Source organism: Mustela nigripes, chromosome 12 (assembly GCF_022355385.1).
Source record: "Mustela nigripes isolate SB6536 chromosome 12, MUSNIG.SB6536, whole genome shotgun sequence".
NCBI lineage: Eukaryota > Metazoa > Chordata > Mammalia > Carnivora > Mustelidae > Mustela > Mustela nigripes.
This window is the reverse complement of record NC_081568.1, coordinates 118,348,952-118,493,130: the sequence shown is the minus strand read 5'-3', so window position 1 is coordinate 118,493,130 and position 144,179 is coordinate 118,348,952. Positions and strand designations below refer to the sequence as shown.

The following is a 144,179-nucleotide window of genomic DNA, read 5'->3' as shown; positions in this document are numbered from 1 at the left end:
TCATCTGATCAGGAACTTTAATCACATCTATAAAATACTTTCACAGCAACACCAGACTAGGTTTCACTGAATGCTACAGTGGGAACTGAAGCCTACCCAAGCTGACACATCAAACTGACCATCATAACAAACCTGATTAAGTGCCCAACACTATCACTTCCTTGCTAAATGACCTTATGAAAATTTCTAAATTTCTTTAAATCCTATTTCATCATCTGAAAAGCTGTAAGGGCAACTTCTCATAGAATTGTTGTGAAGATTAAATAGATCCAGGTAAAGTGGGCCTAGCAATGTGCCTGGTATACAATAAATACTCAGTAAATATTACTCATTATCATCATCCACACTATCTGGGTGATACTGAGCAAGTCAACCCCTTTTTCTGAGCTTCGGTTTCCTCACCTGTAAAATCAGAATATTAATAACTATAATTCATGGGAGTGACATGAATATTAAATGAATATAAGTTAGAGGTGATATTTTTAATTGTGCCAAAGGTATGTTATCTGCTTAGCAAATTATAGACACTTATATTTTTCAAAACCCATTTTAAAAAACAATTCTCTTAAAAATTCACCCGACAATTATAACCATAGAAGTTTGAATCATAGAAGTTTGAATCAAAACAGGACATGTCAGGGAAAATATTTTAGGATATTATACTAATATTAGTTTAATTATACCTTTATTTTAAAAGTGATTTTAGAGAAGTTATGGTTTAGTTGTCTTAGCCTGGAGTAAATCTACTTAAGTTAGAATCCCAGCTCCATTGCTTTCTAGTTGAATGAAATCAGGAAAGTCACTCAGCTTCTCTCCACATCAATCTTCTCATCTGTAAGATGAGGGTAGTAACAGTACCTTTACAGGATGTTGTGAGGATTTAAGAAGCTGATACCTATAAAGCGCTGGAGCTTCCTGGTATAGAGGCATCAGCTCTCTGAAAATATCACTTCATGTTCTCCTGGAATGTCAGCAGGATGGCTTCCTGTGTGAAATACTACACTGGTCCTGTAGATTAAAGGAAAATGCTGTTAGATATTTACAATATCTTACCAATTAAAATTAATGTGTTCCCCTATGAAAGACACTTTGGCAGTAACTATTCCATCTATATACATCTTCTTTTTCTTGAGAGTTTATCCCACAGATATACTTACATTGCAGCAAAAGATAGAAAACAAGTGATTATCAATAGGAGAATGTATTCTTTTTTATTATGGCATACAACACAGCTATAAAAAGGAATAAAGAAGCTTTCTATATTTTGATACACAAATATATATAAGATAGCAGATGAAAAAAGCAAAGTATAAAACTGTGTGAAATGGAAATGGGAGCTAAGACTATATATATTCTTGTCTGTTTGCATTTACATAAATTCTAGAAAGATACAAAAGAAACTAATCAAGTGGGCACCTTATTGAATATTTTATTTATTTATTTGTCAGAGATAGAGCACAAGCAGGGGGAGGGGCAGAGAGAGAGGGAACTCCATCTCAGGAACCCCAGGATCATGACCTTAGCTGAAGATAGATGCTTACCTGACTGAGCCACCCAGGTGTCCCTCAAATGGGCACCTTGTGGTGTTAGGACTTAGATAGGACCCAGGTGAACAGTGAACAGGGCACAGAGCAGAACATTTCACTATATGCCTATTTACATTTTTATTTTTGAACCATGTGAATGTGCTCCCTATTTAAAAATACATGTTGATAGAAGTAAATGTACCTGTTGTGTCACAAAAATGCTGTGTCACAGACAACACCAAGACTTAATAATTATTTATTCTTGAAGATCTATCTACAGGTCAGCTGAGACTCAGCTGATCCAAGCTGGGTTCCATAGACAGGCTCTGCTTCTCATTCAGATCCACAGATCTGCTCCCTGTGCCTCTCATTCTCCTTGAACCAGCAGAAACAAGAAGCACAAGATGACTAATGGAAGCATACAAGCCGTCTAAAGTCTTAGGCTGCAAAATGACACAACTGCTGCTCATATATCATTAGCCAGAACACGTGAAGGATTGAGGAACTACCTTATGCCCACAAGGAAGCCATGGCAGGAGTGCAGATGCAGGGATGGGTCTATGATTCATTCTATCACACCTGTTAGTAACTACAGACATCCTGAATATTCTAAAACTAGAACTGTGAATCACAGGTCTAAGGAGTAGCAAAAAGCAGGCATAACTTTCCCGAAGATTGAATACTCCATGAATGTCATGTCTTGTCTTGATGATTCTGTCATCACCATCCATCTGGATCATGAAGGAAATCGAATGAAATGAAAGGAAGACAAACTTATGAACTCACAGGACCAGAAGAGACTTTGGACCACACTTTAGCCAACACATTTTGCAGCTTAGGCTACTGAGGCCTGGATAAATTAAGTACAGTTGGGATACACAAGAAACTGTAAGTTAACTTGAACAAAAACAAGAAGCACTAAAAAGAGCTGTAAGCCCTAAATATACTTATTATTTATTGGGGTAAAGAAAAATCATAAAAAATCTTAAGAGGTACATCAAAGATTTTGTTAAATGCAGATCCACTAGATTGATGAAAGTTCCTTACAGTCCACGTGATGGACTAAGCCAGGAAATAAAGAAGGAAAACCACAGTGACATTAACTAAAAACAGCACCCACAATCATAAATCAGAACAGATTTCATGCATACAAAGGAATTGTGATTTATAGATAGAACTCAAACATACATGAATAATAAAAGCATATTATATATTTATTTTGAAAAATTTTATTAGATTTTTTTTTTACTTAAAAGAGTGCAAAGCTGTACAAAAAAATAAATTTCCATCCTTTACCAGACAACCATGCCACCTGCCCCACCCAGAGCAAAATATTGTTAGTAATTTCTTATATATTTCTCCATAAATGTACCATGTTTATAAAGATAAAAATACAGGTCATTTGCATCTTAAGTATGTATTTCTGAAGACCTGGCATAATTCAAACCTATTTTCCAAGAAAACTGTTAAAGTATAATGAGTATCATTTTTTTAACCAGTTCAAATGACAAGGCATTAAAAACAATTTATAATTAACTGTCTACTAGCTTGAAGAATTATGCAGTTCTTAACTAATTATTTTTAATTTGGGTAAACTCATAATATTTTATTTATATGGAAATGCAAAGGACATAGAATAGCCAACAGTCTAGAAGAACAAATTTGGCAGTCATACTACCTAATTTTTGAGACTTACAGTATAGCTATTGTCTTAAGACAATATGGTACAGTGTGGCATGGGTGTAAGGATAGGTGAATAGATTAATGGAACAGAACATACATATTCCTGAGGGTTTTCTCACACTAATAATTATGAATTAGCTGAGATTTCACTAAAACGACTAAATGTTTTTCATATTTATCCATGTCAGCCTCACCCTCATTTTGCTCAGCTGATGATCTGGAACAAACACAGGACTTTACATTTATCACTACTACATTGTATCTTATTAGCCATTGCTCTTCTTTTTAGCTAAGATCTTTCTGGATTTTCCCTCTGTAATATATTCTAATATATTCTCTATCTCTTCATGCTTCTTACTGTCTGTGAATTTGGCAATCTTGTTATTTAGCACTCTTTTGGTTATAATTAGTAAAGATTCAATTAAAACTGAGTAAGCCAAAGAGAAAAATGTATTGGCTTGCATGATCAAAAAGTCCAGGGTAGGGGCGCCTGGGTGGCTCAGTGGGTTAGGCCGCTGCCTTCGGCTCAGGTCATGATCCCAGGGTCCTGGGATCGAGTCCCACATCGGGCTCTCTGCTCAGCAGGGAGCCTGCTTCCTCCTCTCTCTCTGCCTGCCTCTCTGCCTACTTGTGATCTCTCTCTGTCAAATAAATAAATAAAATCTTTAAAAAAAAAAAAAAAAAGTCCAGGGTAGATTCAGATACAAAAGAATCCAGGTAATCAAATAATATCACCTGGGTACTCATCCTCTCTCAGCATCATTTTTCTCTTTATGGACTTCAGCCTTTGTCCCAATGTTTCAGCAAAAGATTTAAGCCTATCTCTCATTGGCCTGAAATGAATCATATGCCCTTCTCAGAACCAATCAGTGCAGTCAGGAGATATAGTTCTCTAATTGTCCTTATCTGAATATCACATTCATTCCTGAAGCCATGGATGATGTAAGCCTCCCTTCAGTCCTGTGGCCTGAGAAGTGAAAAGGGGGAAAGGTGATTTCCCAAGGAAAACATGGCACTATAAATAGGTTGTAAGGGGATGGACACCACAGAAAGGAAAAATAAGATATTTACATTACAGGACTCATCTAGAATGCTGACAGAAAAAAACCCAACCAAACAAACAAACAAAAAAAAAACACAACCCAACACTGCTAGATATGGCCAAATGAAAGGATAAATAAAAGGCTTACAAACATAAAGATACTGATAAAGATAAAGATAAAGATAAAGATATAAAGATAAAGATAAAAAGAAGTTTATCAAAAATAATCAATTTTTATATTTGATTTTAAAGTATGGTGCCAGGAGAATTAAGTGGACATTGTTAGGTCTAAAGGAAGTAGAATTATTATCACTTCCATATGCTCAATACTGGTTCAGATTTAATTGCCCTGTTCTATTTATATTGAATCCAAAAACTGGAAAAGGCCTATGTCTCAAACAGCCAGGACACCACTATAACGAAATGTCATAAGCTGATCTTCAGCTTAAACAACAGATATTTATTTCTCACAGTTCTAGAAGGTGGGAAGTCCAAGATCAACGTTCCAGCAGAGTTCATCCTTGATTAGTGTTCTCTTCCTGGCTTGTAGGCAGCTGCCTGAGAAGGGTGCCCATATGGCCTTTCCTTATTGTGTGCTCATGGGAGAGAAAGCTAGCTCTCATGTCTTTTCCTCTTTTTATAAGGGTGTTAATTCCATCATGGGAGACTGCACCTATAACCTCATCTAAAAGTCGCCCCACAAACCCCCATGAAATATTATCACATTGGTGGTGGGGGTAGTGCTTGAACATAAGAATCTTGACAGGTCACAAACATTCAGTCTCTAACAGTACACAAAATAGCTGTAACCAAGTTCAAAAGTCAACAGAATGGCCCAAAGAAAAGAAGTTTATCTAGCTGTTATTCACACAATAAAAATAAACAGAACCAAGGTAGTCGATCCAATCATGGACCCAGAAATAGCATTCCTCTTAGTGAAGCTTAATCTGCAAGTACACAGAAGAATATTCTCCGCACCACCTCCAGTGTTTTTCACTTGGACCAGGAACTAATATTAAAGTCAACAAATGAGGAAAAAGGCCTCCAAAGGTTTTATTAAACTCAAGTGTCCCATAGGCAGGAAGTCAAAGCACAAGAGATTACACTTAATGCAAGCAAACTGGTCAATTAATTGAAGAATATGACACCAAAACCACCTTTTAAAATCCACAAGAATATCAGATAAATACATGATTGAGGGAAACTGGAAATTCAAGATACAAAATGGGTGATGCCAAAAAAGAAAAGAAAATTACAGGTTATTATACCAATTAGAGCTTTTAAAATATGTTTTAGCTTAGATATTTAGCTATTGCAGGGCTGTCGTTTTCATTTGCTGGATCTACTGAAAGAAAACAAGGTATGAGTTTCCTACAATGTCTAGTTTTTGTAATACAAAAAAGGGATCTTATCTGTATAGAAAGTAATAAGAAAATTAGTAAACCTACCCTAAAACATGCTACCAACCCCAGTTCAATCACTATATGCCCACCTTAGTGTTGCTTCAGGGCCAACCATCCTGAAGTTTACACTTTGATGTTTAGTGCCTACTATGATGAAGAAATAGGAGATACCACGATCTTTGGTGCCCCAGGATAAAGTTATACCCCTCCCCCTGACAACAGAGGGCTTGATTTCTAAGTCTCAGTCTACCACTAGATCAGTAGGTAAATCACTTAATCCCTATAAAACTAAACTACCATTGATGGAGAGGAAAGGGGAGCAATAATGCCTGACTATAAATAATGCATCATTTTGAAGAAGTGGCCTAGCCAAATATGCTCATTTATTACACGAACCCCAACTAGTCGAATACAATTTCTAATGCAGTATGCTCTTACTGGTTTGGGATGCTTAAGTGGGGGTAAAGAGATTAACTTTAATAATTATAATCCAAAACTAATTAGAGCAGTCATTGGAAAAATATGTCAACCACTTAATCTTAAATGGGGATATTCATTCACTATTTTAAAAAATTGCAAATTTCCATGAAAAAGAATAAGTTCACTGGTAATACTGAATAATTCAAAATGTAAGGCAAATATGTATAGAAAAGATTTATTAACAGTAATGTAATATTTTATTTTTCATAATCTGTTTTGAAAATCAGTAATGAAAAAATTTTTTATATTTTGACATTAATTTTATTGTACTATATTTAATATATGATATGCATCACAGTGTACTATTTTCTTTCCTTCATCTTTCATATTTCTGCAGTTTAATATTTAAGACTTTATCTTCTAGAATAAGTTTTAGATTCACAGAAAAATTGTGAAGAGTCCCCATGTGCCATATACCCAGTTTCCCCTATTATTAACACTTTTACATGTTTTTAGTTTGCATTACTTTTATCTCCATTTGATTCTTATTTTTAATCAACATACTAATATATTTGATAATATGACCAAATAGTACCAAAAAGCTGATAATCAACTTCATCAGATCTAGCTGCATCCTTCCCCATGAATAACCACTTTTATCCTTTAACTATTTCTTCTAGTTATTTAACTTCTGTGCTTCTAAATAATATATTTATGCCTAATCCCTTAAATTATCAATATTAGAAGTTTAATAATACTTTTTCCAAATGTTCCATCATAGTGATCACCAGCCCATCAAAATTAACTGCCAAGCAGTCTAGTGTAATCAAATACTCCATCCATTTCATTTCTTCCCACTGATTCCATTATGGAACTTGTATCCTCTTGCTATTGTCTGCAGGTGGTAGCTCCCTAGGCTCAACGCAAAGCTGAAACTTCCTTCATCAATCACCTAAGTTGGATACCCTTTATCTTGGGCCTTGGAACTTCTTGGTCTCTCTTGGGTTGCACCCTCAATTTGTTGGAATAGATCTTCCAGTCACTTCCTGAGAAAAGACTCCAAGGAGTCTTAAAAGTGTTCCTTTTCAATTCACTGTGCTAGGCACTTCAGTGGGCCCTTCCGAAGTGGAGACTCATGTTCTAGCATCTTAGTCTTTTTTTTTTTTTTTCTTTTTTTTTTTCTTTTTTTTTTTTTTTTTAATTTTGCTTTCTATCTGCTAAAATGGTGCTGAATCTCTCCTCCACTCATAACTCCACGCCCACATTTTACCAGAAATCCTGTGAAGTAATATTTTAAATGTATAGTCCACTCGATTATTAATTTTAATGGCATGTATGTTGATTTTGGGACATGGTCTAAAACTTTGGAATGTATTAACAATAACAATACAGCAGAGCCTTTTAGTAATCTTCTTTCTTCCCATAATGCAGACCCCATAAAGCTCTAGAGCATGGCAACACGGCCAAAATCCAGAACATTTGCTGAAACCAAGACCAACTTACATTTTATAACTCATCTTTGATATGCAAAGAATTCTAATGTGCTATATTTAAATGTTGGTTTGCTCTGTATGTGTGCCACCCCTTCTTCTTACTCTATTTTAAAAGCTGGAGCTGTCCTAATTTGTGAGTATGAAAAAGAAAAAAAAAAGACTACTGTATTTGGACTTGCTATTTAAAACACCTCAATGTAATTCTCTCCTTCATGTGTGTTTTGGAATTTTCCCCTATTAAAAAGCTTATCAGGGTCAAGATCTGAGAATTAAAAGGAAAGGAAATGTGGTTTACTGGAAGCTTATAACTGGTCACTTAAAAACTATTTTCTAGTCTTTAAATAATGATTTGAAATAAATTCTATCCAAATTTTCTTTAACTAAGTAACCAAACACCATCAACACACCTAAATTATCTAAGAGGAACTACCTTTTAAATAATCTCTCTCAAGTAAAATGCTTGTGATTTTTTTATTGTGAAATAAATACAGTTTATGCAAGTAATTGCAGTGAGAATATTTATAAATATTTGATAAGATTTGAAATTAACTTTAAGAACTGACACTGAATGTCAATTCAGTAAAAAGGTATTTTATTACTGTAAGTAAGATCAAGTTCTCTCTGGAGTTAAAATAGATCTCTAAAATATTTGAGGGGTCAAAGATAAATACATATTGTAACATGATTAGCAGCAGCTTCAGGTTTTTGTGGCAAATAAAAGCCAGTGCTCCTCGCACTTAAAAGTGTTTAGTAACACCTTACCAAATGTAGTGGACATCTGTTGTTTGTGTCTTCCTGGCATCCTCTAGGGACCTGTTCTTCTTTCACCCCATGTGGCTCTGGAGAATTTGTCAATCAGAGGGCCTTACTCTGACTTAACTTCATGAACTGGGACAGCTCCTGGGCTAGTCGATCTTTATACCTTCTGCTATTCACAGATTGGTACATGGGGGTGAACATATGACCCAAGCAGAACCAATCAGAGACCCCCGATGAGAGGTTATATATGGACCCCAAAGATTCTCTCTTCCTCTCACCTTGACTTATAAAAGACCAGAGGAGTCTGGGGGTGCCAGTGTCAGTGGCCATCACTGACTACCACACACAGAGAATCTGCTAGAGAACGGTGTCAATACCCTGAGAAATACTGAATTAAATGAGAGAAGTCAAGAAAGCCTAGAAATCTGTTGACTCCCTGGATTCAGCGTGCTAAGGCCCTTTCCACATTGGGACTTTCTAGTTAGAAGAGCTAATAAATTCTTTTTTTTCTTGAGACAGTTTGAGTTGAATTTCAGTCTGTTGCAACCAACCAAGCATCCTGACCATAGACAAAGGTAAGGCCTTTTCACAAAACACAATGCATAGTTAAGGCATACCTAAGTACATTTGAACTATGATTGCCCATAAATGGTACATCTGCCAAGTAAAGATTATAAAGTTATATGAATGGAACAGAATTTAAGCTTTTTTTTTTTTTTTAATAACCTTGCAAACAGTGCCACTACTCACATACAAGTGGCCACAAACTATCTACAGTCAAAAATAAAGCGTACATGGGTTTGGAGGTAAACAGGTGAGAATAAGATGATAAACTCGGGACAAAGGAACACAGACACTCCCTAACCTGAAAATCTTTTCAAAAGTCAGAGGTTTCATGTCTGTACATTATACATTACACAAAAAAACTATTAGATAATTTAGGTTCAAGTCTGAAGATACTGTTCAGAAAATGTAGTTCAGAAAATGTACTGAAGAATGTAACTCAGAAGCTGAAAGACGAGTCTTGAAAACAGGGATATGACGTTGATTTATATCACATTCATGTTCTTGTACTACATTAAAATACTTCTTAACAAAATGTCTCATACTATGGCTTTGCTCTTTAGGAAAACCTGAAATATAAGAAATATCCATTATAATCTTCAACTTAATAAAGAGAATTATATACCCAATATCTATCAAGTTCTTTATGTAATCCCGAATGTTATATAATTTTTCTTTTTTCATCTCTTAGGGAACAAATACACTTTTTTTAACCACAGTGTGAAGAAATTTCATTGTCCAAAGGTAGGTTGCAGTTATATAGGTTGGAAGTTTTCTAACATGGAAATTCTCTCCTACAGAGCACATTCTGTAAGCTCATGTTTGGAATCATTTTCCTTCTTGTTTTATCTTCCCCAGTTAACTCACATGTCAGAAGAGATATGCATCTCTAGACCAGGGAAATCATAAAAGTAACATAAAATGTGCAGCATCATCTTCTAATGATTCATTTTCTCATTCCTCTCTATAAAAGCATCTGGTGGGGATCTTTTCCCTGTGGACACCAAAACCACCTCCTTGATTTTACCTCAGAGTCATTTTTTTTGAATGTCACCAGACCTTGAGTTGATGTGTTCCTGTGTTCTATACTCCTTAGTTATGTTATATTCCTCCCTAGATTATACTTGGAATTGGAAATCATATCATTCATTTTTATATCACTAATGCCTACCCTAAGCCAAGCTCTCAATGGAGGTCAGTTTTTAAGACAAGTAAGGACAACTAGATATCCATAGGCCCAGTGATGAACTTAGATCCTTACTTCACATCATATACAAAAATTAACTCAAATGGATCACAGACTTAAATGTAAGAGCTACATAGAAAAAAACATAGGAGGAAATTTCTAAGACCTTAAGTAAGGGAAAAATTTTTAGATAGGACACCAATCCATAAAAGAAAAAATTAATAAACTGGACCTTAACAAACTTTAAAACTTCTGCATGGCAAAAGATAGCTTTAAGAAAAATTAAAAGGACAAGACATAGACTATGAGAAAATACTCGTAAAGCATATATCTCATGAAGAACGTATATCCAAAAATATACAAGTAACTCTTACAACTCAATAATAAAAAGATAATCCCCCCAATTTTTTTTAAGAGAGAGAAAGCGTGTGCACGTCAGTGGAGTGCAAGAGGGGCAGAGAGAGAGGAGAGAGAGAATTTCAAGCAGGCTCCATTCTCATCATGGAGCCTTATGCAGGGCTCAGTCTCAGGACCTCTAGATTATGGCCTGAGCCAAAACCAAGAGTTGGGCACTTAACCAACTGAGTTACCCAGGAAAGCCCCAAAAGACAGCTCAATTTAAAAATGGGTGAAATATATGAGTTGATATTTCACTACAAAGAAGATATGCAAATGGTTAATGGCTAATAAAGTCATGAAAAGATGTTCAACACTTGTAGTCATTAGGAAAATGTAAATTGAAATAAGCATGAGATACAATTTCACATCCATTAGAATGGTTGTAATAGGGCGCCTGGGTGGCTCAGTGGGTTAAGCCGCTGCCTTCAGCTCAGGTCATGATCTCAGAGTCCTGGGATCGAGTCCCGCATCGGGCTCTCTGCTCAGCAGAGAGCCTGCTTCCCTCTCTCTCTCTCTGTCTGCCTCTCCATCTACTTGTGATTTCTCTCTGTCAAATAAATAATAAAATCTTTAAAAAAAAAAAAAAAGAATGGTTGTAATAAATAAGGCAGACAATAACAAATGTTGGTGAGGATGTGGAGAAATGGGACCCCTTACACATTGTGTGGGACCACTCACACATTGCTAGTGAGAATATAAAATGCTACAGACACTTTGAAAAACAGTTGGGAAGTTTCTCAAAAAACTAAACATAAAACTACCAAATAACCCAGCAATTCTACTCCTAGATATAGACATAAGAAAAATTTTAAACATATGTCTATACCATGACTGGTATGGAAATTTTCATTTCCGAATAAAGAAATGTTAGTAATAGTCCCAAACCAGAAGCAACTTGAATGTCAATCAGACAGTAGATGGATATACTAAGTGTGTTACACCCGTATAATGGAATACTATTTTGAAATTAAAAAGGAATAACTACCAACACATGCTACATCACACATAAACCATAAAAATGTTATGCAAAGAGAAAGAAGCCAGACACAAGAGACCACGTATTACATACTTTTATTTATATAAAGTGCCCCCAAAAAGGCAAATTTATAGGCATAAAACAGATTGGTAGTTGCCTGGGTCTGGGAATATTAATGGGAATAACTATAAATGGCCATCAGAGATCTCGTTGGGAAAATGAAAATGCTCTAAAACTAATTATGGTGATGGTTGCACCACTCAGTAAAGTTACTAACAATCATTGAATTGTTGGATTTAATGAAATGGACTTAGTTATATGTAAAGTACATCTCACCAAGATGTTGTTTTTTTTTTTTTAAGATTTTATTTATTTGACAGAGAGATGGAAAGCACAAGTAAGCAGAGCAGCAGGCAGAGGGAGAGAGAGAAGCAGGCTGTCTGCTGAGCAGGGAGCCTGCTGCAGGACTCGATCCCAGAACCCTGGAATCATGACCTAAGCCCAAGGCAGCCACTTAACCAACCGAGGCACCCAGGCACCCCTCACCAAGCTGTTTTTAAAAAGGAAAAGTGAATGAATCATTGCCTCATTTATATCCCTTGCAAAGATCCTTCTCTCCATTGTTGTTTAGCATTCCATTAAATGAATACACCACCAATTTCCAGAAGCTTTCCACTCCCAATTTTTTGTTGTTGTTGTTTAAAAGATTTTAATTTATTTATTTGTGAGATAGAGAGTACAAGTAGAGGGAGCGGCAGGCAGAGGGAGAAACAAACTCCCGGCTTAGCAGGAGATTAATGCAGGACTGGATTCTAACACCCTAGGACGGTGACCTAAGTCCAAGGCAGATGCTTAACCAACTGAGCCACCCAGGTGTCCCTCTACTCCCCTATTTTTAAGATTCTTACTTTCCTTCCCCACCCACCCCACTCTCCAAAAAAAACTCTCCAAAAGCCTTCAGTACATTTCAGCGTATTTGTCCCAGTCCTTCCATTTACAGCAAGAAAACATGTACCCTTTGCAAGCAGCTCATTCACATTTTTATGGAGTCTTTATTCAGTTCAGTTATCTTGCCCTCAGGATGCTAACAGTTTGACAGACGAGACAGAGGATGCACAGAAATAACTATGAAATAGAGGTTCCTGACAAGATCCTACTGGATGCAGATGGGGAAAAGCCAAAAAAATATCTTTCTGTAAGAGGGGTCATCTGAATGAAACAATGCATTACAGTCAGAATCCCTATAAACGGAATGAGCAGCACAAGACTTCCATGACCAGGGCCAGTGGTGAGTACACCTATTCTGAATGCTTTCAGCTGCAGATCTTTCTCATCTCTCTCTTCTCAAACCAAGTTTACCTGCTATTGGCTCTGTTATCATGCCTAACTAATCAAACTTTGGCAGACAAAGAACCAAAGCTGAAGAAAAACATGAACTTTCACCTGAGCCCTGAGACTGTCATCCCTATATAATCAACACATAATTGTGTCTCAGAAGTTACTATTTCACAAATGCTATTGTTCTCAAACTTAAGCTCCTGACCCAGAGACAGTGTCACAGATGGCAGGGCTAAAACAGTAGGAGGGGAAGTCCTGCTAAAACTCAAGCCATTAGAGCTTTAGAAAAAGTCACTTTGTTTAGTAACAAACATATAAAACATATGGGCACAATTTCCCCCTGGTAACTATGTAAATTAAAAATTAGTATGCAGAATCTCATGTTTGACCATTAAAAATGAATCCTGGCTTTAGCAGGAAACCCACTGAACCAGAGGTTTGACCATAGAGAATCTGTTGAATCACTATATGGAAAAATGTTCAATTTGCTTCTTTAGTTCCAAAGCATTCTTAGATTTTTGAGCAACACGTATATATAAAGTGTGACTATTTTTAATATTTCTGTCTTTCATTATTCATCATGCAATAAAAAGATTCAGCCATTAAGTAAATACTTACAGAGTACCTACCATGGGTCAGACACTGGGCAAACAATGATGGTAGATGAATGAGGGTAAATACATATAAAAGATGGGTAAGGATTCAACCATAGTCCAATGTTTATAGAATTATATTCTATGGACTAGCTGTATCTACATCACCTGAAAAGTTATTAAAATGCAGATTGCTGGGCCCCACATCAAACCAAATGAATCAGAATCTCTATGGATAGAGCTCAGGAATGCACATCTTAGCAAGCTCTATGGGTGATTGTACACACTGAAGTTTAAGAATCATTGTGATGAGTCCCAGAAAGACTCACATCACAAACAAGTATAATACAGTAGAAAAATAGATGGTGACCATTAGATTCAGAGGTAATTATGTGTCAGAATGCTCTTGTATGGTATTCTCAGTACCAGGAATTCTTACACGAGAAATTTTTAGGGAATTTTTAGAATGAAGTCTCCAAAGAAGCTACTATAAAATTATAAATGTTATGAAATTAATTATTACTATTAAAGAAAGCACAAAAGAGAATGAAACTGACTCACCAGAGTCAAGACTATTAGAGTCAAGAGTCAAGAATATTAGAAAAAAATATTTCAAGATGTTTCAATAAAAATATTTCAATATTTCAGTTGGGTCTTAAGCTGGGCCAGTCAGTTTTAAGGCTTTGTCTTAGGATTCTGTCAGTATTACACTCAAGAATTCAACGAATGAAACTGCTGCTACCACTGATCCTACAAAGGGTTGGCTTCTACCATCCGCTCTATAGCCAGCAAAATGATGTCTTGTGACTTGCCTGTCTCATTTCTGACTCAAGTCTTCCTTAGTGCATCAAATTGGTAGCACTCAGGTTTCTTATGTAAACATTAGCTGCAGGGGAGAGTGGGAAAAGTCACTTTTTGATTTTATGCTACCTTGGGGAGGGGAAATTCATAATGCAGGGAACTATAAAAACATGGAGTGGATGGTCAAGAGATACTGAACTGCTGCAATATCATAAGTCTACCACACAGTCCATCTCCAGAACTTGGGCTTTTAGCCATTCTGCTATCCTGCTTATGACGGTGACCGGGGGCTAGAGGTAAGCAGTTGCCTCATTGACCAGATCTGGGTCATCCATAGAAATTTAGGAGATTTTCTTGCTCATTCCAGCTACTATAACAAAAATACCACAAACTGGGTGGCTTATAAACAACAAAAATTTTATTTCTCACCATCTGGAAGCTGAGAGGTCTGAGATCAGGGAAATCTGCATTTCCCAGTTTTTAAATGAAATGTCCTCTGTCCCAGGATCCAGTCTAGAATACCACATTGCATTTAATCACCATGTCCATGTCTTCCCTCTCTTCTCTAGTCTGTGACGGTTTTCAACATTTCCTTGTTTTTCATGCATGACTTTAATGACCTTGAGTTGTACTGGTTAAGTATTTTATAAAGTGTCCCCTAATTTGGTTTATGTGATGCTTTTCTCATGATTAGACTGTACTCATATGTTTTCAGAAAGAATGCCACAGAGGTTCAGTATACTTCTCACCGCATGATGTTAGGAGATATCTGCTATCCACAAGGCATCACTAATAGGTTAGCCTTGAAGTCAATTTTCTTTTTTGTAAAAGCTTGCTACTATTTTCACTGGGATCCTAATGACACTGTATATTAGTTCAGAAGAATTGCCATCTTATTAACTTCTAGTTTTCTAATCCACAAACATGGTTTATCTCTCTACTTATTTAAATCATTCTTTAATCTTGCTTACCTCCTCCAGGCACGGATTTCACACCAGGATCTATCTGCTTCTGTCCACTCTCTAGCACCTTCAAATCATTGCTTTTTATTATTATTATTATTCACATAATCCAGTCTATAGCTGTAACCTAGAAAAGGTCAGCTCTGTAGAGATCTATTTCAGCTACTGAAAGCAAAAGCTAACACAACCTCAGATATTTTTTAAGGTAGAAAGGGAAAAATAATTTATATTTATATTGTTATCCTTAAAAATACCTTTAGACTAGAATCTTAATCATAATCTGTGCTTGAAGTTCATGACCAATTAGCAGACCTACAGTCTATGATCATGAAACATAGCTTTTCTGTGTCAAATGAATTTAATGAAATGGAATTATCACTTCATACTTAGTTAAAATTCTAAACTCTAAAAGATCAAACTCAAGAGAATCATATTAAAATCTTAATAAAATTATTCAAAGCAACCCACGATGTTGTAAAATGGGCATAATTCTATAGAGCAATATATTTTTAATGGTAATATAATTTTAACTAACTCTTTCGGAAATCAAATGCATATGAGCCTTAAAATTATTCATAACTTTGATCAAGTAATCCCACTACTGAGACTCTGCCCTATGGAAATAATGCTAAACACAGTCATTTGGAAATCCAAATTAGGCCGTCAGTTAATAGCAATATACCGATGTTGGTTTCTTAGTTTTGACAGATGTACCACAGTAATATAAGATGGTAACACTGGGAAACAGAAACTGGGTGACCAGTTTATGGGAACTCTCCATATTATCTTTGCACCTTTTCTGAAAATCTAAAATTATTCCAAAATAAAAATTTATTAAAGAAAATAAGAAATTGATAAGCTTATTTTAAAGATTTTATTTATTTATTTATTTGAGAGAGATGGAGAGTGAGAGCTAGAGCGAGAGAGAGAAAGTGAGCATAAGTTGTGGGGAAGGGCAGAGGGGGAGAGTCAGAGGGAAGAATGATCCTTATGCACAAAGATTTCCACCAAAGTGTTATTTATAATATGGAAAAAAAAAATGATACTATTAAATGTCTAATAAAAAATTCTTACATTTATACAGCCACAAGCTTTAGTAACCCTATAATATTAAGTAACCCTATAATATTAAACAAATATATACGCTGTGTGAGCTCCACTCTAATTTTTTTTCTATAGAAGAAAAGCCTAGAAGCTAATATACTGTATTCTTAGTGATGGCTAGTGGAACTATAGATGCTCTCTTTTTCTTCTCTCTGTTTGCTATTTTTCACAATAGTGAGCCAAGAAAACAATAAGATCTTTTTTTAATCTTATGAAAATTTACCTTAACTTTGAATTTCTGAGTTAGAAAATCTAGAAATTTTCTAAATTTTGAAGTACAGAAACACCCTCCATACTTCATTGGTAAGGACATTTTTGTCATTTCTAAGGCTACGGAAATAGGCATGGGTCACATCAGCAATATTTAATTAAAACACTTTTTAAATTATTAGCCTCAAACAAGCTTAACTTTAATATGAATGCTCTAAAACCTGGAAAATGAAAGGAATTTTAGAGTTGTGTTTCTAATGAATATTTCAAATGCTGAATAAAAGTGTGGTTTTATTCTAAAAAATTTCCAAGATATGAGATTTAAGATGCCTAGTGAAAAGCTCCTTGTTGCCTTGTTTTGGTCACTAGTGTTTGTTTGTAGTTCCCCAAACATAAACGACAAAGTACAACGTGATCTTCTACATCAGGACTTTCTCTTATAACTAGTCCACCTTTACTGTTCAACTCTCATGAGCTAATGATAGGGTACTAGCATTGCTGATTAATTATCTACTAAATCATACACTGGACATAATGATTTTTAACTTAGTTTTAAATATCACAAACAATTTTTCCTGATGTCTCTCTAAATAGAAAAACAAAACAAGACGTTTTTAATTTAACATTTCATACCACAGGAAGTTAATCTAGAGGGAATGTTTAAGGTTAGCAGAGTGTTTATCTTATCAAAAGTGGTTTGGTCTGTTTGGGTTACTGTTTGGATTCCAGCTAATCAGGCCATTTACTAGTTTAAGAACTTTCAACAATTAACAGTGTTCAAACATCACCAATCTGCTGTGTTATTTCAGCTGGGAAAGCAGCTATATGAACCAATACAGCTTCCTTACTAAAAATAAATGATAGCACTTTCCACTTACTGGGGAGTGAGTTTTTAGGGATGTCACACTGTCACACTGCATAACAAAACAAAAGAGTGTGAAACATCTAAATAATAAAATACCCAAAAGACATGCCATATTTTTGGATTTAAAAAAAAAAATAATAAAGTAACTTTGCCAACAAAAACATCATTGCAGGAAGACAAAATGAATATAAAGTAAGAATCAGTGGTTGTGGAACTTTCCCATCAAGAATCACAACTTTCCTTGTTTTTAAGGCCGCTTAGTTGTATTAGCAGTTTTTAACACATGGTAGCTCAAATCAACAATGCGTTTGCTCTTCAGACTTTGACACTTCCCAAGTTGCTAGGCCTAAACTTAACCAAACAAGTACAGTAGCACAAGTGGAACATTTATGTAACACAGAAACTATAAATGTTCTTTGAGGAACAAAGAGGCCTACTTATTCTAGAAGATATGACAAAGGGATAAGAATATTAAATTTTAAAACAGATTTAAAACTCCTGAGAAGAATATATTTAGCTTATACTTGTAGTTAAAAGTATGACATCACTTGTTTACTGAAAATAAAATGAAATATTCTTTCTTTTCTCTAATTTTTAAAAAATTCATTGATCATTTATATGGTATTATGCTCTATACGAAGGACTTTTCTCTCCTGGAATCCTTGTGATAATACAATGAAGTGTAGATACTAACATTTATCTTCATTTTGCAGATAGAAAAACAGCCTTAGATTAAGTAACCTGCCTAAGATCAATCAGCTAGTTCATACTGTAATATGGTTTGAACACAGGAAGATTTCAGAGCTGGTGCTCTTATCCACTATGGGTAAAATAAAATGACACTATAGAATTTTCAGAAGAATTATCAAAATACCCGAAATAAACATTCCTCATAATAAAGTCATAAAACACATCCTATCTGTGACTTTTGTTTTCCCACTGACTGATAATCCCTTACCAACGCCAGCTTTTTCTCCTGGCTACTGCCCTTTCTGCACACACACGCGCACAGGCGCGCGCACACACACACACACACACACCCCAGCAGGTTTGCTGATAGTGCCTGTAGTGCTAAAAAATAGGGCAGGAAAAAGTTAATATTCTACTTCAAAAGTGGACTAAATGGTTAAGTGTGGCCTCAGAACGGGCAGGGGGTAAGAAGGGGAGGAGACCTCACTATTTGAACAATTGATTGAATGATCCCACTTGTTTGTTTACGTGAGGTAAACTCATTTGCAGGTATATAGGGACATGAAAAAAGTCTCCAAAGAGGTGGTTCCCGTATTTCTTCACTTCCCTGCTCAAGTCAAAAGGCCTGCTATTTATTTAACAGAAACAAATACAGAAGGCTTTCCATAACAGATTTTAAATGGACATTTTTACTGAAGCAGATCTTACAAACAAGTGTTTTCTTGTCTACAGAGCTTTCTGCAATGAAGGAAATGTTTGACATTTCTGCTACCCAGTATGGTAGCCATCAGTCATATGTGGCTGTCAAACACTTAAAATGTGGCTAGTGGGACTTAGGAACAAAATTTTAACTTTATCTAATTTTAGTTTAAATACTCACATATGGCTAATGGCTAGCGTATCAGAACACCTATAGCCTTATCTCAATAACTACTATTCACTGAGTACCTGCTATGTGCTACATAGCTACCTTTGAAGATAAAATTTTTGTCCCCATTGTACAAATAAGGAAACTAAGGCACAGAGAGGCTTATGGATTTACAACTAATAAGTGGTAAATTCTAGATTTTACACCTACATCTGTCCCTTTCAAGGCCTGATGCTTTCATTACCAGTGGCTTTTAATCCCAGCAGCATATTAGATGGAGAGCTTTTCAAAAATACTTATTCTCAGGTTCCACTCCCAGAATTTATTTAATTGGTCAGGGGCAGGGCCCAGGCACATACTGAAACTGCCACTGTGTAATAATTGGTGTGATGGAGGCCCTCTGTTATTGGATAGCCGTTTCCAAAAGGGAGCTACAAAGAAGTTCTCTACTTCTTCTCTTAAGCATGGTTAACACTTAATGCTAAAGAGTCCCTCTCCTTTCTGCATCAGAGTAAATGGCCAAGAGCAGCAACTCCTAGCTTGGAATGAGGATACATAAGCTGGTGTTTTGATAGGATGAGACCAGGGCCCAGGTATGGGTTATATGTAAGTGTTCCAGCTTCTGGAGCTGTGGAGACCCCAAATAAGCAATAGTTAAGAAATTCAGCCCAGGGATTTAAAGCTCCATGCAGCAACCCAGAGGCTGGAAGGCAGACAGAGGCCGCACGTGCTATTTGACTGAGTCTAGAGGTAAGATCATTCAGTAATCCCAGGCTTGGCAACTTTGTCCTCTCCACCCTTGTTTTGCCACTCCAAATGTCCCAAGGAGTGGTCCAAGGGCCACTCTGCCAAGGTTTTTGTTTTTGTTTTTTTTTAAGATACTATTTATTTGACAGACAGAGATCACAAGTAGGCAGAGAGTCAGGCAGACAGAAAGGGGGAAGCAGGCTCCCTGCCGAGCAGAGAGTCTAATGCGGGGCTTGATCCCAGGACCCTGAGATCATGACCTGAGCTGAAGGCAGAGGCTTTGACCACTGAGCCACCCAGGCACCCCTACTCTGCCAAGGTTATTTCTAACAGATATAACCCTACCCTGAGTATATACCTAAAATTGTAACTGTGAAATGAAATGAATGCAGATTTTGGAATTCAAGAAGCTGGAACTAATCAGCTTCTAGGTGGGCTCAGATATCAGAGTATGTGTTCAGTGAATAACTTCCTAAAAAATCAAATCAGAAAATCCCTTCAAACTGACAGTTACCAGAGAGCAAGGGGGTAGAGGGATGGGCAAAATGGGTGAGGGGGTGTGGGAGATACAAGCTTGCAGTTATGGAGTGAATAAGTCATGAGAATAAAAGGCACAGCATAGGGAATATAGTCTAAGATACTGTAATGGCGTTGCGTGGTGACAGATGGTAACTGCACTCGTGGTGAACCTAACTAACATCAGGTATAGAGATGCTGAATCACTATGTTGTACACCTGAAGCTGATGTAACTGTGTGTCAACTCTACTCAAAATGTTAATAAAAATAATGTTTTTATTTTTAAAAAAAGAAACTCAGTGTCCAATAAAAATAGAAAAGACATCTGAAATAATGTCAAATATAATTAAAATAATTAATCAATATAATTATAAAGATGGGTCATGAATGAGTAACTTTTTAACAGTTAAAAAAAGACTTTATACTTTAAAATACAACTTTACAACAGCTAAAAAAATGTTCCTTCAAAACCTTCGCACTTGCCTCAGAAAAATAGGTAGAGAAGATGGTATCAGTCTCCAAGACAGGATTATTTTTTGTTTCAGAGGCTAAAAGGCTTGATAGGGATGAAATAAGAAGAAAAAATGAGAACACTGACAAAAAGTTAGACAGGAATTTGTCATATCCATACATTCTCCAAGAGTCCTGTTAAACACAGGCAACATGAACTTATCCTTGCTTGGTCTAGGAGATCACTAAATCAAGTTCTGGGGTTGAGAAATAAAGTCAACAAAGCAAGAGCCTGGAGGAAACTGCCACAAAAATAGAAAATGCTGCTATAAACATTGCCCCTCAAACTAGCCAAGTATGTCTTTCTCTACTACAATAAAGGAATAAAAATAAAAATAATCTGTGTTTGAGACTATGCTCAGGAATGGTGTGTAGCTATAAAATACACTGTGGGAATCATCCCTCCACTCAGAAACTCAGCACAGCTGCGCCAGTAAGTAGGCTGTGTATGCTCTGAAGCTAAATGAACTTGTATTCTAAAAATTTCTTTAGAGGTAAAAGCTCTGAATGCCATGAGCAAAAATCTCAAGGATGAGTGTAGCAAATGGCTTCAAACAGAAACATCTAGTCTGTTGTAAATGTCCTTTGGAAGGGAGGACTTGAATTCTCTAGAAACAAAATCACCAATCATTCTTGCCAGCCTACTGCTTATGAAAGTAGGGAAAACATAGGTTTTTCAAGCTACAGCTGCAGACTCAAAAATTAGCTTGTACAAGTTGATTTTGCTTTAGTAATGTAAAAAGCAAACCACCCAAAGAGAGCAGAAAGAATTAACTAAAGGCATCTAGAGATGTCAAAGAAGGTAATAGTAGAAAAAGCCATTTCAAGTGTCTCTAAACTTGAATTTCAAACCATGGTTTATTTTGAACCTTATCTGTCTGCTTCACCCACCATTTGAGCCTTTCTTTCTTTCTTTCTTAGTAGTAATGTATGCCCAAGTTTTAAAAATAACACAGAGGTGTGTATAACTAAAAGTCACAGTCTTCTTAACTCTATCTATTCTCAGTCATATTGCAAGTCCCTAGAATTGTGTGTTTTGTTTTGTTTTTTAATCATTGTCTAGCTCTTAAAATGTTAAAGAAACATGATGTCCCATGCATAAATGTACTAAGGAAGTTTGTTTGGCTTCAAAGTTTCCAGCAGGAGCCAGGTGTGTAAGAAGACAGAGAACCAAAAGATGGAAGCTCTACTCTTCACTTCTTCCCAACTATGTTTGTGCCTTTGAGGAAAGCACTTTCCTCTCTGGAATTGTTTTCCCTGTCTAGCATTGAAAATGCTGACTGTTGCTACACTTCTAATTCAAACTTCTATACCAGCACTTTCTAATGGAGGTAAGCTATTAGTGTGAACCACACTGATAATTTAAAATTTGTCAATCACTACATTAAAAAATAAGAAGCAGATAAAACTAATTTTAATACTTTTTATTTATCCTAATATATCCAAATTATTAACATTTCAACAGATAATCAATATTAAAATGTTATTTTATTTTATTATTATTAACAGTTTAAACCAAAACTAAATCTTCAGATCTGGTGTGTATTTGACAGAAGATATCTTAACTGAGACTAGGGCTCAATAACCACATGTTAATTAGTTGCTACTGTCTTGGGCACCACAGTTTTATACCAGCATTGGGACATTACTCCAAAAAAAAAATCTATTTCACTTCTGCATCTCTTTTGATTGCCTCTGTTACCAACCAAATATTATTGTTGGTTATCACTTGTGGCAATATCTAATTATCAGCAACAAATTGTTGAATCTACTTAGATTACTCACTAGGTTCACTATCAGAACTTTGATTAATATCAGTGCTTTTTCTCTATAATACTTTAGTCTTTGAGTGAATTTTTCTTGTCTGGCTGAGTCATTCCTATTGAATTTTAGGTCATTTACCTTGAACTTCATAACAATTAGGATATAATATCACTGTTAATTAATAACTTTATTTTTTATATTTAAATTCAGTTAATTAACATATAGTATATTATTAGTTTCAGAGGTAGAGGTCAGGGATTCATCAGTCTTATATAACACCCAGCGCTCATTACATCACCTGCCCGCCTTAATGTCCATCATCCAGTTAAACCCATCTCCTACCTCCTCTCCCTCCCACAACCCACGGTTTGTTTCCTATGATTAAGAGTCTCATGGTCTGTCTCCCTCTCTGATTTCATCTTGTCTTATTTTCCCTCCCTTCCCCATGATACTCTGTTTTGTTTCTTAAGTACCACATTTAAGAATCTCACATAAGTGACATCATATGGTAACTGTCTTTCTCTGATTGACTTACTTCATTTAGCATAATACCCTGTAGTTGCATCTATGTTGTTGAAAATTTCTTTTGATGGCTGAGTAGTATTCCATTGAGTGTGGATAGAGAGATAGATAGATAGATAGATAGATAGATAGATAGAAAGAAATATATATATATATGTATATATAGACACACACACATACATACATACATATATGGAGAGAGAGAGAGACCACAACTTCTTTATCCATTCATCGGTGAACAGACATCTCACGTCTTTCCATACTTTGGCTATTGTAGACATTGATGCTATAAACATTGGGGAGCAGGTGCCCCTTCAGATCACTACATTTGTATCTTTGGGGTAAATTCCCAGTAGAGTAATTGCTAGGTCATAGGGTAACTCTAATTTCAACTTGTTTCAACTTGTTGAGGAACCTCCATACTGTTTTCCAGGCTGGCTGTACCAGCTCTCATTTATTCTATTATATATATATATATATATATATATATATATATATACACAATTTATATTATATATATTATATTATTAATTCTCTCAATTATTCTATTGTGCTTTATGGTATCATTTATCTCTCAAATTCCCCCTTTGTTATCCAGTAGCTGTGTATCTCCCTTTTTCTCAGCTTCTTTATTCTCCCTCATTTTGTCTTCTATATCACTGATTCTCTTATGCCTCATTTATTCTAGCAGTAGAGCCTCCATTTTTATTGCATGTCATTGATAGCTTTTTTTATTTTGCCTTGGTTAGTTTTTATTTTATTTCTCTATAATGGGATTCTATAGTGTCCTGTGTGCTTTTTTTCAAATCCATCTGGTATCTTTATAATTGTTATTCTGAACTCTACTTCCGACATCTTACTTATATCCATACTGATTAGCTTCCCTGGCAATCAGTACTGCCTCTTGTTCTCTTTTTTAAGGTGAGATTTTACATATTGTCATTCTGTCCAGAGAAGAATAGATGGTCAAAAGAATGAAATACTAAAATCCAACAATGACCCCAGAGAAATATACACTAAACCAATCAGAAAGGATCCAAAACTGAAAAAAAAAAATTTTTTTAAGAAAGGAATCAGACAGATGAACAGAACAGAGCAATGCACTGAACGTTGTGTGCATTTTGGTCTGTTTGTTAGAAAAGTCGATCTCAAAATTGTAAAGAAAGAAAAAATATATGTACAAAAATAAAATTAAATACAAAGAAAGGATAGAATGTAACTGTAAAAATTAAAATTAAAAGACAAAAAAAAGAAAAGAATATAAACAGACAGGTAAACAGGACAGAGCAATACACTATATCCTGGGTGTACTTTGGTCTGTTTGTTAGAAGAAACTAAATCCTAAAATTATAAATAAAGAAAAACTTGTATATGTGTGTGTGTGTGTGTATACATATATATATATATATATATATATACAAAAAAATTAAATGCAATGAACAGAAAGAGTATAAGTGTAAAAATGAAAATTAAAAAATACTTTTAAAAAGAGTTGATAAAATAAGAAAAATGGTTGAAAAGGAAAAGAAAAAAATTAAAATTTAAAGACTAAAGAATCATGAGGAAAAACATCATGCATTCTGTATAGTATTTCCCCCTACACTGGAGTTCTGTAGTTCTGTTTGATCAGTAACTTGGTCTTAGAAGTTCCTGCTGATCTTCTCAGGGGAGGGCCTGTTGCATTGATTCTCAGGTGTCTTTTCCCCATGTAGAGTTGCACTGTTCTGGCCAAAGGGCCAGGCTAAGTAATCTGCTCCCAATTGCTCTATGTGGCTTTTGTTCCTTGAAGGATTTCCATGCCACAATAGAGGATAAGAATAAAAATGGAGGCCTCCCAATCTCCAGCCCCAGACCCATAATTTTGCATCCCCCCATTCCTCAGTGCATCCTCAGAGAAAAGTCATCAATCACTCTTGTCTACCGGGTTTCTATCCACACTCTGTGCTCACCCAGTCTATAACAGGAGTTTCTATCTCAGTCTCATGACCTCACTTCAAGTCCCCAAACCATGGGACTCCTGTGGTGTCCACCAGTGCTGCTCCTCTTGGGGGAGGGAGCGAGGGAGGGGTCTATCAGTGGTTCTGCCGCTTGCTGGGCCTCTGCTCAGAGACAGGTCACCTGACAGTGCCAGAGCTTGTGATTTATGGCAACATGGAGTTGAAATCTCACACCTTGGTTCACTGATTGCAGCAGGCTTCCCCACTCTTATGCCTGGGAACTCTGCCCCATTCATTCAGGCACCCCCATTCCTTCTGTGACCCTGGGGATCCTGAGACCACACTGTCCCACCTAGGATTCTGCCCTGCATCACCACCTGAGTGCCTTTCAGGAAAGGTTATCCCTCCCCAGAGCAGATTTTTTTTTTTTTTTAAGATTTTATTTATTTGAGAGAGAGTGAACATGAAAGGGGCGAGGGGCAGAGGGAAAAGCTGGCTCCGTCAGAGGGCCCGAAGTGGGACTTGATCCTGGGACTCCAGGACCATGACCTGAGCCGAAGGCAGTCGCCCAACCAACTGAGCCACCCAGGTGCCCCCAGAGCAGACTTTTAAAAGTTCTGATTTTGTGATCTGCTGATATCTCTCTGCATGGTTTATCTTCTGACATATTGCCTCAGGTTCTCTTTGCACCTCTTACCTTGTAGAAAGTGGTCACTTTTCTATTTGTACAATTGCAGCAATTATTCTCTTAGAGCTAGGCTGAGTTAACAGGAGTTCAGAATGATTTGATAGCTGTCTAGTTGAATTCCTGGGACCAGGCAAAACTAAGGTCTCCCACTCCTCCACCATCTTGGAAACTGTTAATTAACAATTTTAAAAGTATCCTATGCTTTTAAAAAACCAGACTAAGGGCACCTGGGTGGCTCAGTGGGTTAAGCCGCTGCCTTCGGCTCAGGTCATGATCTCAGGGTCCTGGGATCGAGTCCCACATCGGGCTCTCTGCTCAACAGGGAGCCTGCTTCCCTCTCTCTCTCTCTCTGCCTGCCTCTCCATCTGCTTGTGATTTCTCTCTGTCAAATAAATAAATAAAATCTTTAAAAAAAATAAAAATAAAAATAATTTTAAAAAAACCAGACTAAAATACTATCTGACCTAAACACTACTACTATTTTTCCCAGAAATCACCCATTTGAATCTCATCAATCATGTACTCCACCTCTCAATCCTCTCACTAAAAAACAAACAACCAAAAAAACCCTAACATGTTATAAAACATAAAGTATCAACAAGAAGTGAAAGTTGAGTGGATGAAATATCATTTAACAACTGCATTGTTCTCCAATAAATTCAACAAATAAATACTGAATACTTTTGATAGGTCAGGAACCATGCTTAGTTTTAAGGAATCCTGTCTTTGTGATTTAATTTCAAAGATTACATCAGATTAGCCTATCATCAGAGGTTCTGGCATATGTGTGATGAGGCAGGGTTTTAGGTTTGCATTCTAGCATCTCTTTTCCTATATATGAACCTTCTCCCCATTTGGACACATTTTTAAGCAGACTATTTCTATCCCTCTAAATGCATTCTACATAAAAAACAAACTATGCTAGAATATGCTATATATCACCTTTGTTGTATGCTATACATTTACAATTTTAAAATACAATTTTAAAATTTTATGAAATAAAATTTTATAATTTAAAAAAAAATTTAACACAATTCTCTTGATCCAGCTATTTTTCCACTTAATTATTTTATTTTATTTTTTTTAAAGTAAGCTCCACACCCAATGGGTCTTGAACTCACAATCGCAAGATCAAGAGGCACATGCTCTACCAACTGATCTGGCTGGGCACTCCTATTTTTTTTAAGATTTTGGTTTTTTTATTATGTATGCTGTAAATTTAAAAGTAGCATGTGTTCATTGTAAAAGAAAATATTCAAACAAATCAGAAATATCTAAAGTAAAGCATGAAAGTTCTCCTCTCCCTTAATTATCCCCAGGTTCATCCCTCAGATGTGACCACTGTTAAGAGTTTCATGAGTATCACCCCACAGTCCTCCAAGTATATATTAGTATGGATATACAATATACACATATGTATACACATGCTAACTTGGAGAAAGACGTTTTAAGGTAGCATGATTATAAACAAAATTCAAATTATATAGAAGCATGTAAAATAAAATGATCTAGGGGCACCTGGGTGGCTTAGTCAGTTAACTGCCCAACTCTTAATTTTGGCTCAGGTCATGATCTCAGGGTCCTGAGATTGAGCTGGCTCAGGCTCCACAATGGGCCTAGAGACTGCTTAGAATTCTCTCTCTCTCTCCCTCTGCCTCTCCCCTGCTTGCACTCTTTCTCTTTCTCTAAAATAAACAAATAAATATTTTAAAAATAAATAAATAAAATAAAATGATCTATATTCACATGCAATACTTGAGGGATTATTTTAAAATAAAGTAACAAATGATTATGAAGAAAATACAAATTATAAATAAATGCAAATTGTAAAATGCAAAGTAAAATGTTCTCTACCCCATATTCCCACCAGCCAAAGATAATAATCAACACCCACCCATGTTTCTTTTGTGTATGTGTGTGTGTATCCTTTGTGAATTTTCTGAGTGCACAGAAATACACACACATGCATAATATAAATATATATGAAGATACAGAGAATATATATATATGCCAAAATGTAGTTATGAAATAAGTTTTCAACAGTTTTTATTATGAAATCTAATATACACATACATCAGTGTGCAAAATAACAAAGTGAACCCCCTTGCAATCACCACCCAGATTGAAAAGTAGAACACTACCAGCCCCTTAGAAGCTCTCCTCATGACTCCTCCTAATTATCACCCTCTCCCATTCTCCTTCTCAAAGGTTTCCACTATCCTGACTTTCACAGTAATGAATTCCTTACTTTTTCTAAGCGTACAACATTAAGCACTATAACTTTAACTGTTTTCAGATTTTAAATAAATAGAGTCATACCAAATGTATTCTTCTATGTCTAGCTTAATTTTTTTTCACAGTATTTGATAATTTTTAGCTTAATACATCTTGGGCTATCTTAACCAACATATATAGAATTACCTCATCCTTGTAATTCCGTGTTACAGAAGTGAACAAATAGTCTGATAACCAAAGTATTTTCACTCTTTTGGTCATTATAAAAAATAACAATGTAAAGAACATCTTGGGCATTCATATTAATAAACCTATCTTTTTAACTTAAAATGTAATCATAGTGCTAATGTAAAATGAGGTGACATGTTAATTATTTCAAAATTCTTGAACAAATTTCAGTTCAGATACAATAAAATTTTAGCAAAAGGTGTTCCGACTTTCTAAATTCTAGACTCCTTTCCAAAACTTCTATTTCACTTAGAGATAAGGAGACATCTTTGGAGCACATTAGTGTTATGTTTCTCAAAGTATAGTCCCCAGATTGGTGGCATCATAGTTCCTGGAGGATCTTATTAAAATGCATCTATTCTAGCATTCAACATCTTTAAAGATGGACCTCATAATTTAGTTAATATATATTTAAAGTGCTGTAACCAAGAGACTCTAACATACAGTAGCACCAACAAGATAGAAGTTGACTTCTATCTCATTTAATACACCTGTACTACACAGGCAGGCCAATGGGAAGAAGGCAGGTCTATTCCATAAAGTGGTCCAAGGAATCAAATTCATGTTGCTTTGTGGCTCTGCTATTCTCAGGGTGCAGTCTTGCTTGCATGGTAGAAGCTGGTCCTCTACCTTGTCCATGGACTATCACACTCTCAGCAGAGGAAAGGGGAAGTAATTGGTCAGGAAGTGCAAAAATTGTACAAACTTCCACTGGCAGAAAACATGGCCACATATAGTTACAACACAGGCTGGGGAAATGAAATCTCTAGCTCTGTTGGCCATGTGCTCTCCTAAAACTGGAAAATGGCAAGGTTCAATTATTTAAAAATATATATATATATAGGGGGATGAATATTGGCAGATAGTTAGTAGTCTCTGTGGCACCTGGGAATATACATCATTAGAAGCTCCAACTTCTCTGTCCTCAAGGTGTGACCAGTCACCAGGCTGAAGCAATGCTCTTATATTTGGTTTTACATCACTTCTCCCAAGTACCCCTGGAAGTCTATGGGCTATGTATACTTACTGGGAAAACCAGAAATCTATATTAAAAAAGATAACAGTAAATATCAATTTATCAAGTGCTAATTATATGTCAAATGCTTTACATGAATTGTTTTATTTAACTTTTACAAGTTTATGGTAGTTAAATACTGTTACTATACCCCTGTTTATAGATAAGGAAACTACAATTTAGGGAAGTTCCTTACCTGAGTTCCACTATTAGTCTGCAGTTGTAATGGCTGGAACTTGAACCCAGAGCCTATGTGCTGTAGTCTGTGCAATGAATGGTTATATTTAAAAGATACTAAATGTTCCATATAAAAAAGTTGTTAGGGTCAATGGCTTGGATATAAAGAAGCAAAATCTGGGGCAATTATTAGTAGAAGGCACCCAAGGCTGGCCTCGCCCTAGTATTAACGATACCATTAACTGACTCAGTATACACTCTGCAAGACACTGTTGCATATGATTTACCTATGAAACAACCCTGTGTGTTAGGTCCTATACTCATCTCCAACTTATAGATAAAAAAACTGGGGCATAGAGATGTTAAGTTACTTGGCCATGGTCACACAGCTGATAAGAATAATGTGTTTAACCACTATGCTATACCACCAAAATACAAAGAGAAGTTGATAATTATGAGTCATATTAACCAAATCTGATATACTTTGCCATTACAAGGCATGTCATAGGTAAGAAATCATATTTTCAGTGGCATTATAAAATAGGCTTATTTTATAAAGATGAGTGAAGTCTGAAGACTAATGCACAAATAAAGCAATTAGCAAGTCCACCCAACAAGATAGTGAACATCTTACTTCGTCATTATCAATTAGTATTTACCAATTTCCATACTGAGTATTAGAGATCTACTGGGTATATCTGGTTCTTATTTTCCTTATTATCTCTTTTAAATAAAGATTCCCCCAAGTTTGCATTTGACTTTGGGTCATACAAAGTACACTCCAGGATGATGCAAAGCACTAGAACAAGGAATATTGTACTTTCCTCCAAGGACCAATGTTATTTTTGCCCCCAAAGCTTCATCTCACATCATTGCTTCAGTGGCCTTACATCTGCCAAGCTCATGGTTTGCTAGATTCTGGGGATTATTCTCACAATGAGAAAAGAAGAGGAATTGTTATTATATGAAATATTGAGAATTCCCAATATATTATATCCAATTTCTGGGGGGGCACAAATTAATTCCCTTTGGTAATACAATAGTTTTATATCTTGATTGCAGTAGTAGTTACATAAATCTATACATGGAATGAAATTACATATAACTGTACAGACACACACACACACACACACACACAAATATATCCAAGTAAAAAATGATGAAAACACAACCAGGTTTGTAGTCTAGTTAACAATATTGTACTGATAAATTTAATTTGTATTTCAGGACCCATAAAATGGAAGACACCCCAGTGGCCCAGCCCATATCACAAATGTACACCTAAGTCAACCTACATTCTAGGAAACACCTGTCAAAGAAGCTTAACATAGACCAATGATAATCCTCCAACTCTGCTTTAGCTAGCTAACCTTACCCTAGAAAGTAGGACCTACTTGTCCTACAAGGGTATCCTCAACATCCTAGCCAACCATTCCCTGCTTCCATGTTGCCTCTTGTAACATTCTATAAAACTTGCCCTTACCCAAAATGTCTCAGGATAATGTTCCATTATTTGTATGGCACCATACTCCTCTAATCCGTGGACTGTTTTCCCTTGAATAGAAGACATTAAACTTGTTAGTAAATTGTATTATTTTTGTTATTTGACAGTGTCAATGCCAATTTCATGGCTTTGATAGTATATTACAGTCATATCATATATTGTATTTGCATTACATATAACATATCACCATTGAGAGTTAAGAGAGGAGTCAACTATTTTTGAAACTTCTTGTGAGTCATAATTATTTCCAAATGAAATGTTTTTAAGGGAGGCAGGTGTGGAAGGGTGGTTCCCAGACCAGCTATGACTTCCACTGGGAACTTGTTAGAAATGTAGAATCTCAGGCCCCAGATCTACTAAATTAGAATCCACATTTTGACAAGAACCTCATATCATGATTCTTACACACATTAAAGGTTAGAAGAACTGTTATATAAGAAATAAAAGTGACATTCAAGTATTTTTCATTCTGTCAAAAAAAAAAGTTTCTTCATTTCAGTGTCAGAAAGGTTATTCCAAAACCTCGGGGTCTGCTTCACTGGTATGCAGCCAGTTCAGCTCCATAAGTATTGGCTTAGAAGACCTTCTTCCAACATGAGGTTTAATACTCTACCTTGAAGTTCTCAATAATTTTATCTTTGAGTTTTGTAAGTGAAGTCCTATGACACCACAGAGCATGCCCTGCGAGCATGGAGCCTCAGCTTGCCAATCAACATACTTCCCTACCTTGGTAAGATGGGTTCTCAGCTGCCCTGGCACTTTGGGATCCTTCTCCTCCATGTCCTCACCCAGCAATTATTGCTGACCCCCCCAGCCCCAGCAGGGGTCTAGGCCCAGACAGAAGGGCTCCCTTGCTCCCTGAGACAACTCAGACTGGTAGCTCCATGGGGTGTGTGCTGGTGACTGGTGGGTGGAAGACAGCCTCTTCTCACCTATTGCTGATCCAGGTACCCAGCACGTTCCAGCATGGAGGCTGCACACTACCCTCAGAGGCCCTCCTCCCCCATGGGTTCCCACAAGTGGCAGTCCTAGGGGAAGGGAAGATATCTGGCACGACTTCCCTACCTCCTACCAAAATAAGCAAGTCCAGCAGCTGGTGGGAGGGGAAAACAAGCAGCCAGTGGGAGGTATATGTGCTTAGTCACAGAATGGGACCCTGTGAGAATCTGCATTCACTGGGCAAGTGTCCCCATCCCTGAGGACATGAAACATTAAATACCAAAGAAAAACACCATTATAGATAGAAAAAAAAGATAGTGGAAGAAAGGAAAAAGCTTTATGTTTTAATTATCTTGCTTTTTGAATGGGGGGGGCATATTTTCACTTTGCACTATTCCTGACAAATCAGATGCTCAGTGCTGCCGAGGTCATTGGGAATCAAAAGATAAACTTCCAGCACCTGCACAGCAGGTGAACGGCCCAGTGAGGAACTCTAATGGGTACCAAATGCAGTCTTCATTACAATATGGATCCGGGAATCCTTCAGCAATATAAGCTTTGCTCTCTTATAAGCTTAAAGCTCTCTTTAAAGGACACTTTCCACCATGAAATATAAGCCAAGACTAAGAATTGTAAACATATAACCCCCAATTCTTTGTGTATAATATATATAGGGTAGGTTTATAATAGTATAAACCTACTATTATCCAGGTATGCTTTCATATATTCTACATTTTAAAAGGAAGACATGACCAAGAGTAATACTTCCTATATTTTTAAAAATTAAAATTCCTAAATGGCAGAATAGCAGGGAAAAAAGAATAGGCTTTGGAATAAGTCTAGGGAGAGTGAAGGATTTAAGGCTTTAAGAATTGTATTTATATTTAATTTTTCCTTAATTCATTCATACAATTATTACTTATTGAGCCATTCACTAAAAGATCACTGGTGAACTTAAACCTCTTTCCTCTGAAGCACTTCCCATAAATAATTTATTAATGTATAAAAATGATATTCAGAAATAAAACACATTATTCTTCATTGTCTTGTTTCTTTACCCTGGGCAGGATCAATCTTCCTTTTACTTACATCCTTTATCTTGAACTAATAATATTATTAAGTGTATCTCATATACAACTAAGGAGAAAGCAAAGTTTAAAAATTATTTTGTCTGGCAAGATGCTCTCAGTGAGTTTGGTTAATGGAATAATTTCAAAATTGTATCTATAGTATAATCCTAGTTTGAATCTTACAGATATACATAATTGTGCCTAGGAAAAGATGGTATATAAAGGTCTTAGCAATGGTTGTTTTAGGGTATGGGTTTGTTGGTTTTAATCTTCTTCTTTCTATTTCTCTATATTTTCCGCCAGTTTGTCTGTAGTGAGTATTATATGGGACATTAGTGCCATTACATGATAGGGCCCTAATGCCTCTGATACTTAACTATTTTTTAATAGGAACCACTCGGACTTTTTTTCAGAAATGCACCTTAATCTTTTGGATACTGCTATCAGTTCAGTGATAGGAGTGAGAAAGCTGAGTGTGAACTTCCCACATTTATGGGGTGTTAATTCATTCAACAGTCTAATAAAGCCACCACCTGATAACCCAATTCATTATAACTTATCAGACTCTAAACACCAATTAATTTCCTCTTCTGCTCTACATGAGCATACATATTTTGACTTTGTTAACTGAATCATGAAGTTTGTGTTTTTTGTTTAAAGCAGTGATTTCAATATTAAATTGCTGTAGAACAGTGAGTTGAAGCAGCCTAAAATCTCCTTATTATAGTTTCTATTGAAAAACTGCTTGACTTAGAATTATGAAGAATTTACCATAATAAAGTATATCCAGTATGTACATACTAAATAACGGTGAAACTGTTAGTTACACTTTCAACAGCCTTCAAGTAACTTCTGTCTTCACATAGTATTTTGTAGACAGAACTTAAACTAGGAAATGAAAGGACAGGAAGCATAAGCAGGTAAGCCTATACCATGCTAACTGGGCTAGACTGTGACAATCATCTAGTCCAGAGGTTCTCAGTCCTCACTGCACGTTAGAGTCCCCTAGAGAGTCTTAAAATATACAGATGCCTGAGCTCTACCCCAGATCAATTTAATCAGAATCTCAGAAAGGAGCTTGGGCATGGTATCTATTTTATGCACTAGTCCACAGTCTGAGTGCTTTTACATATGTAAAATCATTTAATGCTATACCTCATGCCTTGTGTACTATTATCATCTCCATTTTATAAGGAATTGAGGCTTGTGAGGAAAAGTGAAGTAAGTGGCAGATCTAGGATCACAACAGGCTGCATCACAGCCTGTTGTGTTACACAATCTCACAACCCTTTTTAGCCCTCTTCTCAGAGCCTGCAGCACTGCCATACAATCTTCATATTGCAGAATTCTACTAGACAAAATATAGTCAGAAATGAATAAATGCAGAAAATTCAGACTGACTTTAGGGTTAGCTGAAGGTACCAGTGCAAATAGAAGAGATGACAGAAATCTGAAATGATTAAAATTCAGACAGCATGGTCTGCTGGTAGTGATCAGGATCACACTATCATTTTTTGAAGGCCATTTTACAGCCAAGAAAAAGAAGGCACAGAGAGGTTAAGCAACTTGCCCAAAGAGACAAGGCACAGGGCAAGGATCTGAACTGGACCAATGTGGCAACCAAACCTACACAATGGCAAAGTAGGGAATGAAAAAAGCCCTCTGCCAACTTATTGATCAAATTCACAAATATTTATTCAGGCCAACTGTACAAAATGAAACCTTCTTCCACAAGAAGCAAAACGTGATTAATAATACAATTTCATGGTGGTTAAAAATGCATATGAGTAGGAAACTTCTCCTTATGAAGCTAATAATTATGTGGGAGAGTTAAAACAGAAGCAAGATGAGATTCAAAAATTAGTTAAGAGATGGCATTGAGGGGTGTCGGGTGGTTCAATGGGTTAAGCCTCTGCCTTCAGCTCAGGTCATGATCTTAGGGTCCTGGGATCGAGCCCCACATCGGGCTCTCTGCCTACTTGTGATCTCTCTCTCTGTGTCAAATAAATAAATAAAATCTTAAAAAAAAAAAAAAAGAGATGGCATTGGATATTCTTTAATGTACCTTCCAACTCTGGAAGATTTTCTGAATCTCTTTGCCTTGAAAATTTTGCTTTGAAAAGTTAAAAATATCTTCATATAAGCCAGGTACATTTATAAACCACAAGCTCAGAGCTTCAAAGAAAGGAGAAATAAGGTCTGACTCGGGTGTTTTAATTCAGCAAAATGCAGTATTTTGTCAGTATTTGAATACCAAGTTAGCAAATTTGATTCTCTTTATGTACAGAAAGAACCAATTTACATCACATTGTATTCATTTGTATAGTTGCTTTGCGTCCAGGAACTAGAAATGCTCTGCTTTACCTAAGTATCAACAAAGGAAGGGGAAAACCCTGTCCAAACTATATTTATGCTGTTGGTAAGAGCAGATGGAAATGATGTCATGCTAAGTTTACAGAATACCTGGTAGAGAATTTGGAGTTTGATTGCTTATGTTTGATGAGATTTTCAAATTACTTTTAAAAGTAGGTCGTAAGTGCCTGTCTGAATTAGAGGAGGATTCTCTAGGGATTCCTGCTGTATTTTAAGAAATTTCCTTTGGCCCACAGGTGCCTTGTCCCAAGAAAGAAACACACCCTTACACAGGCAACAATTTCTATCTTCTCTCCAACATGACCAGAATGAGGTGGAGGGAGAGGATCTGACACCCCCTGGCTATTGTCAAGGGACCAATTAGTATATTCACAGCTAATTTAATGGGATCCTGAGTAACATCATTAAGGGCACAGTAGGCAATAAATGATTATAAAGAACCTTGTGAAATTCCCTATCTGTGCTTGGTCTACCTCCCTTATCTAATACCATCTGTGGAGGCACAGATGACCTGGAAATGGAAATTGTGTAACTAATAATTTCTAATTGAAAGAAATCTAACTTAAGTCTATATATACTGCTCATTGCATGTTATATCTTACTTAGTTTACACCTGGGGAATCTAAACTAGTTATTGCTAACCTCTTTGAAACTCTGAAGCTCGATGATTAAGTCTCATAACACGTACTGTGCTAAGTGAAATAGCATTTTAAAAATTCAGTTGAAGGGACACCTTGGGTGGCACAATCAGTTAAGCATCTGAGTCTTGATCGCAGCTTAAGTCCCAATCTCAGGGTCGTGAATTCAAACTACTTAAAAAAAAAAAAAAAAGTCAGTTGAGGAACAATAGTTTTTCCTAGGAGAATTCTGCAACTTCTTGAGAGATGACTCAAGATGCCAAACAGAGCAGGGTCGTTGTTAAAATGCAGATTCTCAGCCAAACCCCAGACCTAATAATTCAAACCTTTGAGGGCTAGAGCCCAGGGACCTAAATTTTAACAAGTTCCCCAGGGAATTCTTATGTACACTAAAGTTTGAGAACTTCTGCCCTAGTGTATCACCAATCCAAAGCTAAAAATCACCTGTTACTACCAAATGTTATAAAATATTGAACTTGTAGCATGACTTTAACTGTAGGAAAACAGCACTTTAGAAAGTGCTAGCATTAGAAAAACTCCAGTCACAATTTGACTTTCTCATATTTAGGGGCATGATTCAGCAATATGGCCAGATGCTACACAGCACTGCTACAGAAATTTGTGCATCTTGTACAGGGCTCTCTTTCCTATCCCCCTAAACAGGACTGGTACCACAACTGGTACGGCCCCAAATGAATCACTGTCATTCTCCTTCATCATGATGCTTTCTCGTATTCCCAGAAGGAAGGATGATGTTAATTTTGGGTAACTCATAAAACCAAGTGCACTTTTCCCTTATCAATATTTTGCAGTGTATTTTTCTTCTATTGTTCTTTTGGGTGTATTGACTGACTGATTAAAAAAAAATTTGTCCCTATGGTTGAAAATTTCTTCAACTTCCTAACAAATATACTGTTTTTTTTTTTAAATATTCTGCTTTTAAATAATATTCATAAGAGTTAACAAAATGACCCTCATGGTATATGAGGTTATCCCCTTAGACACCTGAGAATTCTTTTACCAAATCCAACATGTAACAAGCAAGACCTTGGGGAAATAATTTTTTGCCTTTTGGAGAATATCAGAAATCTAAAAGCTTATAAATCTATTAAAGAATTGGTAATACCAGAACCATTTTTAACAGAAGTTTCCATGTCTATTTGTTTTTCAGGAAGAAATAACAGCCAGTACAAACACTTGATGAAAACAACATTTATCTATATAAGTAAGCTCATACACATTCTGGAACCTGGAAGGTACCTGTTAAAAAATAAAAAAAGTTCAATTGCTGAGTCACTAGAAATCAAACTCTTTCATAAAATTCTCCCAATCAGACACCATTCAGCCTGGCTCTATTAGTGTCACTTCTCAAAAGGCAGAACTCTTAAATGGGATGAATCATAACAGCTGGTTTCCACCAACTGCCACTCCACCAGACAGGAAGCTGGCTGTCAATGGGTGTTAGGGTGTCCAGGCAGCTCAGGCTATGTGGTGGGGCCCGTAAAAGGAGGCGAAGCCTATCCGGGGAACATCTACAGATGGGTAGCTTAGAAAATGGCACTTTTGAAAATTTTTGCTTTACTTATTTATTTGAGAGAGAGAGAGAGAGAGAGGGCAGGGAGGGGCACAAGGAGAGGGAGAGAGAAAATCTTAAGGTGGAGCTCAACCTTAGGACACTGAGATCATGACCTGAGCTGAAATCAAGACTCGGACACTTAACTGACTGAGCTATCCAGGCGCCCCAAATTTTTGCATTTTGATTGTGATGTGGAGTAAGTCCTAACTGAATGTCATAGTCCATAGGGGTCTTTTTCTATCCAGGGAAGGGATATAAGAAGTATGACTGTAGCCTATTCTGAATTTATAATCAATACGTAAACTGAATAAAGATAGGAAACATGAAAACTGCTGAGAATTGATTCATCTGCTTAGAAGAAAATTGCAAAGGAGTTTGACTAGTGTGCTGCAGAGGACTTACTTCTTTCTAGCAGAGATGTCTGAAAGTTAATTCTACTATAAAGCTACAATAAGGACTTCATGTGATATCACCAAAAGGATAGACACACAAATCAATAAAGAATAGAGAGTCCAGAAATATAACCACGTAAATACTATGATCAATTAATTTTGACATAGATGCAAAGGAAATTCAACAGAGAAAACACCATCTTTTGTACAAATCTTTATGCAAAAAAAAGCACCTAGATATATACCTCACATCTTACACCAAGATTAACTCAAAATGGGCCACAGACTTGAATGGAAATGTAAAACTGTAAAACATTTAGGGAAAACATATGCAAAAACTGTTGTGACTTTTAGTTAGGCAGAGTTCTTAGATATAACACCAAAAGCACTATCTGTAAGAAATTGATAGCCTGGAATCTGTCAGTATTAAAAATGTTTTTTTTTGCCCTATAAAAAGACATACCTTTCTCTGCATAAGACACTATAACAGAATTTAAAATATTCCACAAAGTGGAGCAAAACATTTGCAAATCACATATCTGACAAAGAACTTACATCCAGATTATATAAGAAATTTCCAAACCTCAATAATATGAAAACGACCAGATTTTTTAAATGGACCAAAGATTTGAAAAGACAATTCAGCAAAGAAGATATGAGGATGGCAAATAAGCACATAATAAGATACTCTATGTTATTAGTCATTAGGGAAATTTAAATTAAACCGTAATGTGGTACTAATATGCACCCTGTAGAATGACTAAAATTAAAAACAAAAAGACTAACAACATGAAGTGCGGGTTAGTATGCAGAGAAACCTGAACACTCAAATGCAAAATGGTAGTGACACTCTGGGAAAATAGTTTGGTAGTTTATTATGACATTAAATGTACACTCCCTATAGGCAGTTAATTCCACTCTTAGGTATTTACCCAAGAGAAATAAGACTGATGTTGACATAAAAACCATTTGTAAAGGTTTATAGCAGCTTTACTCAGAATCACCAAAAAACTGGACCCAATGCAAATGTTCTTCATTTGGTGGCTAAGGACACTGTGGAGCATCCATACAATGAAACATCACTCAGCAGTAAAAAGGAAGGAACTACAGATACACACAACAACACAGATGACTCTCAAATGTATTATGCTAAGTAAAAGAAGCCGCACTGAAAAGGTTGCATCTGTATGATTACAATTATATGCTATTCTAGAGAAGTAAAACCCACAGGGATAGAGACCACATCAGTGGTTGTTAGAAGTTAAGAGCCAAGGAGAGGGAACCCAGGATGGTTCAGTTAAGTGTCTGCCTTCAGCTTATCTTATGATCCCAGGATCCTGGGATCAAGTTTTACATCAGGTCCTTTGCTCGGATGGAAGTCTGCTTCTCCTTTTGTCTGCAGCTCCTCCTGCTTGTGCTCTCTCTCTCTCTGACAAATAAAACCTACAAAAAAATTTTTTAATTAAAAAATAAAATTAAAAAAAGAGTCAAGGAGAAGGTAGGAAGGAGTTTTCAGGGGGTGACAGAACTACCATAATTTGTCAAATGTATAAAACAAAAAGAATAAATTTTACCGTATGTAAGTTAAAATGAATTTTAAAGAATTTATTCTGAATTAACACTTGAATATTTTACTGTAAATTTTCAGGGATTATTGTCATTGCAAACCAAAAAGATCTTTGAATTTTCCATTTTTTTAAGTTTTGTCTTTTTTGTTGTTTTTTGTTTTTTGGAGGGGGGTTGTTTTGCTTTGAGAGCAAGGTTGAGAGCACACAGAGTTGAGAGGGATCACAGACTTCTTACTACGCAGGGACCCCAATGCGGGGCTCCATCCCAGCCCCAAGATCATGACCTGAGTAGAACACAGATGCTTAACTGAGCCACCCAGATGCCCCCAAATTTTCTTTTTGTAAAGTAAATTTCTAATGGCATGTTTCTATTTGGACAAATGTTCAAAAATAACATCAACAGATCTGTTCAAACATACATGCCTACAGTGAGTATGTTTTAAAAAAGTTAACTTTAAAATCACAAAATAAAAACTTTTGTTTTTAAAGATTCAGGAACATAAAAAAAATTCAGGCAATGATACTGATCAAATCAAGATTACATAGGACAGACATCTTCTTCCATGCACAATTTGTCAACATTTGACAAAGCTAAATCATGCTGCTTGGCTTTCTGTACTATTGAAGTTTAAAACAGTCCGCTGACTCCAGTACCAGTATTTTTGCCAGGAGTCAGAGTTATAGAAATCATTAACATTCTGGATAGTTCTTGTTTTTAAGAAAAGTGAATATCTCTGTTAGAGACTAATACTCTGGCAGGTAAATCATATCATACCTTATACTTTTTACAATTTTTTATGTTGGCTCAGCTGAGCTATATTGAAGAGAAATCACAATTCAAATACCCAGAGTATTTAAATCACCTAGAATTACTTTACACTAAAGAAAAGGGATTTATTCAAAGTAGAAATTAGAAGGAGAGCTTCAGAAACAGCAACTCACCTTATTCTCAGTTTTAATTGCCCTGCTTTCAAGATCACAAACATAAACCAAAAACATTTCTGGTATTAAATTATCATGAAAATTAATTTGCTATGGGATGCCTGGGTGGCTCAGTTGGTTAAACAACTGCCTTTGGCTCAGGTCATGATCCCGGAGTCCCAGGATGGAGTCCCAGGATGGAGTCCCATATTGTGCTCCCTGTTCTGCAGGGAGTCTGCTTCTCCCTTTGACCTTCCTCCCTCTGATGCTCTCTCTTTCTCTCTCATTCTCTCTCTCTCAAATAATAAATAAAATATTTTTTAAAAATTAATTTTCAGGGCACCTGGGTGGCTCAGTGGGTTAAGCCTCTGCCTTCGGCTCGGGTCATGGTCTCGGGATCCTGGGATCGAGCCCTGCATCGGGCTTTCTGCTCAGCAGGGAGCCTGCTTCTCTCTCTCTCTCTCTCTCTCTCTGCCTGCCTCTCTGCCTACTTGTGATCTCTCTCTGTCAAATAAATAAATAAAATCTTTAAAAATAAAATTAATTTGCTACAACTTAAAGGGGGGAATTATCACTTTAAATACCAATGTATATATCCAGTGAAATTTATTCAACTAGGATGTGGCTACTACCAACAGCAATGATCTCTTACTAAATTATTTGTGTACATTATCACTTTACCTTCACACTGCTCGTTATTTCCAAAATATAGAATCACCTCTGATCACTAGTCTCCCTGCCTATCCTCTCCCTAATAATCTTGTGTTTCCTGTACATTTCACATCAAAGTGCCATCAGGCTCCCCCATTATTGCCTGCAACACCTACTTTCTGTCATAACATATCTAATAGATAAAATGTCCAAGGTCAATACATCTTCATGGGTGTACACTGAATAAATGCAATACCTAAGAAACAACTGTTAATTTTCCACCCCCTTTTTCTCCCACTCCAAAATACATTTAAAGGCAAGTGACCAAGAATGATGTTACCATTAGGAAAGTCTTGGAAATATATATAGGGATACATACATAGCTCAGGTATAAAATAATCCTGTCAGGAACACTGGCCCACCATAGCCATGATTCTCAATGGGAAAGAGTTGTATAGCCCTTGTGGTGGGTGTGGTTTGGGTATACTCCCTAGTTCTTTCCCTTCTCCTCCTCTTTCCTCAAAACCTCCCTCAGAAAACTTGTCCAGTTCTATGATTCCTACAATTATTTCAATGGGATTGAATCTGAAGCCTAAGGCCCACATTTCCAAATGCTTGAACATTTTCACTTGTGTATTATACTACTAACTCTAACCTAAACCAGCTCCTCCTTTTGGTTTCCTCATGTCTTTTTATATCAATAACTATATTGGAGCAAACAAACTTTAAGCTAGTATTTATTTTTGGATCCTCATGCTCAGTCACCTCTCATACCCAAATAAAGCTGTCAAATCAGTCATTTCTGCCTTCAGAGGGTCTTTCATAACCTTCTCCTCTTCTCTGTTCCCATTGTCAATAGGCTTCATTAGCTTTCACCTCCAAATTCAGCTTCCTCTTTCTGGTATTCCCCCATTCCAATCTATTACCCATACTGCTATCATCTAGATAATCCTAACATGTGAATTAGTGTATGTCACTTCCTGGTCAGAAGCCTCCAAGTTTCCCCCTTGCTCACAGATAAAAGGCCGTACTTCTTAATCCAATATTGAAAGATCTCTTCACAATCTTTGACCTGTCCTTCTATCTCTGTTACAACCACCTTCTTATGCCCCATATGCCAGTTAAACCAGATTACAGTCTTTTGCCAAAACATCTTGTGATAGCAAACCAGTACTCTTAGGATCCTTATATTTAGAATGTTCCAAAACTCTCATTATCATAGCTATAAATCTTTGATGTCCCAGAGCTAACTCTCCCATGAAGCTCTTCCCAACACTCTGACCTAAATATGTTCTAGCAATTCAGAACTTCATATACCACTGAATTAGTGCCTGTATGGTACTTCTCATCTAATACCCCTTATCCTCATATCATACCATTCTATATTAGACTATACTGCTTTGTTTCTAATTCTGTAAATATGACCTATAAGTGTACTGTTGACTCTTAAATTTCCAAAATCCAACACAAAGGTGAAAGCTCCCAAAATAGTAGGCCCTAAGAGATCAAAAGATCAAAGATGAAAAATATGACACTTGATTGAAAACAAAATGGAATCAAGGCAGCTGCAATTCTAATTCTGTAAGTAGAAATACAAAAGCCTTCTGTGTTTACATGGGTGGTGATACATTTATTTTATACTTTTTGCCATAATATGTTCTAGAAACTGGGTCATAAAGTATCATTTTCCCATAGGAACAGTGATGTTATTGGGGATTGTGCTTTTCAACAGAGACTCATTATCAAATAAATCATAGATAGGAATAACACGCAATAAAAGCAAAGATAACAACTGTAAATCCTTAACATTTAAAATGATAATATGAGCATTTTCAAATGGGCATCCGTATACTATGCATATTTGTTATGCCAACGGTTCCAAAATATCACAAATTATCTATGCTGACATAAAAATAGCTTTCATAAATCTCAGTGAAGTCAATATGCTAGCTATAATAAACCAAAGGTGAACTGATCATTTTATTTTCCATCTTATATTTAATAGGATGTTTGATGTTTGTTTTGGGGGAGGAGGGAGATGCAAATGACTTAGTCATACTTTCAAGATCAACAACAAAACCAACCCCCAAGCATCTCAAAATGGCAGAACCAATAATTTTCTCTTTATTTTTTTAATTTTTTAAGATTTTATTTATTTATTTTAGAAAGAGAGAGAATGAGTGGGGATAAGGCAGAGGGGAAGGGAGAGAGAATCCCAAACAGACTCTGAAGTGAGCATGGTTTGGCACTCAATCTCATGACCATGAGACCATGATCTGAGATAAAAATCAAGAGTCAGAGGCTCAAGAGACAGAGCCGAGATGCCCCCTCATTTTCTCTTCATTGATTTTATTGTATAATTCCTCAGACATTACAGCTATGTTCAAAGATAGTGCTAGATTTGGACAAGCCCTGTCATTTACCAACTGGGTGAGACACAGTCTCTGAGAATCTCAGTTACCTCAAAACAATGGCTACCTCACAAAGAAGAAAGAAAAGTCAAGAGACAATGTATCTTTGTTGTTTTTAAGCTGCAAAGTTTCATCAGGAATAAGTTATTATTGGGGCACCTGGCTGGTTCAATCATTGGAGAGTGCAGCTCTTGATATTGGGGTTGTGAATTTAAGCTCCATGTTGGGTGTAGAAATGACTTAAAAATAAAATCTTTTTTTTTATTATTTTAAAGAAGAAACTATTATTATTAATATCATTCTTAATGTTGATGACACTTGGCTCACTATTAGCATGTTTAAAAGTGGAAAGTTGAAGAGGTATTTTGTCTCCTGGCCTTCTACCGCCTCAGTTTATTCAGATATACTTGTGTTCTTTTTAGTACAAAACAACACGGAGGTCACCATTAGTACTCTTCCCCCTCTCAAAGCTTATCTGATACCTTTCAGGGTACCTTGCATTGCACTGAAAAGTCATAAAAATAATTATTATATGTATTATATATATTATATAATATATATTATATAATAATATAGTACATATATTATATACTATATATATTTTTTAATTTTAAAAATAATTATGTGCAAGAAAGGACATTTTGGTCACTATAGTGTGCAATTCGATGGACAGGACATTTTTCTCAATCAGTATAGAAGGAGAGAACTTTCTTGGTGTACAGGAGAATTCAATCTGAGTCTTTCCCTTCTAAAGAATGTACAACTTTCTTGAGATTGGTCTTCCAGGAGGGAAAGGCAAGCAACAAAGAAGGAAAGAAAGGCAAAGAGGTGTTAGTAAATACTGAGTATCACCATTTTAGGAAGCCAGAGTTGTGTTTTTGATACATCTGAAAGAGTAAGTGACAACTCTGCCCACCTAGCCTTCTCTACTCAGCTCCACACCAAGAGTAAAGAAGGTATTTGAACTGGATGGGAGAATCAAAGTGTGGGTTGGGGTACTTTCCTTGCTCCCATATGACAATTTTTGAAAAGAATAAGATTGTCCTAAGAGGAAGAAAAGATTTTAGAAACTAAGAGAGTGCAGAGGTGGAAGTCTAGAGCTGGTATATCTTCCCCCAGGATTAGGAAGGGCAGAGACTGCCAATTCCAGGAAGAGAGCCAATCAAGTCCACTGTCCTTACAGCTCCCCTATAAAGTACACACCTGGAAAGGGAGGCTAGACCTGGTACCCAAAGCTGCCAGTCTCAGTGAAGTTCCCAGATGCTATACCTTCTAGGAAATCATGTGGACTATCACCATATATGTTTTGCACCAAGCAGTACTTAAGGAGTTTCAGCCTCATTCACATAATCTCCATCAGTACCATTGTCAACCCCACTGCCAAATACCCAATCTAAATAAAACCAGTATGTTTTTCACATAAGCCCAGTTTCAATTCAGGTCATCTGGTTGCTTCCATCTAGATTACACCCAATCACAAACTGTTCCTAAGGGGAAATTCTTGAGCTTTCAATGGATTATCCAGCAGTGATGAACATAAACCAGTCTTCACCATATATCCTGGGACCTTTGTAAACCTGTGGATTTATTGTTCCACAACACAGTGAGATAGGGAGCTCAGAGCCAGACGTGGCAAAACTGATAATTATGATAGTAAGTTACACAACGAGGTATTTCTTACACTTAAATGGAGTGGAGTAAAAAATAATCACATGCAATATAATAATTGTTTAGCTTAAAATCTGTGTTTAGGCAACAAATATTTATGTCCTTCTTATATGTATTGTACTTTTATTCTCTATAAACATTTACTGAATTTAAAACCATTAAGCTCCCACTTCATTAGAGTCTAAGGAAAGGAGGAGATTTTTTGTACAGAACTGGAAGTATAATGGTACAAGGTCAAACCCAGTGGGGACAAGAGGCATCAGGAAGAGAGAATTCCAAGAAGGAAGAATTTCCACATGGAAAAAGAACTTCCACAAAGTTCCTCTGCTGTAACTCTATAAGGTTCTGTGTTCTCTTTTTCTAATAGAAGCCAATGCATTGAGACATTAGTAGGAATTTTTTACAGGTAGCTTTAAAAAAACCTCACAAAACTACTACAACAGGTTTAAGACAGAATGGCCTTGTGCACTGGAAGTCACTAAAGCAGAGGCTGAAAACTAGAAAGCAGTGGGTTAACTCAGGTCCAAAGAATTTTTTTTTTTTAAAGATTTTATTTATTTATTTGACAGACAGAGATCACCAGCAGACAGAGGCAGGCAGAGAGAGAGAGAGAGGAGGAAGCAGGCTCCCTGTGGAGCAGAGAGCCCGATGCGGGGCTTGATCCCACGACCCTGAGATCATGACCTGAGCCGAAGGCAGAGGCTTTAACCCACTGAGCCACCCAGGTGCCCCCAAAGAATTTTTTTAATGTGCACAAAACATTTATGGCAAATTTCAGGTAGGTACCAAAAGTAAAAATCAGAAAGCTCACATAAAAATCTGTGATTTCCAGCTTTCTTTAAAAAATAGAAGACTGGACACATTGGGCTCCTGCATGTTTACCTTGCAACAATCAGCTGGACCAGGAAACTGCTAAACACTTTAGACACTGCCAGCTTACACCAGTCCAGCACCTTCAGTCCCTGTGGCCCACTCCATTTATTTTGGGAATTCACAGCCCCTGAAGGCATCTGAACTATTGAGCTCAGCTCCAAAGGAGAAGTGAAAAATAGTCATTAAATACGTGGCAACCAGAAATGAGGATGGCCAGAATTTGAAAATCAGCAAAGACTCTGATATTAACAGTCCTTTGCCCATTTTTTACACTAGCTATCATAAATGGAGCAGGCCCCTACATCAGTTTACTTCTATTTGGCTTTTTCCTTGCACTGAATTATCATGAATTATCATGTAAGACATATTTCTTCTCAGTTATTAATTTCAAAGAGATATTTAATGCATATAGTGACTAAAAGAACTGATTGAAACCTACCTCTCCTGGTTGTAATAGGTTAGACAGGTTGTTTTTAAATGAATGTCTCATAAAATGAATGTGTTCAGCTAGAATGATCATTTTCAGTTGGCCTCTTCCCATCTATACCATCTTTACTTATCTAGAATCTACTCAGCCCTCCAGAGATGTTCAAGTTCCACTGCTTCTACAAAGCCTTTCCAGACTTCTCCTTCCTTTAAAATTTTTGAGCTACTCACCACCACCACCCAAACTAGCATTTTCTAATTCTCTAATTGCTTTGCTTGGAGTGCATCAGTTCACTAGGCATATTTAAACAGAAAATTCCTTAAATAAGAAACTATATAGTTTAATTTTTAAATTCTCCACAGCATTTTACACTAAATAGGAATTCAATAAATTCAGTTTATTTGTTAATTATTTACTATGAATGAATACAGAAAATAAACTGTGTCATATATAAACTGGAAAATTTCCCAAGGAGCAACTTTCATCGGACCCCTCCAAACAAATTATCCTTATAAGGTAATAATTACCCTGATAAGATGGGCATCACAACTTGCCCATCTGATTCAGGCAGGCATAATGTGAATTATGCAATGAAGAGACAAAATACTAAATTACTGTATTACTTTGTACATGATCATTGCTTCCTTTCTTAGTTGAAAAACTCAAAAGGGAAAAAAATATAAACAAACAATAAGTCACTATAATAAGCTATTGCCCAGTGAAAGATGATGTTACCCATTAAAATAGGACATGAGAAAAATTTTCCCACCACAACTGAGAAAAGAAAATCAATTACTACTAGATGCTGCAGGTCAGACATTTGAAAAGTACAGTGAAAATCACCCTTGATCTTCTCCCACCCCTTGTTGTCATCAGAGGTTCTGAGTAACAGGAGACCAACATGACATGTGGGCTGGAATTTACCCACTTTCACAGGAAAAGTAGTGAGATACAGGTTCTATTTGTTCTGGTCAGACTCCTCCCCACCCCCCACTCCCCCCAACATTAAGGTTTTAGATATGTGGTCAGCAAATCAGTCCTTGTCTATTAAAGCACACAGGAGAAAAGAATAATTACGTATGAAATTATTTTTTGTGATTTTCTTAATTTCTTTATTCTCTATTCAATGAATTCAAGATATTTACACTTTAGTAAACTGACTTAGTAAATGTTAAACAGGTCTTAACAACTAGCAAGTTCTAGTGGATTGAAATTAAGTCAATTTTTAAAATGCGCTCCTGTGATGTAACCAACAGTTAATACAGATGTTTTCACTTAACCAATACTCTATGGAAAGAGAATTAGTTCTATAATTCATATTAGACACATTCAATGCTTGCGGTCTGAATCAAGAGGCAATGTAACCTTTAGGCTGGGGAAGGGATTGGGGACTTGGGGGGTGGGATGAATCATGAAAAACTTCACTTGGACCTTTCGGGAAAATCACAGCCCTATCCAATTTAAAAGCATGGGAAATACCGCTGAAATGCCTTTCAATTTCTCCAGGGAATGCCTATAAAACGCAACAAGGTTTTCAATCTGAAGGAAAGAACAAGCGTCTCAATTTTTCAAGTAGATTTTTTACACTGCCTTTTAACGGTTTCGATCCTTCCAATGGTTTGTTTTTATCTGGTGTTTTGAATCCCTGTTAATTCATCCTCCCGGACAGGAAGCCTGTCAGTCTACCCAAACGCAGCCTGAAGAGGGCTCTTGATTAGGCTCTCTACTTTAACCACGCCTACACAACCGAGCATCGCGAGGAATGGAAAGTATGCCCGGCCTCCGCACACCCTCACACCCCCATCTCCTCTACTTAGCCCCCAGAGTTTAAGCCCTATCTAGGTTTTCCCACATCCATGTCAAATAAAATGAGCAGAGATCAAACAGAACCAAAGAATGACAGGTGTAAATGTTTCTTTTGATCTAGGTCAAATCCCAGTTCTCTTAAATGGTCCTTTGAAAGGGAGATGCTCCCGATTAGCGAGCTCCAGAGAGACAGGATATGTTCCTCCAGGATCAGAACCAGGCATGAAAAAGACCTACGAGCGCAATTTCCTATAGTACTGTGCTCACCACAGCAAAGGCACGTAAGCCTTAGGCATAACGTTGTACTTAAAATGCTCCCCCATGTTCCAGCCAACTCCTAAAGTCTAGTAGGGTCGACTCACTAATTTCAAGGTTAGGGTGAAATGACGAAGGGTCCCACAAGCTTCCGCAACCGTCGGGGAACGAAGTCCTTACTTGGTCACACTTTTGGGTGGGAGGTCCTCCACTTCAAGGACCACGGGGAGTGGTGAGGGGGAGAGATTCCCTCCTCTGCGGACACTCCCCTACTCTCCCCCAAGGGGCGGGGCTCCGACTCCAGGTAAGCCGGCCAGGTAACCTGGACACCCATTTAGCAAGGGATTCCCCCAAGCTAGCCTGACCAATCGCGGTCGACGAACCAAGACGACCAAACGTGACGTAAGATGTGATTAAATTGGCGCGTCACTTCGACGTCAGCCTCCCACCTCGGACGTCCCGTCCCGGGAGCAAAACTCCAGCGACTTTGGGCCCCGCCCCCGTGAGAGTGGAGGGCGTCCAATGAAGGCGGTGCCGAGGGAGAACGAAGCCAATGAGACGAGGCCGGGGCGGGGCGCGGGACCAGAGGGTGGGGCGGGTGGCGGCGGTGGCAGCCCGAGGTCTGGCTCCGCGCAGTATATGACAGTACGTCAGCAGCGGGATGGCCGTAGCTGTGGCGGTGGCTGCAGAAGCCCAAGCAGCCGCGGCCGCAGTGGAGGCTAGAGCCCGAGCGGCGTCGGCGTCGGCACCCCGGGGAGTTTAAGATGGCGGCAGGGGGGGCGGCGGGTCTGCGGGAGGAGCAGCGCTACGGGCTGTCGTGCGGGCGGCTGGGACAAGACAACATCACCGTACTGCATGTGAAGCTCACCGAGACGGCGATCCGGGCGCTCGAGACTTACCAGAGCCACAAGGTGAGCGGGCCAGCCGGACAACCGGCAGGGCTGAGGGACGGAGAGAGCGCTCGTCGCCTCCCGGTGGCGCCCCCCCGGGGCTCGGGACAGCCGGCGCGGGGCCACGGAGCAGTGGCTCGCCTCAGCTGCCGTCCGCGTCCGCGGCGGCTAGGCTAAGCTGGGCAGGGCCGGGCAGGGTTGCTGACGCTGCCGTCCCGGATCGGCCGGGCGCCGGGGTGTTGGGAGGCGGACAGGCGGGCGGCCCCTGGCGGCAAGGCCGAGGCAGCCGCAGCCCGACTTGGGCTGCGCCGCCGCGGCGGGACTTTCCGACGGCGCCCGCGGGGTTCCTGGCGTTTTCTGTCCCAGGGAGGGAGGGGAGCACTAGAGACAAAATTGAGATGACTGCGCTGTCCGCGACGGGGGAGGGGGAGCGGGTGCAGCGTACCAGTAACGAATGCTGAGTATCGAGGGCATGAGCCATCCGCGGTTGGGAGGTAACACATAGCCACCGCGGATCGGCAGGGACTCGGACACAGCAGCTCCGCGTATGGCGGTAGGACACACGTTGTACTCGCAAGGACTTGGGGAGCCAGGTACACCGCGTGGGGGGGGGGCACACCGTGTACTCGCGAAGGCTGGGACACGACGCTCCGTGTGCGTAAAGTGGGGGGACACACCTTGCGCTCCCAGAAATTCGGGAACACTGGCGCTTCGCCTTCTCGGAGAGGGACCAACACAGTAAACGGGGAAGGCACACACCCCAGAGCTCACCCGGGAGCAAGAGAAAGGTTCGCGGAGGCTCCTCGTACTCAAGAGACGCGCTGTGTGTCTCGGGCTGACTCCCGGCGATAGGGACATGGATCGAGGAAGATACACCGCGTCCAGGACAGACCCCCCCCCCCCCCGCCCATCCAGCACCCCGTTCGGAAGAGACACCCGTGTATACACACAAACAACTCAAGTACAGCTAAGACTCGTACAGACGCACACATGCCACAATTGGAGAACAAACCCAGAAACGCTGGGTTTTTCCCCCTCGTTGGGGGGAAAAAATAAAAAAATTAAAAAGTTGGGGGTGGGGAGACAGAGAGCACACGCCATAACCCAGGGTTCACGGGGAAGCCGTTTACTAACGTGCAGCGTGTGGATGTAGAAAGGGAGGAATATATCATATGAGAGACGGGTAACATTTACTCAGAGAGGAGGGACAGTCGGAGGGATGTAGAATCTACAGGGCGTACCGACAAATAGCCTAGTCCAGTCCATACCAAGGAAGCATGCTTCAGTTAACTGAAACAGGCACAGAAGGCCAGAAGGACACCCAGACGCAGACTCTCGTAGTTACTCAGATAAAATTGGAGAACAGAATTAACATCTGTTGAGCTCCCACTAGTGCCAGGTACTTTAAATGCATAGAAGGAAGCCGGATTTGGAAGCAGAGCCCCGAGAAAGGTGTGAAACCTGGTTCAGTGGGAGCTTATGAAGCTGAGTGAGGAGAGACTCGTCTTCAGAGAAGTCCCCTACATAAAGGCACCCACAGAGGGAGGCACACAGTTGTACACAGCTTGGGAAGTAGGTGAGCTCATGATAGTAGAGATGTAAATAGCAGGAGAGACTCACAGAGTTGAACTTGCTCAGGAGGGCGCTCACAGGATTGAGTGACTGTGTAAATGTACATACACTTCAGGGCACAGGTGTTACCCACCAGCGTTGTGTATGGTGAAAAACACGCAGACTTAGGAGGGGAGGGCGGAATGTATGTACAGGGGGGAAAAATACCTTCCTACACACTGAAATCCCAGGGAAGAAGTCTCATTTGTGGCTGGGAAGTCAGTGTACACCCAGTAATAATGCAAGAAGATAAAGAAATGCAAACTGTATATGTCAGTGGCTGCTCCCAGACAGATGCACCTGCAGGGAAGGGACCAGCACCAGCATGGAGTAGGAGACTGGTATGGGGGAAGTCAGATAGGCAAACAGAAGGACAGAGGCAGACGGTGGAGAGAAACTCAGCCCTGCAAGATGGAGAGATAAGCTTGCCAGTTCCAAAGGGAGGGCGTGGGAAGGAATGATACTGAAGAAGGTAGGTCAGGGGTGTGAAGAGAAAAACACGCAGCCTGAAAAGGAAGAAACAAGCAGGAGAAACCCAGCTTTTTGTCAGAGAAAGACTGACACATAGAGGATTCGTAGATTCATCTCTGGGGGCCGTAGGTCACCAACCACCTGGAGGAAACAAGAGGCAGACTGTACAGTTGACTGCAACAAAATTGATAGACCCTATACACTTGGCAGGGAAGAGGTGGGTGAGGAGACCCACAATGAGGAGGGGAATGGTGCCCGGGGAGAGTGAAGTGCCAGAGGCCTCCAGTGCCCAATGGGCTTCTGGGCTAGAGTCACAAAGATTATTTGTTTTTCTACCTTCATTCTGCCTCCTAGATCTTACTGTGACATGCTTGGGATTAAGGTTGGAGTGCTTTAACTCCTGAAGTACTCACATTTATAAACCATTATCTTCCAAGAAATAGGAGATCAAAAATTCTCTCCCAAACCGCCACTTAGTTCTTCATTTTTTTCTCCTTTGTACTTTTTATAGTCAAAGGTACTGAAGTCCATGGCTTTTTTCACTAACTACTTCTCTTGCCAACTAATGTCATTACTACATTTTTCCATCTCTGTGCATGCAAATTAATGAGTCTGGTCATTCTGTACAGAAGCAGAGAAGAGAAAGGGAGAGGACTTTTCCAAGTCCTTCCATCTTTCTGAGCGTGGACCCAGGTAGATTGAGTTAATTCTGGTATTCCTTTTCTCCTGAAAAGCTGATTGTGGAAGCAGTGGCATGCAAAGAGAGGAAGAAATAAGCTGACTTGGCCTATGCAGCTGGACGCTGCCTTGTCTCTGACCTAACCAGCCTCTCACCCCAGGCTCACTGTCATTTCAGCTACAAAATACTTTTTAAGGGCCTTGCAAAAGCAGGAATTGGGGTGAGAATGTTAATCTCCGGTGGCTAAGAAGTGGGAAGAGGTTGTAGAAAAACAAATGAGGCACCTTTTGGGTGACTACACTGTTGGTACTTATTGGTACTTATTGTACTTACTCTGGTGTATTCAGCTAAGTCTCCTACAAATGTGTTCTCGGTGTCCTTCCTCCTGGCTCAGGTCAGACCAGGCTTCCCCATCAGGGAGCTGCTAACAGTAGGCATATGTCTGAGCTTTCATCTTCCAGTTGGAAGATAACTTATTTGGTCTCTTATACCTTAGGCCCTTATCAGAAGTTGGGCTTATGACCTGAAATTGTACCAGCTGTTTGAAAATATGTTGACACATGCTGGCTAAATGGGAAGAAGTTTCTGGTGGTCAGGCCTCCTCCCCTTTGGGGAAGAAGGCTTTAATTTTCATATAAGACTGCTTTCACCATTCCTGTGCTCAGATGGGAAGGTTGATGCCTGACAAATGGCCTCAGTGGCTTTGGCCTGTACAAGGTTATGACTATTATTCCCTTTTTCCATGACCTTCTAAGAGCCCGAAATTTCAACAGTTTCCTAAATTAAGCATCAGAAAGCAATTTTTATCCAGATTACTTTGCCCACTAGATTATTTTTCTAAATTAATCCACTTGACTTAAGATTTCAGGGAGGTAAATTCAGGGATTTTACTAAACTTTGATTTAAGCATAATGCAGAAGTTCTTTAGATAGAATTGAACAAATACACGAAATTGTTAATGGTTCATAGAAACAGAATCTTTAATTGGAAATAATTCCTCAGGGGCACTTGGGTGGCTCAGTGTGTTAAACCTCTGCCTTAGGCTCAGGTCATGATCTCAGGGTCCTGGGATGGAGCCCCACTTCAGGCTCTCTGCTCAGTAGGGAGCCTGCTTCCTCCTCTCTCTGCCTGCTTCTCTGCCTACTTATGATCTGTCAAATAAATAAATAAATTCTTAAAAAAAAAAAAAGGAAAGGAAACAATTCCTCACTGTTTGAAAAGACAATCAAATCTAATTGACTATCATTATTCAAGTTTTCTATTTTTAGAGAAATGAAAAATGCTAACTTGAGAACTTTCCAAAATAGGGACTGGGTTGGGGGAGAGAGGAGGCATTGTGAGTCTAGGAATAGGAGTTAGAGTTGGAGTGAATACCTCCTAAAAGTTGTCTTCCACTCAATGTGAAAATAGAAACAGTTTCAAGTTGATTGTATATTAAAAAGTGTTAAATGGAAAGTAAATTTAGACATACTGATGCAGATATTTAGGATATATTGCAAAGCTACTTTTTTTTGTTAACTATAGATAATTTTAAATGAGAGGAAAGTTACTAAATAAAGTTACAAATTGTAACTTTGTGAAGTTACAACTTTATATTCATTCTAAATTGATGTATGTGATTGCATGGTCTATATAAGGGCTGCATACTTTAAGTGAACATATATTACTGTAATTATGTATTTCTCTCAGATGTATCCTAAAACTGTATTTAAAATTAAAACCCCAAATTCTACAATATATTTTAGCTAATTCAGTAATGTGTAGCTGGCTTAGTCAGACATTTTTAGTAACAAAAATCTTACCAAAATATTTTAGCAGATTTTGTCATTGCTGAGCCTGTTAATTTATTTTTTAAAAATTGTTTGGTCAAAGTTTCAAAGATGGTGGCTCAAACAATATCACCAGGTTTACCTATTACATAAAAAACCTTGCCTTGATATGTTTGGGGCAAGTCCTTTCATTCTCTGTGCCTAAAGATGAGAAAGCAGATGTGTTTAAGAAAGATTCTGTTAACACATTCTCTTGTCAATCCTAATTATTGGCTTTAAATGCGTTTTCCTTCTTTGTTAAGTGTCTTCTAGAAAGATGATAGTGTTTTGAAAATTTGTACAAATACACTTATGTTTAATTTTGCATAAGGAACTGAGTTTCTCTCAGTGTTACCAGATATAATTATTTCTAATCAAAGCATAACTCTCCACAAAGTTACTGTCGTTCACAATAGCTCCCTTTGTATGTTACTTGGTCTTTTAGAATCACTGATTCCACAGGTCATGAGGTAGATGACTTCTCAGCTGGTCTATCAGCATTTGATTCATTGTGGTTAAGGTACAGAAAAGACTCCTACCTTACTTTTTCTTTATCTCCAGTTCTCTGCCTGTCCTCAAACAGTTTTGAGAATGTGTATGTGTTCATATAAAATACAGAAGACCCTGTTCTTAAGGCATCACTCAAGCATGGTCCAGACCTGTCAGCACAGAATTGCCACATAGGGCATGTTTATTAACTAAAACAAAGAGGTTTGCATTGTCAGATACTTTTTTTTTTAAGTTCACATAATGGATTAGAGAATACTACATCAAAAATTAATGATATACTATATGTTGGCTAATTGAACTGCATTGTCAGATTCTTTTTCCTGCATGTTTTAAATGTCATCAGGTTTAATTTTAAAACATTAATCTTACTGACTTTTACCTTAGATCCTTCTTCAGACTGAACTTGATTTTTAAATGCTTTTTATCAAATAAAGTCAAATTTGTACCTCATGTTGCAGTAAGTGTTCGAAACTTTTTATCAAATGATCAGGTGCTCAGTGCAAAGAAGGGTGCCCGTCCCAGTGAAAAGCAGTGGCCAGATTGCCTAAAAAGAGAGACAGGGAACTTTGGCACCCAAGTTGGAAGGAGAAAGAAAGAACATATGTGAAGGATTGGAACATGTTCAAGAAAAGGGTTTAAAAGGAAAAGGGCGTAGAATTCTTGGAATGATTTATAGGAAAGCTCATGGAAGACAGTCACCAGACCCAGCCTTTCCATTTGCTCCATTTGCACTTAAAAAAACAAAAACAAAAACAAAAACCACGAAGGCAGTGCTCATCATAGTGCTTACTAAGTAATTTGTGGTAAAGCCAGCAGGGGAGGGAAATTAGAATTTCAGATGAACTAATCCTGGGTCATTTTTAACAATTTGCAGTGGCTGCAGAGAGGCTCAGCTGAAGAGCCTTGCACCAGCCCATGTATTTGCCCAGTGGGCCAAATGTATTTGGAGAACTTGAGAAGACGTCCCTAAAATGTGATGATATGGGCATTTCTATTTAAGATCAGCTAAGTTTTATAAAAGGAAATAGTGTATATAACCCCACATTTGACTGTCTTGCATACCTCAGTTCCATACTGCATTTCCCATGACTAATGCAAAAATGTAACAAAGAGGTCTGGAGTAGAATACAGTAAAGTAATGGCCGTATTTCCACAACCAAATTTAAGCTGAAAAAAAGAAAAAAAAGCATAACTCAGGACAAATGTACCCAGGAAAATTGCTCTTTCTTTTCTTTTGCTCTCTCCCTTCCTTTATCTCCCTATCTATAATTTCTGTTGTGGCATTATGGCCCTTGAGATCTATGTTAAATGTTGAAGAAAAACTGGTTTAAGAGTCTCCACTAATACTTTACTAGTAAAGGCCAAACTTAGTATTTCCACGGCTGGCAGTAATATAGGATATAAGAAGAGAGAATCTTAATTAATTAGGCTATATGCTCCTTAAACATTCATGAGTCAAATTGAACTCACCTGGAACTGAACTCACAGAGCATTTAGAAAACGTCCTCCGATCTTAAAGGATTTTGTAAGAGTTTAACAGGCAAGGACTGGATGGGAGATTACCTCTCCAGCAGAGGGAGGGACAGCTGTAGAAAAGTTAGGGTTGGGTCTGAGAATCCCATGGAATACAGTATTCTTAACCTGAAGTCAGTTGGCTTTAAGAGAGGGAAGGGAGATTAGAGCAGGTTAAATTTTATTCTGTCAGCACTGGGAAGATACTGATTAGAAATATAAGGTGATTTGAGCTGTGTTTTAGGATTATCCTGGCCTCAGTGTTCCATAATGAATATAAGGTGAATCTGGAAGGAAGTAGACAAGCTGAGAGGAGGTATGTGGTCCAGGCTAAAGATGCTTGGAGTCTAAATTAGGATGCTTGTGGGAGACATTAGAGATGAATACAATCTATAGATTTCAGCAGGTTTTGAAAGAAAATAGGATTGAATTGAGATTTCTAGCCATCAGCACTAAAGGTATTTCTAGTAAAAAAAAAAAAAAAAGGTCGGGGGGTGGGAATCAGAGGCAGTTGGGAGAGTGGGATGGAGAGAGGGGAGATAAAGATGATGGGTACAATTTTAGTGAACGCTCAGTATTTTGTTTGGTGACCAAGACACTTAGATTTGATTGTTTTTATATTTAAGAAGTTTATTTGGAGGTCTGAGGCTAGACTAGATCAGTGCTATACTGTTGACATGTTTCCTACTAACTCTGACATTTGGATGGAAATTTAGAATATTGGTGATATTTGAATGGATGCTAAAATTAAGTGAAAGAAATTTTTGCTTTTGTGTAGGGATTTTTTGTTTGTATTTTTATAGACTTTATTTAATAACCTTCTCTATAACTTGCACTTAAAGACCATCATCAGGCACAGATAATATGAAAATATAATATGAAAATATTATTTGAGTCTAACATGGAGATTAGACCTTCTGTGGTTTCTGTCTCTAGTGATTATTGAAACATTAAGTAACTCTATATAAAAGTGCCTGGATTTACATTTCAAGCCTCATTCTGAAATGAGTCTGGAGGCCTTGAAAGAGTCAGTGTCTTCACTTCCAAATTACCTCCATTTCTGTTTTGGTGTTTTGATTCTCCTCTTTTTGTTGTTGTTAGTTTCGTTGGGGAAAAAAAAATAATGTAACTACATAAAGCTTTTGTTATACATTGTAATGGACTAGGAATGGTGCTGAGTTCATGGCCCTTAGAGATAATTTTGTCTGAGGAATTTCCACTTGACAGTGAGCTTATTCAAAGGTGAAACCAGGCTTAAACTTACTGGTAAGATTCACTGAGATAATTCAGGATCTAGATATGCTTACCTGGAAACTTAAGTGTTAGCATATTTTAAAATACCTTTTATTTAATATCATTACTTTTGATTTCCATTATCAGAAATCATGATGCCTCAGAGGACCAGAAAACATATCCATGAGGTAGAAACTCAGTGGCAAAAAAAAACCTTAAGATTTTTAAGAGATTAAGAGGTAGGAGTCAGAATTATAATAACCAAATACTTATTTATTCATTTCGCAAACACTTGTTCTATCTGACATGTGCCAGGCATAGAACTACACACTGGAGATACTCATATCTGAGTAAGTCCTGGATGGTCCCTCCCATCAAGAAAGTGCTTGTGCTTTCTCATAGAAACAGGCAGCAGACATGTGAACACGTAATTTCAATAAAGTCTTTGTTCAAGGGGACACCTAAAGAGAGAAAGGTTACGTTTAAGGATGTTTCTGAAAAGCAGTGTCTGTTTCTTTACCTCATGTCCTCTGCTCATATCACTCTGGTTGGGTGGTCTCTACCGCACCTATGAGATTGCACCTGACTAGGTTCCTTCATTGGTCATCTCTCTGTTCCTCCCTTACCTGACCTTAGCAGCATTCCATCCTGTTAACCACTCCTTCCCGTTACGAAACACCTCACTGATTTTCCTCCTACCTCCTTGCCCATTCTTTCTCAGTCTCCTCTGTTGACCATCCTCTGTTTGACTGGTGTTTGAATGTTGGAGATTCTAACTCCCTTCTCTTTATCTGTTCATTCTCTTTCTGTATGCTCATTTAGTCTTATGGATTTAAATGTCATCTGTATGTTAATGACTTGCAAATACTGATCTCGAGCTCTGACCTTCCAACTCCAGGCACTTACTTACAATACTTCATCTCCTTATCAGAGTTTTAACAGTCTTCTCAGTCTTAACAAATACAAACAGAATTCTTGATTTCACTCATCAAACCTACCTCTTCAGAAATGTACCCCATCTTGGTAAGTGGCAGTATCTTGTCACCAGTTGCTTAGTAATTGACTAGTATTTCTTGACTTGTCTCCTCATTTCTTGACTTACTAGGTCAACAAGTCTGTGAATCTCCAAACATCCAAAGTCTAACCCCATCCTTCACGACTGCTCTAGTCCCAGTCATCTGTCAAGGATTTCCGTGGACTTCCAAGTCTTCCAGTCTTACTCCCCATAGTCCATGCTTCTCCACACAGCAGCCAGTGATCTTTTAAAAACATTTAATATATTCATGTAGTTTCCTGGTTTCAAGCCTTCTAATGTCTACCTTTGTAAACATGATTTAGATGGTTTAGTTTATAAATTTTTTCTACTTTAAAAATAATCTCAGTCTTCCATTCCACATTAATTTTACTGCTTCTCCTTATGTTCCAGAGATTCTGATCCCAAAGAAGAAATCTTCATTTGCATTTATAGTCAAATTTGACACATAAGCTTTTTATATAATCACAAAGCCTTCTCAGAAAAGAAAAAAAAAAAAAAGACGGGACATTATGCTTCAAGTATTGTTATTTTAAAGCCTGGTTCACAGTAACTAACTTTTTAGCTGATTCTTCAGTTTAGATTTTGCCTTCCACATCTCTTTAAGAACTATTTGAAATAGTATATATATATATGTGTGTGTGTGTGTATGTGTTGTGTATGTGTTTTAATTTGGCCTGCATCAGATTGATACAGTTTTCCAGAAGCTATCTTTCAAAACAAGGATTATGTTGAATAAATTAGGTTTTTTTACCTCTTCTCACTACTGTTTTGGCAATCCTTTTATATTTCATTCTTTTCTATGCTGTAGTGATAGAAGTGCATTATTCTTTATTGCACATGCACTGTAGTCTGGTTCTTCCAAATTTGTAGAGAAGTTTCTCATACGTGTGAGTTTGGATTACTCACAAAGCAAAATACTAGATTTTGTGAAACCTGGTGACTCTTATCATCTAGTAAAATTTGGGGGCAAGAAGGAGACACTGTTTAAGGTAGCTTTAGATTATCAATTATCAACAAATTTTTCATTTATGCTCTCATTCTAAATGTTACCAGCTTTTGACAAGAGCAAAATGTACTTGATTTCTTCAGAATCAAGTGTCTGATTTCCTACACTATTTACTGCTTTAGCTCCAATATTCTTTCTGTGTCCTCTTTCCCTGCCTAGATAATTTTTTTTTTATTACAGTGGTTAAAATACAATTAAGTGATTTTTGGTTTCTCTATCAGGTAATGTTTTAAGAACAGAATAAAATTACTTTCTAAAAAACAAACAAACAAACAAACAAACAAAACCACAATCACAATTTCTTAAACTGGTATAGTACTTCTTTTAAGAAAGAAAGAGGATCTTTAATAGAAAATGTATCCCAAGAAAAATCATAAATACTTTTTATTATTTACTTATATAAGTGACAGCAAATTCAAGTACCTGATACTTCCCTTAAGCTATAGTGCAGAACCAAAAAAACTATCAATGCTTACCAGTTCTTATTGATTCTTAAATTTATAACTTTAAGAAGTTTCGTATTTTATGTAACCATTGTTAAGGAGTGGCAGGAGAGATTAGCTGTGTAAAGTGGTGTATAAGACCACATTTCTTAAATTAAGACCAGGTTTGAGTCCCAAGCCACCTATTAGCTTTGTAATTCTCAGGGACTTACCTGAGAATTGGAAATAATAATATCTACCCCACAAAGATGTTCTCAGAATTACTGGAGGTGACAGTAAAAATGATTATAGTGTCTGACATATTTTAAGTACTCAACAAATAGTAACTAAGTAGCTGTAAGCAATTCCACTTAAAGCAATGACTTGACCCATCACCATTTCTAGAAAAACTTCTGGTTTTGGCAAAGTTCCAAAATTTATATTTGACTTTGGGAATTTTTTTGCGCTGTCTTTATCATGATTTATAATGCAGCTTAGGCACTCAGATAAATACCAAGTATTTAATAAATTCCTGTTGATTGAATAAATATTTGAAGTTAACTTTGAGTTACGTCAAAGTGGGTTTAGAAGGAAAACTGAAGAATATATCTAAACTGAGGGAATAAAGTTAGACCTTCCACAGTGTGTTTCTTAAAGAAATCACTCTTTTCTAGGCCCAGAATGCTATTTGTTATTTCTGTATATTCCTAAAACCAATGGTCGTTGATAAAGTCAAAGTAACCATAGATTTAATTTGTCTACATTGATAAGCAGTATGTAGATAATCAAGAGATAGTTATAATATCTTTTATAGGATAAATAACTTTCTTCTACTCAACCCCAGAAACCTTAGCTCTGCTCCTTCTCTACCACCCTCTATGTATCATATCAGAAATTATTATTACTCAGCAAAATTAAAATTACTTAATAATATTACTTAGAAAATTACATTATTACTTTTATAGTCCTGATAAATGGTGAGGAATAGTTTCTGGAAATAAATGGACATAGATTTCTTTGGTCATAGAGCAATTTTTGTTGCAGTAAAATTGTCTTGGAATGGTAAATGTCAAGAATGTAACAAAACTTGAGCAAAATGTATTGCCTGCATTTCTGTGCTTAAGAATGTCTTGCATTTCCCAAGAGATACAGAGGGTTAATTCAAGGAGCTCTAAAAACAGTGAAACAGCTAAGAGTTTAACAGAACCTTTTGACTACAAAACACCACCTTTATGAGGTTGTTGAAGCATTTGTCAAAAGGAGTTTCTCTAGCCATTTTCAGTCTGTGGTGTTTCTTGGCTGTATGAATATGCAAGATCATTCTTACTTATAGCTCAACTACTATTGAGTTAAACTCTAGAGTTACTTGATTTTCAAAAGAGCTACTTGGTGCAAATATTTAATTAAAGCTAAAAATCAAAAATTGAAGCCCTTGCTGAAACTCATTTGTAATGGGCATATACTTAGTTAGACATTTATTTTCAAATATACCTTATCACCTGTAATTATGTTATCTTTTAAAATTGAATTACAAATATATATATATATAATGAGTTGAGGTCATGTTTGTGCAGTTAAATTTAGGCTAAAGAACATTTAAACAAGAAGCTAACATGCATGAAACATTTGCTTGTAGTGGTATTGACTTTTAGAATTTATTCCTGGTAGCTACCCTATTAACGTAGTGGTCAGATGCTTGATAAGTGGTATAGAATTCCAGCTGTTTCCTCTTGTTGCATTTTTTTTTTAAAGCATTCTAGAACTAGTAACATCTGGTAATTTACTAACATCTTCTTGTCTAAAACTGCATTTAACATCAGTAAAGCATTGGAGTTTCTTTCATGTATTTTTCTCTTCTGGATTGTCAGATAATCTTTTTTTTTTTTTTTAAGATTTTATTTATTTATTTGACAAAGAGAGATCACAAGTAGGCAGAGAGGCAGGCAGAGAGAGAGGAAGGGAAGCAGGCCCCCTCCTGAGCAGAGAGCCTGATGTGGGATTCGATCCCAGGACCCTGAGATCATCACCTGAGCCGAAGGCAGCGGCTTAACGCACTGAGCCACCCAGGCGCCCGGATTGTCAGATAATCTTAAAGGAGTTTTTTATTAACAGAGATCTTAATCTATCCTGTTTGTCCTAAGCATCCATAACTATTCCATACATGAGCGTTTTATTACTTTTTAAATGAGGAACACATTTATATATGTTCCTTTGTTATACATGGTCCTTCTAGGAAAAAAAAAAGTTATTGTGTAGAGTTTATTTAAGCAGAAGCTGAAGTCTGGAAATTATAATGATTTTATGAAATTCATTTTCCTTGCAAACAAAATGCCACAAAGAAAAGAAAAGAAAGGAAGAAAGAAAAACAAAAGAAAGAAAAGAAAGAAAGAAAATGCCAGAACTGAACTGAGCAGTCAAGGACTTTCAAATGTTCAGCACTGGGAAGTAACCTGTTAAGAGAGCCAAGAGAAGGAAAGTGTTCAGTATTTAGGATTCAGAGAGCTGGCTTTGAAGTCCAACTTTGCTAATCACTAGCTTGGTGTTCCTGAACAATACCCTTTACCTGCTGGAGAGCCATTTATCTCCTTCTGAAATGGGTGGTAATGCCTTCCTACCCCCCAGAGCTGGTTTTAGGAGGCTCACTTGAGACAGTGGATATAAAAATGCCCTGTCTACTACAACACTTACGTAAACAAAAATTATTTCTGTTGAGGAATCAAGAGGTACAGATAGAACTGTAAGCATATCAGGAGGTTAGGTTCTAAATTCAAGTCCTGAAACAAAAAACTTCTTAAAGTCAAAATTACTCTTGGAAATTCCTAAACTAATGTAAAGTGTGGTTCTATTATTTTGTCTATATAACCATAAATAGTAATCTGTAAAGTAGATGTGTATAGTAATATACTGCTCTAAAGTAGTATAAAAAAACATGGCCAAAATAATTTTAAAATAGATTTTTTCTTTAGCTAAGCATAATGTAGATAAATACTTTTAAGTTAATATATGTTAGGCCCTATCCTAACAACTAGGAGTAAGACAACCTATGAAAATAACATACCCCCCAATGTAGTGGAACCCTAGACACAGGCATCTGGAAAAACAATACTTAAGGAGAGTTAACTCAAAAGTGGGCATAGTTCAGAGTTAGCAAAATGGTGGCATCAGTGGTTTGGCTGGTAAAGGTTTCACATTTGAAAAATTGAATCCTTTTTCAGTTGGGTGTTTATTCCCCAGGTGCTTGATATTCCTTGTTGCTTTACATCAGTCTCTTTGACATTTACCTTCCTTGGGTCCTTAAACCCATTGAGTGTTTGATTCCTGATTTATCCAAAGAAAGGCCCACCTGAAGAAACTAATCTTAAATTAGAATGTTAAAAGTAAGTTATTAGTGTGGATTGACAAAATAATGTCTGGGAAGGCATACAGCTTGAAGGAAAAGAAGTAAGTAGAAATAGGAAGGAGTGCCTGGCTGGTTCTGCTGGTGGAGCATGTGACTCTTGATCTTGGGGTTGTGAGTTTGAGCCCCACGTTGGATGTAGAGATTACTTAAAAATAAAATCTTTAAAAAGATAGAAAAATGTTTATAAAACAAAAAGGGTTAACACAGCTGAAGCACCATTGGGAGACAGTGGAAGATGAAATTATGAAATTGGTTGGTCCTGTAGATGGAAGGTCTCTTTTCCATGTGGAGGAGTTCGATTTGCTCTGATAGAACCCACTGGGAAGGAACCTCTCCCAGCCTCATGACTGCTGAGGTGGTATTGAAGAGTTTCTGGTAGTTCTTTGAATGATGGGCAGTGTTTGGAAGGAACTGAAGGGAAGAAGGAAGGCTTTTATCTAGGTACTCAGTGATAGGGGCCTAAAACAGAGGTTTTCAAAATAGAGACTAAGAGCCTAATTCGAGGGAATCTGGAGCTGGCTGGCCAAAGATAAAGATTCAGAGCTGTGAAGTTACCTTTGCATCATTTTTCTTTGGTGCCTGATAATAAAGCTTTCAGCACATTTTATCATTCTTTCTGGGGAAAGTCTGCTCATTCCACCATCTCCTGTTTGCTCTGGGGAAGTCATACTAATTTAAGCCTTATCACTAGAGTATTTCTAAATAAAGCATCATCTGGAGCTGATGTCTAAATCCTTTTTCCTAGCCCCAGTCCATCTCTCCCTTTTTCTTACACAGGACCAAAGGAGCTGCTTTCCCTGAAAACACTTCTTTCAGCAACTCACTTTGTTATTCCAAAAATTAGAAGCCCCTTCAATTGTTTATCATGTCAAGGGCAGGACTTAAAGGCCATCCCTGAGGGAGTAATAGAAGAGATTAGGGCAGGGTTATTTTACAGGGTGATAAACCTTTTGAAATCCTGAGATCTAAAATTTAAATTACTGTCCTACTTATTCTATAGTGTATAGAAGCTAAAACTGAAGACAAATTTTGAGGTCAAGGAAAGATTAGGCAGGGATGGCAAAGTCCAATTCTTATCCTTTGTGTTGTGTTTCAAATGTGAAAGAACTCTGTACACACACACACACACACACACACACACACACACAGACCTGCCCTTTGCTTACACAATATCCATTCCTATCCCCTGGCTTTTCTGCTCAGGGCATTCCCTTTCCCTTCAGTTTGTCTTTTCAAGATTGCTGCTGAGATCCACTTTTCCATAAGCCCTTCAGCTTTCCTGTTTCTTCTAACCTGTATTCTTCTCTCCCTTTTTAGAATTCTTACTGACCCTCCCCAAAGTACTTAGCCTAGTATCTGATCATTCTCTTATGTTCCCCAGCTAACATGTGAACTCTCTGGCATGAAAGAGTAGGCCCCCATCATACTTTCGAGTGTCCCACAGCAGATGTGTGTGGAGCACAAGGCAGTAGAAGAAGAGCGGCATGGGAGAATAGGAGGATTGAGTCCTGGGTTCCTGGTTCCAGCTTAGTTACTAACGGCATGCTTGCCTTGACTGTATTATCTATGATTCGGAATTCTGTAATTTTAGCAGTGTATAATGGCTGAATACGGTTAGGGGAAAGGGAAAAGAGACTGTAAATTAATTTAAGGTTGTGAGCCCAGTAAACTAAAAAGATAGAAGTATGCTTGCCAGAAAAGTAGGAAGGAGGTGCCATTTTGGTTGAGGGAGGAGGGGGGAAAGGGCAGTTAGTATAGCGTTTGCCAGTTTTGCTGTCATTGAGTTTCTAATGCAAAATGTCCCTAGACAATGATAAGTACTAGGCTGTTGAGAGAAGGGAGTTGACAAATAGAGAAGAGATTAAAAATCCTCACCCAACTGGCAAAGTGAACCTCCAGGAGGGTGTGGATGTAGAGAGAGCAAAGTGAAGGGTGCTAGCTTTTGAAATGAAGGGCCTGATAGAAGAGCTAAGAGGACTGGTGTCTGAGTGTAAGGAATCTATGACATCCAGGGAGAAGTGAGCCATTTGACAATTGAGAAAAGTTAGCATTTGTTTGACTAAGAAGAATTGATGAAATTGATAGAGAATTTCAAATTCCAATGGTGAGCTGAAGACAGCTTCTGAGTTGCAAAAAGTCAGGGAAAAGTCAGGGAAAGTATAACCAGCCTCAAAGGAGTTTGGAACAAGCATTCCCCTAGACAAACATTGGTGACTTTGGATACAGGAAATCATGCCTGAGACTGTGGTAGATACTTACAGCATTTCCTCTAAATACACAACTCTGTGACAAAATATTAGTTATGAGGAGGACAAAGCTTGTTACAAAACAAAACAGTCTTCTAGAAATTACATTCTCCTGGTGAAGATCATATAAGAAAACTGGTAACCTGTTTGACCCTCCAGTAGAAACTAACCTATGATAAAATGGGAGAAACTGGAAACCACAGTTCATTATCAAATACTTCAATTTTCTATTTATAGTATCCTGTTGAGTTTTGTAAAGTTCCTCGAATTATCTCTTCCCTCCCTTTAGCCTTTTAAAAACATACTAAGAAACTAAGCAAGTGTGTTGTGTTCTTTTAATGTGAAATTGAGTTACTATTATACTAATCATTTTTAGCCAAATTGTGTCATTTTCAAAAACCTGCCTACACTGCCCCCAGTGTACCTGTGGTTGTGTGATTCAGAAAAATGTCAGCAGTATGACCTGTTTATTAAGTCATCTTAATATGATGATATGTAAACCTAGTTACATAATGAAAAGTATTTTCATAGACTATGGCACTGAACAGATGCACAGATTTAAAGTTTAGACATTTAGTTCTGTGACCCAGTAATGAAGGTTGACTTATGTGTTTCTTATGTTTCTTTCAACAGAATTTAATTCCTTTCCGACCTTCAATTCAGTTCCAAGGGCTCCAAGGGGTAAGTACTCTTGCTGATTCAGCAAGAAAATCTAATATTCTTCTTACATACTATTATTTTTAAACTCTTAAAATTTGTTTTCACTTATGCCTCGATATAAGGTTGCTCATATTTTGTGAATTTTATGACCAAATGTAAATTTCAAATACCTTAATACACTTGAATTATCTTTTTCTGATTTATTTAAAAAATAATCCCAATGTACTTATTGAAGAATAGTTTTTTCCCCAAATCATGATTAATTGCATTTTTTACCTTTTTTTGAAGTATAATACGTGTCACAGTATTAAGAGAATTTTTTTTACAATTAACCGTAAGGAATTGCTAATTTCAGTCAAGTTATGATTATGTGATTGTTGTTACTGTTGATGAACTTTTGCTGTCTGTAGACTTAATTTGATTGTACATACTAAGAAATGTGTAAATAGAATATTGAGTTTTTCCAGTACGCAGAATAAATATTGTGTATCTTATTGCTGCATTTAGAAGTATAATAAATGATAAACTCCCAATAAAATACACCTATGAATTCTGTGTTTAAAATAGATGATAAACTTCATAGGAGTAGTGTCAGAATTATTTTTAAATTATTACTATTAATATTTAATATTAACAGAAAGTCTTAATCATTCCTTCCTCTAATATGCATTTCTGAATTTGTGTTTATATGTGGACTGTAGCATGGAGATTTGGAATATCTGTAAATGGATTTTAGAGCTCTAGGAATAAAAGCAAGCTGAGGGGAGATCATATTTCTGCTTATTATAAATCTACATTTGTGAATCTGTTTATTATGTCAAAAAATGCAAAAATTTAATGTAAATCAGTACAGTCTTTCTAACTTTATAACTTGAAAACATTTCAAGAGTGGAGTTTAACTGTATATCATTCAATACCATCTCTAAGAGTACTTCTAAATAATGCTAACTTGAAGGAGATGTTAGTGTGTGGATGTCAGAGCTCTGCTTCTACATGATAGCTTTACAATGCAGTCTTTTTTCTTTCTTCCCTAGTAACTGAGTGTTTATGAATGGGATCCTAACTGCAGCAAGCATCCTTCTTCATTTTGTTTTATCACTTTTTTTAAGAGAATTTTTTTTTTTTAAATTTATTTATCAGAGGGAGAGAGGGAGAGAGAGCGAGCACAGGCAGGCAGAATGGCAGGCAGAGGCAGAGGAAGAAACAGGCTCCCTGCTGAGCAAGGATGTGGGACTTGATCCCAGAACGCTGGGATCATGACCTGAGGGGAAGGCAGCTGCTTAACCAACTGAGCCACCCAGGCGTCCCATTGTTTTATCACTTTTTACGTAGTCCTTAGCACCTCCTGGCACGATTTTCGAGGTATTAGTTTTGGTTATTTTCATCAGGCTTCTTAAGTTTTCTCACAAAATTTAATGGCATCAGTAATCTCTGAAAGGATGTTCCAGAGGCAAGCCTGAGTCTGTGATCCCTGGAGGGCCCCAGTGTTTTTCAGTAAAGGTTATCTGAAATGAGAATTCAAGACCTGGCAGACCAGAGTAAGGTTTGAGCTGCTTTTCCCTCACTAGCAGCTGTTAACCTTGCTTGGGATCTGCCTCTTCACTTAATTTTCTCTTTTCCCAGTTAGGACCTAAAGGCTAGGGAAATGCAAGAGAAGAACATTTTCTTAGGAGTACCAAGTTAGACTGAATAATGAGAAACCAACATGTGCAGGGTTCCAAACTCTTGATTCAGATACTCGCAGCTTTTAGCAGACTTAGAAAGAATATGGTTTTCTCTGGCACACCTTTCGCCCCCAAAAGGCCCCAGGCACCATTGCAAAGCTGGTGGTTGATATTTGAGACCTTGGAAGTCCTTTTCTCAATTCTACCTACCTCCCCCAGGCTTTCCTGTGTCACCTGTCCAGGCTTCCTCAGTTTATCTTCGCAAGCTTCATTCTCCCATCCTACTCCATTCCTTGCCCGGGTGTAGTTCACTGATAAAGATAACTTAGATGTAAATGACTGATAGGTTTAAATCTTAATGGGTGTTTGAATTTTAACAGATAACCTTTTTTAACCCAAAGGGATGGTTATTGTATTTAGAAAAGTGGGAGGAGGGGCAGGAGGCTATAGACTGAGAGCAATGGAATACTTGGCCCTACCTTCCTTACTTTGCTGGCCGTCTCCTCTACACCACCCGAACTCCGCCCCCCCAGCCCCTTTTTTATTATTCTAACTGGGAACAAAATATATGGACTCAGCATTGTTTCTGAGCCTGCAGCTGCATTCCATCCACCCTTCCCCCCTTCTCTTTGCAGAGCTCTCACCAGCCCTTTGGGACTTAGTAAAAACAAAGAGTCATTACAGGGGAGAGAGTGGGTTGGCACAGCCTACAGGGAATATGCAGAGCCACAAATGTGAGGGTCTTCTGTACAGTACTCCTCTGTTATTCTCGAGAGCCATGATAATTTAACCTTGCCTTGCTGATTGCTTTAAAAGCCCTGAAGAAGTATGCTTACAGTATTCCTGGGTAGAAAATGTTCAAGACTTTTAAGAAGGTTTTTTAGATTTCCCACAAAAGTTAGTTTTTCTTAATAAGAAATTTTAATACACTGTTTCAGAAATTTTGAAAGTTTTTCTGCAAAGGATTTGGCAAATCTAACAAATTTACAGTCTTTTTACATCAAATGTGATCAGAAATGGACATTAACTATCATGATAGTCATATAGGCATATTTGAAACATAACTGGAGTACTGTTAAAAAATCATTTCAAAAGTGACCATTAAGAGACCTTTCAGGGTATTTCGTTTCCCTGATGCTAAGCACTGTGTGGTTATTGCTGTTTCTTGTTACTAATTATAGGATTTTTCTTGCTTCAGTAATGTCTTTAGAAGGTCAGAGATTGGGTCTTGGCAGGTTAGCTTTTAAGCTTATTTACTTTTGTGCCTGAACATGTTCTCTTAGGTTGAAGTTTTCCTCTAAATAAATGCAGCCTGGAACATTAAACAAACTATGGTGGTATGCTGTTAACAAGTGAAATCGCTGAGAACCATTGACTCCCTAGATTTTTATCATTGCAGTTGACATGCAGCTTTTATAGCATAAAAAAAGTGTAAATTCTTTCACATTCCTGCTCACCCTTTTCCCTTAGTTGAAGACGGTATTCAGTAAATTTGAGTGGTCACTGAAGGCATTTTCTGGAATCTGAAAGATAAGGAAATATCTTGGGAGCAGTTGAGTATGACTTCTAAACTCATGAATATTGGGAGCTGAATGAATCAGCCAAAAATGCCTTGTGGACTCTCAAGGGTCAATCAGTTATCCTCACAGTCCTAATCACATCTAAGATACTCATAACTGAAGGTTTGGGGGATTATAAATTTCTATAGATCATTCTAATTGAAAAGGTAGCTGGTGAGATTCATAGGGCCTACAATAATAAGGTGTTTTGAATTACAGTGTTCAGGGGGTGTATTGGTATAATGCACCTGGTTTTCAGAAGCTGTCTCTTGATTGTCAGGTAAACTTTACACAAATCATTTGTATATTTACAGAAATATAGTTCTTTTCTCTTTTATTTTAACTATATACTGAAAATGTAGCAGGTGAAAATTTTCCAAAAATATATGTTCCAGTAAAATTTTTACAACTACACTCTATGTTTGCTGAGGCTTCTAGTCTAAAGACACAATAGAGACAGAGCTATAATTACAGTCTATGTCTTCACACTACCAGAGGAAAGTTCCCCTCAGTATACTGTACAGCTTGGAAGGGACAGGAACTGGAAGCAACTGAACTCATCATTTTCAAGTAATGGCAGTTGTTACTAGTCCAGTTATCTACTGACCTAGTTATTCTTTACAATAAATTATAAACCGGTGCCTAAGCAATGGTGTGCTAATAGGTTTGTTGTTATATTTGTTTCTTATTTATTTCGCAAACATTTTTGTAGTCCTTATTGGTGTGAAGTACTTTGCTAAGTGCTTAGTGTGTAGATACAGGGATGTGTAAGACATGGGTTCTGTCCTCAGGGCACTCAGAGTCTGACAAACACGTAGAAACTAGTACTACAGGAAAAAATTAATAATGTAGGACTTATCCAGAACTCACCACTCAGAATTTCTATGAAATGGCACTGTAAGGAACAAGGCTTATGTGTATTTCTGACTGGTATGAATCAGCATTTTTCCGCCAAGATTTTATTTATTTATTTATCAGAGAGAGAGAGCAGTGTGCGCACAAGCAGGGGATGCTGCAGGCAGAGAGAGAAGCAGGCTCCCCACTGAGCAGGAAGCCTGATAAGTGTCCTGGTCCCCAGGACCTTGAGATCACGACCTGTTTAACCAACTGAGCCACCCAGGCATCCCTGAATCAGCATTTTAAATAAAGATGTCAATGGATGCAAAATACATCCTGATGATAGATATGTAAAATTCCTGAAGGCCTATTAAAATCTGTATACACATACACAAAAAGGTAAATCTGTGGTATTATTTAAATAAAAACTGAATTTCAACAGCAAATAATGACTGCATCTGCTGGCCTTTTGTGGCCTTGCAGAGGGCACTTGCGTGCAGCCTCAGGACTCATGTCCAGAGAATGAGTGTCCCAGGGCAGTGAGAAATAATGTTAACTTTGTCACAGTAAATGCGATTCCAACCAGACCTCAGTATTTATGAGAATGTTGTTCCAGAATTTTCTAATGTAATTGCTTACTTCAGACTTAGCAATCCCAGAGTCTTTAGAAAATAGAAGTTTGTTTGGCATATATAATTTAGAAATTATTTTTAAGAAGAGGACTGAAAATAGAAAATATTTTCTGTAAGTACTATATAATGTCTCCTGTAAAATAGTGAGTCACATGTGCGTTTCCAGGAATGAACAAGGAATAACCAGCCAAACAAGTTTTAAATGTATGTCTGTATGTCTTCCAAAAGGTACTGTGACCTTCTGAAGATTTAGATCATCATTTAACTGCTAACTTTAAAGGCTTGAATAATGCTATAAAACTCTTACAGTAGAGTCATTAACTAAAAAGAACAGAGGGTTGCATTTTTCTTGTAACCATTCAGAAATATTTTGTCAATGCTTGGTTTCCTTTGCAGGGTTGGGGAGAAGATTGGGTCTGAAATACTAAATTATACAGTATTTGAAATTAGTAGGCAATTTCAACCCACCTACAGATGCTTTCTGCAGACTACCCTTCTCTAACCTACTTGATACCTGGGAAGCAAAGATAACTATCCGTTTGAAACAGCAGCAGAGATAAAAATAAATCCCCAACACTGCCATTCCTTCGTAGATGATATGCCTGCACTCTGCTTTCCCCTGTTGTTTTTGATTTGGCTAGCCCACTGATTTCGCCAATGGTTGTGTTTAGTCAGTCTGCTTAAAGGTTGCTGACTACTAATAGCTACCTTTAAACATTCAGCTCCGAATATAATTAATACTAGAAAGATTTTAGAATTATATCTTTTTGTAATGGCAGTTCTATTTTAATTTTTTTAATATTGCAGTGGTTGACATGTATAGATAACATTTTAATATTTGCATTGAATCATAACTTTTTAACCATGTGTTGATTTACTAAGGGGTCAAACAATAATGGCCCAAGACAATAAATGGCCTAATTTGAAATACTTAACTTCAGTATATATCCAGGATGTAGCTAACATATTATAATTTTATATATCCTGTAATATATAACATATAATTTATATATATATATATAAAAGCTCATTCAGCCAGGAGTATGGGCTGACATCATAGGAACTCATTTTATCTCAAACAATAATTGAATCATAGTCTGAAGCTCCTGTAAATTGACCAGTTGGTCTATCTTATCCTCCTAGCCCTCTGCCCTCCTTTTCTTCTGGATCAGAACGAGCAGTGGTGTTTCCAAAGGAGAGCAATGAGCTAAATTCACCATCCATTGTTTCACACCTTGGCTAAGTTAACAGGACAGGCACCAGGGGACCAGGCCCCTCTTCTGCCTTTGGAAGACTGCAAAGGGCAGAGGGTGGAGGATGACTTGGCCTTTCTGTTTCTGCCTTCAGAAACTGTCTCAGAGTACTTGCTGAGCACACCTTCACACAAATTCAGTGTGGGCTACAAAGGACAGGCCTCCCAAAATATGATCACAAACAGAACCCGAGGCAATCTGCTCTGTTCTTCACCACACTGCAGTCACTTTAGAAGGCAGCAGTTGGAACTGTGATTGAAATCTGAAGCAGCCACAAATGCCATAAATTGCGTTCTTAGCAGTGAGTTAAGCCTACTGTCTACATTCAACAAGCATCATGAATACTCATTGTGTACCATGCACCATGGTTGACACTGTATAGACAAAGGTAAATAGGACTTTGAAATGTCAGCTCTTGTTCCTAACTAACAGTATCTGTTTGTCAATAAAATCTGCCACTGATGGCATCACCTTTTTGTTTTTCACCAAAAACTGAAACTTGTGAAATTGAGTCACCAGTGTTACAGAAATTGTCACTTTAATAGCACTCGCTTATTTAAGCTTGGAAAATAGTATTTTACCATTCTTTTTAATACCTTACCATGAACATTACTTAAGTATCTTTTGACCTCTAACTATGTCAAGACGCTGTTCTAGCTACATAAGATGAGCTTATGAAGACTTTTATTACAAAGGAAAGTCGAAATTTAAGTAAGCAGGAAAAATTTAGCAGAATATGCCGAAGCCCTAGATTTTTTTCGTTTAATGTTTAACGTCTTTGGAATTGGAGGGCATCTCATTATAAATGCATCTTAGTATTGTGTCATAGTTGGTCAGCATTTTATATTATGCAGTGGTACATAAAATCATAGTCTTAGCAATTGCTGGCATTGTAGAGTCCCTGAAATACAGCAGTGCAGTGGAAGTATTTAGACAGTCTGTGTGTTCTGTGATAAGATTTTATCTGAATAAAATCTTTTCAGAAGTTTTCTTTCCTGACCCCACCCTTGACTAGCTTGCTTGGTTAGCTCCATATGTTAGATAATCTGGGAAAATTTACAGGGAAGATATATTTTTCTAACCATTCTGGAATTGTGATCTAACTGGAAAGAACAAAAGTATGAAATTATAATGTTCTCAAATTAGTTTTTAAGCTAAAACCTTTACTTATAAAAGTAACTTGTTTTAAAAACAAGTTTAGAAGAGTTTTATGGATTTAAAGACTTCAAACGTCCACAGACAGGACTTGAGGCTAATGAATTTGCCCTTATCAGGCTAAGAAGTCTCAAATCTCTCTGCCTAGTCTTACAATTTATACTGTATTTAGCATAAAGGAACAGTTATCTATTCGATTATTTTGTTGATAGATTCCAGTTACTTTTCAATGATTACAGCTAAAATTAATTGAATATTTATGACATGCCAAGAACTCCGTACTTTACACACATCATTCTCATTTAATCTTCACAGGAATGCTGTGAAGCAGATACTCCCATTTTGCTGATGTGTATACATACCATACATGTATACATACCATACATGTATACATACATGAAGTTAGTTTTTGAAGCTCACACAGTCAGTGAGAGTAAAAGAGCCTACAGTCCACTCTAATATCTGATTTCAGAGCCTGCTCTCATCACTACAGTGATCCCCAGCTGCCTGTAATAAATGTTCAATAAGCATTTTACTTATTCTCACATTCATGTAAACATCTGTTGAGTATCTCTCCCACTAGCAAGAGGAAGAGCAATGGTTAGGAAGGTCTCAGGGAACTAATGCTATTTGAACTGGGCTTTAACGGATTACCAGGAGTTGGCTGATCAAAAGAGGAAGAAAATGCTTGTCAGTCCAATAGTTAAGCATGAGCAAAGTGGTAAGCAGGTTTGTCAAACGTTCCCACTTTCTTAGTGAAATTGAATTTCACCTTGGAGATCAATACTTCTTTACAAAAATTTTCCCAGGAGTCTATGATGAGGTCTGGGAAGCACAACTTTAAAATATTTTCCCCTAGGCTTTCTTACGATAGCTAGGTTTGCTATAATTAAGAACATTATAAGAATATCCAGATATATAGATACATAGGTGTGTATACATTCTGTTCTCAAGAGAAGGTTCACAACTTTCATTATTTTCTGGTGGCACCTATTGCAGTAGGTGCTGTCAAATATATTTAGAAACAATTCATGGTAAGAAAAAACATTTCACATTATGACCCTCTACACTATAGGTATATACATTTACCCAGCTTGAAACAAATTTCACAACACAATATTGTTTCTTCATCATTAGAGTCTGATATATTCTATTTCATTTTAAAGAATCCTGGTCATAATCCACTAAATTAATGTCATGACCTTCTAGTGGATTACAGTCTATGGTTTTAAAAAGCACTGCAGGAAATTATCATCTATTTAAAAAATTTTACCCAGGGATTCATGTGGTCAGATTTGCATTTTAACATGCTTATCCAGTAGCTCCCCTAGCTTAGTCATTTCCTTTTATATTGGAAGGAAGAAAAGAGAAGAGTGAAGGATGGCTCCGTATTTATGATGAGCATTTGGTTGGATGATGGGGCTATTAAATCCGAAATAGATGAAAAACACACTGAGGCAGGAGGCATGGGATGTGTTTTGTTTGAGACATGCTGTACATGAGGGGGTTAGGTAATACTCTGTCTCTCATTCTGTCAAGATGGAGCTGTCCGGGAGGCAGTGGCACCTGGGAGTTTAGAGCAAAAGGATTTTCAAGAAACAACTCCAAAGGACAATTCACAGGATTTAATTATACATGGAAGTTTAGCAGTAAGAAGGGGAAAAAAAGTGTATTTACTGATGGAATTCTGATATAAAGCTGTATTTAAGGAGTTATTTTTTTTTTAACTGTTAAAAATACTGGTTGACTTAGGAATACTTAGCTAATGAATGTTAGTACTTTTAATTATTAACATTTAGGGAATTTAAAGCTCCTTTTGCCAAATTTTGTTCACACTAATTTAGAATAATGGCACTAAACTGTGCATACTGTTTCAGTGGAAGAATAATATAACAGTGGAAACTCAAGTGGGCAGAAGTCTGCACATGGCATCACAGTGTTTTTATAAAGTTGAATAATAAGCAAAACTAATACATTGTAGGTATATACACATGCAATCAAATTATTGAAAACAAGAAATGATCATCAAAAAAGTTAGAGTAGTTGTTATGTTTGGTAGAAAAAGGCAGGCATAAGGGATTGGAGTGGAGCACATGGTTTGATCATTGCTAATGTTCTATTTCTTAAGTTAGACAGTGAGTTCATAGGTGTTCATTAAATCATCCAGCTGTATTTATTTTTTAGAAATAAATATCACATAAAGATTGTTCTCATTATCATTAACTTCAAATATGATCTGTCATCTTATCCTCAGATAAGCCAGAACATATTTCAACGACGCCAAAGGCATTTGATAAAAATTCATATAAAATCTGAATAAAAACTTAAGGAAATAAGTATATAGGGAATAGAAGATTTCTTCCTTAGCATGATAAAAAAATGAAACTATGAAACTAATAGCCAGTTATATACTTAATGATAAGACAATAGGAATATCTTTATTAATGTTAGCAATAAAGTACACGTGCCCACTGTCCTCTCTGTAGTTTAGCATTGTTCTGAGAATGCTCAGTAATGGATAAGAAAATGAAATAAAAGCTGTGGATAATAGATGTTTGCCAGTATCTGCAGATAATCCAAGTACACAAGTGAAAAACTTTAGGATTTCTTTCAGTAAGGTAGTCACTTCAGAAAGAACTTGTAAAATCACTGGCTTAAAATTGGGTGGCTGGTGTGACAAGACATTTCTCAAAATGAAAGAAAGAGCAGGATTTTTTTTTTTTTTTTTTAGATTTATTGGAGTGTACACTGGTGGGAGAGAGGGAGAGAAAGAATCTCAAGCAAACTACCCCCATACCGCCCCACCAAAAGTGCAGAGCCCCACAGAGGATTTGAACTCCCAGTTGACCCTGAGATCATGACCTGAGCCAAAATCAAGAGTTGGACATTTAACAGACTGAGCCACCCAGTTGCCCCCAAAAACAGGATAATTTTTATTTGATGGGAGTATGATCCCAGTAGAAAGCAAAAATTGATAATGTAGGAGAGAGGGAAAGATTTGCTGGAGCAATGTCCCTGAGTAGGTTGGAGAAATAGTATCTAATAAGAGACTGGCTTTAGATAGGAGCAGAGAAAGTTCATCTGTGGTAGCTAGTAAGAAGACATGTATATGAGTGCGGATTTTAAAATTATTGTTGTTTGTTAGACCACTTCTTTGGCTATATCTTCGATCTAAAGTCAAAACACATAGGCCAAAGTCTTAAATGTTAGAGCTTGGAAATGTGTTGGCATATGGAACATGCCCAATAAATGATAAGTATAATTTTTAAAAAATAACTGGCCTCCTTAAGCACTATCAGTTAGTGTTTCAGTGTAAAAATGATCTCATTTATGGTAGCAACAAAAAATTACCAAAATAAAAGACCAAAAATTAAGTATAGGTCATGTTATTCTACATATGTCTAAAGAGCTATATTACTTTCCTGGTAGGTATAAGAGAATATGTAAGTGGTAAATGACAAGACTGTCCCTTTAGGTAAGAAACTTAAATGACAGATAAAACTGTCATTTCATCTCCTAATTAATCAGTAGGTAAAGGACATATATATACCATTATACTAATTTTAGAAAATATATAGAAACACAAATATAAACCTACAAAGTAAATATGAAATGCTCTAGACCAAAATGTCATTGCTGATAATCTGTATGAGATTTTTTTACATATATATTTGTTGGTCTCCATTCCTGATTGCTCTGTACACGTAAATGTTTTGAGATGCCAAGTTTAAATATGTAAAGAATCTAAGAGAAAGGCTAAATATTAAAGGCTGAAAAAAATAGGTGGACAGTGAAAATAGAGAAGGCAGGTCTTAAGAAGTTATCTAGAGCTAGACACGAGCTAAATATCTTGCTAGTCAAAGACTTGATAGAGCTGCTTTGTCATCTATCAATGGAGAAAGAAAGTTTTCTCCCCATCTGTGATCTTTCTCCCCATTAGAAGGAAGGCACAAGCAGAGTTACTGGTGTTAACAAGGATATGAGAGGAAAGGCCACTTTTCATATTGAGTAAACAGTTGACATTTTGAAGCAGTGTGGTATTGTGGTGTGCCCTAGGAATGGGTCTACTCTAAAAAGGACAAATTATGGGAATGAAAGTAGTAGTCAGCTGAATTTAAAAAGTTAAAATTCTTAGAGATTTATAGGTAATGAAATTCAGAATGCATAAAACTGATTAAGGCTAACTAAGTTGGGCCCACAGTACGAGGGTTGGTACTTAATTAGCCATAGAAAAGGGACAATCTTAAAATGCTTAGTGGTTAATAATAATTCAGTAAGTTATATTGGGGATATTTTAGACTGAGAATGTAAGGCACAGACATATTTACGAATGTGGCAATACTCTACAAATCAATACCAAGAAATTATTTGACTAATCTGAATGCCTTTTAGTTTTCTCTTAATCTAATTGTGCTAGTTAATTCATGAAAGTCAGTCTTCACAGACTAGAAATAAGGGGTGGCATTTGATGTGTTCCATTTCCACTGAACAGTAAGATGATGCTGTCTCTATTTCCACAGCTATTTAAAAGTTTTATATTTGGCTGTAAAGAAAAGCTTTGTTCTAGGGTTGCTTGGTATTTTTTTTTTAAGGTAGTGTTTCTGTTCCTTCATAGAGAACTTGAAGCATAAGATAATTATGAATCCAGGATTAACTTTGGATGGTCTTATGTTTCACAATTTCTGATTCTGTAAAAAACCAAACCAAACCAAACAAACAAAAAAAACTTGTAATTTAAAAAAAATATATTTAAGGTGATTGAGTCATGAAAGGCCAATGTCATAGTGATAATTTAAAATCTAATTATTTTTTAAAGCTGTCTGTTGTTTTTGATTGGAAAACTAATGAATGTACATTATAGAATTGTATGTAAAATACATACGAGGACAAAGATGAATAAATGTCTTAACAATGAAAACTAGCTAGTGTTGTTGGATTTCTCCTCTTTTTTTTTCATATTCACAAATACATTTTAAATACATTTTTTAAATTTAAATAAGCGTACTTATTGCTTTTTTATATTCTGCCTTTTTCTTTAGTCATCCTCCTATTACATAGTTTCTGTGTAACAGTTAACAGTAAATCTTGTGTGTAAATTTTATTTAATTTCTAATGATTTCTTCAGGCTAGATTCCTAGATGTGGAATTACTAGGTCAAAATATGAATGTTTTAAATTTTTTTTATAACTGTTGCTGCTCCCCCATGCTCTCCTCCACCCTCAGAAGGCCTCTGCTGTTTATTTCGACAGCTGTTTGAAAGTACCCATATTTTTCCCTGGCCAATACTGAATACATGTTTTTCTTAATTTCAAAAAAATCATTTGCTAATGTTTAAAAACTGTTTGACATTGTGATTTGCTTGATAATATCTGGCATAGGTAAAATGCATTTAAGACATTGTTGAAGTATTGTCATGTTTGCTGTCTCCACTGATATCACTACGAGTGGTTTGAGTTTTTCATTTAATTATGTATTTTTCCCAATATAGTGGGCAGAAGTTTTTATTTTAGTAATTCTAAGACCTTCTTTGAAGTAACTACTCTATTCCTCTAACTTATTAAAATAATTACTCTTATTTCTCTTTGTATATATTTTACTATTTTGCCATTTCTCTTTACCACTGCTGATGGTCGTAGTAATTTAGTGTTTTTGAGTTTCCTCTCTCGTCTTTGGATGCTGGTCTTCCTTAAAAGAATATTTTGCAAGATTTTACAAGATTTTCATGAAATCTGCTTATATGAATTATCTTTTTTGGGGGGGCAGTGCAGTAAATTATTGGCAAGGGGATAAAAATATTTTGCTATTTGATATGGTTTCAGTGTTCTAGAGGAACTTACAGTGTGTGGTTCTGCCTCTTAGCAGAATTACATAACTAGCTAGAAGATAATTAAGCAACAATTTTGTGCTGTAAATTACCCAGATAGAGTCATTAATTGTCCATTGTCCATGGCAAAGGGTAAGTCTTTGCCCTTTCTTTGCCAACTTATATTCCTTTATTTGAAGGCAGGTTTGTTGGCTTTGCCAGTAGCTCGAACATACTGTCTTTAAAAATGAATCTTTTTAGTCCTGTATTTCTTAAAATTATAAATCAGTTTATCTAAGAGACTTGACAGGTCCTCTTATTTACATTAGACTGCTAAGTCTCTAAGAAATCAGAGCTGCAGTTTCTAATTTAGCTCTTGATGCACTGTATATATCAGTAGTGTATCAGTAGCTTAACATGTTAAATAATTTTACTTCCTTTAGAGTCTGAAGAAAATTAGCACATGAATTTGACTTATGCAGATTGAGCAGAACTAAATTTTATGAATTGGACCTCGTATCAGAAATGCATTTTCAGGGTAGGTGTTTAGGAAGAGATCCATAAAAATTAAAATACTATATAGGCTTTATTCCTTTTTGGGGCTTCCTATAGATTTGACACTAAAAATCCCTACAAACTTTAAAATACTGTTTGAATTTATGAAGATTGTAAGCTTTCAAGTAACAAAATCCTTGTGTTCATGAGACCTCTTAATTCTGTTTGTTTCTTTGTTGTGCTGTAGCTAGTATCTAGGGCTCTGAAGGCAGCATATTTTTAACAGAGAGGGCACTAGGGAAGCACTGTTTGCTCCCCTTCTAGGGTAGCAGCTGGCATCTGTAATTTTTCAGCCTTCCATGGGTACTTGTAGCTGATTTGTTCTTGTACCTAATTTCTCTGTACTTTGAGTTTGAAACATTTAGAAATACTGCTAGTCTTTTTGGCTGTTTGTTTTCCCAGATAGTTTCTCTGATTTATATTTAAGCTAATGCTAAAATTTGACCTTGAAGGTTTCTAGTCTCTTACTTTTGTAAATACCGAAAATTCAAAATAAGTATTGTCAGCTTTTTTTCTCTCAGTATTATCAGCTTTTGATGATCCACAGGACAACGTCTCTGCCGTTTGAAAATTACTTCAAAAATCAAATACATCATTACATATGTGTTTGCATCAAACAAACTAAAATCAGACCTGGATCTCCCCCAATAGTGTCTTTACATCACCAGAGCGAACATTTTGGGGCACATACTATGGGCCGTACATTGTGCCAAGCACCTTTAGAAGGGTTATTTCTTTAAATTTAACAGCAGTCCTGTTAGGTGAATATCGTTATCCTCATTTTGCTGATGAGGAAACTAGGGATTAATAAGGTTAAGTTTTTTGCCCAAGGTAACACAGATGGTAGAATCCAGAACCAAGTCGGAAACTGGGCAGCATGCTCCAGAACTGTAGCACACTAGATACACTGTTTGCACTGTTCCCTTTTGCTCTGTGTGTAAAAGAGTTCCACTTTTCACTTCTCAAAAACTTGAGGAAATCCACCTTACAACTGGAAATACAAAGGGATCCAATAATAAAACATTTTAAAAAGCAAAGAGAACAAAGAAGCAGAATACCATTTTTTATCTTTCGTATCCTCCAAATATTTGGCACTAATTCTCTTCAAAAAATGGCACATAAGAGTTCATACTTTGTACACTCTATTGTAATGTGACTAAAATTTAATTAATAAGATTATAGCCCCCAACTGTTCTACATCTTGTTGCTGTTTTTCTTTCCTTGGCATAGAGCCCTGGTTTTGTGTCTTGGGTCCCCAGAGCCTGGGGATTCTGTGATGTCACCACAGTGGCTGCTTCAGCAGTCCCAGTCCTTCATCATTCCTTTCCTCAACCAGAGCAATGCTGACTCTACCTGTAATACCTGGTGGGTTTCCCCATAAGATTATCCTGAAAAAGATTTAGCTTTAAAAAAAAAAATGATTATTCTTGGCGTTGAAAAAGAGAGAATTAAGAGTTGAAAATACTTCCAAATCTACATGAAAATAGTCCCCAGACTTTGATATTGTTTATGTTTTTGAACTTAATGAGCTTTCACGGTAACATTGATTGGTTTGGGATAAAACCATGTGTTCCATGAAATTCAGGGCGTTGGTCACTATTATTTGATGTTTATATTGATGTTGAGGATTCACATCTGCTAAGTACCAGTCTCCTCTAGACTTATACAGCTGTTGGTGATGGCCACGCATGAATTCTATTCTCACTCACATTTTGGCAGCAGTTCCTCCTGACATTTGCAAAAAGTGCTTTTTCCTTATGACTCCAGGAGAGCAAAAAGGAGAGAAGATTGGCGATGAATTTGGAAAATAACATTTATGTTTAAGTTTCTTTCTTTTCTTTTCTGGTTTTTTTGTTTTTTTTTTTTTCCTTATAGAATTCAGGTTTGGGCTTTGTTTCTCAGAAACAAAGCTGCTTTTTTTTTTTTTTTTTAACAAAATTCTGCTTTCTACTTGACCAAGACAATTACTAAACTTAGAATTAGTGCGGTCTCCCTAAGTTCTTTAAAATGCAAAATGGTCTTAAAGACCGTCATATTTTCGAATGTCCTTTCGAAAGGACAGAGTATTCTGTGAGTATTTTAATAAAGATGAAGATACTTTTTAAAAAGAAAAATGTATAATGTAAATTTAAGTTCCACAAATCCAGGCAGCCACTTGGCCTGGGTTTCAGGGCTAAACATAGTACAAGAGAGGTCAGAAATTTTCTCATCCTGATGTTTGTACCACATAGCATGCAGCTGTGGGGACTTCTTTGTTTTCCTTCTTTCATTTTGTTATTTATTTTTGTGTGCTCCGGGGAGCTCTGGTTTTCCACAGGCTATAGTGATCTATTTCAGATACATCTCTAATTTTTTAGTCTCCCTGGCATAAGCCTTCATCTAAATGAATGTGATCTAGTACCAAGTGAGAATGATCCAACAAATACTTGTTAGGTATCTGGTGTGTTCCAGATACATATGGAAGTAAGACCGTGGTCCTTGCCCCTCTAACTAACTAGTGAGGCAGAAGATACATAAGCAAGTACTTTAGCATGTGGTATAGTAAAGACAGCACTAAAGGTGAGCCCAGGGGTTTAGGGAGACCCAGAAAAGGAGCTTGAAACTTCACCGCACTGGAGAAGGAAAGACTCCCTGAGAGAACTGCTCCTGAGCTGAGTCTTAAATAAAGGGTAAGTTAGCACAAGCCAAGGCAAGAAGTGGGGACATCAAATAAAAGGTGGAGAGTGAGGGCCAGGTCTGTTGGGAAGGAACCTCATATGTCCTATTAAGGAGCTTAGACTGGGTGGTAGATGAGTGGTAGGAGAGAATCATGAAGATATAAATGATGCTTGGAAATGACAAGGTCAGACTGGCATTTTATGAAACTAGCTTTGGCAGCCAAATGCTTGAAGAAGGAGCTCGAAAACGGAGCAAAGTAGAGGCTGAAAGACAAGTTGTCCAAGCAAAAGGTGATATTGAGCCAAAGAAGAGGACAGAGATGAGGACATATATTTGAGAGATCATTTAAGAAGTGAAAGCAGTGTGCCTTGTGATTATCTGGATATTGAGGGACGTGGGGTGGTGTGAGAGCGAGAAGAGTCAAGGTTGACTCCCTAGGCTGCCAGTAACCTCAGTAACTAGATAAATGGTGGTTTATTAACTGGGAGATAAACATTGTGGGAAGGTGGGCAGATTTAGGGATAAGATGAGAATTCTTTTATACATAAGCACTGATTCTGTGGAATATATTTAAATATTAGAAGGGACTGGTTAATAAGAGGAAAATGAAAAGCAGTTTTATGATAAGAGTTCTGGAACTCAGTGGGAGATTTTAGTTTTTGCTTCCAAAGAAGGACTTTTGGATTAGTCCAGCCATGAAGTTTGAAAAAACTTAGATTCTCTCACTTTTCTTCTAAAAGCTTCTTTAACATTTCTCAATTTTTTAGTCATTTTTAAATCTAAATTTTCTATTCTGTCATGCTGCATAGTCCGTATACCTTTTCCTTCATACAGTATCTCCTCCAGTACCTGCTGTTTGCTTCTTTCCCCTGCCAATAACTGTCATCCCCCCGTTCTTCTTGGAAATAATCAGCTACCACCCAACTATACCCAGCCACCTGGTCTGTTCTAAATTTTTAACCATGAAGCTACAAAATGAGTCATAACAAAACTCAGTTTGAAGCCTCTTTTTAGTTGGTGAAACCAGCACTGGTCAGTTGTATTTTAGTGCACCTAGATAATATGAATTGGATTATATTAAGGTACTCATCATATATCAAAGATACCATACATGTGTATATGAATATACATATACACAGACACATGCACACTCCTACTCTAAAACAGTTCCATTCTTCCAGGGAAAAACACCTTGGTGTCATCCTTGATTTCCCTCTCTTTTTCATTCCTCACACTCAGTATATCTAGGAATCCTGCTGTATCTATCTGCAAAATATATCCTGAATCCCTCCACTTCTCCCTATCTCCTGATCCAACCCACCATTGTCTCGTTCCTGGATTTCTATACATATGTGCTGTAATGGCAGGGATCTTTGTAGCTTTTGTTCATTATTGTGTCACAGAAATGTAGACATAGTAGGCACTCAATTAATATGTTGTTGCTTACTTGTAACCAATTAAAATTAGTTTTGAAATGTTCCTGTCAATGATATTTTCCCCAAGGTGGCAATAAATTTAAAAGACTATGTTAGAGATGAGAATGCAATTCTCAGGAAAGATTTTTCTAGTAAGACTGTATGCCACAGGGGCACAGGTGGCTCAGTTGGTTAAGCGTCTGCCTTTAGCTCAGGTCATGATTCCAGGGTTTTGGGATGAGTCCCACATCAGGCTCCCTGCTGAGCTGGGAGCCTGTTGCTCCCTCTTCCTCCTCCCCTCCCCCTGCTTGTTCGCTGTTTCTCAGATAAGTAAATAAAATCTTAAGAAAAAAGGGGGAAAAAAAAAAAGACTATCCCACAGAAGTAATAGAACCAAGGAAGCTCAATATTGGCCTACTCTACCCTTTCATCAAGAACTTTTAAAGAAATTCTAATACTGGATCTTCAGCAGCTATATGAAAAAATATAAGGAAAACTATTCTACTTTATTTTTTTCTATAACATCTTGACAGAGAGCAAGAATGAAGGAAATAAATGGATTTATTTTGTCCTGAATTATTCATATTAATTGTTACATGGCCTGAATTTTTTGGATAACTGCCAAATATTTCTCTTTGTGCTAGATAAATTTAGCATTTTGCACTACTCTCCTCAGTACAGTATCTATCATGTGAGTATTTCGATGTTATCTAGTATGCATGGGATCTTCTCCAACCCTTGCTATTCCATGTCAGTAGGAATATTTAGCTGTTACTGATTTCCCTAATACGTTTTCTATTGCCAGTGAATGAGACCCTCCCCTCCCTACTCCCCCATATCCACCCAGGTGTTGGTTTTCACATCTGGGTTGATCTGACAGGCTTTTTTTCTTCCCCTAACCCATAATGTTAGGCCTAAAGTCATAACTGCCTCTCTGGTTTGAAAAATAGGACTTGTGGGTTTCAGGTTGAAGTTTCTGTTTTCTGTTCTGATTCTAGATTATTCGTTCTGCCCCTTAACTCTGGAACTGTACATGCAAATACATTTCTGTAGCTAAACTGAATTTTCTAGGTTTTTAGGAAATCATAGAATCATTAAAATTCTTTTAGAAAGGATTTAAAAACAACAGAGCATCCTAATGTTTAAATGTTGGTAGCAATTTTTTTTTAATCTTAGCTAAGGCATATAGATTATATATAAGGAAATAATAGAAATATTAGTAATATAGTATTAAAAGACCGGGTAGTCCCTTAAGATACTAGAGAAATGGAGGAGGTAGGTTCTGAGGTTTTATAAAATGGGAAACTATTATTCAATATGAAAGGACCTACAAAGCAAAGATAGTTATTATTTTAACCTGGCATTTCCCAAATTTATTTCAGGATAGAACCTTCTCACGGAAGGAAAATTTTCAGCATACTTTGGAAATACTGGTGGAAAAAAAGCAGATACTTTGGTTCTAGTCCTGGCTCAGGCATTAGTCAGCATTTTAATTCATTCAACAAACATGTATGGAGTATTTCATGGCACCCACTATTTGAAATGTTGATGATATATTCAGGGAACAAACTAGAGAGAAGCCTCTGTCCTTCCAAGGATTATACTCTGGTCAGAGGAGAAAGACAGTAAACATAATCTGTAGGTAGTACAGTTACTAAGTGTTTTAGACAAACATGGAGCAGGGTTAGGGGGTCAGGAATACAGGGCTTGCAATTTTAAATAGTCATAATCTTGAGCAATCGAGTGTCTCTGTTTTCCTAATCTATAAAATGAAGAAATTCAACTAATTTGATCTGAAAGGGCCTGCCAGAACTATGGGTTTGCTTTAATTACCCAAGAGGTGTATCCAACTGTGTTACTGCTGGGCCATGAGCATCTTACTAGGCATTTATAATCACCAAGGTTGGAAAAGTTTAAATCACTTGTTAATACCCACAAAAGAACAAAGCATTCATTCGTTTTAAATAAATGCAAAAAAAAACACAAAAAAACCCATGATGGTCCTGTTTTTAATCTAGCGTGTACCTTAATCCAATATTGAATACAGAGTACTCAAAGATAAGAAACCTCTGCTGTAAAGTACCAGTGGCTTTTAAGCAGATGTTAGCATATCTTTATGAAAATTTGCAGCTGTGTGCACATTGTGTTACTGCCCTACGTCTTTGCCCTAAATAAGGGGGCTGTGACTTGATGTTAAAATGACCTTCTAGACAATATTCCATTGCTGTATGCCTGAGCTTGTATCTCAGAATAATTAGAAGTTATGACTTAAACATCTTGGTATACAGTGTTTATGCTAATTATAAATGTCTGGAAGTTTTCTGAAACTTTGTAGCTTTTTATCAGAGACAGACTGGAATTTGGAAGGTGGGCTATAGATTGTGGTCCCAAGCCTTTGATTTTTAGCCCCCCATTTTTGGAATGAAAATTAAAATCTACTTTTCCAATTGCCCAGAATATGGTGGCATATTTTTATATTATTTGACTTAAATAAGAAACCATTTGGAATCATAGTCTTTGATAATTTTTTTAGGTAATATACTTTAGGCATTTAGCTAAAAATTTCAAGTAGACCATGTGTCCCTAAATATAATGGCATTCCATTGACCTACAGGAAAAGCCTACAATACTATAATTAAAATTGAGAAGTTCCTGTCACACAAACGGATGCCCTTCCAAGATTGTTTCTAAATCAGACCTCAGTATTTCTTTTCCTCATTCCCCAGAAGCTGACGCTAGGGCTCCCACTAATAGTCATTTCATATTCATTCCCCCACCCCTTCATATTTCCTAAATTTAAAGGCCAGTTCATAAGAAAATGCTCTGTAACCATTCTGAAATAAAGAACTAACTACTGGTTCACTATCTAGACAAGCTGTGCAGTAGGCTCCTATATATCAGAGAGAGGAGTGATGAGTATCCCCAAGTTCCCCTGAAAGTCTAGTCTCTGAAATGGCTCTAGATTTGGCAGGGTCTTGAGTCCCACTGTAGCTGTGGCCTTTAACAGCCCCAGAGGCTCTGGTCCAGTAGGGGGTACCCCATAGTTTAGTTCTGAAGTTCCCACTTACCCACCCCCACCTGCCCTAACTGTCATTACACAACCTGCTCTTTTCATTAAGTCTCTTGCTTTACTGCCCATGGGGACCAAACTGTTAGGCAGATTTACCAGCTGTGAACATAAGAGCTCTTTTCATTCTTTTCATCCTTTTCATTCTTTAGAGCATAGTTATTGATACAAATAAAATTTGTATCTAATTTATACTACCTGCAGGAGATGAGGCATACTAAATCTATAGACAGTATAATTTAAGCTTTTGAGATATTAAAGATGTAAAAGTTGCTTGGCAACACCTTGTTCTGAGATCTTTTATAGGAAAAGCCTGAGATTAAGCCAGGCTGTACCATCTGCATTGGTGCTGCTCTGAAAACCACTGAGGAAAGGTGACACAGAAACCCAAAACTCTGTTTTGTCATCATACCTTAACCTCCAACCCACTGCAGCTCCACAGCTGGAAGAAATACTATGATATACATCAAGATTCACCTTTGGGTCCCAGATTATCTCCCTTCTTACCTTTCATTATGTTTTTGTTTTGATTATTTGCTTATTTGTTGACCTCATGACATTTGGAAATTGCAGAAATTCATTTGCAGTAGGTACTTTAATTGGGAATTTTTTTTTTATAAGATACTATTTTTCCTTCTACTTCATTAATATTCAGAAATCACTGAAGTCGTTATTCTCGGTCTATTTTGAGATTGACCTATGTCTTTTTCTTTTCTTTTCTTTTTATTTGTTTATTTGACAGACAGAAATCACAAGTAGGCAGAGAGAGGCGGGGGGTGGAGGCTGGGGGGCAAGCTCCCTCCTGAGCAGAGAGCCCCACAACCTGGGGCTTGATCCCAGGACCCTGGGATCATGACCTGAGCTGAATGAAGGCAGAGGCTTCAACCCACTTAGCCACCCAGGCGCCCCAACCCACGTCTATTTCTAATCCATAGTTTCTCAACCTTGGCCCTACTGACATTTTAGAATGTCAGGGTAGTCCTTCGTTGTGGGGGCTGTCCTGCACACTAGAGAGTGTTGGACAGTATCTCTGCCCTCCAGGAGGTGCCAGAAGCACCCACCCAGATCAAACGTCCCTGGAGGCAAAACTTCCCCTTGTTGAGAGCAGCTGTTCTGATCTATGTGTAACACATGCTTCCAAACACTTCCGTGGAGATATGGCATGGGTTGTGTGTGCTTTTCTTTTTAACTTTCTTTTTAATCGGATTCTTTCCTATTTGGTTTGTGATATTTTTTAAATGACTGTAGGATTGGTTGGTTGGTTTGTTTTCTATTTCAAGACACTTTTAAAGAGAATATGAAAACCTTCAGTGTCCACCATCAAGCCAGACCCTATTACTTTGAGTAGTGTGCACAGTAATGCATACCAGATATTTTTGTATTTTGAACTTTCCAGATTTACACAAGACACTGTGTGTGTTTAAAATTTTTTGAAATATATAGGAAGATAATTTTTCACCTTAAAAAGTATAAGCATTACTTCAGAAGAATCCCAGTTTAGAGGATGAGAAAGGAAAAAAAAATCTACATTTAATAATTATAAAGGTTTGATAAGAGCTACCATGAAGTGCTCTGTTTAGTATATGTCTGAGCTTGAGAATTCCTATAATTAAAAGTTTTTAGTGAAAGAAGCACCCACCCAGATCAAACGTTTACAGAATTTGAGTAAAAAGTCTAGTCACTCTTAAAAATAAAAATAGAAAAAATCTCTACGATTCCACTTTTTAAAAATGCGATTTAGAATCTCCCGAAAGGGACAGTCTTCCATACTTTGCTGGGTGAAGTACTTCTGCATTTCCCAGACCTGAGCTGCACAGGAACGAGGACTTCAGACCTCCAGTGAAACCAGAGCCCAGCCTGCAGATGGGCCTGTCACCACTGTGAAAATCTCCCCGCCCAGGCTCCACAGCTCTGTGTGAGGGTTAAGGGGGAAGGAAAATGGAAGTTAAGTGAGTTAGAGCAGGAAAGGATTCCATTCAAGTGTTCACACTGTCTTTACCTGTCCACCTTCTCTCCTGAGTCTTCAAGGAGGCTTTAACTACAGAACACATTCCTTCTCTAGCAGCAGAACCCTGCTACTCTTTATAAAAGCAGACAAATGTCTGTGAGTGCTGTGACACTCAGAGCCTGAGGACGGACTTTTTGTTCACTTGTATCTCACACAGCATTCCTTTGGCTCCTGCTCTCCCGTACCTACACAGAATTAAGAAGTAAAACACAGCATTCTGTTTCACCAATGTATGTGTGCCAACTAGGCATTCATTTTGCACACCCAGTAATACAGCCTGATGAGTCCTCCCAGATTAAATTAAGACTTGCTCACAAAGTTCCAGCACTTTAGAACTAGGGCGAAATTTGAGAAATCAAAGTAACTTTAGGGAACAAAAAAGGTATAATTTATAAAGTAGATAATAAGTGTAGAAACTTATTACCCTAGCAATTTGAAACTAATTTAAAAGGAGGAGTCAGAGATAGTTTAAATTCACAGACAACGGAGGCTCTTGGAGTATAGTAATGTAATACTCAACATCTTTGGTAAAATTTGACCTTTCAAACTTTACATGCGTTTTCTGAATCTCCTCTGAAAAGTTGTTTTTCTTTGATTTATTCCTACCCCATATAAGTAAGATGTTTTTCTTTGACTTACTCGTACCTCATTCATTCCTTCAACATTTATTACATGTCTGCTGTGCACTAGACTTTTCAAATTATCTCCCTCTTGCCTTTCTTTTTTGTTTCGGTTTTTGTGGGGTGGCAGGGAGTTGTAGAATTGGTAGCTTGGTAGTTTCAATCAAAATTCTCTTCCTTAGGTCAGAAGCTTGATGTGTTTTAGTGAGCAAGTCTGAGTTGCTTGCAGGGTGTCCTTCCTGACCAAGCAGAAGTGACACATGTTTATGCTTACTAGCACATTCATGAATATATGTCTGTCTGTCTGGCAACCAGTTAGTTCTGAATCTTCACCTTACCATAATGGAAAGGGCAGATTTGGTGGGGAAAGAATGAGAACTGGGAAACATCCTTCCCCCCCCACCCCCAATTCCTACTCATCTCCTGAATTGCTAAGACTGTGTATTTGGGGGCTGGAAAGCAGGAAGTCGTATTTTTTATTCTCGCCAGTGAATCCTTTTCATAATTATCACCTAAACCCATGGTAGCCCCTGCAAGCCCAAGGGGAGAAAGGTCTTAGGAGCTGCAAAGGGTGGAACCATTGAAAGACAGTGAGAAGTTTTCAGTTCATTTGTTCACAAATGTTTAGTGAGACCCTACTATGTACCAGGAAAATGTGCCTAATACAGGGGCTCTGTGATCTAGAGCAACCCCATCCTTTCACTTTTGATATAGAAAAACTAGACCTTGAGTAAGAGCATAAAAAACATTTGCCTTGGGGAGCCTGGGTGGCTCAATGGATTGGGCCACTGCCTTTGGCTCAGGTCATGATTCAGTGTCCTGGGATGGAGCCCCGCATCGGGCTCTCTGCTCAGCAGGGAGCCTGCTTCCTCCTCTCTCTCTCTGCCTGACTCTCTGCCTACTTGTGATCTCTCTCTGTCAAATAAATAAATAAAATCTTAAAAACAAAAACATTTGCCTTTTCCACAGTGTTGTAATGGGCTCAGCCTTAGAGTCCACCGAATCCTCTCTCCAGGTTGTTGACCCTATTCTGTAAATATGAGGGTAGGAGAATCTTAAGGCATGAAGAAATACCCCTCTGCATTTTGCTGTGAATGTAACTATGGCATTCACCTTATGTTGCTAGTCATCTCCAAAACTGTACTCAGAGAAGCAAAAATGAAAATGAAATGTATATATAGTAAGAGGATGAAGTTTAGGATATAGTCTCTATCCCAGACATCATTTAAATATCTAGAAACTATTCAGTGGTGGGGGTGGGGAGGGGGGCATGCCAGCCAGAGACAGAACCTTGTGTAGCTCTAAAGTGGAAAAGCTTTTTACTTTTTAGAAAATTCACTAATAAGTCTTTTGTGTAACTAGAATCATTTGCTAGTTTGAAATGAAGAGGTTTCCTCTTTAAACTATTGATCAGAAGTGATTATTAAGGGTAGAAAATGGAAATGAGTGATTTGATTTTTAGACATACATGCTTGATTCCTTCAATGATTTAGTAATTTAAATGCTCAAGAGGGGTTGCCTATAAAATGAGTGTCACTTGAAAACAGTTAAGTCAGTCATCAGATCATTGTTTGTCAAATATATAATTTGAGATGTTTCTCTTTTTCCCTACCTTTAGCTTGTCAAAATTCCTAAAAATGATCCCCCCAATGAAGCGCATACCTTTAACTTCTATTTGTCAAATGTGGGTAAAGACAACCCTCAGGGCAGCTTTGACTGCATCCAGCAAACATTCTCCAGGTAAGTATGTTTCAAGATAATGCTGAAGGGAGAATAATTTTTCTTTGAGTTTTTTTTTTTTTCACTTAAACAATAAAATGTATAGTAGTTATTCCATAAATGTTTATGAATTGAATTATAGAGTTCTTTTTTAAAGAAATATTGAGTACCTACTATGTGCTAACAGTTATATTTGTCACTGTGGGATATAATCATAAAAATTTTAAGGTTGTTGCCTTCAAGAACTTTTAAGATACAGATTTTTTTTATCTATAAAAAATGTTTTGTTTTGTTTTTAATTAAAGAGAAGTTTAAGAATTTTTTTAAAGTTTTTTATTCACTGTATTTAAATAAGAGTGCCTTATTATATACTCAACATTCACACTCCAGAGTAAAGGAGTAAAAAAAATACATGTATCTTGTATATCCCTTTCTTTCTTCCCTGTGCAAGCCTTGTTTTAAGATAGATTTTCAGAAATTTTTATGCATAATGGAAACTAGAAATTAACCCCAGTAGAGCAGTAACTTCTAATTTTAAAGGGGAAAAAAAAAATACAACAAAAAAAAGGAGGGAGGAAGACAAGACTATACACCCACATCCCAGGGTACCATGGAACACTTATCTACTTAGGTCCTCTGTAAACAATAAGCTACTTGTTTGACTTGTCTTTGCTGTGGTTGTTTCTGATTAAAGAATGGGCCCCTTGAGTAGGGGGAGTTTGTTCTGCCCCTGGATAAAGACAAGGCCTTAGAACCCCCAACATCCTGAGAACATTGAAATGGGCCCAAAGTGTCCCAGGCCATGATGCATCCCTATATCTCATCTGTGCAGTACTTGAAACTGTGTAAGCGCTTGCTGTATGTGGGAGAAAGGAAAGGAAAGCTGTGCTGCAAGGGAGCATGGGAGGCAGAGATACAAAATAAGACACTTCACTGAAAGAGTTCTGAATTTCTACTCACATTTAGGGTGACTAAATAACTTTCTGTTCTATCTTAATATGCCATTTTCCTGAGTTAATGTTAATTTTGCTTTTTAAAAGTTACACACGCCTAAACTTATGTTTCTTGGTATAAATTGTGTACTGTAGATCATATAGACTTTTCTGTACTATCCCCTGTGATAGCTACTGGCCATATGTGGCTGTTAACATTTCAGTTGATAAAAGTGAAATAGAATTTAAAATTTCTTCATTCACATTTACCACATATTTAGGCTCAGTAGCCACGTGACTAGCGGCTATCATAATGGACAGGACAGATAGAAAACATTTTCACAATTGTAGAAAGTGGTGTGGGACAGCACAGCAAAAGATTACAAAAGCATCAAGTATGAGGGTCTCTGGTGATTGTGTAGTTCAGCCCCTTCATTGCACAGATGACGTATTCATAGTTATCCAGCTGGTGAGTTGGTGACAAGGCTGAATAAAAACTGGGCCCCCCTAACTCCCAGACCAGTGTTCTTTACATACCATAGAGCACACCAATTTCAAATTGTGGTGCTTTCACTTAGAATGCTTGCCTTTAGAGAATTACTTTATTATAGTGAAAGCAGTTAGACCTCAAATTGAACTATGTCCCATTAGGAATTTTATTGAGAAACAGTCCCGTCTTCAAAACCAGTGATAGCACCATAGGTAATGGGTTTCTCCCTTAGATCATAAACACCCTTTGTGTTTATTCCTACCTTGCTTGTTTGGAAAAGGATTTAAAGTCACGTAAAAAATGCTACATGATGCAGCAAGAAAAATGAAACAGTTATTGTGAGAAAATTGGGACAAATACATTAGTACAAGCCAAGTGTGTTTTATAAAAGTGTGATCCAACTATAAATGTATGATTTAAGGTGCTTTATAAAATGGTCTTGCATGGGTATAAATTGTAATTGCCACTACGAAAACAAAAGCCCTGAAGCTCTCAGTTCTCCCTGGCAAGCAAGTTTGTTGTTGTTGTTTTTAAATAATTTCATTCCACCTTTTCTATTCAATTGAATTTTTATTTTTCCTGTGGTTCTTGTGTCTACTGTAGTTCAGATTCTCCCTGAAGGTCACTTTTATCATATCTAAAATGGAGGAAATCCCAAGGTTAAAATTACCTTTCAAAAATTCCGTAAATCTGTCCATTCACAGGCCTCTTAGAAATGCATGGTTCAGGGCAGATGGCCCCATAGAGTAATACACAGTCTACTGTAGGAAACTGAGCTAGGCTAGAGAAAGGCTCTAGGAATGCTTACATGTCAAACGCCAAATGCTTATATGTCAGAGTATTTAAGGTACTCTTAAGGTTCTTTTATGGTAACTCAGTTGAAAAGGGATGAGTAGACAATTCCAGGGAGTCTGTTCTTGCTAAACAAACAAAATAGCTAAAACAGGGTTTTAGCTCTATTTTGTTTAGTGGAAAGATGTTTTCTTGACTTTGAATGGTATAAGCTATAACTTCATTGTGATTGGCAAAGTTTAGCTTATTCTCACTATTTAAATTACTTAATGAGTAATTTGTGGGGGAGATGCTGAAATTCAAATTTCCTCCCACCAAAACTTCAAACTGTAGTCTCTTCTTACCACTTTTCCTCCTCCTCCATCCCACTTCCCCTTATGGGGTAACCCTTCCTCCATCCTTCCCTGCACTGGTCTTGCAGCATTCATACAGGTACACCTAGTAGCCTTGGTATTATCTTTAACTTGTCTGTCTCCACCTGTGGCTAATCACTTCTCAAACCCTGTCAATTCTACCTCCTCACTGTGTCTGGAATCTGTTTACTATTCTGCATTCACACTGCCCCACAGTAGTTCAAGCTCTCGCTCCTTGCCAGTAATCCTTCAGTAGCCTCCTGAGTGGTCTCCTGCTTTCACTTTTGTGCCCCCTACCTCCCAGTCCCTTCTTCATCAGATTGACCTTTTCACAATACAAATTAAGTATTTTCTCTCCCCAGTTTTCAGTCTCTCTTTATCTTGGGACAGAGTCTAAAATCCTCCAGAGCCCTGTATGATGTACTTTTCACGTCCTCTTCAGTCTCATCTGTAACTGTCCTTTCCAGCTTTCTTTGGCCAAACTGAAAACTGTTGCTTCCCCTGGGCCCCACACAGGTTGGTTCTCCTCCCAGAAACTTCTATCCTCCCCTGCTTCCACACACATACACACACACTCTGGAGACATTCCCTGTAGATCACCTTCAGCTTCACTTCCTGCAGGAAGTTGTAGTCTTGCCCACAATCCAGGTGAAGTACCTTCCTAGGGATTCCCTGCCTCCCTGCCATTTGTCACACTGTGTCATAAATTCCAGAGTGCTTGTCACCCATTAGACAGCTTCTTGAATGAGGGGCCACATCTGTCTTTGCCCTTGTCTCAGTCTGACCCTCACATATTGCCTGGTGTGCAGTCCCTGCCTAATAAATATTTATGAGATAAGTAAACTGGTTTATTTTCTTAAATAGCATTTGTACAGTTATTAGGAATTTACAGAAATTTTGTCAACCCTATTCTTAGCCTCATAACAAAGCTAGTTTGGAAATAGAGTAGCAAAGGTATAGTGACATTTTCGTTACTTCTGTATTCCAGTCTGTTTGAAGGCCATAGTAATTTCTTTTTAAAATACTGACATAAGGGCATCTGGGTACCTTAGTTTGTTAAGCGTCTTAGTTCCTTAAGTGTCTACCTGTGACCCCAGGGTCCTGGAATTGAACCCTGTGTCAGGCTCCCTGCTCAGCAGGGAGTCAGCTTCTCCCTCTTCCTCTGCCCCTGTTCATGCTCTCTCTCTTGCTCAGTCTCTCACTCTCAAATAAATAAATAAAATCTTTAAAATAAATATATGAATAAAATACCAGTGTAACTGCTACCAAGATCTCCTAATGTTAGCATAATACTTTGAAATGGAGCCATCTTCTAGGCCAAAGTTAATTTTCATGATTTTTTTTTTAAATAAAAGTTTTTCAAAAAAGATTTACAAAAATTTCTTGTCCAGTATTTTCTTCGATATTTGCCACACAAATAGGTCATCTTATGTAGAGATTTAACAAAATAGCAAATAAAAGACTACAAATGTTTAGAATATTTGGGCTAATAATAAATCCTAATGTTCAGCAATATTTTGGCCTTAAAATTAATTATCTTATTAAAAATTAAAACATCATAGTGGGTCTGTTTCTTCTAGTCATTTCTAAAGTATGCATATTATGGTTACTCCAAAAGAAAGCTTTAAACATTTTTCATATCAGTGGTAGAAAATTTTTTATAAAATGAAAGTAAAACTACAGTGCTCATTGAGACTCCTCTGGTCTTCAATACAAATACTAATTATTTTCAGAATTTTACAGATTTGGTCTCTGAGAGTTCATTTTACCCATTCTATTCAAAATATGAATAAAACGTGATTTGAAATGAAGGAAAAGAATTTAAATATTTAGAATTTCAGCACTTCAGATTATTAATATTAGTTATTTCCAGATTGCAAGGCCATTATTTGGGCTACTGATTTTAAAATTATACATTTCTCATTTGCCTTTGTTCTGCAAAATGAGGGACATCTCTAACAAAGCCACCATCTTACTTGACAGCTCTGGAGCCTCCCAGCTCAATTGTCTGGGATTTATACAAGATAAAATTACAGTGTGTGCAACAAACGACTCGTATCAGATGACACGAGAAAGAATGACCCAGGCAGAGGAGGAATCCCGCAACCGAAGCACAAAAGTTATCAAACCTGGTGGACCATATGTAGGTTTGTATAGATATCGTTTTCCTTCTCAGATTGATTGGACTAATTCAAGACCACTATAGGTAAATACTGGTAATATTAGCCTAATGTTAACACCGAATTAGTTTACAGAACATTTTGAATAATAATAATGGTCGAAAAGTTTTACTTCTTTTATAAATCCTGAATCCTTTGTCGGCTGTTTGTTATTATTTTACAATACTGGGGTCTGGTTCATGTTACTTTACTATGTGAGGTTGCAGTAGTGGTACTGTTGTGTATTCTTGGACACTGGATATCATTACAATGATGGACAGTATAGGTTTTCTTTGGCATTTTTGTAGGATTATTTTTACAGTAAAATCTATTAGTAGAATTTCAGAGGATCTTTGCACATGGAATTTTTATTGCAAAATATAAAATATGCTTATAGCAAAGCATACGTGTGATGCCTTTTTGGTACCTCAGTTGTGATATCATTCATAGATTCTCATCCTCATCTATCCATTAATTAAGAGGCTGCCCACCCCCATCATCTTTATCATCAGCTCACTCAAATATCTATCAGACTGAAGAAGTAAGACCGGATCAGCAAGACAAGTCTCTCCTTTATGAGCAGTAGCCCTAATAAATTTTTTAAGAGTTGATTGGCAGTGACTATTAACAGTAATAGGAAGAATTATCAAGAGTGAAGATGAGCTCTTTGAGGCTTTGGTCAATTTAATAACATAAGTCATCATAAGTAAATGATGAAAAGATAGAAATTTAGAAATGTAAATGCACACAAAAACAGTCTCATGAATAACCAGATTCTTTCATCAACATCTTTCCATGGTTTGGTATAATTTTACTTCTGTATTTTCCCATTGCTGACCCAACTATAGTACATTCAGCTTTGAGAATCTCCACTGGTGTCTTTAATAAGTATTTATTTGGAACAAAGCCAGTGCTCCTGGGACTTGGTGCTTAGCTTAGATACATTTAGTTTGGTTTAACAACAATTCATGGCTCCCCCAGGTATCTGTACCCATGGGGCGCAGTCCCAACCCAGTAAGTTACCAGCAGTGAGATTTTTCACCTTCCCTTTCCTGCTGAGTGAGGTAACAACTTCCAACCTCCTTTCTCTTTATTCTCATGAGTAACTTAACTTTCTCTGTAGTAGGCTAAATCTCAAATTGTTTTTAAAACACACAAGATCTGCCATAACTTTGCTGTCCCTGTTGCTTTGAAAGTATTCTTTTATGCTGTACAGTATCACCGTTTTATAAACAGTGAGGCAAGCTGGTGTGTTTGACAAAGGACTAGAAAACTAAACCACCAAAATAGGGCGCCTGGATGGCTCAGTGGGTTAAAGCTTCAGCCTTTGGCTCAGGTCATGATCCCAGGGTCCTGGTTTAAGCCCCACTTCTGGCTCTCTGCTCGGCAGGGAGCCTGCTTCCTCCTCTCTCTCTCTGCCTGCCTCTCTGCCTACTTGTGATCTCTGTCAAATAAATAAATAAAATCTTTAAAAAAAAAAAAAAAAGATTTTTTTTTTTTTTTTGCCTCTTGGCTGAAAAACTTTACCTTGATTTATTCCAAAGTTTGCAGATCAGCAGTGATCACTGTACGTTTCCATTGAATGATCTGTGGGTGTCCCCTCGGTTTGTGTGTGTGTTTGTTTTGATAGGGTCAGATGCAGTTTATCTGCACAGCATGTTACATGGCAGACTTGACACCCCCCAGAATCACATAACTCATACTATTCCTAAAGTGCAGGAATTTTCAAACTTTCGAATTTTCTTATAGGCACTACAGATAACTTATTTACATTTTTTAGGAGTGACCACGTAAAATCTGAGGTTATCTAAAGTTTAAATTTGAGCCAGAGTATATCCATGCTGTTCTCAGACAGGCTGGCCTCCCTCTGCGCACACGTACATTTGCCCCCACAGAGCTCTGCAGTGACCCTGCCAGGCTGCACATCCCACTCTGCTGGGTCCTCTGTGCTCTGGCCACTCGCCAGCACAGTACAGCGTTCTCTGGTCTTCAGTCTTGTCGATAACCTCTTCAGCCTTTATACTTTTGGTCGTATAACCCCAGCTCCTTTTAACTTTTCTTAAGATGGCTGTATCCCAACCTTTTAATTATTTTTATTGCTCTCCTCTGGACTGCCTCCATTTCTTCAGCTCAGAATTCAAACCTTAAGTGTTTGATTTTTTTACAGTGCTTTGTTATGGTATGTTTTGACCTTTTGATTTTAATCTTATCCATTGCTAGACCTTTACCATATTTCTTTCCTTTTAGGTGGCTCTGTTTGTATCTTCCTGCTCTTTTAGTACTTCAGAACTATCTGACTCACTCATTTCTTTCAAATGTACTTATTTACCCTTCGGTACTAATATTACCAGAATATTAGTATTCTAGAGTGCTTGCTGTGCACAAGACACTGGTTAGCACTTTACATGCAGTTCCTCCTCTAGATCTCAAAACCACCCTGTAAGGGAGGTTATGATTACCTCTCCATCTTACATATCACCTTGTTGGTAACAACAGATAGCAAATGATATGGATTTGGCCCCTTAACAAGTTGTGTTATTTTCATAAGACAATAGGAGATACCTCTTCAGTTCATAATTGAATATATCATATGAAATAATGCCCGAAGCTCACCTTCGCCACCTTAGAAGTACCTGCAGAACAAGGCTTCTCTCAAGAGTGTCAGCCTGGATGGAGGACAAATGGGAATAATGCTGGTCTCACTGAGGGGTTGTGCTGGCATAATGTCAGGCCAGACCTCTGGCAGCTGAATTAGGGCACAAGCCCTCTTGTGACTCCTTTGGGTCACCTGGCCTAGTCACCCAGGAATAGAAGCTTTTGAGCCCCTCTTATAGACTGAAAACAAAACAAAACAAAAAACAACTTATTTTGCCTGGAGAAGAGCAGAAGAGCCTTTAACCTAGGAAACATTATTATTTCTTCAGAATATTTATGCTTCTAGTCATGAAATTTATATCAGTGGTGAGCACTGTTGTGTTACAATCATTTCACTTTGTTTTTAAAAAAAAAGAAAAGAAAAAAAACCCTCAAGAATCACTTGATGGAACCACTGCTCCATTTTATCAGTATATCTGCTCACTGATTTTTACCTAAATTCTGGAATTTTATTGAATTGTAAATTTTTAATACATGCTAATATTTATTTAAATGTATAAAATAACCCAACCAGTATAATTTCTAGAATTCTTTCTCCAATTTTCCCAACTACTGCCCCATCCTCCTTATTTATAATGAGTTGATACATGTTTAAATGACCTTAGACAAATCATTTAACATCTGTGGACCTTAATGTTCTCAATTATTAGATAAGGTGTATTTGAACTGGGTCAAAGGTCCTTTGTCATTCTAAATTTTGTGACCATTATGTGTATATATATATATATATACACACACACACACACACACACACATATATATATATATATTTGGATAATAAACCTTTTGAAACAAAAGAGTATAAGTGCCAAATGGTGGAGATGGTTTCCACTGCAGTGGATTACGTATTTAATCATGACAGTCACCCCATCATCAAGATCCTGCCAGTGTTTTTTAAAGCATTGGGTTGGTGTTGCCAGGGCTTCTAGTCAGGTTCCACAGAACAGGAAAACCACTGCAGAAGACATCTACAGCTTCTGCTCTCTTTCTGATGTACTGATTTAACACCTTCCTTTCAGAGAGTTTAATCAGAACCACTAGACAGAGGGATAAATACTTCTACAATCTCATATTAAATGGAGACGCTAGAAGTGGACTCCTTGTTATGAAACAGCAGTTCAGATATAGTCCCAGATTACACAACTCCGTCAGACCCACTGCTGCTGTTTATATAAGGAGCCCAGGGAATTGATTAGCAGTTGAGTCTGGGAAGAGAATTAGGTTCTCCCACAGGCTTTATTAAAAGGGCTGTTCTGAGGCGAATGTGAAAAAATAAAAATAAAACCTTTCTTCTGCCAACTTTGAACCTCCTATATTCTTGCTTTACTTTTTTTTCTATTTTTTTTTTCTTTAGCATCTCAGTTCCATAACTGCTTAGGGCACTGATGTTTTCTTCATCTGTAGCCTGTCTTTTATGTTAAACCAGAGGACTTCTTCCTGACTGAATAGGCACCGACTGTTGGGGAGGCAGCAAGCAAGTGATCTTTACATAAAACTCAGGGACCCAGTGTGTCTGGATTGCTCTGTCAGCACTTAAAAGAAGTGGGTTACTCCCACAACTGGCTGTTTAAAGGAAAAATGAGAGTGGGGCATCTGGGTGGCTCAGTAAGTTGAGCATGCAACTCTTGATCTCAGGGTCCTGAGTTCAAGTCCCAAGTTGGATAGAGCTTACATTTTAAAAAGGGGGGGGAAAATGAGTAAAGGAAAAATGAGATAACAGTAAAGGAATGTACTGGGGGTAGGAAATTCATGTATTAGTAACAGCCTACCTTTAGGCCCCAGGTGAGACTCCACTACTGTCATATCCCTGACCAGATTCTAATTTCTTGTCAAAGATCATACCCCTTTCAGGGGCAAAATGAGCCTCCCTTATTTGTCTGCCCTGCGCTTGCTTCAGGGAGGAGTGGTGGTAAACTCAGGAGACCTTGGGGCTCTCCAGAGACTTGAGGATCAGAGGTGGGTCAGACATACAGAGGAGGTGGGGCAGCCTGGAACACACTGGTAGTACTGTGGCTTTTTGTTTTTATTTTATTTGCCTTCCTTGCTGGCTTGAATTCATTCTAAATGATCAATCATGGTACATGTGAGCTTAGCTAAAAAACTCACTGTCTACTCCCCTCCCTAGAGAAGAGTGGGTGGGAGGGCTCGAGCTTTGTTTGGGGAAGTAAGTGTAAGCTAAACAGGTTTCAAGGGGGAGAGTGGAATTCATAGCGTTTCCTAAACTTCTGTGACCCTGACTCCCCCCCGCCACAAGTCCCTATTAAAATTTCAAGGAAAGTACTGTTTGTTGATACTGTTACAACTGAGAAGTGGTAGATTGGAGGGTGTGCAGTTGCCACATTAGAAATTTCGGTGTTTCTTCAGACGCTGGCATCCTCGCAATGTGGGGACATACACACCACATTGATTCTGGCTCCTCTGCTGTTTACTTGTTCTCTCACTGCCATTCACTTTGACACTTTGCTAGTCATCAAATGCTGATTCAAAGTCCGCTAGTCAACAAAGTGGCTACAGCCTATGCATAATGGAGCTTAACCTAACAGGAAGCAATGGCAGACATGAGGCATTTGTTCATAAAACCTTTCCTACAAAGAAATACATGTAAGAAAAGTCACGTACTAATAACAGAACTTTCTAAGTGCTGAGTGAGCACTTTAGACCATTTGAGTTTATCTCCTTGAAAGCCTCAGTTTTGGGGCGCCTGGGTGGCTCAGTGGGTTAAAGCCTCTGCCTTCGGCTCAGGTCATGATCCCAGGGTCCTGGGATTGAGCCCCACATCGGGCTCTCTGCTCAGCAGGGAGCCTGCTTCCCCCTCTCTCTCTGCCTTCCTCTCTGCCTACTTGTGATCTCACTCTGTCAAATAAATAAATAAAATATTAAAAAAAAAAAAAAAGAAAAGAAAGAAAGAAAGCCTCAGTTTTCTCACCTGTGCCATGTGAGACTGCCGTGAGTGACCATGCCTGTTTCATCAGGTTACAGACTTAGTGTGTGTAAAGATCTTAGCACAGTGTCTCCACCACCACCACTTAATTGGTTCATGGTAAATATTAGTTCCCTGCCCATCTGGCACTAGGGTAAGCTATCTCTACATTAATAAAAATACAGAAACCAGATCTATCTCTAAAACTTTAATCACACCTTTAATAGCTTTTCCTGTTACTGGGCAGTGTTCCTTTAATGTTGAGTTCCTTTGTTGTGCAATATTTTGATCTGATATTAATAACTCGTTGCATCCAGACAGTAGAGAAATACAAGAGTCAGTGAGATATCTGTCCTTTCTCCTTTATTCCTAGGCAGGATTGTGTAGACAGCCCCTCTGGCTAGGCCTCAGGACCCCAGCATGGACAGAATTATTATTAAAGTTCCTGCCCGGTTAAGCTGTTTTCACACCAGACCAGACCAGACCATAGCACTTAAGATACTGCTCTGAATTACCCACTGTTTCTAGTTGCTAGTCTTGTTCCTAATGTACTTGCCCCACACTGCATGTCATCACCAGTTCTCCCCACCCATTGACCAGAGGGCACAGAGTTGGAGGTTTAGAGTGTACTAAAGGTGCTAAAAGATTTCACCTCAGAAATTATAAAATGAGGGTCTTCTACAGTGTCATTCCAAATTTTTTTTCTGGTTTTGTCAGTGATCAGCTATGTCCTGATGGCTCTGGGCATGCACTATCCAGGTCACTTCAGCCCAGAGATACTTTCTAGAAGTAGCCACTTGCCACTTATCAATGTTAAGTTTAAGCAGAAAGTAGGTTAATTACCACATGGCACTTGCCTGGCAGGAATGATGTGAAGGCCTCCTTTTTACCATTTTTCTGTTGCTCTAATTCACCTGTGTACCCTCAGCCTTGCAGTGGAAGTGCCTGCTTGTCTGGCCCTCTTAGATTGTTTTTAGTTTGGTTAGTTTTGGTTTTGGTTTTTGACTTATAAAATTTGGTACGGCCTATTGAAAAGGAAAATGTCTAGTGGATGTCCTTCTGAATGTTGATCCCAAATTAGCCTGGACCCCCTTTTCGTGGTTCCTGAATCTGTGAGATTAAGATAATTCCCCAGCTCAGCCAAAAGTATGGTCTCAGTGAGAGCCAACAGGTATTTCTCATGTTTCACATTTGCTATATTCTGTCTGCCAAAGAAATGACATATAATATGTAGATAAGTTCTGTAAACAGCACAGGTAAACACAGAAATTATTAAATTTCCACTTAACATGAACTACCTATGACCTTAAAATTTCCAGTCTGTTGCTACAGTGTGTCACTAATGTACCATATGTAGCTAAGTGACCAGAATAATTCCATATGCATATTTATTCCAGTAAATAGTTCTATCAAAACAATTTCAAATCCATAATTTTAGGACATTTATTCAAAATGCTTTCTGTTTGTAGTTCTCGTTAAAGTAAAAACTGAAATAAAAAGGCCTTAATTCCCTCCAGAAATGAAGAAGTACCTAAATCAGAGTTGAGGAAACTGAGATGCTCATTAATGTTCTTAACTGCAAATGTGTAACAGTGTCATTTCCACTGGACTTTAGGGAAAAGAGTGCAGATTCGGAAAGCACCTCAAGCTGTTTCAGATGCAGTACCCGAGAGGAAACGGTCAACCCCCATGAACCCTGCAAATACGATTCGAAAGACACATGGCAGCAGCAGTGTTTCTCAGCGGCCATACAGGGACAGAGTGATTCACTTACTGGCACTGAAGGCCTACAAGAAACCTGAGCTGCTGGCTCGACTGCAGAAAGATGGTGTCAATCAAAAAGACAAGAACTCCCTCGGAGCAATTTTACAGCAGGTGAGACACCTGGAGAGAGTTCCTTCCTTGTACTTTCTTGTTGAGAAGCTCATGTAAGAAGGCTTCTTGTGGGGTGCCTGGGTGGCTCAGTGGGTTAAGCCTCTGCCTTCAGCTCAGGTCATGATCTCAGGGTTCTGGGATCGAGTCCTGCATCGGGCTCTCTGCTCGGCAGGGAGCCTGCTTCCTCCTCTCTCTCTCTCTCTGCTTGCCTCTCTGCCTACTTGTGATCTCTCTCTGTCAAATAAATAAAATCTTTAAAAAAAAAAAAAGGCTGCTTCTTGTTGCTATTGAGGTAGAGAAATTTCAGCATCATCTTGATCAATGGTATATGAATTATAAGTCTTAAATATTAAGTCATCTTGTTTTAAATATTTAATTAAAAAACTAATTGAACTGTAGCATTTATAGTAGGTTTTATAAGTTAGAGGCTACTGAATTGTTAATTTTTAAAAAAGTAAATTTCAAGTCATTATCTTCATTTGAATTAAACAAATTTTGCTCTGAAATTCCATAAAAATAAGTTTCTGTTGTCTCTTTTTGGTCTTGACTCACCTAAACTATTGCTGTAGTATTTATTCGTTTATATAGGTGAAGTTGTACAATTTATTTTTATCAGTCTTCTGTTGGTATAAGCTAGAATTTTTAATCTGCAAGTTTTAAATGTGTCTTGCCTTGCATGCTCTTTACACTGCCTTTTTCTACCACCGAGTATGCTGAGATCATTCACTTGTCTTCATTAAGGGTTAACTTTGATCAATTACCTTATAATCATAAGCTTAAGTATAAAAGTAGATCACTAGTTTTGTTGAAGTCACTAGTTTGTCAGACTTTAACTCTGTATACTTTTCGTATTGATTTTGAGTCATAAATGTTATAGCATTCAAATGAAATTTTTTCTGAAGCAGTAACATTTCCAAAGTTCTTAAATTTCGCCATTAAAAAATACAAACCTGCATGTTTTCATTAGTTACTCAAAAAAATAATACTTTTAAGTCTGTTTTTTCTTTTTTTTTAATTTTTATTTTATTTTATTTTAAGATTTTATTTATATATTTGACAGAGAGAGATCACAAGTAGGCAGAGAGGCAGGCAGAGAGAGAGAGAGGAGGAAGCAGGCTCCTTGCTGAGTAGAGAGCCCGATGCGGGACTCGATCCCAGGACCCTGAGATCATGACCTGAGCCGAAGGCAGTGGCTTAACCCACTGAGCCACCCAGGCGCCCCATAAGTCTGTTTTTTCATTTATTCTCCTATTATTCTCCTATTCAAGTCATGATACTAAATGTTATGAAAGAATAAAGCCAAAGTTTCCAGTTCTGGGTTAACCAATCTCCAAGTATCTTGGGCAGTCTCAAGGATCTTACTAAATTATTTAAGTACTTTCTGGAAAATCTTAATTTAAATCCTTATGTCACATAACAATTTTAAGAGCTCAAAAGAGAGGATGAAAGTGAATAAGGGTGAGAGTATATACGTTTCCAATTTTTTATTTGGGGAAGTAGGGAGGTTCAGGTTACAAATCACAAAATACCTGGTGACTGAATCTCCAGAAAAGTTGTAAGTTACCTCCTAGGCTAGAGGATAAGATGGCAAAATGGTGGCAGTTGATTGACACAGAGGATACTGGTGATGTCAGTAGTGAAGTGATTATGTATACAGACATGAAGATTTTAAAGTGTAGGTTTGCTTAACTCAGCAGCAAATGGGGCATGAGTGTCATTAGTACTGATCATTTGGCAGAATCTAGAGCATTGTCTCATCCTAACTGCATGTTAGAATCTTCTGTGGAACTTTAATAAAATGCCAGTGTCTGGATTCTAACCCAGATCAACTACATGGAGCAACTGAATGGATACTGAGCCGTTGACTTATGAGAGGGATGGCAAGGAACAAGTGTATGGTCAGCAATCGGGAATTCTGTCTGGAAGATGTCTGTTAGACATACCCAAATGGTGATAGATGTTCATTGGGTACATGTAAGGGACTGGTGTTCAGAAGACACTTGGAGCTGGAGTTATAAATTAGGAGATAGCAACATATGGACTGTCTACTGAGAAAGCTTTAGAGCTGGGGCACCTGGCTGGCTCAGCTGAAGGAACACAAAACTCTTGATCTCAAAACCATGAGTTTGAGCCCCACGTTGGGTATAAAGATTACTTAAATAAATTTAAAAAAAAAAAAAAAAGATAAAGCCTAGGGCTGAATGAAATAATCTTAGGTGAAGATGATGACAGTGAAGAAAACAGAAAATAGCTCCTAAGCATCTAGCATATAGAAGAGTGCGTGCACACACAAACACACACACACGCAAAACAAAAGAAAAAAAGGGAGGAGGAGGAAAACAGGAGAACAGCCGAGTATGAATCCTAGAGAAGCAATGGGGTCTTAACTCTGTGTCGTCCCAAGGATAATAGGAAAGCTAAGCATTGTTGCTATTTTTCCACTTTGAGAAATCTGGTTGTGTCTCATTCTAATGTATTTGCAAATTTGAATCTTAAGCCTACCATTTTCTACTTTATAACAACATTAACGTTAACATTGTTAATGCTTTTCTTACAGCTTTCCTTACTGTAAGAAAAGCATAAGAAAAGCATAAACCACCATAATACATTTGATAGTACTTTTCTTTAGAAGGACACAGAAAGAAGTGAAGCTGTTAAAAAAAGACCATTCCAGTAGAGAATGACAGGAGAAATATCTTTCTGCCAGCCTTAAAAATGACTCTTGGTTTGGCACCTGAATCCATACATTTGTATTGTTCGTGGAATCGAGGCCTGGACACTCTAGGAATTGCAGTTATATGGTAGGAAAAGATTACACTTAAGAATAAACTGGTTGACTAGTAACAATAATTTGAGGGTTATTTCTTTTTATTGGTTTTTAGGAATTTCAAGGACTTTGAATAAGTGGTTCTTCAGGAGAACTGGCAGTCACAAGAAGCAGGCTTAGCAAGCCAAGAAAATGACAGACAAGGGCATTAGAATTGATACTATTTATGGAGATAATTTCTGCTGATTACTGAAGGGAAAGTTTATAACCTAGCATTTGGGAACTCTTTGGTTTCTACCTAATACAAATGACCAAGGATTTTTACTGTGATTCAAAAGTAATGGAGTTAATGACCAGAAGTAGATAATGAAGTTGTTAAACCTCACTCCTTATACTAGAAAAACTTAAATTTAAAAAAGTAAAAAAAAAGGGGCACCTGGGTGGCTCAGTAGGTTAAGCCTTTGCCTTCAGCTCAGGTCATGATCTCAGGGGCCTGGGATCGAGCCCCATGTCGGGATCTCTGCTCAGCAGGAAGACTTCTTTCCCCTCTCTCTCTGCCTGCCTCTCTGCCTGCTTGTGATCTCTCTCTCCATCTCTGTCAAATAAATAAATAAAATCTTTTTAAAAAATAAATAAATAAAAGTAAAAAAAATAAACTAAATAAACCTCCCTCCACTTTTTGCCTACTATAAGCTTTTTGAATAGAAATATGACATACAGTGGATATTCAGGGATAAAATGTTTAGCTACTTATATAAAAAGTTTAAATTTCCCAAGTGAAGTCAAATAGCATTTATTGAGATCTGGCAAATGCAAAACTAGCAGTCCCTTTGGGGCCAATTGGTATAGTTATTCTCAGTGTAAATGCAAAATGCTGCCTGTTTTGGGTTAGGAAGTAGCAAAAAGATCTAATGCTCTGTTTTCATACCATGTACCAGGTAGCTAATCTGAATCCAAAGGACCTCTCATATACCTTAAAGGATTATGTTTTTAAAGAGCTTCAAAGAGACTGGCCTGGATACAGTGAAATAGACAGACGGTCATTAGAGTCAGTGCTCTCAAGGTAAATCTGTTTTTTTTCCTTAAAAAAAAGTTTTAGTCATTGTTACTTAAGTGTTGAGAAAAAACAAGGAAAAAACAAAGGTAAGCTTTTTATCATGAACATTTGAAAATTCTCCCCATAACTGGAACTGGTGTCTCCTTTACAGAAAACTAAATCCATCTCAGAGTGCTGCCAGCACCAGCCGTTCAGAATCTCCCGTATGTTCTAATAGAGATGCTGCATCTTCTCCTCAGGTATTCATAAAATTATATAATCATAGCCCTGAAGTGAACCTCAGGAGCCACCTAGTTCAGGTGGTCTGATTTATGCACGAGAAAATGAGGCTCCAAGAAGCTGCATAGCTTGTCTTCCCACAGTCACATAGCTAGTTATCATGGCAGAGCTCTGTCTAGAATTCAGGTCCCAGCTCACAGCGCAGGCCTCTTTTTCCCTACACGGCACTGCTTGTCAAAGTGCTTAATATCTGCTTTGCTTCTCCATATTTAAAGTTTACATGTGTTATAAGATTATCTACTTTTCTATTAGGTCACTGACTAGAAGACTTATTTAGTCCCATATCCAGTCTCAAATTATACAGAAAATTGAAGAGATTTAATATTATCTGAAAGATGTTCGAGAAAACTTTTCTTGGGGAAAAATGTTTCTAAAATAAGCAAAGAAAAAATTCTGTCATTTTCAGACATGTCTTTAATGTACTTTTTTCGGTTAGATCCCAGTCAGAATACTCCATTTAGACCTCACTCCTTCCAGCTTAAGTTCCCCCCAAGAGATTCCTTGGTTCCCTGGTTTGGGGCAGACCTATCTACCAGTGCTACTGACAAAGTGCTCCTCTCTCTGGACCGTCCTCCCAAGGACTGGGGAGATGGGACAGATGTGTGGAGAACGGTAAGCATGCACTGGGCAAAAGGCTGTTCGTATATCAAAAAAAGTTAGAAACCTATTGTGAGTAACAGAGGAAGGACAAAATAAAAGCAGTTCTGTCCTTGCATGGACATTGTCTATACAAGCCTTACTTTTAGTGCCAACTACCATGGAGTTATTTATACTCTGATCTAATTATATAATGGCTGCCAAATCAATGATGCTAAACTGAAAACAGAATAAATTGATGGGATGATTAACTATTACTTTCCTCCAGGCTGAAGTTTAGGCCACATCATTCATTACATTGGATATATGCTTCATACTTTTCAACTATCGGAATTTTCTTTTTCATTTAAATATTACTGTTGCTGGATTGTGCTAGTATAAGCATAATTTTTAAAAATTTTTGAAACATTAATTCCATATCATTTTTGTGGACTCATTGTCATTAAGACTTCTTTTCCAGTCCATTGAAGAGGTATATTTACAGGGAAGAAATTGAACAGCATTTCAGCAGGGATGGAGATACTTAGAGAAGGTGCCAGCTGTTCTCATTTTAAGACAGGTGAAATAATAAATGACAGCCAGAGTATTCATAACTGGAGCACCTTAGCACATGAGGAGAGATTAAGTAAGTATAGGTTTTTATTGCCCCTTCCCTACCCTTCTTAGTCCTGACAGCGTGAAATGGTACAAACTGCTTTCTCCTCTCAGTGTAACTGGGTCAGCGGTGGCCCACAGAGGAAGGAGGGTACCTCTATTTAATACTCTCTGAAGTGGTAGAGTCCACATAAATTGGCATGGTCTCCCAAAGAACTTAGGGTATGGCTATAGGATCAGAAAGTTCAGAAAACATATTTGCCAGATTCTCCCTTTTGTTTCTGTGGATTGTCTGTTCCTGCGTAAGCTTGCAGAGTGGTAGACACAATGCTGGTGATAAACTTAAGAATGAGTAAAATTACTCAGTTGTTCATATGGTAACCAGTGATGTTGAGGTTTCATACAAAATGGCTCATTTCTTTTCTGCTTCCCTCCTCCCCACAGAAACGGCTTTTAGATTCAGACTTCATCGATCCTTTAATGAATAAAAAAGCTCGAATATCTCACCTGACAAACAGAGTTCCACCAACATTAAATGGCCATTTGAATCCCCCCAGTGAGAAGTCTGCCGCAGGCCTCCTGCCGCCCCCTGCAGCTGCTGCCATCCCTACCCCACCACCGCTGCCTCCAACCCACCTGCCGGTCTCCAATCCTCCTCAGACTGTAAACTCTAACTCCAATTCCCCCAGCACTCCAGAAGGCCGGGGGACTCAAGACCTACCTGTTGACAGTTTCAGTCAAAACAGTAGTATCTATGAGGACCAGCAAGATAAATATACCTCTAGGACTTCTCTGGAAACCTTACCCCCTGGTTCAGTTCTACTAAAGTGTCCAAAGCCTATGGAAGAAAACCATTCAATGTCTCACAAAAAGTCCAAAAAGAAGTCTAAAAAACACAAGGAAAAGGACCAAATTAAAAAGCACGACATTGAGATGACAGAAGAAAAGGAAGAGGACCTTAAAGGAGAAGAGGAAATTGCCAAGCTGAACAACTCCAGTCTAGATTCCAATGAAGGTATATTTTACATTCGTAAAACCAGCTGCGCGTGTTCAGTGAACGGGCAGAGCAAACTCATCATGAGTGTGAGATTATGCTGTTTATGATTACTAGTGCTTTTTTAGCCATTGACCTTCTGCTATTAATCTTACATAGTGTCGCAGTTTTGAGAGCAGATTTTCTTCTTGTATTTAATAGCAGTCATTTTTCGTCTCTTTTTAACCAACGATTAAACACAGTTTCTTGAGAATAAGATGGTAACATCTGAAAATGACTTTAATATCCTCCAGAGAGCCCATTCTAGAAGGTAGACTGTGTTGCGCTTTCCCATAACTGCCAGGGTACTATGCAACCTCGGCGTGACCTATTATTATGTGCCAGTCTTGAACTAATTTAACCAGACACACAATTAGCGATAAAAATAATTCTTTTCCTTCTTTGCCAAAGAAACAGGGTCACCCCTCCCTTAATTAATATTAACACAGGGGAAATGTCAAATTCTTTATAAGACAGGCAAGGTAGGATTGCATATGCAAATCCATCACATCATTGTTACTCAGAGTGAAAGCAGTCTGTCTTATGTAAGGCTATTGGCAGTTTGCATGACAGAGCTTAAGAATTCTTTTTTAATTTTAAGAACATTGTTTTAGTAAACTAGTATTAATTGTTAGCAAAATTTAACCATTTCAAGCTTTTGGAAACTGTTAAAAGCCAAATATGTAGAGATGCAAAGAAGCTTATTACAATGCTTTACTTCTGAAGAAAAGCTAATCAGGAGAAAGACCACTTACCTGAGGTATAATGATCTTTAACACGAGAGACAAAAACTCTATTTTTCTTACTTAAAAAAAGTTGTCCTCTAAAACTTAACGTCCCCCATGCCAGCACATCAGAGATTCAAGCCCATCATTTAGCATTGCCGCCAGTTTTAAACCCAGCTTAACTAAAGCAAAATTCCCTAGGAAAATACAACTTCAGAAAAGTTACTTTAATGAATAGAATTTAAGGAGTGTTGTCTTTCTGTAATTCGCCCATAATACTGGAAGTCTGTGACCCTTAGATTTAACTGACCATTTTTACCACATGAGAGAAACTTTGCAGAATAGTATGTTGCAATGCCTTTACTGACCTGGGTCGAGTGTACTACACATCAAAGCTGACCTGTTGAAACACTGAAATCCGTATGGTACTGTATAGTGGCCCAAAAGGTATGGGTAAGCTTTTTCCCTCGAGTACTACTGTACTTGAATTTGCCAGGTCAGGAAATGGCAAGAGGTAATGACCTTGTGTTCAGAGTTAGCAAGCCACGTTCCTGGTTCTATCCCAGCCTCCACACTTCCCACTCTGAGATGGTAATCCTGAGTCAGGCTGGTGTTGGAGCAACTGGGTCCCACTATTAGGAGACCTACAGCAGACAGAGTGTGAGTGTTCGAGTTGGAGGCCTGGAGAAGCAAACCTGGTCTTTGAATCCTCCACTGAGGATGTAGTACTTCTCAAAGCCATTGAGATTATCACAGAATACTGAGCGTAGATCCAGACCCACAGCCCTTGAATCTATTGGAATTGATCTGGTGTTTGTAGCAAAGAAGCCAGGTGACGTGCACTTGATGCCTTTTCCTTTAAGACTCAGGCTGTCATAAAAAAGACAGACTCAGGCGTGAGTCAACACAAAAACAAACGACGTGAACAATAATCCCACAGAGTCTGCATAATTTATTTACTATACTTGGTCTTTTAAAATATTAAACAAAGAAATTATGAAATTTTCACTTTTGTTTTATATTAGACATGCATGTTTTGCCAGCAGGCAGGGTTAGGACTTGAGTTAGTAATTTAATTCTACTATAAATGATAAAAAATTACCCTATAAAGTCTAAACATACCCTCAGGAAATGGTGCATTCACACAAATAGAATACTGACTGAGGGATTTTACACACTTAGCATAGCCCTGAATGACTGGCAGTTTCTTTATTTGTCTATTTATTTTGTCCTTTTAAAAACAAATCTGTAGTATTATGAGGTATAGAGATGGGAGGAGTATAAATTGCGATTCAGTAATGCCTTATTTTGAATTACTTTAAATTGATAAACGGGAAAACTTCACTGCTTCCTCTGTCTGCATACAAAAAAGGTAGCAATAAAATACAGTGACCGCAGCAGTCTGCTACCTGACTTCATTGTCTCATCTGCCTTGTTTGAATCCTCTGAAAAGTAGATGTTGATGTAAAATTTGTATCTTGCATTGTCTGGCTGCATCTGCCACCACAGTCTTTGAATTGCTGGGCAGATGCCACAACTGTTGTGGAAAGAATAGAAGATTGACCTTGGGTTAAGATGGAATTCCTTTATTGTGCAGACACTGCAGTAGCCAGGGCGCTTTCAATGCCTGGCGTCAGTTCTGCTGGCCCTGGTCATAGGGCCTCTATTGTTTGTGTTCAATTGTATTCCTTGCTCACTGTTGCTTATTGAGATGGAAGAATAGAATTTGAGGAAGAGTGTTCCAGATGTTTCTGATCTATTTTAGAATTATAGGCATTTTATAACCATACTGTTTGGTGAAAGCTTGAATTTTTCTTCATTATAGGAGTTAAAGAGGGATGCACTGCCTCCACAGAGCCTTCTTCAACAATTGAACTCCCAGATTATTTGATGTAAGTTCAGACGTCTGCCAATGGGAGAGGACTGTTTAATTTTAGAAAGTTTGCAAATTTTTTCCCATAATTTGCAAATCAAGAAAAGAAGTTCCAGAAATAGAGCCCTGGAGCCACCCCTGCGTTTGAAAGGCTGCCATTAAGCCTGCTCATCCCAAATCCACCCCTGTCTGCCTGAGCAGGTTGTGCCTCCCCCTGCTCTGAGCTCTGCTCCATGGCCTTTAAGTACAGAGAAGCCTGTCCTTTGTTCCGAGGCCAGTCCAGGCATTTGATTATGGAAGATTTCAGGGATCTGACTCTTCAAAGCTGACAGCCTGTCAATGCACATTCACTTGTTTCCCCCAAAGAGAGTTTATTACTGATAAAGAGCTTAAATCTCCACAGTTAATACAAAGTAGAGATAGACTGATTTTCATTTAAATAAAGCTCTGCCATCGAATTAATTTTTAAGAGGAGAGAATAGTAAAATTTGATCATTTAACTTTAGTACCAGTTATAATGTTTTTCTTGTTATGGCAATAAGTTGCTAAATGCTGAGCTGGGAACATTTTTGTAACTGGTTATCACAGAAATTATAACTTATACACATAATTCTAGCTTTTTTATAGACTCAGAGGCTTCTGCGTAAGAAGAAATAATTAAGTTGCAAGAGCCTGGAAAAATGGAGAGCAGAAGAGCGAACAGATAGGACTGCAGGATAGCTCTGAAAATTAACAAATGGACAAAATAATTTGAATGTAGATTGGAAAATGAACTCTGAGCTCTGTGAACATTTTTTCCTCTTAGTAGCATGGCGGACAACGTTAAGCTGTGCTGTTTAGCCCTCCATGTACCACGAAATGTTCATTTCTAAAGTGGAGAACATTTTATACTTAAAATGTGTTACTTTTGCTTAACAGTAGTGTGAAAGCTATACTTAACGGGGAATGATACAGCATGAAACCATAATGCTCGTTATCATCTCTTAACTGAAAAGATGCCAAGAAACCATGCTGAATCCTCTCTCATCTGAGATGGTGATATAGTTTTAGAGTTCTGAAAGGGAGTTTTGCAAAGCAACCACCACTGAACTGGCCCAGGAAGGGCTGGTTGGGGGACAGCGCCTGCAGGGCTCCACTGATGAGGGAGTTGACCTCTCCTTTTGCAAACCCACTTCTCCTCAAAAGTCTTGTGAAAGTTGCCCCCTCAGATGACAACTGCAGTACTGTGCCCTTGTTCTCTTGTGGTGGATTTTGAAATCCCCTTTTTTTGTAATAATGACACAGACTAGTTATATGTGACAAAATCATGTGGGGAGACTAAAAAATAATTCTAACCCTTTCCTCATGGATTCAGGATGTTGCTGTGTTTTGTCGACTTAAACCGTTAGTTCTATATTTAAAAACTCATTTTTAACTCCCTAATCTAAGGATGGTTGCTACATCTTCCTCAGCACGTTTTCATATGTTTGTCGTGTTTCTGGCTTTTAAAAATCATGAAAGTACGCAACCTCTGTGATTGTTTAACTTATTTTATCCCAAGACTATCTGATGTAAATATAGCAAATTTTCTTAAAATGGTGAGAAGGCATGAATTTTCAAAAACACTGAAATTACAGAACTTAAACTTTGGTTGTTTCAGAAGAAAACCAAAAAGATATACAATAAAACCTTAATGATCAGTCTCTGAATAATACATACTTAAACCACAATATTCCTAATTTTTGTATAATAAGAATACTTCTGTTACTTGTGGTTGTGAAATAGCCAAACCCTTTAAAATTTTACTCCATCCCTGCAGTAGGAACCAACTAGAGAACCATAACAGTTTTTTGGTTTTTTGTTGTTGTTGTTGTTTTTAATAGTGAAGTGTTTTTTGTTAGAATGCCAGTATAACCAAGTAATCTTCTATAATAGCAACACAACTGTTGGCCAGTTTGGTATTTTTCCCTAAGGAAATTATTAAATAAAATACCGAGGCTGTAGCCTCGTTTGTGATTTTGAGAAAGCAGGATATTTTATACAATAAATGAAGCCTGAGTTTCATGAGCAGTTTAGCCATTTTGCTTTCATACACTTATTCCCAGGAACCTCTTTTCCCACCCTGGGCTTCTTCTGGTGTGCAGTCAGGACAGCCCTGTCTAGGAGAGTACTGCTTCTCTGCTTGGCTGGCCCCATTCCTTTTACAGCAAAGACACCAGCAGGGCGCCCTAAATCAGCATACTACTGCTGTCTCAGTTACACTTAGAAAAATAAACCTCCACAGTGTCTAACTCAGCATGAATAAAAATATTAATGAGGACATTAAGGTTGCACAGTTGCATCACTTTTCTCACATTTCCAACTAGACATTTTGCCCTCTCATTTTGAATAAAACTGTTAAGGTTATCTGAATCCATTTTTGTAGAGGACTGAACACCAGGGTTTTCCCTGCACTCAAGAATATATCTGCATGCCTGAGGCATGCTGAGGCACCTGCTACTTGCCTGAAATTGCTTTGAAATCTCAATTTTTATCTCAAAAAGTCGAGGGAATTTTGCATCCCACAACAGGAATGGAGAACAGAGACCCAGGCCAGAACCTGGTGTGGTCCCACTTCCCAGAGTCACAAACAAATAATACTAACTTTGTTTTAATATCAAAATGCTGTTTTAATTTGCTTGCCACTGAATAAACTTGACACTCTGGGAAAATGGCCTTCACTTACCAGTTTCCTTAAGTTATTCACAACCTGAAGTAAAACAGATTTATGGCCTTTTAATTAAGAAAGTAAATTAGAATGATAGTATACAATGATGTCCAGTTACACAGACTGTGATATTTTAATGTTGAAAAGAACTAGAAATATGCCCCTTTTTTGGCCATTTTTCCCCATTGGTCTCTCATTTCAAAAGAAGACAATTACTTTTTTGTATTTTATACATTTGCCTAGTCAAACGTGGGAGGAAAGAAGTAGAGGGAACAAGCCAGAGGCACCTTGCTGGCAGCAGGTGTAAACAGCCAAAGACAGACCTCCTCTCATAAAGCAGCAGATCTCCAGAGAGCTCTGACTTCAGCACTGAGTGACTATGTAACACTCTCCTGGTTTCATGTTACCCATGGAGGCCTTCTGTTTCCATGTGACTCGTGACAGACGGCTTGGCCTCTGCCACTAGTGTGGTAGTGAATTATTTTGGATAAAGAAAGATTTGGAGGGGCGCCTGGGTGGCTCAGTGGGTTAAGCCGCTGCCTTCGGCTCAGGTCATGATCTCAGGGTCCTGGGATCGAGTCCCGCATCGGGCTCTCTGCTCAGCAGGGGAGCCTGCTTCCTCCTTTCTCTCTGCCTGCCTCTCTGCCTACTTGTAATCTCTCTCTGTCGAATAAATAAATAAAATCTTAAAAAAAAAAAAAAAAAGAAAAAGAAAAAGAAAGATTTGGAAAGCTAAATCTGTGTTTAGTGTTGTTTTCTAGTCACACTTCAGTTCCATTGCCACCATGTTTTTTTCACATTTACTTTCCTTCCCTGGAGGTCTTAAGCTCTCCTGTGGGATAATTTCACGTGAAAGTCATCTGAAAGGAGTGACATGGGGGCAAACAATGGCAAGGCAGCATTCAGTCTTGGGATACGTGCTTGGATATGGTTTCTAAGTTTTTTGTTTAAATATCAGGCTTATGCATCATGTTGATTGTAGTCTCTCTCCATTTATCTTATTTCTTTTTTCTCATTAGAAAATATATTGCTATCGTCTCCTATGAGCAACGCCAAAATTACAAGGATGACTTCAATGCTGAGTATGATGAGTACAGGGCCTTGCATGCCAGGATGGAGACTGTAGCTAGAAGATTTACCAAACTAGATGCACAACGAAAGCGGCTTTCTCCAGGCTCAAAAGAGTATCAGGTAAACATGTTTGCTTCTAGATAGGCTGACTTCCATATTTTACCCTCTTTGTTCTCTGCCTGGCCCATTCCCAGGCAATCTGCTGGCCTTCAGAGCAGGTCTTCTGGCAAACCAGGCTCTCTTCAGCTTTTGGTCTTCATTTAAAATTAGCTAGGAAACTAAATATTTGAACTAGTTCTCAAACCTAAGTAAATACAATGAACTATTTTCCTGTCAGTGAAAAAAATAACTTTATATGGCAAAGTATGTATAAAATATGTAATATATGCTTAATCTTTACTGTAACATACTAAAGAGAGTATCAAGGAAAAAAGCAAATACAACTATATAGGAAGAAAAGTTGGATTGGGGATTCATTGAAATATTTGATTGAACTGCCCACTCAGATATAGCTGCTAGTTCTGGTGCTGTTCCCCAAAATTGCTATTTCAAGTACATTAAAAAAGAAAAAAACCTCAATCTCGCATAGAATAAGGAAGATCCAGACATAAAATACAAACAGGGTTTAATACTCCAGAGATTTGGGGTTTAAGTGAAAAGTTTGGTATTTCCAGCTCTTCCGAAGCCTGACAGTTAATACATACTAATCTCTTTTCACTTCCCGACTTTAAGTGGTAGTGTTACCACAGCTGACAAACCAGTAGAAGCCAGCCAGACCTGTGTACTGGTTGTTCTCATAGTTAACAAGCAAAATGTTTAACTGTTTAATGTTTTAAATGAAGATTTCCCTCTTTGTGTGGGCCACATAACTTGTCACACTTCACAACCATAGATGGTGCCTTCATCTGGCCTACTACTGTTTTTCTGACAGGAATCTGCATTAGAGAATGAATGGGTTTCCCCCAGTGGGGAAAATAGCCTGAGAGCATCTGTGCTCACAGGCACAGAAAAGACTCAGGTCTCTTCCTCAGCTCTGAAAGACTCAGGTGTCTTTCATTAGTGGGCCTTAATCTTTAAACAGGCTGCCTAGAGTTACAGAAGATTTTTCAGAGGAATTCGTGTCTGAGGGTGCTCTTGATATGGTGGTTTGGGGTTTGTTTTTTTAGATATAGCTATTTACCCTTGTACCCTGATTATATTTAAACTAAAATGTAATTCCAAGAACTGCTTAGTGGTTAGGAGGAGGCTCCAGAGCTAGATTGCATGGCCTTGATTCCCAGCTGTACCATTTAATATTTGTGTGACTTGTGCAAGTTACCTTACTTTCTTCAAAGTCCCCCTCCATAAATAAGGTGATTATAGAGTTGTGCAGAGTAAATGTAAGCATTTGGAAACTGCTTAAATCCATAGTATATAAAGTTACATAAATATTAGCCATTTTCTCCAGCCACGTAATATCCCTCCCTAGAGGCAATCAGTAGTACTGGTTTCCAGTGTATTCTTTCAAAGGTCTGTGTATGTGTTTGTAAGATGTATATACACAAACAGATTCATGTATGTGCCATATGTAATTGAATTTAAGATGTCATCAATCGCAGTATATACCATGGTCTTCTGTCCCAGTAAGTTAAACTGATACATTATTTATCTGATCTCATTAAAATGAGAAAAAAATGGGGCGCCTGGGTGGCTCAGTGGGTTAAGCCTCTGCCTTCGGCTCAGGTCATGATCTCAGGGTTCTGGGATCGAGCCTCACATCAGGCTCCCTGCTCGGCGGGGAGTCCGCCTCCCCCTGCCCCCGTCTCTACCTGACCCACTGCCTAGTTGTGATCTCTCTCTGCCAAATAAATAAATAAAATATTTTTTAAAATAACATAAAATGAGAAGAAATGTACATCTTAGAAGTAATGAAATTCTTAGACTTATCATTCTATTTCCCCCTTTAAACAACTAATATCAAATTGTATAAATCATTCTGCACTTTGCTTTATTCATTAAACAATACAATGTACCTTAGAGAACTTTATATAAATGCATGAAGCACTTCCCCTTTTTAATGGCCTCTTAGGATCCCTTTGCATGCATTAATGGACACTGAAATTTTGTGTACTGTCTTTTGCTTTACACATGCTACCACAGCAAGTAACCTTGTACACACAGCGTTTCACTCAGTCACAAGCAAATCTGGAAGAGAAGTAGAGAAGTGCTGAGTCAGTTCTGCGTTTGCTGTTTTGATAGCAGTTGCCAAATTGCCTTCTTTAAAGATGGTACCAGTTTACATTCCCATCATCAGTATTTCCAACACCCTTACTGAGTGGGTCTTAGCTGTTTATATTGCCAAAAAGAAAAGTTGTTCCCTTCTGATTTTAATTTTTAATTTTGTAGAATGTTCACGAAGAAGTCTTACAAGAATATCAGAAGATCAAGCAGGTAGGATCATCACTGTGGGTTTTCTGACCCGTAGTTGGGAAGTATTACACATTCTGCAACCTAATTCCTCCCTGTTTTTTTCCTCTGCAGTCCAGTCCCAATTATCATGAAGAAAAATATAGATGCGAGTATCTTCATAACAAGCTGGCTCACATCAAAAGACTAATAGGTGAATTTGACCAACAGCAAGCAGAGTCATGGCACTAAATCTGCTTGGACCAGAAGATGTGAATAAACTTAAGCTTATTTATTTAAAATTCCAAATGAGTTGCTCTAAGATTCTAAAAAAAAAAAAAATGAAACTTTGCTTGTTGAAAGTTTCAGTATTAGCAAACTTGAGTTAATTTACTTTTATTTTTCCCCCTTTTTACTTTGCTTCCCTGCATTTTTGAAGCTGCTTTTTTCTGGTCCTTCTCCCCACCCCGACCCTACCCCCAAGACTTATGTTTGTCAATAGAAATCATGTTTTTTTTAGACATTGGGGATCTGGTGTCTATACTTCAAATCGATTTTTTTTCCTTAAAAACTTACATTTGTCATTAGAAATGATTTTTTTTTAGATATTGGGGATCCAGTGTCCATACTTCAAAGTTATGTGTGTTTAAAAAATAATAATAATGTGCACGGTGAAATGCTTTTGGATAAACATAAGCCTATTTTCTGACCTTTCGTAATGCAAACTCTTTGCCTTAAATGGTAGAATATTTAGAAATTTGCACAAAATACAAAAAAAAAATTTAAACATTGTTTTGGAGGGTTAAGAAATAGAAAGGCATATGTGTATGTGTATAAATAAGCACACACATATGTACATACAGGCTGACTTGATCTAGACAGTGAATCTGCCCTGCAAGTTAACCCCCCATTGCAATGGTTGCCTTAAGGTGTTTGCTAGTTGTGTACATAGTGTGGTTAATCATTAGCTACACTGCTTCCCACTTGGTTAGAGCAATGGGAAGCATACTGTGGCCTACCAGCGTCTGAAAACGCGTGCTCGACCGGTATGTGTGCAGAGGTGGTGTGGATGTGGATGTGAGCGTGCATGGAGGACAAAAGCTGCTACTCTCAGTAGGCCAAACGCTCAGGTTAAACAACTGACGAGTGTTACTGTAGGGGTCGGTTTTGTTTTTGTTTTTGTTTTTTTTCTGTCAAATTGCTACTTCTATTGTGGAAGACAAAAGCATTTCCATTTCAACAGTTTGTCAGCTTTATTAATGTTGGGCAAAATCAATATGTTGTGAAAATGAAACAGATCTATAGTTTTGGGGCAAAAGTATAAAATTAAACATGTAGGTAACCTATTTATATACTGCTATAAAGTATTTTTTGAAGAGAGATATGCAAAGAAGCTATTACCTACAAGAAATGTATATTTAAAGATTTTTTTTTTCATCCTGGGAGCCAGGAATATAAAAAAGAGCAGATATATTTAACCATAACATACTGTGATTCATCAAACAGCACAAACTTTCATTTCATGGAGTTTATCTGTTGACGTTGATTTAAACTATCATTTGTTTTATCATGTGGGAACATAAGTTATGTGGTCAAAAATACAAGGATTTTGAACTAATGTTGATTCAACTTGTGTTGTCTTACCGTATTGTCTTTTCAAAGTGCTGCCAGTTGAAAAGGGAAGCATTATGTTTACAAATCTGTTTTGAAATGTTTGCCAAAATTTTGGTAGTATCTTTAATAAAGATGTTTGTCTCCAGCATCCAAAAAATAAATAAATAAATAATAACTTTGTTGTGTATCAGTGTAAACCAGAAAATGTTGGTTTCTGGAAAACCAGAAAGAGCATATAGACGAACTTTCCTCTTGGCAGTTCTTCTAAAACCTTAACTGGAAAGAGTAGATAATGTCGAAGAGTATACAAAAGTACAGACTGGTACAAGACTGCACTAGAACTCTATAACATTACTACAGAAATTAGATTCTGTGTAGCATGGACCTCTTAAGGAATTGGTTTCTTTTAGCATTGAGATCCCTGGTGCTCTTCCTTTTACCTCAGAATTGGAACAATCATTACTAAATGTTCACTGATTTCAAACTTTGAGTTGTAAAAAGATAGGAAAGGAAAGTTAATTGGGGATAACTTTGTTCCTCGTATTATGGTGGAGTTTCCTAAGGGATTTGTTTGTAGGTGATGACCTCACTGGTGTTATTTCTTGGACAGCTTGGCCTTTTAATCAGAGATTTCTGCTGCTATTTGCTCTGAGCAGTGTTTCTCAAAAGCAAGGTGCTTGGACCACTTGCCTCACCCAAATTAGAATCTCTGGGTATAACCCCCAGGTATCCACGCTTCGGTAAATAGCCTCCAGGTGACTCTTGCAAGGGAAGGTTTGAGAACCATTGGCTTAGATATGGCATGAAACCTTTGGGTCTCTAAATCTCAAAGATTTGAACTAAAGTTGAACTCTTTGCCTTTTTTTAAGCCCATCCCTGTCAGCAGGCACAAATCACTCTGCCCCCTACGTGATCTAAGGCACCTCTCAACTGTTTCACTGCCAGCCCTTATCTCAGAACTTGTTTATGAACAAGGCTTCCAGTTGGTTCTTAGCCCTTGGAGCTCCCACCCACATACATCAGCACATATTCTGATTTACAAATTGGGTAATAATGGAAACTGGAGATACATTATAAAAATTCAGCATTACACATCCATAGACTTGACCACGTATCTATAAAAGCCTTAATTTTAATATTTGTTGTATACACTGGGCAGATCCTTGCGAAATATGTATCTATCAGTTGCAAATCTGAGTTATAAATCTCTGAATCTACTATTACCTGAGGCTGCATCTCTTTTGAAGATGGGCATGAGTCTATTAAAATATTTATAATCGTCCTTTATCTCCTGCAAGATTTTTAAATTCTCTCAAATAACTGCTGTAGGAATGAGTGGCCACTTAGTACCAGTTACTCTGGTAGAAGAATTTATTTATTTAGTTGTTTTGAGAGACACAAGTATAAAACATATTATCAAGATGAGACAATGAGTTGTGTTACTTTTTGGGTCACATATCATCTAAAATAATTTGAAGTACTTCTGAAAATTTTTTACCAACAGCAGATTAGGTCTAGATTAAATTAGCATCTGGCTTAATACAAACCAAAAGGAACATTGACTAGATATGCTTTTGTTTTTTGTTTTTTTTAAGTAGGGTTTCTGTTTCCTATCTTGTCATTTATTTCCCATGGAATATTTGAGAGGGGGTAATAACTTCCAGCTCTGAGTAGCGATGGAGGTTCAGTACTTGCTCTCACAAAGTAATTGGTACAATCAGTTTATCTCATTGCTCCATGCATACTGATCCGAAAAAATTCAGTATTAATTTCCTTTCATCTCTGATCTTTTAAACTTTATAGTTTTCTTGTCCCTTAAAGTATTTTACCTTATTATGTAAACCAAACACATACTTGCATGTTGGAAGCGAGATGCTGAAATGAGGGTTAGACACAAGTGGTCCATCAGTTCTGACACTCTCCTGGGTTGCCTTATCCCTTCCATTAGTGCAGTCAGTCTTTGCTTCTGGAACTTGGCTGAAACTCCTGGGCCAGTTCACGGTGTTTCTGGCAGTGTGAGTGTTGAGTCATGTACGCTTGGTATCCGCCCTCACTACTTTTGAAGTTCCTATGGTTTATTACTTGCCTAAGTGTTACTAAATCCTTTTCTTATGTATACTGGATGGGGGGGAAATTGTAGCCAGCATGTTGAGGAAACTTTTGTGAAAGGATACAAATTGATTCTACTAAATGAAGGCAACAGAAGATGTTATCAATGTTCTTTGTACTCTGAAACTAAATAAGGCTGTGAGGCTCATTTCAAAATATTTTGAAGTGTTAAAAATATATATATGTGTGTGTATATATATGTATGTGTGTGTGTATATATATACATATATACACATATATATAATCTCTACACTGTTTCTTAGTTGTTCCACCCAAACCATGTTAGGACGCTCAAAGGTAAAATGTCGCAGGGACTTTTCAGTTGTAACTAAGCTTGGCAGCTGTGGTGGTCCCTTTTGTTCTACACCAATTTCAATTCAATAAAAATGTTAACTTTGCAATTCTGGCAATTGTTTTTCCTTTGTCTCATTTCAAGGCTCTTAAATTTCTCTAAGGAAAAAAAGAGAAGAACCCACAACAAAGTGCTCTCTGATGCCCTAATGGAAGTGATCCTCCTGGGACACAGATACTTATTGGTGACTCTAAGATGTAGGTGCTGGGTATTGGCTCCAGGATCCTGCCTGTTTCCTAAGTGTATGGCATGCCCTCCAGAGGCAACATCTACTTGGAGAACAATAATCACAGTTACCATGTAAGGGTTTCCTGTGGCTTACACACTTTGTGCATGCACTGTCCCATTAACTCCTCACCACAGCCCTGTTACACCATTTTATAGGTGAGTGAACTGAGGCTTAGAGAAGTTAAGAGACTTGTCCATGACACAGCTGGTAAACAGTGGAAGCTGGGAAGCCTGACCCCAGCGTCTGTGTCCTTCACGGCTTCTCCAAACTGCCCCTCTTAATACTGGCACCTTAGCGTGAGCTTCACACAGTGACCATTCCAGCAACACCACACAAGCTAGACAGACTCTAGAGTCAAAGGAGACTAGAATGTGAGGGGTGGGGTAATACCTAGTGGATTATTTTCAATGAGGTGATTTTTTCAGAAATGATGGATAAATGTGGAGAGGCCAAAATAATTTTTGAGAAAAAATAGGTTTCCTTTGTTTTCAAATGTGTGCAGTCATAACAAGGGGGCTATGTGAGCAAGACGGGGGCGGGGTTGCGGGGAGGGTGGGCTATGCAGATAGAGGCTCAGGGCAGGGTACAGTCCTAGAATCACACTAGAATCACTCTTTGTAGTAAAAGGCTATCTCAGTAACGGACTCCAGCTTAGGCACTGTCCGGTCTGAATTAGACGGACATAAGAGTATTTCTCCTAGCTGGGTCCTCAACCTCTGCTTTCTGCAAGTTTTCTGAAGGAATAATGGAAAGGGAAAAGATGAAGTCCTCAACCAAACACTGATACAGAAAACCTGGAATGATCGATCAGAGCCAGGAGTCGTTCTGGTTAGGTTTATGAGGAGCCTCGGGGATGAATGAATGAAGTTCCTAATGTTATCATTGTGTCCTCAGCCCTCGCCCATGGGACATTTAACACACTCTTCTCAGCTGTAAAGTGGAAACATGCCTTCTTACTGAAGGCTTGGAAGAGGCTTTATTGTTGTTCGTAACGCACTGGGGAGTTCCGTGAAAAACTGCTCTCTAAATTATGGATTGTCCGCTGGCTGCAATAAGAGTTTGTCGGAGCATTAGTTTCCTGGTGAACCAATCCTTTTGGACTGATTGCTGAGGGGGCAAAGGCAGAGAGAGGCTTGAGGTTTCAAGGTGGAGTGTTTGGGGTTTGTTTTATTGAATGCCGAGACCTACACAGACTTGCTCCACGGGTTTTACCTTTCTGAGGTTGGGACAGGAGGCTGGCAGTGGCAGGAAGTGGCTCTGATATTTTGTGATTGCTCAATTCTCAAGCTGGGGTCAGATGATCCTGCTCTGTGTGGAAGTAGAGATGTGTCTTTACAACTGCTGCCTGCTGAATTCAACTGGCCAGCCAGGCTGGTTTGTCTTAACTGTAATTAGATCCTTGGTACAATATGGGCATTTGTAGATGGAAGATAAGAATTCCATTTCTGGATTTGTGAAATGGATGAGAGTGCTTCCTAAAGATGAACCCACGTGATCACCCACCACACTTGGAGTTCTGAAGCTGGGACTTCTAGAGGAATGGCCACCTGCCTTTATAGTTTGTGGACTTCTAAGGGCTTACAGAATTCCACCGTGGTGTAGACAGATGGCATGCTCAGCCTCGCCAGTCTCATCACCTGCTGCACCTACTCTCTCGGAACACCAGTCACCTTTGGATTCTCCAGTAGCCCCCGCTCCTCCTATCCCAAGGTCTTACTCAATACTTGCTGTCTCTTCTGTACTACTGGATCTGTCCTCCAACCCTTCCTCACTTAGCTAAGTCCTCCTCACCCTCAAGATCTCCCCTTAACATCACCTTCTCCAGAAAACTGCCCTAACCTCTCAGACTAACTCAGGTCGTGCTGGTCTATGCTCTGTTTCATCTTCTACTTCTCCTTCATGGCATTTATCCCAATTATAACTTAACTACTAGTTGTATTAAGTTCCATGAGAGTGGAGACTGTTTCATTCTCTAGGGTGTTCCCAGCTCCTAGTCTAGTACCTGGCATAGAGAAGGTGCCCAGTAACAATTTATTCAAAGAAGGAATGAGGAAGGTTATTCATATATGTCCTACTTAAGATTCACGTGGCCAGAGGATTTGGATTACTGCAAGAGCCTGCTGTGTCATTTAGGTCTACGTGCCTTGCCGCTTCTTTCCAGAGTCATGATTTAGAATTTAGTTGCTGATGGCAGACTGACTTGCCTTTGGGAGTCCCTTTGCCATGATTAACTAACTGGACACCTTCAAGGGGATGTGTCTTTCCAATTTGGCATTCATACCTCTAGTCACTTCTGGAACACGAGCATTTCAGTAGTCTGTACTGGTTTGTAATATAAAACTAAATGATTTTGAAAGTGACTTTTATTTATCATCAATGGATGGGTTCTGATTTCATTTCCTACGGTATTTTTTCTATAGCTTTTATCCCACTCCTCAAAGACGTGGTAGAGGACAGCAGTCTAGAGATAATGTTGTATCTCATTTTTCTATCTTCATTAAAGCATCTTTAGCTTAACATTTCTTTAAATTTGATTTTAAAAAGGGTTGGCACTTGTTTTATTCCTAGCATTTCTGTCCTCTTCCAAGCATAGACATGTTGAGGATAATCGAAGGACTGTGGGATTCCTGTAATGACAAAGCTAGCAGAGCCCATCCACTGATTCCAGAACAACTGTCTGGATTCCATAGACGATGAAATGAAGATGTTTAAATGACGGCCACACAGGCAGGCTGAGACCCTAGGAGCTTACAGACCCTCCTGGGTTCGGGGGGTGGGGGCAAGGACAGCCCAGCAGCCACTAATGGCAAACAATACAAAGGTGGAATCATAAAGCCAGACAAGACGCACCATATACACGTGGTTTGGAGCAGGCAAGCCAGACAGCCTGGCTTAGAGTCCCGCTCTTGCCACTCGCCAACTACAGACCATGGGCAAGTTTATAAAGCCCTGCAGCTCCAGCTTCTGAGCCACGAGTGGGCAGAGCCTTCCTCAGGGTGTTAGGATAATGTATAGGCAGGATGGTGCATGGTGCTTAGTAAGTTTCCATATATATATATGTATATATATATATATATATATATTTTTTTTTTTTTGCTTATTTTCTAATTATTTCTTTCCATCTTTCATTTGGATTTGGAGAGTTCTGTTACAATAAACCTGACAAACAAGCAGCCAACCAGGACAAAGAAAGCATATGGGGTTTATTTAGATTTTTACATCACTGTGATTGACTACCTATGGTAAGATAAATACAATCCAGAACATTCTTAGGGCTCTGCTCATTACTGCTTTGTGAAGGAAGTTTTCTCTGTGAATCTTTCCAAGTATCACATAGCATCTCTTAACATCATGGCTACCAGTAACAGTGCTGATGCACTTGTCCCAAACTTGAGCTTCATGTCGACTATTCTATTAATTCTCTCTTCCACTTGTCTTCATAGGGGAATTTTTTTTTTAAAGATTTTATTTATTTATCAGAGAGAGAGAGAGAGAGAGAGAGAGCGAACACAGGCAGACAGAATGGCAGGCAGAGGCAGAGGGAGAAGCAGGCTCCCTGACGAGCAAGGAGCCCGATGTGGGACTCGATCCCAGGATGCTGGGATCATGACCTGAGCCGAAGGCAGCTGCTTAACCAACTGAGCCACCCAGGCGTCCCCATAGGGGAATTTTTTAAAGAGCCTTGTGGTCTCTAAGCCTGAGTGCTTCTCGCCCATACAGGTACTGGAGGGGGCTGGCACAGTTCATTTCAGGTAAGATGTTTTGGGGAAAATCCTGCTGTGGAAAGGACTCTCTTACACCTGTAAGCTTTTCCTTCTCTTCTCAAAGATAGAGTTCATTTAAGTCAGCCTTGTCAAACCAGTGCCAAGAGGGTCTCCAGGGGTCTTGTGGCCACCTGAGCCACAGAGCTCTGCAGCTGAGGACAGGCTGTAAGGGGACACTAGGGACTGTTGGCAAAGCCACCGCCTAGCCTCCCTCACCCTTCCTTCCTCCCTCTGCCCCTGATGAGAAGTCTTTATTGCGTGGTAGCCAATTATCGCCACCCCATCTGCTCCTCCCTTCTCTTAACTCACTGTTCTCGCCTGAATGAACTATTACGGCTCCTCCCTTCAGTTGAGATGTGTAACTTATCATTTCTCCTGTCTTCGGTTCCAGATGACTTGGCTTATAGATAACGAGAAGGCCAGTTCAAAACCAAGAACATGTAAACAAAACGTGAAAAGTCTTGGAAGTAAAATTGAAAATGCTTTGGTACGTGGTACAAAGAATAAAGAATAGAAGTACACCCTGGGTTGGAGTCCTAGTTCTGAGATTTACCTACGGGTGACCCTGAGCCATTTGCCTAATCCCTTGGCTCTTCCTTCCAACACCTCTGATGAACTAGGATAATACCTATATTCCATAGTTATGCAAGGATTAAACAGAGTGTTGCATTCAGTGAGAGGGACTGGGCGGGGCAATGATGAAGAAAACAATTTATTCTCACACAAGCCCCTGCAAACACACTTCGGTGGCTGTTTCCTTGCCCTCAGGATCTCTGGCAGGTCTCAATTCCTCCAGGACCGTTGTTCTTGATAAGTCCTGTGGTCACACCTAGCATAAGTTTCTTTTCATAACTAGGAAGTCCAGCCTTCTATAATAGCCAAAACTCTGAAATTTGTTTAATATTAAAGTCTCGGGGCTCATGGGTGGCTCAGTGGGTTAAAGCCTCTGCCTTCTCTGGTCATGACCCCAGGGTCCAGGGATCGAGTTCCGCATCGGGCTCTCTGCTTGGCGGGAAGCCCGCTTCCTCCTCTCTCTCTGCCTGCCTCTCTGCCTACTTGTGATCTCTGTCTGTCGAATAAATAAATAAAAATCTTTAAAAAAATTTTAAATTAAATTAAAGTCTCTCCCCTCCTCCAGCTTAGACTCACTGGAAGCCAAGTGATTCTTGCCAGGCTTCTCATTGGCCCACCATACAGCCACCCCTGGGCTGATGGAGGAGAGGGTGAGGAGGAGAGATTAGGGCCACAGAGATCCTAGCACCTTTGGAATCTGGCCTTGGCTTCCTGCAGGCGCCGTCAAAACCCATCCTTGGTTCCTCAGAAAGTGCCCCGCTAAGCTCCTCCAGTCTTTGAGGGTGTTAACAGGACCTCTCCTTTGGCCAGGCCTCCAACAGCACATGGGGGTGTGCGCACGCACACGCATTCGCACTGTCTCGCCCCTCCTCAGGAAGGAAGCTAGTAGCTCAGGGCCTCTTTCTAAAGGACCATGCCAGCATGGTGACTTCAAGTGTCACGCCCACCCTCCCACCTCAGCCATGAACAAAAAGAAGCACTGAATGCATCCTTTACTGTACGGTAGGGGTGTTTTGTTTTATATGTATTTTCAGGCAGATACCAGCTTCTGGGCCCCCCAAGCTTGAGGAATCACACATCAGGGGTGTTTTAGTTAAACCACTTTATTAAAATATGACTCACATGTAAAAAACTGTACCCATTCAATACATACAACTCAGTGAGTTGGGGGAAGGATACGCTTATAAAACCATCACCACCCTCAAACCATCCTCTCACATTATTTTTGTGTGTGTGGTAAGAATATTTAACAGAAGATCTCCCTCTTCAGAGATTTCAAGTACCCAATACAGTACGACAAACTACAGGCACCGTGCTGTATAGCAAATCTCCAGAATTTGTCTACAGACACTTGATACCCTCTGACCATCACACCTTGTCATCTCCCCTTCCTACTAGGCCCCATGACCCCCCCACCCCCATTCTGCTGAGCTTCTATGAGCGTCACTCTTTCAGATTATACATACAAGTGACAAAATCGAGTATCTTTCTCGGTCTGGGTCATTTCATTTAGCATAATGTGTCCAGATCTATTCGTGTTGTTGCAAAAGGCAGGACTTCAATTTAAGGCTGAAATATTCCAGTGTGTGTATGTGTGTGTGTGGACAGCCCATTTTCTCTACCCATTCCTCTGTCTATGGACATTTAGCTTGTTCTCCTAACTTGGCTATTGTGAAAAGTGTGGCAGTGCCGCTATCTCTTTAAGAACTTAAGTTATTTGGATAAATACTCAAAAGTAGGATTGCTGGATCATATGGTAGCTCCATTTCTAATTTTCAAAAGAACCTTCCATACAGTTTTCCAGACCGGCTGCTCCAGCCTCCCCTCCCACCAGCAGTAGCCCAGATTTCCTTTACGGCACGTCCACACCACCATCTATGTGGTCTTCGTGAAGCTGCTATCGTCTCTCACTAGCCTGTGGTAAGGGGAAACACTCTCCACCCTCTGGAGAAACCCTCTGATTTCCCACATCAGCGGACTTCTCAACTAAAAGCCCTTACGCCAGTGAGTGGAGCCAGAAGCAAAGGGGAGCAAAACTAGGTCCTTTTTTTTTTTTTTTAAGATTTTATTTATTTATTTGACAGAGATCACAAGTAGACAGAGAGGCAGGCAGGGCAGGGGTTGGGGGGAGCAGGCTCCCCGCTGAGCAGAGAGCCCGGATCATGACTTGAGCCAAAGGCAGAGGCTTTAACCCACTAAGCCACCCAGGCGTCCCAAAACTGGGTCTTTTGACACTGTGCAGCCCTGTGTGTGTGGTCCATCATCTTGCTTTACGGTTGTGGGCATACAGCCACCTACTGCCTGGCGACATCTGCCGAAGTCAGAGACCCACCTTAAACCCCATGATATCTGTTGGTGGATTTTCAGCCCGAGCACTGGCGCGTTAATCCGACAAATATTCATGTGCATCTAGGCACTGTGAAGGGCAGTGAGCATCTACCACTGAACCAGACCCGTGCAAATGACACAAATTCTTTGATTCCAGCTGTGGTAAGTGCTGCAAAATGAAAGGGCAGCTATGAGAATGAATAACATGGGGACATCGGGCAGTGAGGGAATGGAGCAGGCGACGTGGCACGGAAACTAGTCTTATCTGGTGGTTGAGTAGGCACTGCATGAGGGGAGACTGTACCAGAAAGAGTGAGCATGTGGGAAAGCCTTGAGAAGAAGGCCTTTAGCTCTCACGGAATGCCTCTTTATCCAGACCGCTTCTCATTAACAAAAGGCATTTCAAGTCTGGCTTTTTTGTTCTTGAACTTGTTTTCTCAATAGCTGCTTTGCCTTTACCAAGCATTTCTGCAGAGATGAAACCCAGACAAGATTCCCCACTGAAGTCTAGGCACTTGAAGTTACTGCCTTATCACAGGCATTGGGTTTCTTATCTGGTGGCCTCCTCACGTTGCCAATAGTTCTGAGGGAAGTTTCCGAAAGAAACTGTTACCAGTTTAGGGGCCTGCTGATCTCCGACCAGCTCCCAGAACTTTCACATGGCGGTTTGAGTGGGAGGAAAGTGACCGGCCTTTCCCAGAAATCAAGCCAGCCCACCCTCTCCCCTGAAGTTGGAGCCGAGTGCAGGATGAACGAATGCCTGGAGAGCCAAGCCTGCCAAATGCTGTGCACTGGTGGAGGTTTCTGGGCTGCAGTAAGAAGTTACGGCCACAGGGATAGAGCCCTATCAGCCCGAGGCAGTTTCTCTGAGAAAAAGATATAACACCTGGACTATTTAACATCGCCAGCCTTTTCTCTCTGCTGCCAGCAACCAGTCAGACCATCTGTGCGGTGTGACTCTGGGGAGCTAATTGGTGGGCAGGGAGGAAACCCAAAAGAGAGGGGTGGAGAAAGATGCCAAAAGGTCAAAGAAGCTGAAAAGGAGCACTTCTGGGAATCGATGTGAGCAGAAGTTGGGAAGCAAGGTGGATATTTTGAGAGACCACTTTATGGCATACAGTGCTTTGTGCCTCTTCCAGGCTTTTTTTTTTTTTTTCCTTTGCACATATTCTTAATCCTCCCTTTAAACCCTTTTTAGCATGAGGTGGGATATCCCATTCAGAAAAAAATAGGCCTAGAGGGGTCGCATGGTGCCAGTACTAGGACAAGAATACCAGTCTTGTCCCTCTACTATACCCCACTTCCTGTCAGCACACCTCAGAAGCTTGCCCTCAAGGACTTGGTGCCGATCCCCAAGATCTACCTAGTTACTAAGGGGACCCAACCCCGCCAACTCAAGTTCTGCCTCCCTGAAATTTAGTTTCTCCTCTAAAAGTGCTGAAGTTAAACCCCTGTTTTTAGAAATTTTGATCCCCGTCTATGATCTGTCTTGGCTTCTTCAACCAGGTAAACATCTCAGTCTGCTATGAAATTGCCTCATTCTGGAACACTACCCTTGAGTTCAGGCCATTCCATATCACGGGTGTCCTTTCCAAGCTCCCATCCACTGCTGTTAACCATCCCCTCCTCCTGTTCTCTAGCAGGAGGCAGGATGCCCTCCATCGTAGCCAGAGTAAGTCTTCTGGCAATGGGAAGAGAATCTTCAAGGACACGCCTAGTTTCACCAGATTTTCTTTCTAACTCCCCATCCATGACTGTTATGGTCATCCAATGAAAAATTAAAATTTGTCCTTAGTCTTTTTCTTAATCTATGGTAAAACAAAACAAAACAACACTTCTTTCTATTCTTGACAAAAATTTCCAATAGTACATAGGAAATAAAATAAAAAGCAAAAGTCCCCTGTTCTCACTCATCTACCAGGCCCCAGAGGTAGCCACAAAAGATGCACAGTCTTCTTTTTGGTTCAAATAGCATATCAAACTATAGTCTCTAACTTAATTTTTTACTTAATAACACTGCTTGACCATCATTCCATGTTAGTCCCTGTGGACTTACGTCATTCTTTTTAATAGCTGCATGGTATTCTAGCACTTGGGTTATAATTTCATTATCTCATCACTCTTAAGATTCCAAAGGATTATCCCTAACAGTGAAAAACTGAAATCACCAACGACCACATAAATTCTCTTAAAAAAAAAAAAAAAAGATTTTATTTATTTATAGAGAGAACACACACAAGCAAGGCGAGGGACAAAGGGAGAGAAAGAATGATTCTCAAGCACACTGCACAAGGCTCGACCTTGTGACCCTGAGATCATGACCGGAGTTGAAACCAAGAGTTGGGCACTTAACCCATTGAGACACCCAGGAGGAAGGAATTCTCTGGAGGAAGAAATTCTCTTTTTAAACTGAATGGTGCGACATTTTGGTCAGTAACCTTGCTGACGGTCTCTACCTCACCTTGCCTTACTCACCAAATCCTCTTAAAGCATGAGAGAACTGTAAACTAGAAAGACTGTTTAGAGGATGTTCAGAAATCATTTACAAATGCAAAACACTTCAATATTATTGTTCATCGGTTTCTAAAAGTGATCAAGTCTTAAGTTCAACAACTTTTTTTTTTTTTTTAAGTTCAATGACCTTTGATGGTAGCTGTGGCTCCATGCTATGAATGGGGAAAGAAGAAAAAAGCTAATTTCCCTAGTGGCTATTTTGGACTATTCTATATTCATATTAAAATTTTATGATGTTGAGGAGTTACAGTAGTTACATTCTGTTCTTTAACCATAATTTTGTATATTTGGTTCAGTTCTATAATTAAATGATTTAAGACTACTTCTAATTCTTTGACTCTAAGCCTTTCCCATTCCTGAGACTTTATTTTGATTCATCTCATAGTTAACCAGATTTTGTTGTGTACTTTTTTTCCTCATTAAATATCTCCAGTGGGAAATTTGAGGTCAGTCTGTTCTTTTCTCCTTTGTAGGAAACATGCTTTTTCTGCCTACGTGCTCATGGGATTCTTATATTTTCCTTAAAGCTCAACTAACTTGACCATGTGTCTTTGCGTTAATCTGTTACAAGTTTCTTCCCCTTCAGATCTCCTCCAAAGCACACAAAGATCATATTTATTCCCATGGAGTTTTCTTTCATTTTTGATATTTTTATTTTCTGGGTCATTTGTTCTGTTATATACTTCAGGAATACTGTCATCCCATATGTTGACTGACTGTTGTCTGACTGACTGTCATCTTAGTTTTTATTTATTTGGAGATTGTCCCCCCCAATAAATGCTATTTTATTCTTTTCAGCCTGACCTCTGCATCACTGAATAGGCTTTCAGCAACATCTGTTCTAATGTGATCTTCCATTTCTAGGATAGCTGTATTATCTTCAATTTCATTCATCACTCTTAGCTCACTTTGTCTTCTTTTGCCTCTTCTTCTTTGATCTAATATTTCACTTCAGGATTATTTCACAAAGACCTTCTGTATTTTTAAAATTGGGAGTGCGGACAAATACACGTCTGAAATTCCTTGGTTTGCTAGGATAATTCTGCTTAACAGTATTATTCTTCATTTGCCTTTAGGTTTTTGAGTTTCTCTCCTCATTTTTGTTTGTGATTTTTATTTGCTTTTGACGTTAATGACCTACATCTACTTAAAAACATAAACCCTGCTCTGCAGAAAACGCGGTTCTCTCCTGGCTTGCTCTTTGTCTGAATTATGGAGAGGAGTCGAGGGGTAAGATGGAACAGTGACAGGCTTCAAACTGGGTTTTTATTGGGCTTCAGTAGCTTTTAACCATATTTGCCATATTCTCTGACCTCTCGAGTGAGCATATGGCCCCAACAAAATGTAAGCATCATGGGGGAGACCCCTAGCTCTCTAATTTTTTATTTGGCTGATTTATGTTTACCTGGAGCTGCTTATTTGTCTCAGTCGACCACCACTAAGCCGACTGCCACTTCCACCCTCTCCCCCTCCCTGCCTCACCTCCTAAAGAGGAATTCTACTTTGGGAAATAAACATATCTTGCCCAGTAACGTCCTTCCATCAGTCTGACCACCTGCTCTTCTCGGCAGTGTGGAACAAACCCCCTCAGCCCTTGCTCTAAGTAAAAGAGCATCACCTGGACCCTTGCAACACTTTACGAAAACTCAGAATCCTCATTGGAACCCAAGAGGCGTGTTTCAGCTCCTTCTAGCCACCCTTGACTCAGTTCAGATTCACCATTTGGAGGATAACGTACTTCGAGATTTTAGCTACTTCCTAGTTTTGATGCAGGTGGACTTTTCCTATCAAAACTTCATCCATTTTGAGGATGCCTGGGTGGCTCTATGGGTTAAAAACTCGGCCTTCAGCTCAGGTCATGATCTCAGGGTCCTGGGATCGAGCCCCACATCAGGCTCCCTGCTGAGAGCCTGTTTCCTCCTCTCTCTCTCTCTCTCTCTCTCTCTCTGCCTGCTGTGATCTCTATCAAATAAATCAATAAAATCTTAAAAAAAAAAAAAACCTTCATCCATTTTAAACTTCATGTTGTAAGTTTCATGGACAGGATAAAGACAACAGAACTTTACACCAGAACTTTAATCCCTGGCTTATGAGCATTTTGCTTCTCTTAGTTTCATTCAAAATCACTTGCTAAACATTTATTATACTATTGAAAGCTCCACTCCCTCAGCACAAATCATCAGTAGTAGAATTATGAAGTTGGCACGAATCATTTACACTACTAACTTAAAAATTTAGTGAGTAAATATTAGATGCAGAACAGTATGTAAGATGCTGCTTAAGATATAAAAATGAGTAAGACTCAAGACCTACTTTCAAGGAATACTATGGTATAACATGAGATGAGGATCTCGAAGTAACCATAGTAAGATGCATTGAATGAGGTCAGTGAATCATCTCTACTATTAGGACGTGATCGTGAGGATGGAAAGAGCTATGGAGGGTGTGATCACATCCAACTGAAGTGATGATGCAAATCGAAAGGAAAGAAGAAATGATGAGCAACATTCATGCTAAGTAACTTGAGGGAGGGTAGCATGACGGCAAGACACTGGGCTTGGGAGTCATACGGAGGTGGGTTCACCTCTCAGATCGTACAATTACTGGACTGACTCAGTGAAACCACTCCTCTGTCCGTTTTGCTTCGGTAAAATGCCCAATACCTCCAATCTGTTGTAAGGACTGAGAAGAATAACGCATGTCACGATCCCTGCACAGGGCCAGGCTCACTGTAGGTGTTTCAAAAACATGTATTTTCTTGCCGAATTAACTCTGTTCATGTTTCATCCCTTAATTGCCATAGCTCTTATATTAACTATTTAACACACAGGAAAGTTTTTTGTTTTTGTTTTTAAAGATTTTATTTATTTGGCAGAGAGAGAGAGAGAGCGCGCACAAGCAGGGTGAGTAGCAGGCAAAGGGCGAAGTAGGCAGGGAGCCCAATGCAGGGCCCGATCCCAGGACCCTGGGATCATGACCTGGGCCAAATGCAGACACTTAACTGATTGAGCCAGGCAGTTGTCCTGGAAAGTGTGTGTGTGTGTGTGTGTGTGTGTGTGTGTGTGTGTGTGTGTGTGTTTTAAGATGAGTGTTCTTACCCCTTGTTAATTCTATCTGCTATATAATTGCATAATTCTTAACTATAATCATTGCTCTATTAACTCTCTCTCTCTCTCTCTCTGAAAAATCCAAAGAGAGAATCATGAAAGTGTTCCACAAACTGTTAAGTAATAGCCAGTGTAAGGAAATAGTATTACTGTCGACCTTATCTTAGGTTCCGGCCTTTAAAATGACATCCCAGCCCCACTTTGAATGGGAGAAACCTTTAACAGACCTGAACTGGGTTTTACCCTGCTGCGCATTTAGACAATTTCTCTATTGATTGAAGGCTATTTCTCGGAGAATATTTAGAGTCTGCTTGAGGCTGGCTTGGGATCTTGCCAATGTTTTCCGTGGATATGCAACACTATACACACAAAAAGAAAATAGGTCAGAATCTCCTCTGGTTGTGCTGCCTCTTTCCTTAGCTAAAGGTCATTCTTAATCCTCCCCCAGCTCCCAGAACGCCGTGTGCAATGGGTTTTGAAATGTTCTGGGAAAGAAGTGGCTTCTATAAAGAAAAGCAGGGAACAGATTTTTCATGAGAGCGAAGGGCCCTGCGTGTTTCTCAATTCCGTTTAAAACGCTGTAAAAAGGAGTTCGAGGGAAACTTCATGTCGGTCTACTTGCCGTGGTTAAACTTCGAAGTTACATCCCTGGACAGAACCCTGGCTGGAAGTTTAACCATGAGCCCTCCGTGACAGAGCATGGTAAGTGAGAGGATGCCACGGGCCGGTGTCACCACACCTCGTGCAGAGGGTGATATCAACCCGGCCCGAGAGTTCCCACGAAATCCAGTGACCAGCACGCTGGGACCAGAGTGAGACGACAGCACTTCTCGGAAACCCAGCAATGAAGACAGATTCTGAGAATGCCACGCGGCATCCTCAGACCGCCACAGACGACGTGGGGTGGGACGAGACACACACACGACAGCGAGGCCAACCTGGAAAGCCGCCTCCTTGCCTCCTCAGAGCTCCCACTGCTCGTGAGGAACACCAGCTGCTCCCAGATCTCTGCCTGCGGCAGCGGCCAACCAAGTCCATTTCCCAGAGACACTGGCAGGCCCCCCATCACCCTGAGTGTTGGCCACTGGCTAGACCACACAGCGGTCCCCATCTTAGAAAAGCAGTTATTTTCACCATTTGTTGTTCCCTGTGTATGAGCTCATTTCCACACTTCCTAAGGCTACCACACAATTTGAATTCCCTTTTCCTATTCATAGCAGTTGCCTCATCTAGTTTTGACTCAGCCATTATCAAAGCACGTGTCATGCTCTCAGACATGTGTCTGGAAATACTATGTATGTGACTCAGGAAACAAGGAAACATGAGCACGCAGGTATCATCCCTTTGGGATGATGTCCTTTATTTTCCAAGAGTGATGTTTTCCAGGTATCTGCTAATAAAAACTATACCTACCTACATACATGCATGCATGTGTAAATACAGGTACATATTTATGTGCGTATATAAAATCTGGTTGACGCTAACATAATCTGTAACAATCATTCACGTTAAAAGAAAGCATGGTAGTAACGTCTCCCGAAACAAAAATGATGAAATGGAAAACTATGTCACTGAAAAGATGAAACAGAGCACGTTATTTCTAGGATCTATTACATTCTTTTGCTTCCTTGAGCACACACTCTATATTGATGTTGCTAAATTGTGGATATCAGTACATCTCTGCCTCCTTTTAGCCACCTCTCCCTTCCCTGCCAAAAAAAACCCCAATTCTCCCAAACCAAGAAATGGTAGGTTTTGTGTTTACTTCCATTATATGGTATTTCCATTCATGCTGGGGAAGTGACTATGTATGTGTTTTGCTGTGAAACTGGTAAAAATGCCTGTGACTGCCCAGGCTTGGGGGCTAGAGTTCTAGGAGAATGCCCAGCCCAGGCTTATCTCAATGCCTGAGCTCAGACATTTCATACCTCTTCTACCTCTCACTTTCATGTCTCATCTTAATGTGGGCTTTCACTCACCTTCGTCTGGCTGTTAGCCCACCTTTGTACTAATCTCCTTAGCTTTCCTATGGGGTCTGGAAACACTCAAATAACATCAAGATGACCCTAACACTTTGTTTTGTCAAGTACTCTGAAACCTTGGCTCCCTGTTGTAGGGATATCTGATCACCGTAGCAAAACAAGTATATATCGACTCTAGTTCCCAAAGGAATTGTACCTTCATTTCTTGCCATTAAACAGAAGTATGGCATTTGGGAATGAACTGGGTAAGTTGAGTTTCATTAAGTAGATACATTGAGAAGACATAAGTAATGCTGCTCTTAGTTCACATGGCTGTCCTTTGAACCAAAGAAGCCACTCTGGCAAGGGGTGCTTACCCTTGGGCCCACAAACACCCAGAGGGCTCTTAGATAGAATTTCACGGGTATATACATTTGGAGGGAAAAACCCACTAATTTTCCAAACCTGAAATTTTGCTTTTCTTTTAATTATGAAGATAGGCAACAAACTATAATGGTTTCCTATGACTTTGTCACCATTAGTTGTTGCCAGTACCTTGAAATATCATTAATGTTCATCCCTACTTTCAAGGTGTAACACTTACTAAACCCACCAGATCTTATTTAATGTGTTAATAAAGAAACACCTATATTACTATACCACATCTGTTTTTAAAATTTTCGTCAACATAATTGGTTCCCTTAGTATCCTATGTTTTTTTGTTTTTTTGTTTTTTTGGTTTTTTGTTTTTTTGGTCCTTGCAAGAACATCACTGGCTCAGTGGGTTAAGCCGCTGCCTTCGGCTCAGGTCATGATCTCAGGGTCCTGGGATCGAGTCCCACATTGGGCTCTCTGCTCAGCAAGGAGCCTGTTTCCTCCTCTCTCTCTCTCTCTCTCTGCCTGCCTCTCTGCCTACTTGTGATCTCTCTCTGTCAAATAAATAAATAAAATCTTTAAAAAAAAAAAAAAAAAGAAGTGGTTCACAGGCTCCACCAGACTTCCAAACAGGGCCGTGGCTCAAAATCAAAGAACGCGACTCCCTGCGCTAGGGTTTCACAGATGAACTTGAGTTGCCGATTTATATATACATCATCCCAGTGGGAGCACGGCAAATGATAATGACTAATGCTCGAGAAATGGGATTTAGGCATGGGCTTCTAACAAGTGTTCAACCCTCCTGGGTCAAGAAACTTCAATGAAAGGGCGGAGAGAAAGAGAACCCGCTGTCAGCAAGCGTTCAGAACTGCAGAGCAAGCCATTGCATAACCATAGGCTGGATTCGCTGGTTGGCCTTCTTTGTCCAGCTTGCTGAGATGATGATATCCCGGTCTTCAAGAATGATTATAGGTTACGAGGCCTGCAGGTTCAAAACTGCCCTCTGCGGCTATTTGTAAGTTCCTCTGACTCTTCCTTTATTGCCTACTGAGATCCCTGGTTGTTCGCCCTAGAAGTTCTAGCTCATTCCTTTGACTCAGGGTTTCAATTAGACCTTTACAACGGAAGATGATTCTTCGTCTTCAAGAGAAGCTGACTCCATGGTGTCAGGTCCTGCCGGACTTGAGATGACCCCTCCCTTAATTTCAGTTGATTCATATTCTCCGTGGCTGACTCAGAGGCATGGCTCAAATAATGATGACATCATTTTAAACTTATAAAATTTGAAGGGGGCCAGGGACAGAAATAGAAGGGAAAGCACGTAGAATGGATGATAGGAATAAAAGGAAAACTGTATATGGAATGAATGACTGCCAGAGGCCCTTTGTCTTGGAATAAAACAGAAACTTAACTAATAGTAGCACATAACTTACATGTGAGTGGGGTTTGTCTAGTCATTATTCAGTTCAAGGTCCTTCGAACCCAGCCAAGAGTTACAAAAACTGTATCTCAGAAAACATTAAGGACAGGACCCAGGCCCCATATTGGAAAGTGAGGCTTAAGCCAGGCCAGGGGGCTAGGCTCTCTACTCCCTACTCTTGGCAGGACTTCTCCACACAACACAAAATCTGAAAAGCCTAGAGTCCTCGGGGGTACTGCTTGAGAAAAACGAAACAAAACATAGAACTGTATACTGGCCGAAAACTAAATGAGACTCAGGAGAAAAACAGTAAACATCAGCATTTCCTAATGTTTATAACACTCGCCAAAGATCAAAAAGGACAGGGAAGCATTGTTGGCCATTTGAAGTAAAACAACAACGACAAAAGTGGTAATACATAGAGAGGACAGGATTTAGCAAAAGAAACTGGAGGTCAAAAACCATTGAGAATCTACTTGAAGTTATATTTCAATTTTTTAAAAGGTTACTGCTTATCTATTCATAGGTTTAGTTTTGTTTTTTTTTTAAGATTGTATTTATTTATTCAACAGACAGAGATCACAAGTAGGCAGAGAGGCAGGCAGAGAGAGAGGAAGGGAAGCAGGCTCCCTGCTGAGCAGAGAGCCCGATGCGGGGCTCGATCCCAGGACCTTGGGATCATGACCTGAGCCGAAGGCAGACGCTTTAACCCACTGAGCCACCCAGGTGCCCCCATAGGTTTAGTTTTTGTTCATATACATTGAAGCATAATATATGTACATTGTATTATCCACAAGACAACAGGACCTGTGATACAAATAATATCTCCCATGGTTTTTAAGTACATTTCTTATATAGTTTTCTGAATAATAGCCAAAAAAATTATGTAACATTCTTGAGCTTTATTCAAAAATAAGTAAATAACTTCATCTTTGGGTTATTTTGTTTCTCATGATCTCTCACCCAACTACAGGGAAAGCCTGATGCTTGTAAAAAGGAAAACACACACACACACACACACACACACACAAAAAGGAGGATGGAGGGCCCCACTGGTCTCTAAACATTGTGCACGTGAGCGGTTGCTACACAGGTTTCCAGATTCTGATTTGAATCTCAGGGGCCAGAGCTGTGTGTGTTCCACAAAAGGCCCTTTGAAACTCTGTTCCCTTCCTGGTCTGACAAAGCCCTAGATGGCTGACCTTTGAGGGACGGACAGGTTGGTTTGGCTTGGCCTCTGATCTCCGTGAAGGACTGTGAGCCATGCTCCTCTGTCTGGGAGCTGCCGACTACTTCCTCCATTATATTTAGCTCTTCGGTTATTTTCCTAATGAGCTGTCTGTTTGCCTCCAGCCTTCCAGCCAGAAAATGAATGTGTGCAAATTACAAAGTACTGAGTGCTTGAGACCTACAAGGGGCTGCTCTACACACTTTGAAATCCACCCGCTCTAGAGTTCTTGCTGGGGCTGGGTCTTTATTCCATTTGCCCCATGGCCCGACAGGAACATGACCTTCCAGTCCTTCTCTCAAATGATCACCTCCACAGCTGCCCTTCCCCACACACCCCCCCCCCCCCAGCCTTGCTGGAGTGCTAAGGTAGCTAAGGGGCTGATGAAGCACGGGCTTACTGTGGCAGTAATTCAAGGACAAAGGAAAAATTAAAATGTATTTTAATCAACCTGGTAATTGCCATGGGAGAATTATTTACAATTATGACGTGACTCTGAATAGTCTATTTTGAATTATGTGCAGAGAGGTTGGAGAAGGAATCTTAAGAAGAAGGAATGGGGACTCTTAGGGTCATCATCAGCCTCTACTTCCTAGTGTCCTACAGACAGGTTTTTGACCTGCCCCACTCCTCCACGAATCTTCCACTCAGAGTCGACATGACTCAGAGAATTCAGTCCCACTGGAAATGTGGAACGTGGTGAGCCTCAATCTGCCTTCATAGGAACTTCTCCACTCCTGTAGTTGTACCCCTGCATGCCCCCAAGTAACTGGAAATTGTAGAAACTCACTACTTTCCATCTTCAAAGCCAAATGACATTTTGGTGGTGGCTTGGAATCTTCATTTTCAGGGAGTTGATGGACACCAAAATATATACATGGCTATGTCTTCACAGACAGAATATTGCACGACCCCCGCCTTTCATGTCTTACAAAGGACTTACGTGCACATTTTAATTAGGTCCCATTATATAAAATGGACATTGATATTTTTAATTTTAAGACCTAGGAGGTGCTGTGTAACCAAGCTCTCTCTGAACCAGGAGAAGCATTTTGTACATTGTTGGTGGAAAAGCCCATCATCGGTATGTCTGTGAGAGTCAACACAGATGGACACATGGCTGCCATGCAAAAATCGTTTTCTGCTCAAGGTGAAACCAAAGAATAAATGACCTAGAGAAGATCTGGAGTTGATTTAGCAACTGTTAGATACTGCCAAATACTGAGACTTGATTTTTAAAAACTTATTAAAAGTATATATACATGTATATATATACATGGATAGTGTATGTTTTTAGAGGACTCACAACAAGAATTCTTGCGGGGGGGGGGGGGACCATTACCCAGAGCACTTAAAATACAGTGTAGGTTTTAAAAGTTAATTTATACATAGCTTTTAGAAATCGTTTTAGAAAAAAGAAAATTACAGGCAGAAGATCCCATGACTTAATTGGTGGTGACAATTTTTAAATTATATTTTCAGGGCTCAAACAACCAATACGTCCCACACCCCACGTATCCCTACTTTTCCCCCAGTAACTTTGTGCTGGGCAGGAACGAAAGGACAGCAGTTGCAGGGTCTGACTGACATTATGTGCCTACTACTTCTCCAGCCCTGGCAGGGCGAAATCATGGGGCTTGGGATTTTATAAACACGAGTTTCTTACTCCATGCTCTAGGGAAGGTAAACTCCAAGGCCTGGCAGACGGGGAAACGCCTCCCAGTTTCCAAAATTGGACAGTCAGGCCTGAACCATGGGATTCAGCTGCCCCAGAGTAAGCCTGGGTGGCCACACTGTGGCCACATCAAAGCAAAACACACATGCAATTTGGGGACATTCACCCTGCAAGTTTTGATGGGAATGTGAGTAGGAGGAGAAGGAGTGACAGTCCCTACCTCTTACTTCCAGGTCCCCCCTCCCCCTGGGACCTCTAGGATAAACTGCTCCCCTCTGTAGTCTGGGACCCTCACTTGTTGGACAAGGAGCTTGTTGAGTCTCACACATGAATGAGGAGCAGATGGAGAAGTAAGCCTCACTGACACTGCTTCCCTGAGTGATTCCTCTCCCAAACCCCTCATGGAAAGCCCTCCCCCACCAAAAAATCAATCTCCTGACCTTTAAATCTACCTTCTGTCCTACTGAGAGGTTGCCAAGCACAAAGCATTATAGGGACTCCTATCACAAAACTAACAGGGCCTGAGCCACCGGAAGGAGAGAGCTGCTCTTTAAAAGCTTTTAAATGCTGTTATATTTTTACAACCACTTACTGAAGAGGTGAATTATTTTCTACTCCTCCTTCCCCAGAAGCACAGACATTAAGGTTACCTGGAAACCTGTCCAGGAAGCATGGGGCAAACAGTAACCAAGCCATGGAAACATCCAGATCCGTCATCGAAAAGGAGATGCTATCAACAAGGTCGTATCTGGGTAGAGGTGGACTGGAAATTTCATTAGTTTGCATGTCCTGGCTATTTGGGGTGTGTGGGGGGGCGTTTACGCATGCATTTGGGAAGGGAGTTTGTTCTTAGCTTGGCATGTGGGGGAGCTTGGTTAGGCTAAGTTGGAAAAGAGGCTCAAGACTGGATGCTACTCATACTGTGGACTATCCCAAGGAAGGAGGAAGCACAAGGAGAAGACAAGGCGTCGGAAGGCACTGCGTCTCATCTGGAAGAACTTCCAATCTGCTGGCGATGTGATGAACACAGAGAATGACCCGAAAGCCATCCTTAGGTTTCGGAAGCACAATAACATACCACGGAATAACGTCTCCTAGGGAGACCGGATTTCATACTGAAGGTGGTTTTGAATAAGATCTTGAGAGACACAACAGCAAAGATGGGAGAAAAGATGGGGTGGGGAGCGCCTGGCATGGTATGTTAGCCGGACGTGCGCACCGAGGACATGAAACAAAATGACGGGAAGAGGGTTTGAGGAGAAATTTACAGTGTTGTTTATTTTGAGGTTTTCATTTTCCTGACTGTATGGGTGAGAAGGGGGAAATGACTGTTCTGTCTCTTCATGACCTTAGCTACTGAGGAAAAGCCTTCACATTGTGAAAGCCGGGTTTTTCGCTTTTTTTTTTCTTCTTCTATTTCTAAAGAGCTTATTCCTAATGTGTATTTCATTTCCAACCAACACCCCGTCTATGTCAGATGAGGTGATAAAACGTGTAATTATAGAGAAGCAAAGCTGTGACTCAGCTCCTTCCCCGCGCAGCCTTGCCCACAGACGCGGGGCTTTGGGAAGTCCAGCTGGCAGAAAAGCAGCCGCAAGGAGCGGGGACACAGAAAAAAAGGCTGTGTGGCCACTCACTGCACCCATTCCCTTTTGCTCTACCCCCAGAACATGTCCTTTCTCTGATTCAGCATTAAGAAAGCGAACCAACGAAACTGTAATCTGAAAGGGAAGCTATCGGCAAACCCTGTTGTGAAAAATCAGCTGGAACCCTTAAGGCAAGCTGCGGGACAAGCCCTGGGCTTTCCACACCGAGTGCTTTCCACGCAGCAGCCCTCGGTTGGATGAGGGGCGTCTGGGCCTCTGGTGAGTCAGTAGAACATGGCCACGAATCTTGAGCAACCGTAGAGAATCAGACACTAAAAATACAGACAGGAAATCTCCACAACACAAAGAATTCTCAGGAAGGGAAAGGGGGTGAGTGATAAAACCCCAGCCGATGGGGCCACACACCTCCCCAATTACACAAAACCAAAGCTGTCAATCTGGGACTACCGAACGACATTCTCGCCAGCCTCTCGGCCTGCGTGTTTCACAGATGGTGGCTTCCTTGGGTAATAGGACTGAGAGAACACTCATCTGAGCATCAGGGAACGTAGCCATGGTCTCGCCAAACCCTCTTGATTGGTGGGAGACACCTGAGCTCGGCCCCTCTGAAAATGGAACGAGCACATATCAGATTTGCACCTGGTCTTCCTCACTCACCTCACAAAGGGGAAGTGGTGTTTAAAGGCATGAACTGGAAGCTGGGTACTTCACTGTACCTGTGATATCCCGCGGTCTTAAAAAATTCACACAAGCCCTCTCTGAGTCTTAGTTTCACCATCTCCAAAGTGATGTGAATTCACCTTACCTATTTTATTCTACAAAGGTCACATATTAAAAATGCCAGACCCGAGCATGTTTCTTTGAGTGAAGAACTCTTGTTTTCTGGCTTTATTCATATCTACTACCCTCATAACTCAGGATCAATCATAATCTCTTAGCAAAGTTTCCTTTTGCATTTGTTTCCTCTCTCGCATAAAACACATGCGCATGCGTGCACACACATACACACGCTAATAAAGATTCTGAATTCTTTCATTTTCTTCAATTTCCATACATTTCTCTGAGTGAGCAAGAACAGGAGAGAATTTACAACACAAGCCAAGAATTACTCATAATATTGCATATATCCATGAGAATATATTACACACACAAGCATCATTCTTCCCCTGTGCCCTAAGGGGTAGGGATGGGGTGAGTTTATTTAGACTAAGCTAAACTCTGCTGAACTTGGTTTTCAAGGTGTTCAAGCTTTTGTGTGCTTACTCACCTGAAATGTCCCTGTCCCTGTGCCTGGAAAGTGCTCAGTGCTTGCATCATGCTCCTCCCTCCTGTGGACCCCCACCCAATTCCACTAAAG

At 38.6% G+C, this 144,179-nt stretch overlaps 1 protein-coding gene across 1 annotated transcript; it reads left to right on the top strand.

Annotated features, from left to right (window-relative positions):
- The first annotated feature begins 48,877 nt into the window (after nucleotides 1-48,877).
- On the top strand, nucleotides 48,878-122,095 carry ELL2 (elongation factor for RNA polymerase II 2). Its single transcript, XM_059418263.1, has 12 exons — nucleotides 48,878-49,205; nucleotides 65,752-65,799; nucleotides 90,623-90,744; nucleotides 95,274-95,437; nucleotides 102,640-102,899; nucleotides 106,605-106,729; nucleotides 106,875-106,962; nucleotides 108,638-109,208; nucleotides 111,777-111,843; nucleotides 115,530-115,701; nucleotides 117,967-118,011; nucleotides 118,102-122,095. Exons 1-12 carry the CDS (start codon nucleotides 49,059-49,061, stop codon nucleotides 118,216-118,218), a joined length of 1,926 nt encoding a protein of 641 aa, XP_059274246.1. The 5' UTR covers nucleotides 48,878-49,058; the 3' UTR covers nucleotides 118,219-122,095.
- Nucleotides 122,096-144,179: the final 22,084 nt, after the last annotated feature.

Bases quoted from the DNA above. Each gene is read 5' to 3' on its own strand.
- ELL2 (XM_059418263.1), top strand. From the start codon at position 49,059: ATGGCGGCAGGGGGGGCGGCGGGTCTGCGGGAGGAGCAGCGCTACGGG. The intron at 65,800-90,622 runs GTAAGTACTCTT...CCCTACCTTTAG, and splicing joins AGTTCCAAGGGCTCCAAGGG to CTTGTCAAAATTCCTAAAAA. The intron at 109,209-111,776 runs GTATATTTTACA...TCTTCATTATAG, and splicing joins CAGTCTAGATTCCAATGAAG to GAGTTAAAGAGGGATGCACT.